Source organism: Aulonocara sp. 'chitande type north' Nkhata Bay, linkage group LG18 (assembly GCF_057382095.1).
Source record: "Aulonocara sp. 'chitande type north' Nkhata Bay isolate Kocher_YH1m ecotype deep benthic linkage group LG18, A_spYH_male_GT1.1, whole genome shotgun sequence".
Lineage (NCBI taxonomy): Eukaryota > Metazoa > Chordata > Actinopteri > Cichliformes > Cichlidae > Aulonocara > Aulonocara sp. 'chitande type north' Nkhata Bay.
In genome coordinates this window covers 12,835,701-12,979,879 of record NC_141361.1, presented here as the reverse complement: position 1 = coordinate 12,979,879, position 144,179 = coordinate 12,835,701, and the positions used below count along the sequence as shown (strand labels likewise).

The window sequence follows — 144,179 nt, the reverse complement described above, 5'->3', positions numbered from 1 at the left end:
TATCACTACATATATAGACTTAAACAAAAAAAAAAACAGTCTCAGCTGCTTGTGTACTGCATTTCATAGAATAAAACTTTGTAAAATTTGAGCAGTTAAGAAGAGTTTAATGTGCAATTACAAGCGAGTCTATTGAAATTTACTTCTGAAACCTAAAAGACTGGTTAATTAAAGCAAATGCAAATTGAAACATGCTTTAAAAAAATTAAATGATCAAATGCATTCAAAATAGCAAAATTACTATAATAAAAGCAAATTAGAAATAAATAAATCAAGTGTATCACTGTATAGATCAGGGATATGGCCGAGCCAGTGAAAATCTCTTTCCTGTCAGTCTGAAGAAATTTAACTACTCAACCACTCAGCTGTCATTTCAACAGCATGGCTCAGGTTTCTACATGATAAAGAAATGATGCTGTAGCAAATGAAAGAAAGCTGTCGGCCTGACTCTTTGGGATTAAATTGTAAGAAATGAATTTACTGCAGATCCATTATTAAAACTTCTTTAGTAGAAAAAAACAGGAATTTTTTTATCCATTGGTGGTGTGTGGGCTGGAGCCTATCCTAGCTGTCTTGGGGTGGAAGGCAGGGTACACCCTGGACAAGTCACCAGTCTGTCACAGGGCTAACATATAGACACAGACAATCATTCGCACTCACATTCACACCTGTGGGCAATTTAGAGTTTCCAATTAATCTATCCTCACTAACTGCATGTCTCTGGACTGTGGGGGGAAGCTGGAGTACCAGACGGGAACCCATGCAAACATGGGGAGAACATGCAAACTCCACACAGAAAGACCTTGACCTGATGGTGAAATTGAACTCAGGACCTTCTTGCTGTGAGGCAACAGTGCTAACCGCTGTGCACCCGTGCTAAGTTTTTTTTATTTATCACTGAATTAATTTGGTATAGCAAGAAATGGGTTGCTTGTAAAAATTTAGAAAATACACCTGAAAGTCCAACATGTATGCCCTCCTTCACATTTTCCATTGTCATTCAGTGGACCAGATTGGAGTCTTTGCTGGGCCGATTCTGGCCTCCTTGCCTTTTGTTTGACACTCCTTACATTGATGTTGTAGGTCTGCTGTTGGTTTCTTAACTTTTCAATACATGTTCGAGAGATTTCATTTTCATTACAACAGCATTGTCCTCAGCAGCAAGTGTTCTTTTTTCTTCAATTTGTACAACTCAGTTTCACAGGAGTATGTTCTCATCTATTCATTCCTGTCTCTGAACATGAATTACACTGGAATTTTTTATATTCCTGAACACATTCTTTCACCTGTCCAGCCTCTTATGTACTAAGTCATGTCTATGTACACACAAAAAATTGTCACTATTAAAAAGCAAATTCCACATTTCTATTTCCACAAATTTTTTACGTACAAAAGCACAGACAAAAATTTGAGTGATACGTGTCATAGATTTACCACATAGTTTCTATACTTCCACTTATTCTTATCAGGATTGTCGGAGTGCTGGAGCCTAACTCAGGGTACACCCTGGACAGGTTTCCAGTGTATCCCAGGGTTAACACATAGACAACCGTTCACACCTACGGGCAATTTAGAATGACCAAACTAACTTTGAACTGAAGCCGGAGAGAACCCACATAAACATGCAAACTCCACACAGAAAGGCTCCGGATAGATGGTGTGTTTAAACTCTGGACCTTCGTGCTGTGGCGCTAACTACCACACCACTAGCGTGGTCAGAGGTCAGAGATCGCCATTAAAAACTACTGGGTCAGGTTTAGAAAAAGGTCATGCTGTTGGTCTAAATACAAGGATTGCCACTTCTTTTAAAGCTTTTTTTCCTTGGTTGCCATAGCAATGCATCCTTACTTTGTAGGCATGAGAGGTGTTGAATGGAAGAGTCGCGTCATCTCTGTTAGCTCCAATCAACCATCTGTTTTTTACAGCAATGGCGGATCATGGAACATCGCAATAGTTCAGAAGGTTAGTAACATATGCTAGCTGCGCTGCACAGATATAGCAGCACAGAAATTTGAGATGTGTTTTTATAAGGTAACATGTTAAAAAAATGATTCTATATGTTAACAGCACACATTTCAGCTGCTCACTAAGACTCTTACTGCAGCAACTGTATCAAGGCTACATGAGCCACAACCCTGAATACTGAACCCTGCTGACATGACTCTGACTTAAGGGCTCAATGACTCTGAAGGCTACATGACCCACGTGACAACCCTGACTTTGACTTACTGGCTTTTTCCATCCATGAGGTTCATATTTATTTTAGAATAGTAGAAAGACAAAATACTAAATACTGAAATTAAGAAATTTTATTCATTATATTAAAAAAAAAAAAATCAAATGTCTTTTTTATTGCTTTTGAAATCAAGCAATGGATGACTGGAAATTTTTTAAATATTTTTTCAAAATTTATTGAAAAATAATTTTCAATAATTGCAAGATTTCATAAATGCAACCTTAATTCCAAAAAAGTTGAGATGCTGTTTAAAAAGTAAATGTGTGTATTGATTTGGAAATCTCATATTTTATTCACAATAGAGTATAGAAAATATATCAAAAGATTTAACTTTTACCTGTTTTTCTTTTGAATTTGATGGCACTGACACATCTCAAAAAAGTTGACAGGCCCGTGTTTACCACTATGTACCATGCCCCCTTACTTTGAACAACAATCTGTAAATATCTGGGAACTAAAGAGATCAGTACCTACTTTTTTCTAAACAAAGAAGACCCAGGTCTAGTCCCAGATCTTCTTAGTTGTATTTTCTGTTTCATCACGCACTAAATGTTTTCAGTTTGTGAATAGTTCTTACTGCAGGCAAGTCTCTTCAGCACCTGGGCTGTTCTACTATGAAGCAATGCTGTTGTGAAAGGTGCAGTATGCACTTGGTTCTAAAAACTGTGAATACTTTTCACTGATGTGAGATATGCAAGATGCAAAAAAAACTAAATAGGCACTGAAGCGCCCCCGTACCATTAGAGATGCAGGTTTCTGAAGCGAGTGTGCTATAACAGGCCCGATGGTCCCACTCTTCTTTAGTCCAGAGGATACGGAGTCTTTGTTTTCCAAAACCAGTTTAAAATTTTGATTTGTCTGACCACAAAACAGATTTACACCTTGCTTCAGTCCATTTTAAATTACCTTGACATTTCTGGAACATATTCCTGTTTTGTCCTTTTCTTTGCATGAAAGAGCTTTAATCTGTATCTCTGGGTGGCACGGTGAACTGTGTTCACAGACAGTGATTCCTGTAAGTGTTCCTGAGCCCATGCACTGATTTCCATGACAGAACCATTTCCCCTTTTAAAGCTGTGCCACCTGAGGGTCAGAAGATCATAGACTTCCAATACTGATTTTCAGCCTAGTCTGACATTTTTGGACTTTGGGTTATAATTAAGGCAATTTGTAACATAATTATGTATAAAAATGGCATCTTTAAAAAAAACAAAACAATAACGAGTTTGCAGAAGTAAAAAAGGGGAGGCTTCCACTGTGAAAGTGTCAAGAATTTGGAATTTCATCATCTTCTGTAAATAGTTTTGTTGAAAGATTATGAGAAGCTGGAGAAATGTCTGTGAACATTAAAATTTTGAATGGCCATGATCTTCAAGCCCTCAGGCGGAACTCCACTGCAAACAGACACATGTTGTTGCTGCATCTGCAAATACAAGTAAGTAAGTAAATGCCAACATGCTAACAAAAGAAAATTAACATGTTTCACAAATGTTGCCACATCTCTGGGGTGGAGATCAATGAAGATGGCCTGTGGGTAACTCTTGTCCTGTGATCTGTCCAATTAATCCAATCATGGATTCCAAATCCTCTGGGCTATGAGGGGAAGGACCACCCAACCTTGTGCGCTCAAAAGCAAATGCAAGTGATGGTATGAAGTTGCACTGGTACACTTGGTGTGGTTAAATTCCTCATCTGATTAATGCTAAACAGCATACACATATTTTGTATGAACATTTTGTACGAACATCAGACAATGTGTTGTATTTTTCAGGGAAGAAGTTGCTCATTTCAACAAAATATTGCCAAGCCAGATTCTCCAGATGTCATTAACTTGGCTCACTATTAAAAAAAACAAACAAAATACAAACCGAAAATAAAAAACATAAAAATGGTAAACTGGCCTGTGTATAATCCAAAGGGGTTTATTATGAAATAAATTGAAAAATCAAGTTTTCTCTGAGTCAATTTGCTTTACAAACCTAAAGCCCTAGACAGATTTCAGATATCACAGTGGTAGTTGTTAATCGTCTTTGTCAGTTTGACTTTACATTTCAGCGAGGCATTTGATGCATCACTTGGCTATTCTTTGCCACAAAATCAACAATCTACTTCAGTCAGAGGAACAGATTATAGACTGAAATGAAGAATCCACAATATTATTACAGCAAAATGCAACACAGGTGCTGCAAATAAAGCAAGAGAGAAATGCTGCAGAAAATTGTTCATCGTGTAAATTCATATAAGAATAAATATGTATTTGATCACTTATGAGCTCTCATTGTGCCTTTTTTTCTAATGTGAAAGAATTCTCAAAATATAAACTGAACTATTAAAACTCGATATTTAAGAAATGCATTCAGTTTTGAGACTGTCCCATTATGACAGACACATTAAAATCACTCCTCAAAACAAAGCGAAGCTCATTTGATTGAGCGAATTTTCTCTGTGGCAAAAACTAACAAACACTAATCACTTTTCAACTCCGCATTGATTTTCAACTCCAGCAGTGTAAAATTGGCTTGGCAGCAGTTCAGAACTAAACATAAAACTATATTTATGTCCACATTTTTTTCTGTACCTGAATGCAACATGAGGCAGGCAGCTTGGGCTGCTATAAAATCTGTATCAGTATTAGAACATAATTTATCGAAAGATGAAAATGTGGCTCTTACAGATGATTGCAGATAGAACATCTGAACGTAACCTGCTTCAGACGCAGCTATGTGGTCAGCATAATTTGCCACTGTGGTGTGATCAAGCTAGGTTTAAAGACAGTAGTTGGACATAACATATCTTGTGAACTCATTGATAAATATTACTTAAATTTTCTTATGTTGTACATAAAATGACATGTATTACACTTAAATTGACTTGTAGTTTTTTATTTGTTTCTTATGTTAAAATCTGATTTATTGCCCCCTTGTTCAAGTGTAACAACCTTTGTAGGCAAATATAATTATTTTGTGATTTCAAATAAAATACATTGAAATTATATTTAGTTACAGGAGAATTAGACCTTTAGTTGTAGACCATGTTGCAAAGTGTTACCTAATTTTTTTTGACATTTTACTGAACTTATTTAGACATGGCATACAAATACTGATGAAGGGGTGCATAGTTAAGTAGAAAGCCATTATACAGTGCTCTCAGAAACAAAGTTCCTTCATTTCCAAGCCATGGAGGTCCAAACACTTATGTAACCCGGATTCAACATTGAGCCATATTCTTCCCACAACGAGTGCAGTTACGCAGTTAGCTTAATCGGGATTGATGGTACAGGACATTGAGTCTAAATTTAGTCTCCCCAAGAACATTCCTCTCCTTTCTGTTGCTGTGGGGCGAAGCTGAGGTTTTCAGATCCACCACGGTCACACGCACAGGATGGGAGGCACTGGAGCTTAAATGCACTCCTATGTCACACTCCTTCCTTTCCCCCTACACCACACTCTCAGTTTCCTTTTTTTCCTCTGTTTATCTCTCGATGCACTGGGATTTTGTGGATCACTTACTCCCCCGAGGAAACAGGATTCCGTGTCGAAACATCCAATTTCTCAAATCCATTCTTATGCGGATCAGCTGAAATATAATGCGCAAATCAAACTGGATCATTATTACAGGAAACTTTTAATTTTCAGAATTTATCATCTGATCATGAAAATGGGCAAAACCAATACTGTCTTTAATGTGGGAATATCACACTGCAGAGCTAGTAGCACTCTGGGGAGCTGTTCTTCATTTCTTTTTCACTTGCTCCTGTGCCTCTGTAAAAATTGTGAAAATAAAAAAAAAAAAGACACTGGAAGAACCTTCAGGCAAGCCATTAATATTTTGTCACAATTTGCTTTTCAGTGCAAAAACAGAAGCAAAAGCCATCTCATTTACCATAAACATTTTACATTAAAAATCTGCCTCAGGTCTGTAGATTTAACTCATTTGCGTCGGTATAGTGTCACCAAACGATCAGCAAACCTTAAATCAAATGCTTAAACCAAAATGATTTTGTAGAGCTTGTCACAGGTCCACAGGATGGAGACTCACGCTGGGTGTAGTACAAATAATGCATTTTTGAGTTGTGATGGGTGAAGCCTTGTTACATTTCTGCATCTCTCATTTTCATGTATCAATATTTTGGAATATCTCAGTGGATCTGAAAAGACTGGATAGCTCAGCTGATACAGGGGGATTGATGATAGCTGCTGAGTTCACACGCTACTGTCAGCGCTACTGTTCTCTCTGCCTTGTTTGAGTAAACCTGAATATGAATGCTTACTGGTAGGCCAAATGCTAAGGTTTTCAAAAGCTGCATAAAATATCACCAACGGCAGCCACTGGAAGGGCCAAACCAATTTAAATATGAGAATTAAATATGTGAAGATTTTTCTTGTTTGCCTACCTTTTTCATGCCTTGAACCTGTCTGTGTCACTTTAACTAGCCTTGAGCTGCAGTCCCTGTAAGGTAATAAACTGCTGAGTGAAATCAAATGTCAGGAACATACAGGTAATGCTGGGAGGGCCCCCCTCCCCAAAATGCAAGTAATCAGTTGCAAAGAGGCTTCACGTACTTGAGAAAGAGTTCAAAGAATAACATGTACTTTCATGTCATGAGTCAATTATGATGTATCGTACGTAAAAATGAATCAAATAAAAATTGTAGATGCCAATGCAAGTAGAAAGAGTCTGATCTATAAAAAATTCTGCAATATATAATTAATTAAAACAACAAGAGGGCAGCGCCTTGGCTTAACCAGCCACAAACACTGCTTCACACCATTTATTTTTCACTGTCCAAACCACAAACCAACTGTGTGGTTTGTGGTGTGCAAATTGTTTTTTGGGTTTTTTTTGCTGTTTACTGCAGAGGGGATAGAAAGGAAAAATTAAAGAAATGTAATTTATTTTCAACAAAGCTATCTGACACAGACAAAGTGTTTTTAAGTTTCATTTGGCGAAACAAAGATGCTGTATCTTCAGCAACAATAGTAACTGCTTAGTTAAACACTCCGAATGTGATATCCAGCGTTTTGTTTCAATAACAAAGTGCCTCTTGGAAAATGAAAGTCTGGTACATTAAAAATTGATTTTGTTTTTTATCTACGTTTTTATAATCTGCAATGTAGAGGATTAAAAGTGAATGTAATTTGGCTGCAAAAATATTTATCACGATATACATTTGAAAATTTGCGATAAATATATAACTGACGATATAATTGACATTAGACAAAATACTTTACAACTCCACAACTTTATTAGCCAGTCTTGGCAGCCGGGGGTCAGTCCGCCAGGGCCTCCGCTCCTGGCCGCCACCCGGCACACAATGCACCCGACCCCTATGGCGCCTCCTGCGGGTGGTGGGCCTGCCGGAGGATGGGCCCATGTCTCCTCTTCGGGCTGTGCCCGGCCGGGCCCCATGGACTAAGGCCCGGCCACCAGACGCTCGCCCTCGGGCACCAACCCGGGCCTGGCTCCAGGGCGGGGCCCCGGTAACCCTATCCCGGGCAGGGTAAACTGTTCCCTCGGTGTCCTTTTCATAAGGGTCTTATGAATCGCTCTTTGTCTGGTCCCTCACCCAGGGCCAGTTTGCCATGGGAGACCCTACCAGGGGGCAAAAGCCCCCAGACAACATAGCCCCTGGGATCCCTGGGACACACAAACCCCTCCACCACGATAAGGTAGCGATTCAAGGAGCCAGCTGAGGTGGTTCGGGCATCTGACAAGGATGCCCCCTGGGCGCCTCTTGGGTTAGGTGTTCCAGGCATGTCCCACCGGGAGGAGGCCCCGGGGCAGACCCAGGACACGCTGGAGAGATTATATCTCTCGGCTGGCCTGGGAACGCCTTGGTGTTCCCCCGGATAAGCTGGAGGAGGTGGCTGGGGAGAGGGAGGTCTGGGCCTCTTTGCTTAGGCTGCTGCCCCCGCGACCCGGCCCCGGATAAAGCGGATGAAGATGGATGGATGGATGGATGGATGGACAACTTTATTAGTGCAAAAAGCCCCATCAATGTATTTTCACTTAAACAAGCAGCTTTTTTAAGTGCATTAAAGTTATATAAAAATTTAACAGTGGAAATGCAAATTCCTTGCTGACAGTTAAACCAAAAGGCATTTCCAGTGGAAATTGGCCAACATATCCTCAGCATAACCATGTATAATATCCACAAAACTTAAAAAGAGGTTATACACACACAATACGGTAATATTATGTTGAAGCGCAGTACGTATCACTCCGTGAGGCGCCTGCCTACGATAGCCGTAATGCTCCGACAATCCATCAAGCGGTGCAGGTTCATAGCTTAGGAAAGTCGCACTAAAACATTTGACAGATTTTCGAGCGCTGTGTACATAAAATCGTTTCGAGGTCAGTAAACACCACCAGAATTCATACATAAGGCACACAGGATTGTAAGGGGCACTGTCGATTTTCAGAAAATACGGCACACTTAAAATCAATTGATTTTAACCTCTGGGAGGTCCTAGAAAAATGCATACACTATTGGTCTTAGAGCCACAAATCGACCACGCCATAAAAAGTGCTATAAAAAGATTATATATTAATATTTTTTCCACTTTAAATTAGCCAGTCTTTTAAAACTACTTCTCCCTGAAATATTCATACAAAGTTTTAATTATAGTTTCGTTGTTTTAAGGGTTAGGGTTAGGGTTAGCACCAACATGTATTTCGATCCACTTTTTTTTTTTTTTTTGCAGGAGCATAAAAAGCCCTCCAGGCGGCCAGCTGCTGGCAAGCTCCCCACAAAGACCGAAGGTGGAACGATCACGATCCCTTTAACCGTAATTAATCTGCAGTGAAAAATAGCGTTTATAATGGGTTTCAATGGGGCACAAATCGACCACTAAGACCAATAGTGTAAGTTTGTCTGTAGCTTAGCCACTGAAGCTAATTTCCGGAAGTCATACTGAAATTTTAACAGTAAATGTGACCAAACTTTTTTTTGCAGACTTTCGCTATATTCCATTCAACACAGTGCAAATGGCGTGTATACGAACAATGAAAAATGGCACAAATCGACCCAAGACCACCCAGAGGTTAAGTGTGCCGTATTTTCCAAACAACATGGTAATAACGACGACCTGCTAGCATGCTCTACCAGAAATAGTGCTTTGTTGTGTATCTGACGGACGAAAGCTAAACCAGTTCCACACCACTGAAGTTGCAGCATTTTTACAAACCAATTCTGGTTCATCCGTTTCATTCAACGATCCACTTTCGCTCTTCTCATTCTGCGTCGCCGCCATGTGCGTATGTAAACAAAGGCCCAAAATTACACCAGTATTACCGTGAACGATATGATATAGCCCAGCCCTAGTTAGAAATGGTTCTATTTGGCAAAAACTTGAGTTCAGAGTCACCAAAGTTATTTGTGTCTGTTCAAACTATGCAGGTTACAGGTTTCGCATTAATCATGTAACGAACACATATATATATCGTTATTTTTGACTTCTTTCTATAATTAAAACTATAATAGGAGCTGCTTTGTTGTTTGACAATTACCCTTCACAACACCAGTATTACAAAGTTCATTTCCATTTTCCAGTCTGTACAGAGGCAGAATTTTCCCTTTTTTCATCGTAGCTTCCATCATAGTCTGCCAACATCTGCATAGCTTGTGACTTTGTGGTGACTTGCAATTTTCTCTGTCGGGTGTAGTGTAGGCAGCAAGCAATGGTGACAGGTTAACCTGCACTTGACCCATGATGACAGCCTTCCCTGCGTTTTTCACAGAATAAAAGTCAGACTTTAGAAAGCTGTCTTTTCTGCAGTGTTGATCTTTGAAAGCTAGAGCCATTCCATTATTGTAGTTGAGACATTCACTCAAGTTATAAATGGCGGCACCAGATGCAACAAAATCTGCAGGCTTCATCCTCAGGGGACAATCAGCATCTGTACAAAATCATTTGGAGGAATATTTTAGGGAGACACAACCAACGACCAATAATTCCATGCATAGATCTGCCCATGAGCATGGCTAAGAAAATAGTTCCCTATTACAGAAACTGCCCACACTGGTGTACAGCAATGCTTTGACAATAAGTCCTTGTACTGTCTTTTGTGGCACCAGCACAAGCACAAGAGCAACAAGAAAACAGATTACTACTAGATGCAAACATGAGCAGTAATGCATACTGAATGCCTGTGGTGGGAATTTGCTGTAAAAGCATTTTCCCAATACAAGAAAAGGTAAGTGCAAGTGCATATATATGTATAAATGGATGTTACAGTAAATGTTTCATGCACTACAAAATAGATTTAGTATGGTATTTGTTCAGTAAGAAATACAGAATGTAAAAAAACCCCTATATTTTACACAATGAGAACCCCAAAAGAATATATAGTGATTAAAATTACATGTACTCTAGTTTTTCTTTATTTTCATGACTATTTACATTATCGATTTTCACTGAAGGCAACAAAACTATGAATGAATTCATATGGAATTATGTCGTAGGCAAAAAAAAAAAATGTGAAATGGGTCAAAACATGTTTGATATTTTAGATTCTTTAAAATAACCACCCTTTGCTTTGCTACTTTGGCATTCTCTCGATGAGGTAGGTCAAGGCAGTCAACTGAAATAGTTTTCCAACCATCTTGAATGAGTTCCTAGAGATGCTGAGCCCTTGTTGGCCCCTTTCCCTTCACTCTGCCATCTCATCCCAAAACATCTCGATTGGGTTTAGGTCAGGTGACTGTGGAGGCCATCTGCTGAAGCACTCCATCACTCTCCTTCTTGGGCAAATAGCCCTTACACAGCCTGGAGGCATGTTTGGAGTCATTGTCCTGTTGAAAAATAAATGATGGTCCAACTAAACTGGATGGGCTGGCATGTTGCTGCAGGATGCTGTGGTAGCCATGATGGTTCAGTGTGCCTTCAATTTGAAATAATTCCCCAACAGTGTCACCAGAAAAACACCCCCACACCATCACACCACCTCCTTCATGTTTCATGGTGGGAGCCATGCATGTAGAAACCATCTTTTAATCTTTTCAATGTCGCACAAAGACATGGCCACATGAAATAAATGTGGGTTAATACGGTGCTGGAAACATTCCTCAGAGATTTTTGTCACTATTGACATGATGTCATCAAACATTTTCTTCAGATTTGTCAGCTCGGCATCCGTGTTGAATCCACCATGTACCAAAGATGGTCTGTTGGGTTGAGATCAGATGTGTAGGCCATATGAGTATTTGGGCTGTGTTATATGGTCCATTACCCTGTAAGCAGCGATCAGAAGATGGGTACATAGCAGTCATAAAGGGATGGACATGGTTATCAGTAACACTGAGATAAGCTGTGGTGTTTTAATGATGCTCAGGTATACAAATGTATTGAGAAAATATCCCCCACCTCATTAGACCAACGTGGTAGGAAGGATCTATGCTCTCATGTTGATTATGTAAAATTCTGACCCTAACATTCAAATATTGCAACAGAAATCAAGACTCATCAGATTAGGCAATGCTCTTCCAATCCTCTATTGTCCAATTTTGATGAATCCATGCAAAGTGCAGTGACCTGCTGATGATTGGTTCTCTTTTACTCTATAAACCTTATAGATAATTGTATTGGAAAATCCCAGTAAATCATCAGTTTCTGAAATATTTAGATCAGCCCATCTGGCACCAAAAATCTTGCAGCACTCAAAGTCAACGTAAAGTTTTTTCCTCATTCTGATGCTTGGTTTAAAATTCAGCAGATACTCCTGACCATGTCTCCATGCTTAAATACATTGAGTTGCTCCACTGACTAAATAGATAATTGTGATAATGAGCAATTGAACAGGTATATCTAATAAAGTGGCCAGTGAGTACATACGGTAGTATGTATGTAAGCATGTATGTAAGTTACTTTGTTAAATAAAGTTATACTTTCCTTCTAAAATTTATAAATCCCTTATGATATCCCTCAGTTGTAACGGTTTTTATTTTGCAACCAATTAGGCTCACCTACAAGTCGTGAATACAAATTTAAACAAATTCTTATTAAACAGTTAACCGGTAATTATCATTTTTAGAGGGTCATGAGGCCAACGCTCCTGATCTCACAGTGAATGTAAATACCTGTGAAAGGGCTGATCACTGAGAAATTAATGCATAAGGACTTGATTGCCCATTTAAGGTCTGAAAGCTACATTTCACACTTTCACACTTTTAAGTCTTTGACCAAGAAAAGGAACACACACACACACCCTAACTACACTCCCCTGCTGTTACATCAAGGGATGCTTCTGTACTGATAGACTACAGGCCAGGTTCTATTGTATCATGCAACTTCCCACTGGCTGCTATTCAAGGTTATTGATCAACACTCACCTCCATCATCACTTTGCTGTCTATTTAATTTGCTGCAAGGCTCCTCATTAATTACACTTTTTCCATCTGGGCCTTGCTATTAATCTCTTAGTCTTTGATCTGTTTAATATGCCTTGTGGACTATTCTTGACATCCTCTGCAGTTGTCTGAACAGGAAGGAAAAATATATGTCAATGCTTTTGCATTCTTTCAGAAATGTAGCTGGGTAATTATGTCATTGGCATCGGTGAGCCACTGTCAATATGTGACATATTGAAGTCGCGTTTGAATTTGCGCTTGTTTTTTTGCTTTCACTTTGCAATCGTGCGAACTGTGTATAGAGAGCGACAGCACTGATCTGTGAGTGATGATAATTTGTGCACAAATTCCTCTGACATCGTCTTATCAATCGTTAGCTTACTGTGCAAACATGACAAGTGAAATCTCCCGCAGCTTAAACATGTGAGAGGTTGATCGCGCAGAGAATCGCTGAGCTTATGTGAGTGCGTGTGTAAAAGCATTTCAGTTCTGCTGAGCCAAATAAGACAGGTCAGGGTGAAGAAGTGACAGCCAAAGAAAAGCTTACCACAAAACGGAGAAGTTATGACAAATCAGACTATAAGGCAAAAAGAAAGTGCAGCTTTATGGTTTCATGGACAAAAGAATTTCTGTGGCTGCAATATGACGAGCTAAATAACCAGGGCTGCACATAAGTGGTCCGCAGGTGCGCATTCGCTGTCAAAATAAAAAACACGCACAAGGGTTAGGGTTAAATTTAAAAACTGTACTTTTGAGTTAAAATATATATTTATAATTTTAATAAATGACAAATTAAAAAGGCATGAACATTTTTTTTGTATCGAAAAAATATCGAACCGTGACACCAAAGTATCGAACCGAACCGTGAATTTTGTGTATCGTTGCACCCCTAATAAATAAATATATATATATATATATATATATATATATATATATATATATATATATATATATATATATATATATATCTCCAAAAGAAATTTTTTTTTTTTTTAATTTATGGACTAAAACACTTCAAGTGGACTTTTCATATAGTACTTGTGGATGAAATTGTTCATCTTATGGTTGAACTATAACAGCAGAAAATGTCTCAGAAGTCTTCTGGGAGTTGTCATTCACTAAATAGAAACAAGAGCGTGGAAGTCGTCTAAAATGGATTCACTTTTGAGTTGCTTCACACGTGAGGGAGGACAAAAAGTTCTGCTTTTTTTGTCCAGTCTTTCTCTTGCCAAATCTGAAACCATCTACACATCATTTTGAAAACTAATCTTGAGTGCCTCATCCACGGTGAAAACCGACTTTCAAACTCAATCTCCCCAGCAATCAATCTTCCTCTGGCAGGGGAAGTCTGTCGAAACTAGAAGCCATGGCTATGAAGAAAGTAACATTTCAATTTCTCTCTTCAACTCTTAGTGGCAGCCGGCATATGTTAGCCTTGGCACTGGATGAAACCATTATGAACGGGTGACAGGGGGTGTTTCTGTAAGAAACAGAAGAATGCAATAACTCATTGAAGCTCTGTTTCAAAAATGTTGATGCGAGAAGAGGTCTGTGGGGGTTGCTGTGGCTATGACAACAGGAGTTTTTAGTAATTGAACTTGCTGCTGTGTGCTCAAAAAAAAAAAAAAAAAAACAACAAAAGAAAATGGTATTTGCTTAAATAAATGTCTCTATGTAATGAATGTATTTAACATGCAAATTATTCTTTCTGCATCTTTTGCTTATACTTGTTATTGTTTAGAATCTCTCTACTAAAAAAAAAAGTTTGGTTTTTTTCTGCTACTGTATCCTGAATCCAGCAGTTAAATTTTTTTTCCAAACTTCAGAGGCATGGAGATGTTTAATGAGCAGACAAATGCTTCAAGGGGAGACTTTTTTCCTCCTAACTGCTGATCAAATATTCTATGAATCTATTAATCTACCCTTTAATGGAAATACACTGACTCTTGATGTTATTTTTGTACTTTCTGTCATTATGAACTAAAAGACTGATCAGCAGATCAACTCACAACAAAAATACTAAATAAATGGACATCAAATGTTGACCCAATTCACAAAAAGTTGGGACATTGTGTAAAATCTCAATGAAAACAGTAAGCAATGATTTTCAAATCTCATGATGCCATGATATAAAACATTTCAAATGTACCATTTTTATGAAAAATATGTTAATTCAATTTTTATGCACTTTCTGGAGAGGAATGTTGGCATATCCTTGTCTGATATACGATTCTACTTAACATTCTGGATCTTCTTTGTCACAATTTTCATTTCATTATTTACCAAATGTTTTCAGTAAGTGAAAGGTCTGGACTGCAGGCAGGCCAGTTCAACACCTAGACTTATGTACACATTGTCTTCTTCTTAGCCGGTAGAGCTTTATCATGGATGTGTGGATGACACAGTTAAGTTTGTTCACAGATAGGAACAATTCCAGAAATTACTAAGCTCATGCAGTTATTTCCATGACTTATGGACATGATTATCCTGACTTAATGCAATGATGATATTATGTACTATAGATGATTCAACATCCTCACAATTTTAAATTAAGGAATATTATTCAGAAATTGTTATTTGTAGATACAGCTTATTTGTTTTGGGGGGTTTTTTTCAGAATGGTGAACCCCTGCACTTCTTCACTTCTGACAAGCTCTGCCTCTCTATGATTCTTTTTTTATACCAATCATGTTACTGACCTATTGCCAATTAACACAACTATTTTCAAAATCTTTCTCTGGCTATTTCTTTTTTTGTGCCACTTACATATTTGTGGTTTTGCTTACATTTTTCACAAAGTTTATGGAATTGGTTTTGTATTTATAATACTAAATAAAACAGTTGCTGCAAAAATTCCAGTGGGCTAAAGTCACCGCTGGCCTTGCTCATATGAGGAGTGGCTGTTTAAGTCAGAGAAATGTCAGCTCAAGTTTGCTCCCCTCGGTGATTGGACAAATGTCAAGAGAAAGCGAGAGAAAATCCCATCCAGTATATCCATCTCAAAGGAGTGACAAAAATCAATGGGTGAGATACTCATCAGGAGCATGTTAATAATTTATCGCAAGCCCGTGGCAGCTGTATAATTGATCAATGGGCGATAAGTTGTGGTGATAAATATTTCAAGGGTGGCTAAGAGTGAAAGAAAGGCCTCTCACTAGTCAACGGACCCTCGGTCAGGCGTTCTCAATGGGAGACTAGGTTTATTGAGTCTCTTCAGTTGTGCAGTCATTTTCTCTGAATGCCTGTTTGCTGCGGGGGTAGCTCTCCCAGAAATGATGGACACGATTCCCATGGAGAAGATCAAAGGGCTCAAACAAGTACACACATGCTAACAGTGTATTGTTCAGGTCTATGGATCAACTGTGGCATCCCAAAGGCTAAAGCCTTGGAATTGGTTGTGCAGAGGGGTTTGCTTCAGCAGTCACTTTTAAAAGATATAGTCCTCACTTGAAAGGGATTATTTGTGACTCTGTGCCAGTCGCTGAATATGTTTTCTGTTCACTGTAGGGACAACAAGTCAAAACATCTGTTACTTACTGTAACAAATGGCTAGAATTTTTAAGGTTTTGCTATATAAGTGACACGTTTTATCCTGACAAGCACCTTTTTTCCTGGTACAGTCTAAACTCAGCTTCACTGTTACGTGACAGTTGTTAATTCTTGGATAGAGGTTTTCACACTTCTAAACATTTAAAGCCACCCAAAATGAACCAGTAGAGACACCTAAACACAAAATGCATGAAAAACCATATCAAATACATCCTGGCACACAGAGGCTGTCTGTTTCTGTGTGTCTACAGAGACTCTACTCTGACAGATATCTACAGTTTCATGAAATAAAACATCAATTCAAAAAAAATGGGGGGTGGGGGTTGTTGATATAGAAAATCTCTTAGAGTATATTCACTGACTGGATGTATTTTTAAGTCCTTTATCTGCTGACTAAACTGCATCAAGTACCAGGCTGTGTAACAAACTGCATCTAGGTTATCATTTATTCTATACACAACGTCTTAGTTTCTGTTTGCTTTTGAATTGTTCTTGAATAATAGCATGTTGCCTTTTTAATATAAAACCTATAGTAGGGAGACAGACACTATCTCTAATTTTAAGATTAGGCTTAAAACTTTCCTTTTTGCTAAAGCATATAGTTAGGACTGGACCAGGTGACCCTGAATCCTCCCTTAGTTATGCTGCAACAGGTGTAGACTGCTGGGGGATTCCTATGATGCATTGAGCATTTCCTTTTCACCTTTCTCACTCACTATGTGTTAATAAACCTCCCTGCTGAATCATACCAGTTATTAACCCTAACCAAGCATGTCTTTTTCCTTCTCTCACCCCAACTGGTCACAGCAGATGGCCCAGCCCCTCTCTGAGCCTAGTTCTGCCGGAGGTTTTTTCCTGTTAAAAGGGAGTTTTTCCTTCCCACTGTTGCCAAAGTGCTTGTTCATAGGAGGTCATATGATTGTTAAAATATTCTCTGGGTTTTTTCTCTGTATGTATTATTGTAGGGCCTTGAGGCGACTGTTGTTGTGATTTGGCGCTATATAAATAAAATTCAATTGAATTAAATAGCGTGCAGTGCTGGACTTCGACAAAGAATTGCTCGTGGCATTTTTGGCCCCTTTTTTGGCCCACCAGGAAAATTCCCGGTATTCCAGATTACCAGTCCAGCCCTGAAGTGTGTTGATATTTGAAAAATTAAATCTCAAAGAAGAACTTTTTTTTTCTGAAGAAGAAAAGAATAATCTGCAATCTACATAAGAAAACATAAAATACACATAAATAATCTCTCAAGCACTGAAAAGACACAGTGCTGTCGTTTTCTTGTTTGCACTGTCCTTAATTGTTGCCAATAGGAAACATGACAAGCATCATTATAAATGATTAATTTCCATCAGACAATGAACTGTGCTGTGAATGTGAGAGACAAATGAAAAATTGGAAGATAATCTTCATAGCACCTGTGAAAGCCTATGTTTTATGTGGGAGTGCATAAATATTTATTTTATTGAATCAAATATAACTCCTTAATCCACTGGCAGTATTCATCAATCGAGAAAGCCATGAATATTCATCCTAGTTTATCACGAGTGAACAGAATTTTGTTCTGAAATTTCCATCTTGATTAGTTCACCGTGAACTAAACAAGGAAAACAGAAACAATGTAATTCATTAACATGGAGATGAAATGAAATGAGTATCAAGTCTAGGCATCACATGTGTTTAATATTCAGTCCTGTACAAGGTGTTACAGTGTTTGGAGCTGTAAAGAATTAAAAAGTTAACACAAGAAGTACTTTTCGAACATTGTTGAGGAGAAAAATGTTTTTTGAGTGTAAAAAAGTACAGCAGTTGTGCAACATCAGTTTATATAACCCGTTAAGTAAATGTTCTTGTGGGTAGTCATTTTGCAAAGAATGCGTAGCCTTTCTTTTTCACAAAACAGAATTTACAACACATATGCTTCTGAGATGCAGATTTTCATATGCTGACCTCTGATGGAATGTAATAATCCCCTTTTGTTGGATTTAAAGATGCTGCTTTGTCCTTCTTTGTCTATTGAGTGAATCGTCCCTTATAATTTAAACAAATTTCAAACAAATAGGGCTGCCACAAACGATTATTTTGATAGTCGACTAGTCACCGATTATTTTTGCGATTCTTCGACTAATCACATCATGCATCCATTGGATGTAAAACGTACAGCTTATTGCACCAGCAGCATCTGCTCTTATATAACTATCATTAGCTTACAGCTTTAAGCGTTTAAGGTCTGTGCTAACTAAAAATAAAGAAAGACAAGATGATAGTTTATTAAATTTGAATGAAATTTGCAGATTGTTTCGGTGAAGTTTAATAAACTCCTTGCTATCTAAACTATAACAGGACACTGGAGTATATTCTGGAGCATCTCACACTTCTGATAATCAGCTGTCTGCTTGACTTTATTCAGCTGTGTAAAAACTATAACTTTAATCTCAGCCAAACCGATTTACTCAGGAACAAATAAAATACTAAAAAAAAGCCAAACAATAACATTTTTAAGTTGTCTAAGTGACTTATATATATTTAACCTGAGTAGCGAAAGACGGCGGTGAGTTTGAAAATGATTTGCCAGGAGTCCGGTGTGCTCACGGGCTCTAGGGAGCCTTGAACCCCGGCTAGCTATCGAGCTAGTGGGTAACAGACGTCTCCGAAAACGTCGGTGCGCTTTTGAAAATATGTGGTGTCTTGATAAACTGAGCAGATATTTGAGGTTTACACAGCTACATTCTCGCTTGAAAATATGTTAAACGTTTATTTTGTGACCCAGAAAGAATAATAAGAGTAATATTAAAACTAACTAGCTGCTGCCATTGTTGACAACTGAGCTGAGCCGCGCTATGAATTCTGGGACGGAGCTACTACTTCTTCTTCGGGGTTTAACGGCAGCTGGCATCCTTGTACATGCAGTGCTGCCATCTTCTGTTTCAGTCCGTTATTACACTCTTAAATACTACTACTTATTCCTGCGTCTTTTGGGATCTTACAAAGCTTCAAACGACGCGTAGACTATTAAATCAGTCGTCGACGATTTTGATAGTCGACGTAATCGTGACTAGTCGACTAATCGTGGCAGCCCTAAAAACAAACACTCTTATAACCACGGATTGAACCTGGATGTCTGCTTATGTTTGTTTTAAATTAGAATACATTTACATTCTCCGTGGGGGGTGGGAACATAAAAGAAAATAGCAAAGGGATTCTTATTCACTGGGAAACAAAACTTGAAACAAAAAGGCTATTTAGATGTTACGCAAGCCACAGTTCTGGTATTTGATTCATGCATCTGAAAAAAACTTAGCTGCTAATTAATTGAAAGAGGAGTAAAAGTTGTGAAACAAAAACAAAAATAAATCTTCTTTGCAGGAGCTTTTTTGAAGAAGTGTGGTGTAGTCTTTGATAGACGTGTTCAGTGAAGTTTAGAAAAAAAATCAAGGTCACCTACATATAACAAATACAGGAATTCTTACATCTGACATTTGATGCCTCCTGTGTTATGTAGAGTGCAGCTTGTGAACACTGTATTATCCTGTGTAGTCACACAACCTCCTCAACAGTAGCCTCATGGTAAAGCAATGCTCATTGCATTCCTGTTTATTCCTGCTTCAGCAATACATTATGTAACAGGTAACAAAATACATAAACAATGGCCAAATCAGAAGACTTCAGGAACAGCAGCTGCCTAGAGGATGGGTAACCACAATGAAAACACAGCCACACACAATGAAGCAATGGTTCAGTTGTATTAAAATGTGTGCACTGTATTGTATTTAACAACAATAACCAAAATTGTGTGCGTGCACAGATAACCAAATAAAATAAAAGAATGTCAGACCCGGTCAATATGATCCATCTCAGGCCTGTTAGGTGATCTGGGCAGTTTATTGCTGTGAGTTCAGTCCACGATTGATGTATGGTTTGCACAGTTTTTCCTACCACAATTCTGGCAACCAGACTACAAGATTCAGTTCCATATGGGCTGTGGCTCACCATCCACTTAAATGGAACATCATTCTTCTTCTATGAATTTCCAGAAGAACTGTAATCCGATGATTTCCTTTCCTTTCGTAAGAACCGCTCCGGGTCTCCTAATCTAGCAGCTTACCAAGCAGACACCAGCAACCATGTTCCCCGTACAGTCAAGGCGAGAAAAACAATCCCATTGGTTAAGAACCGATATTGTGCATCCAGGTCAGGAAATAACCTTTGTTAAACAAAAATAAATAAATAACAAAAATAATACAATTCAATACAAAAACGCCCTCATTACCGGGGGCAAAAAGGAGGAGATCACGTTTAATTGGTTATAACATGGGGTGAGAGATGTAAGTCCGGACATGTGTGGTATTGATAGAAACCTCTGAATCTCAGCTAAAATCTCATATAAACCATTTCTTCAACCACCAAACACAACGAAAACAAGCTGTGATTAAACAAGCAGTTACGTAAATGCACACAAGTCCGCTAAACAAACAAAACCGGACAAGAAATTCTTCAGACTTCATGTAACCAGCTAAAGACAGGCTGGTTATCTTCCAGAGCTATCACCAATTCCAAACATCAAGTTTCCCCACGCTCTGACCAAAATGCACTGAATGAGCAGCAAAAGAAGACCACGAAACCCCACAGCAGCGCAAATGCGCTAAGACAGAAATTGGCTTACCGTCCTGATTTCCTCCATTATTTTCGGCTCCCACGTGATTATCAGCAGTTACCATGCCTAACTAGCTGCATCAGAGAAATTTCCGTCAACAACCTCCATTTTAGACCCATCTACAGACACGTGACTGGACAGACGCCACATGCAGTAAATTGCAGCAAATTGACCAAAACAAACCAAAGTTACAGCCCCTCAGATTTTAAAGGGCCAGAGGCCAATTAAATGCTCCACGGCAGAAAAGGCCCATTGCCATGTAAATGTGTAGTTAATTCCTCAAAAACATATTTTAAAAAAAGCATTTTTAGGCCTATTAATAAAAGTAATTAATTTCTGCTCTTTAATACCTAAAAAAATCCAACTGGCATGGTGTCCAATGTGTGCCAATATTGGACATTTTTGTACATTGGATACAGTAGATATTCATAGAATAGAATAGAATTCAACTTTATTGTCATTGCACATGCACAGGTACAGGGCAACGAAATGCTGTAACGAAAATTACAGCACTGTCATGTATTGACAGTGCTGTAATTTTTCACTGTTTCACTTTAGAAACATAAATCTTTGCACAGATGATGTTTATATGTTGGTTACTGAATTTCTGGAATGAAATTTGAACTGAAGCATATTTTTAAAAGTTGTATATGCTAAAAAATACATTAAAAAAAAATTAGGCGAGGATAAAATCTAGTTACTTTTTCTGTGTTCCAGTCTTAGTAACTTTGACACAGTAATATCAGTAAGGCCATGCCAACTCAGTATCTTGTAAAATATAATACATAAAAACCTTGTCAATTAATGTAAAGGTCACACCTACATGAAATGCCAGTGTGACACATGTTCATTATGAGTAAATAGCTGGCTTGTTTTCAGAGGTCTTAGACATCCTAACTCGGTGATAGTGAGCTGTGTATATACCATCTCATGGGTATCTTAACCCTTGTCTGCATTCAGATAGCAAATCTGGGAGTTTTAGCTTTAAGGAATCTCTGCTGTCTCCAGCTCACGGGCCATATCTCCATACCCGACCCCCATGTTGTGTGAGAGGATTAAACTGTAATATGAATCCTTTTTGTCCCTTCCGTCAATTCAACTCAATTACATACCCATCCTGGGCAAAAAATTTTTATGTTGTAATATAATTGAGAGATCATAACTCAGCTGGAAGACACAAGTGGAGATAGGATGTGCCTGACCTTACCTGATGCCTTTTGACAGAGCTCCCTTTTTAAGATTGAAATACGGCTTTGCCATTTGTTCCTTGAATACCATTTTCTAGAGCCATGGGCCATATGTTAATGGATGACTTTTAATTATATATTTCTGAGTTTAAACTTCCGTAAGACTTTAAATGACTTCAGCTATGCAGCTACAGGCAGAGTGATATTTTCACTGGATATCTGAACCACTGGTATCCTTCTGGCCAGGAGAATCAATATCTATCTAATGGGGGCACGTAATACGATAATACTGGGCAATTATCAGTCCAGGGGTATGATTAGCATCATCATTGTTAACCTCTCAGCTTTCAGCTGGGATAAAATGGTGTCCAATTGAATATTTCTAGTGTGTACCACAGAAATACAAGAGAAAAGCTCATTTAACTTGTTGCGAAAGAGCCGTATCTCACTTCCCCTACTTCTGCAGTAATTAAAAATTTGAGACAACAGTACACAGCTCACATATTATAGTGGAGTGCCTGAATAAAAAGCTGATTAAATGCATAGCGACTATCATTTTACCAGTACCGGATTGTTGAGACAGCTACAGATATAAATATTTGAACTGCAGGGAAAATTTTATGGGTTGACAATAAAACTGATGACATAGGGAACACATAGTTATTAAGATTAAACAGAACCATATTTTACAGCTGACAATTTCCATTCAACTTATTGAAGATATCTATACAAATTAAACTTTTAAACAAAAATGCATTACTCTGTAAATGTTACGCATCAAAAACAACGTAATCTTCTGGGTAACTGTTGCAACCTAGCACCATACTTTTATTAAACCTTGCATTCATCACCCCATTGCAGATGGCAACCTAAATACAAAAACTGATGCCAGCTTTGTGAATAATCTGACGTTCCTAGTTGACATCCAAGCAGACAACATCAAACAGCGTGCCTGCATCCTGTGAGGTCGAGATAACTGATAACTATCTACGGTTTCCATTGGACTTCTGGGATATTCTCTTGCTTTGTCCTTGATTGGATAAGTGGTGGGGAATTTGATCAACGGTCTCTCTCTACCAATAATACCTTGCAGTGAAATAAAAGAATCACAAGTTGGACCTCTCCCTTGCGATAAACCTTGGCCATAAAAGACTTTCTCACTGGGCAATTAATCTTGCAGTGGGTGGTTAGATTTCATACCAGTGCTTAAGTTCAAAAGGGAGAATCCAATGAGATTACAGACCTCAGCAATTCTTTTCTACAGCAGCGGCTCTCTTACTGTGGTATGCCCGGTGTAATAAAGAAAGTGACAATGTTCAGAAAGAAAAATGGGTAAATAAGTTGTTTTGCTGACCAAAAGGCTTCTGCTGGTTTCAAAAGACAAAAGGTAGAAAAAATATTAGAGAAAAATCCTCAGTGTTTCCTTCGTTTCGAAAGTCAGTCAACATCGTGCTGGGAATGAAGCAGTGCTGTGCTCCCGACAGTTTTGAATTTGCCTTTCATTCATTATTCACGGCGGTTATAAAACTGTAAAATGACTGCTCCTCACCAGTTTTCACACAATTGTGCTCATTCTCTCACCTCTCGATGACCCGAGTTCATCTGTCTCCTCTTAAATAGCTGCGGCACATGCTGTGTTAGAAGTGCAAAATCTGCGATGCGACATATCGCTGAAGGTGTCGGATGCCACTTAAATGTTCACACCCTGTCTCAATGTCATAGTAAAGTTCATCCACCTCCCAGCAAATGGACAAGCCAACAGGTCACAGGAAAACATTGTTCTGTTTACTGAGCCACTGTGCAACCACTGTGCAGCCCCGGACTGTGGAGGCACAAAGCAAAGCCAATACAAAGCAAAGCCGCTCACCTCAAGAGTTATTGTTGTGTCAAATGAGTGCTTGTGTACCCATACTACTAAAGGAGTCATTTCACTGCTTGAGAAGGTAATATCCCTCTATCATCATCAACCCTACATTTAATCATTATATTGCCTTGCAACTTTGAATGGGTGTATCTGATAGTCTGTCTTATGTCATTCCTGGCTTAACTGTGTTGACTTAACGGTGTTGTTATACCTGTCCCTGTTATTTATATTGTCTGCCATTTGCAGCACACTTAGAATACATCACTTCGGGGACTTAGCACTAACCGTTATTGCGACATTATTAAAGATATGTCCAAACTAAATATACGGTATGGAATGAGTAGTGTCATTATTCACTTCATTAGTTACTGTACAACTTGCCAGTACTGGGTTGTACCCTTTCTTTGCATTCACAACTGCCTTAATTCTTTGTAGCACAGATTCAACCAGGTGCTGGAAGCATTCCTCAGAGATTTTGGTCCATATGGACATAACAGGATCATCAGTTGCTCCAGATTTTTCAGCTGCACATGCATGCTGTGAGTCTCCTGTTCTATCCTATTGCAAAGGTGCTCTATTAGATCTGGTGACTTTGGGAGTTATTTCATCATTCATTGGGAGTCAGTCTCAGATGATTTGGGCTTTTGTCACACGGTGTGTTACATCAGAATATGGGTGCACTGTGTTTATAAAGGAATATACATGGTCAGCAATATTCAGTCAGGCTGTGGGGTTTTAATAATAATGTGTATGTTAATTACTTCTCTGCATTTAACCCAGTCACCCAGTGAAGCAGTAGGCAGCCACCAATGCAGCACCCGGGGAGCAGTGTGTGGGACGGTTCCTTGCTCAGGGTAGCCGTTCAGTGGATTCGAAACCCCCGACCTTCCAATCACGGGGCAATATAATATCTATCACACCACTGCAGTGGTATCAGTAGGCTGAAAGATTGATACAAGGAGGGATGAATGTTTTCATATTGTTCACGCCAAATTTTGACCCTGACATTTGAATGTTGCAGCACAAATAAACTCAGACAAATAGACTCACCAGACCAGGCAATAATTTTCAATCTCCCAATCTTGTGTGTGAATTGTAGTTTCCCGTTTGCAGCTAACAGGAGTGGCACACTGTGTAGTTTTCTGACACTGCAGCCCATCTGCTTCAAGGTTTAACATGTTGCGCATTCAGATTCTTTTTTTTTGTTTTTTGCATACTTTGGTTTCAGCATTTGAAAAAAAAGAGTTGAAAAAAAATTCCCATCATGAGTTTCTGAAATACTGAGAGAAGCTCACTTAGCGTAAATTCAATTCAATTCAATTTTATTTATATAGCGCCAAATCACAACAGTCGCCTCAAGGCGCTTTATATTGTACAGTAGATCGTACAATAACTGATACAGAGAAAAACACAACAACCATATGACCCCCTATGAGCAAGCACTTTGGCGACAGTGGGAAGGAAAACCTCCCTTTTAACAGGAAGAAACCTCCGGCTCAGGGAGGGGCGGGGCGGGGCCATCTGCTGCGACCGGTTGGGGTGAGAGAAGGAAAACAGGATAACCATGGACACAATTGGTTGATAAGATATCAGTTCAATTCAATTTTATCTATATAGCGCCAAATCACAACAACAGTCGCCTCAAGATGCTTTATATTGTAAGGTACACCCTACAATAATCTACATCCGTTGACAAGGTTTTCCTAACAAAATAACCAATGAGTGTCTGCTAGTGTCATGGTCCCTTTGCCTCTCTGGCCGGCTCATGTTGGCCACAGATTTGTTCTTTTTTCTCTCTTGCTTGCCTGGGCAGAGCTCATTGTGGGCTCTCGCTCTTAGCCCATGCACCCGAGGTGATTACAACACCTGTTGCTGATCAGCTGGCGTTCCCTTTGCCTATCTAACGCTGCGGCACGGAGCAGTCGGCGCCCTGGACCTCTGCCCTACTCACTGTATATACAAATCACTGTGGTTTCACTCTTGTGTCAATAAATTGTCACCTTTTTTTACTTGCCAGAATGCTGTCTGTGCTAGAATCCATCAATTAGCCACATAAATACCATAAAAAAACAAGTTTCACCAAGTTTAATCTTCTTGATAAAAATTAATCAAGTTGTGTAGTGTAGTAGAATTTAGGGGTATTTTTTAAGTGTATATTCACCTTAAAAAGGCTTGTTTCAGTACAAGCCCTTATATCTACAACTGCGCCAACATGTCTACACAGGCCCAAAACAAATGCACCAAACACTGATTTTAGAGTTCACGTTTTTAACCGTTATCTAAAGTAGTCTGCTAGATTCCATTTAATCCCACAAAGAGATAGTTAGTGAAAATATGAAGTTAAAAAAAACAATGAAAAACCCCCACAATCCATTCAATTTATTTCTCTGATGGATCTTGGCACTGGGCTAATCATACAATATTGTTCAAATATTACAAACATAACAACAGGGTTGTCCTACTGAGCTAATAACAAGCTTTATTTTCAAAGAATAATGATGCAAACAGTTTTATTTAAATTTTATATCAGGATATTATGTTGGTGTGACCTGCACTTACTCGAAATACATTATACATGTAGAATATTTAAAGATGTAAAGCTGTTTTCACACATAAAGCCATGACCTTTTCTAGACATCATCCAACAGAGGTACAAGTGTGCATCTGGACTTTAACCTGGCAGCTCCGTATTGAAAAGTCAGTGTGAAGTCTTGTGAAGGATTGTGAAGATGTTTGACTAGCACAGCTGATAGTCTGATACATTCACTCGTATCAATTAGATGTCATGTGGGCTGCCTCCTGCCCCCCCCAGCTCAGAAAACCATTTTGACCTGATTCTCTTAAAATAGCCTGACATTCATGTAAGCTGATGTGCAAACTCGAACACAGATCATATAAATAGAGATGCTTCACTCTGAAACACTTGTTTTATGGCATTAGGTAATTTCACTGTTCCAAAAACTTCAAACAGACTGAGGAGCCTTACTGAGATCAGTGATATATGTTCAACAGATCACATCAACATTCACTCTCATCTATACATGTAAAATTTAAGCCTATTAATAGTTTTAGGACTTTCAGTATTTGCAGTAGCTCATGAAAAATTAATGTATAGCCATACTATAAAATATAAATTCAACGGTTCATGCTGTATGTGTTAACTGATTATCATAACCATTAATAAATGAATGCTAAATGATGAAGGAAGGAATTAATGAGTGTGTTGAATTTCCTCAGTGAGTTTTTTGTTCTCAACTACAGAGCAAACAGGCAAAGCAACAGGCTTATGTTTGTGGAAGTTTGTGTTTCATCCAGCTCATCTGTTTAGAGAAAAAAAGTCATGTCTATCTAGTTAAAGTCTTTCTTCCACATACTCCTAATTCATTTTTCTCAGTTACTGTATTGCACAGTCTGCATTAATGTAAACCCAGAAATGGCTGGATTATCTGAGCTCCTTTTTCCCCCATACAGACACACACTCCACCTTCCACCTAAAAAGATCATGGTCACACTGTGGCAACACTTTTTTTCTTTGGGGAGGAATTCAAACACAGTTAGGCGTGTACCTATTTCCTCACTTCTCTAGCACCTACCAACCTGAGTAGGGAGTAAACCTCCTTTCCAGGAGATACAATTATGAAAGTTGTGCTCTGCACAAAGGCATACAAGTAAGCCTGACTGTTACTTAGCATTAATATACCTCCCATGATTTTCAGCATCCCTGGACCATTTGCCTGCTGTCGAGCTGCAATACATCCAGCCCTGATGCCAACCCCTCTGGGTTGTGGATCAAAGGAATGTCTTTGTGCCTGGTTAAGCCCCATGGGACAAGGCTTTCCCTTTTCTGGGGCACGTCGCAGGCACATTTAGCAAATTCATCAGGACAATAAATCATTCTTTGACCAATTTGTTTTGGGAGACTTACCAAGGGCTATTACCCCCAACAACACAGCAGCAAGGATCACCGGGATAAGCAAATATCTCCATCTTGATAAAGAGGCAGTTCTTCAAGGGCTACACAAGTTCTACATTTACAAAATATTCTGTGGAAAAACAGAATAAATACACTACCATAATCAGTTCCTTGACAAACAGATATTTCAAAAAATGTATTGCAGACATCACATGGTTAACGTTAAACCAATGGAAAGAGAATAAACTGGGGAAAAAGAGAAAACAATTGAAGATGGTGAGCAAAAGTGGAGAAAAAAACAGTATGATGGGATTGCAGATAATGCACAGTGGACCCCTCATTCCAAGTAATGCAACAGACAATGTGACCAGCTTCCCACAGAGGGGAATCTATCCATCTCACAACATCAATTATTCATTTCACTCACTTTCTCTCCAGCCCCCGTTACAAAACAAAAGCTTTCTCTTGAAATTGTGGCTGAAATAGGAGAAAAGTGCTTCACTTCATTCTGACAGCTTCCAACAAAACACGTGTAGAGGTCCCTTAGTAACAGACTCTGTGTAGTGGGAGCATGGCATGATTTTACCAGAATAGATTCGACATCTGTTAATCCAATCAATTACATGAAAAATGTAAGTAAATATGTTGAACTTTACAAAGTGCACTCAATAATAGTGGATTTTCAATCTTCAATATACTTAACAACAGCAATAAAAAGTCAGGATTTTTAAATAATGCTCATTCTCAGAGCAGTTCAATACATATAGCTCACAGTGGGAGGACATTTGGGTGTATGTTTATTCGTGAGTCACGACGACCGCTCATGCTTATCATGTCAGATATGCAAAGCCTAAATTTATGTACTGTATGCATCAAATCATACACAAATAATGATGCATCACAATATGTAGGTGTCAAATGTCAGATATATACAATATGCTCATATTGGACATAAATGTCTTTTTACTCCCTATAAAGTCAAACGCCACAGGCCATTATTTAAATATGGCTGAACCCCTCATCATGCTGTTCCAGTTGTTGTTGTAGACATAATTAACACAGTCTTTCTGGATAATCCTTAATTATTTGCCAGTGAACTAGATGATACTCGTTTATTGTCGAGCTGTTGAGACCAATCAGGAGATCAAGAACTCAATGATAATCAGTCTAGGCAAGAAATACAGTTAATTCCTAATTTAATTGGCATTTTAGAATTAGTCACTTTTCACCTATTTCATAGTGAAGACCTTTATGAGGGTTTGTCAAGGGCACTATCTTCCAGGGATATGCAATGCTCCCAACTGCTTTCATCGTTTGAACTGCCTGTTCAATTAAATCCCCCTCACTAAAGCTGACAGAAGATCTTTGACTATGTTTATGGCTCAACAAAACTAAAATACCACAAATTTACAGCAAGTTGCAAGTAAGTTGTTGTAAATCAGTAGAGGTGATTATATTTAATTTTTTCACATTTGGAGACCCATTGCAAGTACACAAACAACCAACTGGTCACCTAGAGGTTGAGTGGGTAATGCTCTAATCCTCTGGGTGCCCACTTTTGAATGCAAGCAGTGGCATAGGTCTCCTGATGGGGGGGGGGGGGAGCTCTCAACAAACCCAGCTCACACTGACTACACTGAGTATCAGGTAGATAGTATATAGACTGCCGCTGTGGTCAGTCTGCACCAGTGAGTGCAACTTGTCTGTGATGCAACTCTTTACAATCTGGGACTCAACTTGTTGTATTCTTGTTATATACCAAGCAAGTAACAATTGATATTTAAGTAGTAGATTATTAAAAGTACTTTATGGTAAGTACATATATGGTATAGTCATAAATTACAACACATGATCGAGCTAATAACTATCATAGCCATATTCTTATTTAACCTATTCATTAGTAACTGAACATCATGAAGGTGTATCTCATCTAATAATAAAAGAAGAAGAAATGAATAGAAACCAGCAAAAAGACAGACCAGAGACCTGGTGGGTCACCTGCCATATGAAATGCTCCATATTCATTGGGTTTAAAGTCACTGCATCCTCCTTTAAAGTCAGGGAAGTTAGTGGATGACACTGGCCACAAATCTTAGTCATAACCACCTCTCCTAAATACAACAATCAATACTTTCTGTAGTTCTACAAAGGCTAAGACACAAGTTTGTCTTCTGCGTTAATGTCAGACAAACTACATGGTCAACTTCACTTTCTGCAATATGTTCTATATACAGTGAACACTATGTTCTGTACAGAATGTTGGCACTGGACCATAAAACAGAACACAGATTAGATGATAAAATATAGACTTGAGTCCTTGGCATTTAAGGATAATCACCCTCCTTTTTTAAAAAAAAGATTATTTTTAAAAAATGTATTTCAAATCTCCATCTATAGCCTACTCACTCTGTCTAGTTTCCAAGGAGGTCTACAAGCCAAGGCTAGAATGAAAAGAGGAGACAGAGTGAAATACTTTAAGATTTCAATGAGAAAAACCTAGCAACAAGGCGGACAAGGAGGACTGCACATCAGCTCTCTTATTCTCTAAAGTCTCTCTAATGATAGGACGCTGTTAATTTTGCACTTACATTAGTTGAGGAACATTAATTTAGATGGATTTACATGCACTCGCCATCACTTGTTGATTGTCTTTATGTGATAATAAATCTTCCCATGCTACACTTTGCTTATTGCCCTTGATAGAACATTTAAAACCACCTCAAAAAAGATTTTGGTCTGTTTTGGCTTGAAAAGGTTTCATTCTGCTCTGATTTGACAGCTCTTTCTGCCACAGCCTGGTAGCGTTACACGTGCATTAGCAGTACACATGCATGCTCAGATACATTGCAGAAAGGTATAATTCTGGACTCATCAACACATCTCTTGGATCCAGGTTAGCAGATGACTCTTTCTGTGGGACCCCAAACCACTTCAATTAGTGACCTCCACAGGGTTTCTCCGAGCAGAGTGCTGAGGTTCTCTTAGCAGATCAGAATGTATGATTAATGCTTTCTTTCCATCATAGCTAGGGCTAATCATCCAACAATTCACACAGCCATTAATACCTTTGGGGGAAAAAACAGACTAGAAAAGCTCTTTTAAACAGCATTTTATGATCGCCGCAATAGCCATCTTTGTACTTCAATAGCATGGAAGCTATGCTTTGTGGGCAAGTGATTCATTAAGAACACAGCCAGCTATACTTAAGGTTATAGGCCCTAAAACCTTAAGACACCTTTACAGCATCTTTGAAGCATAAAGCACATGAAGGCAAAGATGAACTAAAGCAGAAAAAAGGACAGTCAAGTGGTGAAGTGTTTTAAATGGAATGTTTTAGATGCATTGCTATTTCTGTGAAAGTGAGCTTGTACAAAGATAACGTCCTTTACTGTTGGTTTCCAGCCTTGAAGGGCCTATGATTAAAAATCTTTTCACTGGGGGCTTTAGCTCCATATGAATCGATGGAAGAACGGCATGGTCTTCAAAATACTTCAACTAATCATCCATCTGTGGCTATTGTCTACTAGAACCACATGCGACTGTGATTTCTGTATATGTTAATGGGGATGAAGATAAGTAGCATTTGATTGCTTCCTTACAAACTGTGAAGCCTGAAGTACTGCATGTGCCCAGTTGCAGCTCATTCTGTGTCCAGAAATAACAGGCCCTCTTAACTGATGGAATTTTGAAATGCTAAACATTAAATGCCAGGAATTCATTACTGCTAGCTTTATTTCATCGTGCAAGTAGCACAGAAAGAACGACTGGCATAGAAAAGAAACAAGATCTTGCTTTTCACTATCTGCTTAGTGATTAGTGATCATTCAGTGCCATCATGCTGTTACTTCTATTTTCTCGACCATAGGACATTCCCCAGGGGAATACGCAACCAGAATGGTTTTCAAGAAATATTATCGATCTCTTCTGATTCTGAAGGTGGCTATTACGGCAATAATTCCCTCGCTTTGTGTATAGATGAGATACAAATTAAAAAGTGAAATCACTCCATTTGAAAACATCTTTACGCTTAATACAAAAGTCAGCCACAGAAATGCAGTTTTTGCTTTTTGGAATTCATGCTGTGGTTTGTTAAAGAAATTATTGCAAAAAAAAAAGTTTGTAAACAAAAGTTGCATTTATTTGAATGAACTGGATTTATTTTTTACTGCCTGTAACAGCTTGAAGCCTGAATGTGTTTGTTCATTCCCCTGCACAGAGTACTCTTTCTGCCTACAGAGCTCAACGTGAAGCTACAGATCATCAACATATAGAAGCAGTGTGACATGCTAATTCAAAACCATTTAAAAAGCACAATGCTGACAAATAAAAAATGCAACATACACAAAAAATGTCCCAGAATTGTCTCAGATTTGTAGTGATAATCCAACCAATATAGCGACTACAATTCTACTGACTCTGCCAAATTGTGTGTGTAGGTGTGTATATATAAGTAGTTATAAACAATTGTGCAATGAGGTATTATACTGTACGCTATACAGCAGTGTTACATTTAACTGTTTGCTATAGTGGCTTTCTGCACATTTGCAGAAATTGCGTGGAGGATTGGAACAAGAAAGCAAAGCCACATTTAGCAGTTTGATAAAGAGCTGCAGGCGACAGACTTCACATCTCCAACTTCTCAGTGAGGTAACCAACTACTTTAACTGTGCCCTGCTGTTCCCAAACTCATGCTGTCTGCAGCATAAACTCTGATCACGGTTGCTCACTGAATGATAAAAAAGCCAATTAATCCCTGAATTCTTTGTTGAAATAAAAATAGTTTGTTTTGCTTCTTCCAGAATTCTGAAAGCTGTGGTATAAAAGGGCATCTATTAACACCACCATTCACAGGTGTCACAAAAAAGCCACGACTATGAGATTACTACTTTAAAAGCCACTGAATTTGTTATTTGTAAGACTATCATGAAGCCTTCACTATATTTCTTCTGTAAGAGCTTTGTGAACATTAGAGCAGTACTTAAAGAAATTAGACTGATATTTGTACTCTATTTAAGGCCCAGTAACATTAAAGAGCTCCATACACTGTAAAGGCTAATGAGACCTAGACAGCCAATTACATAAAACTGAATTAATAAGTCACTGTACTTACTAGATGTTAGAATTCTTCTGCAATTAAGATTCATGCCCATGTATGTGGTCCAGCCAAATGCAATTTAGACTTCCTCTAGCACACTATAGATTAAAATCAGTATGATACAGACTCAGAAAAGTCATAGAGTGACAGAAAAAACACTTTTCCTCATCATGCTCTATGACCAAAAAAACAGAAAGAAAAACAAGCCTTGCATTCTTCTTGAGCTGATTAAAAAAAGATGGTGCAATTGCCACTGTCAAGCTTATAAAATACCCATTGTGGATATCCATTAGGGTTTCACAGTGAAGATGCTTTTATTGGAGGAGACTTGGGAGGAAAAGAAAGGTCTTACATGTCTGCCATAAGACACTGAGTGTCAAAGTAGAGTGGTAAAATTATATCACTTTGTTTCAAGATGCATTACTTATCTAAAATCACTCTAGGCACACGCCTGCCTGAATATCACACGTCTTCTTCACCTAAGGCCACTGACTTTTTTTTGAAATGGAACAGTGCAGTGTGGGTCTACTTAGCAGACACAAAGGTGGAATGACGGCAGATCAGCCTTTGTTAAGGACCATCACAGTGTGAAATTAAGTGCTGTTGTTGAACGTGGCATCTGTTAGTGTTGATGTTTATGCTTGCAAAACTCTGTTAGCATATCAGGACTTTAAACATTCTCATTTTGCCACAGTTGCTTTAATCACATAGCAACATGAATATTCAGGAATTTAAATGACACATTACGATTACCTAGTACAACATATTACATGATAGACTGACCAAATTTGTTCTTAGCAAATTGCAACTATGGGCTCCTTTGTATCTTTTATCGGCAGAACTACTATTAGATAAGTGTTTGGCTTAACACGATTCATCATCCAAACACAGCCTTTTCTAAATGATACCATAAGTAATTATAACCATTTAAATTGCATCTAAGGAAGAGCAGTCATACTTGACCTTAAATGCAATAAAATAAATCCCTTTAGAACATGAAACACACATTTTCTACCACATGTTGTTTAAGTAATGTAAATAGCAATTAAGGACAACAGCAAGTTTTATTTAAGTCTTTCAGCTTAACTGATCAATGAAAAAAAAAAGAAGAGAATCTTTTAAGATCAGCCAACTGGATCAGAATAACTATGCAAATCATTTAGAAACTTCAAGCTCTTTTCATTATGTCGTGAATAATAACAGCAGCAGCTTTAGTGGCATTTTGTATCCATGCGAGCTCATACAATCTTCTGCAAGGGCAAAGTAGGGTAAAACAATGTTTATTGATCTATACTGAGATCTCTTCATCTCACCTGCTTAGTTCTTGACAGAGATATTGTATCCAAATATAAAGGGCTAAAAAGAGCTTTAAAAAACTGCTCTTAAATAAATGTGCTGATGTACTGTCCGGAGCAAAAGCATTAGTTCTCCAGACTCCAAGTGTTTCGTTGAACATTTGGCTACATTTTCAGTCCACTCCTTGTATCTGAGCCTTTTTAGAGAAATAATTTCTTGTTGTTCTCTTTGTTGTTGTTTAAACCACTTAACGCCAACTATTGGGACTAACTAGTGAACCAGTGTTATGTGTACACATTAAAGACAACTTAGCATTATCCTAATTTTAAATTCAGTTTAATCTTTAGGTGCTTTGTTACCAGCAGTCTGTCACAAAAACACATTTTGTTCCAGTTTCATTAGCTGACAGTTTGACTGGCCAAATAACTGTTAACTGTAAACCTGATCAATCTTGGCACAATGTGCAAGAAAATGTGCACCTTCAGGTGTTCGCTGAAACCTCATCCAAAATAGTCTCAGTAGAAGGGTGGCTGTGAAGAAGCCATTGTTAAGGAAGGAAAGAGAGGAATGTGGAATTTTTGTTTTGAAATTCATTCGTGTACAGATGAGATCAGGAGAGGTGTACAGCAGTGCGTGCCTAAAGCCATCTATTAAACAAAGCTCTGATATGGTTGGGGTCTGCATCTCAGCCAGTCATGTTGTGGACCTTGTTAAAATTGTCTGAATTATGAACGCAGAAAAATACTGTCAGAACTAATCAAATTTGAATTATGCAACACTGCCTTGAAAGTATAGGATTTGTAACTGCTTCATGTATTAGCATTACAATGACCCAACACACTTCACCAAGGCAGTAAAGCAGGCCTGTATTAAAAACAAATATACATATTGGTACACTATCAGTCATGAATTGTCCTCATCAGAGCTCAGCATTACTAAAGCAGTGTGGAATTACCTTGACAGGATGCAACAAAAGGCAGACAACATCTAAAGAAGAGCTTTGGATGTCCTTCAAGAAGCCTGGAGAACTATTTCTGAAAACAATTTGAGAAATTACAAAAAGCTAGAGAATTCAGACTTGTGAAACTTATGATGGAAATAAATGTTATTGTTATGCAAAGGCAGGACTCTTTAAAAGCCCTTTATTTTGCTCCAAGTTTTAAAGCAAAACACCGGAAGCAGAGTTTTAAAAACTCTTCAGGGTCAGTGTTCATACTAAACAATTTTGCTCTCAAGTGTTTCAGACTCCTCTGATGTGAAAAGGTTTGTTTTTCCATTACGGTCTTAAAAAAGTATGTTAGTATGTAATCGCAGCATATCGCCCTAGGGCTCCTTGACAGGGGCCACAGTCACCTGACCCGTAAGTGTGTGTCTGCCAGACTAGCCAACAACAGTTTAGTCAGAAATGCTGTAGATGAAGCCAGAATCTCTCTCTCTCTCTCTCTGACACAAGTGAAATATCAAAGTCATTGTGAAAAAAGGAAAATAAAAAATAAAACTTGGAAATTTAACACCCTTTTAAGAAAGTGTGAAACCACATTAAGAAATAATGCATCAAAATAAAACTGTTATATATACACAGCACACACGGAGGCACAAAAATATACACAGAATGCTTTAAACGTGTGTCTGGAAGGGGAAGATCACATACAAAGTCACATTGCTTTGACTGGTACAACGACATAAATCATACATCAAAACAGCAATACTTCTCCAAACCACCTGATATGGGTACATTCACTACATTAAAAACAATAACACCTGCCATCAATGTGTCAGTCAAAGAAAAACAACAGGGAGACTTACAATCCCAGTGTTTTACTGACAGTTAGGCCTATATCTGTTGGAACAGTTACACATTTTCCTTTGTACACCAACTTGATGGATTTTCATCAAAAGAATCAAGATGTGATCGAAGTGCAGATGTTCAGCTTTAATTTAAGCAGTTTAACAAAAGCATTGATTTCAGCATTTACGAATTACAGACGTTTTTATACAGAGTATACCATTTTTAGGGGCTCAAATATTACTGGAGAAACTCATGCAATTTTAAGTGTAAAAAGCATTTTTTATGCTTGGATGAAACTCTATAAATGTATTATTAGTCGACATCATGAAATCCTGCATTTCCCCTTATGAAATGACAGAGCTATGGCTTTACTGCAGGTGCCTCTGTGGGTCTCTTTATATGCTCACTTTTGTCTTCAGTAACAGAAGCATGCTTTGTGGGGTTGAGATCCCCTGACTGACTTGGCCACTGAAGAATATCCCATTTCTTGGCATTAAGAAACTCTTGGGTTGTTTTTGCAGTATACTTTGCTTTATCTTTTTGTAGTGGGAAGCACTGTCAGTTTTTCAGCATTTGGCTGAACTTGAGCTGAGTTTATGGAACCATAAATACTAGTAGAAATGTTACATTGGCAGCCATACATGCCTATACCATAACATTACATCCACCATGTTTTACAGATAATGCAGTATGCTTTGGATCATAAGCTGGTCCTTTTCTTATTCTTGTTAATGATTCCAGTTATTCTTGGTTTCATACATCCAAAGACTGAACTGTACAGACCATTTTAGATGTTTTCTGGCAAAGTGTACTCTGGGTGCAATCAGTGGATTTGCACTTTATTTACAATTTACATAATTGCCAAGACTCTAGGTGCAAGCAGGACTCGAATGGACTCAGGACTCTGAGTGAAAATGCAGTGCATTTTTTTTTTTTTTTTTACTGTGAAACATAACAATTTGTAAAAGATCAGTTGTGACAGTCCCAGTCTCCCCCCAGGCTTTCCACACATTACAAACAGCTTCCAGTTCACGTGTTAACCCCCCTCACCACTCCGAAACAGCGGACTATCTAGGCAAAACCTGAGCACAAGGAAAAGCAGGGAAAACACACACAAGGGAAAACACTCACCAAGGCAAGGAGCTGGGTTACATTATCTGCTAAAAATCAAATAACTAGTAAAGACTGAAGCTCAGCCACTTCCAGACAGGTGTGTGATTGCCAGCAGGTGTGGAGAACCAGAAGGTAGGAACCCGGGCAAAGTCTCCACCCACAGACACACAAACACAAGAGTGTCCCAGTTGAACTTTGACCACTGCACGCTGTGATGTACCTTTGCATGTGTCATGGAATGGCAGTTAAACAGGCCACTCCTTGCCGTTAATTTTTTAAAACTTTTCATTCTCTGAAAATGGTGGACTATGAATAGAAATGGCTGTAACATTTAACACAATACCTTGTTGTCAAAGCCTGTGAATTAAATCTGCAATGAAAAGATCTACAGCCGCAGTGTTATGATATTGCCCTTAAACCCACAGACCTAACTGTATTTGTATATCACCTTTAATGCAGGTTGATTAATTTCAGATTGCTTGACTGATGACTGATAAGAACACAGAATAACAACAAACCCAGATGATGCTGGATTAAACCACAGATTAGGTCACGTCAGTCAAAGAAGGCTGATTTATTTTGCCAAGAGATACTTTTGCGGCCATTTAAGCAATGATAGCATTTTAACGGACTCTCCCACTTCAAGGTACAACACCACGACAGCAACATATTCAAATAAATATTAATAAAAAAATTTCTGCATACCAATTTTAGCTATACGACTTTCAAAAACCATTGATGTAAGCACATGAATAACAAAGTAATTCAATCACCAAGGTTAAATTTGGGTTGGTATTTTACATATTGATGTAAATTATTTAACATATTTAGTGTAAGACTTTAGATTCAGGATTCTTTTATAATACTTACTTAAAATCTAAATTCCATTAGAATCACCAGCTAACCTGACATGCATATCTGTGGACTGTGGGAGGAAGCCGCAGTACCAAAGGACCAAGACAGACAGGGAGAACATATAAAATGTGAAACAGGTGGGTCCCAAGCTAAACTATTCTGAACCCCGAGGTGATTGATTGAAGTGACTGCAAATGAGATTTCAGGCTATAGTTAACTGACATGTGACAATGTATGAAATTGGAGGGTTACCTTGGAGCCTTTGCAACAAGCAAATTGCTCCCCAGGTGATCGCTTCTTTAGAAAAACATTGTAGTTTCTAGTTAAAACAACTACGTGATTTATGCAAAAGGGAATGTTGTCTTCTTGGTTATACTATCAAACACTTGAGTTTAACAGTGGCCACCAGCATCAACATCCAATGTCAAACACCCTAACCCTTTTCCTCTGTTTTTATTAATCTGTAATATCTGGCAATATAACTTCTTACTGTTGCATTTTATAAAGCCATACAAGGCTTTATAGAAAAAACTCAGTAGTAGGTTGTTTGTAGCTTACTTTTCATTGGTGTCAGTGGCTTGTTCAAGCACAGGCAATGCAAGTAGCAATGTTCATTGTGCTGTTGTGTTTATTTACAGTTGGTCCAGGAGAAGCAGCTCTGGAGTAGCTGTCCTAAGAGTTCTAAGGAAAAGGCAAGATAACGTAAGTATACTAAGCATAGTGTACTTACGCAAAGTATACTAGGCCTTTCCTTTGCCTGCCACTATCCCAACAATGCTAGCACTCAATGTTGCACTCAAAGCAAATATCTGCTGGAAAATCACATATATTTCAACTTTAATTCGTGCAGAATGTGTGAATGCTCACACTGGCACCAGCTGTTGCTAAAAGATTAACTTCAAAAGTTCTATACATCTTCAAGGATCCATTTTGTTTGTGAAGAGAAAAACAAAAACAAACTGCTTATCCCACTGTGCTACCAGCAAGAGTCCGTCCACAGCATGCACACCGTGGAACGAAATCTCATTGGTAGTAGTGCAGTCCAGTCTCTATGCAGCACCAACAGCGTGTCTAGATGAAAGATGTGTTTTGATGAATGCTGTATTAGAATTTAATGAGGCAAGATAGGAGTGAGCCTGAAGCTATGGACACCTATTGATGTGAAATGAGAGAAGGGGATTCCTCTTTCTTTGCCGCTATAAGTTTGATACCTTTATATGGGTTTCGGCAAAATAGTGCACGCATTCCAAGTGGTATTTTATTATTTGTTTTCAAAAGGATTGCTCTCTTTCTGTGACCCCTACTTCAACTGCTTCAAGCCCATCATTTGACCTAAAAGACCATGCCACAGATAACAATAACCTAAAAGAATCTATGTCAGAGAACACCACTGCACCTAAGCAAAATCCCCTGATTCATCTTTAGTTGAAAAGTGAGCTTGATTCAAAGGCATGCCTCAGGCAACATACATCTGAAGCAAAGAAAAATTAGCTTCTTCAGCTACCCTTTGATATATGGACACCCCACTGTAAGGTTACGGTCTAACACTTTTAGTTATTTAGTTTTTAGGCTTAGGATGGTTCCTAACTGGATAAAATGACCTGGAAGTAGCAGCTAAGATAAGAACTGGTTGTAATATCTAAATGATAAGAAAAAAGAACTTTAGAGCTTGCTTGCTTATCTGCTGTAGCATAGGCTGTATTCTATCAACATTTAAAAAAGAAAGGAGATAGTGTCATACCACAGTTCCTCGCAACTGCGAACTGTAAGTGCAGTTGGATTGTTTTTGTACCAAACTTGTCTTTTCATCAAGATCTGGAAGTGTTGAGGAAAACAAGTTTCTCAGTATATTTATAAGCTGCTTGACCAAATCTTTAAAGGTCGCAATTCAAACTTAGAAAGAGCAAGGATCCTCCTTAGGATCAACATATGCGTATTGTAATGTGCTTTCCATTCACTTTCTCACAGTCTTCTTAACGTGCCCATTTAATGTTTTTGTCTGTATACAGGGATCCTCTCCAGTGTTCCAGTAACAGGTCTCTGAGAGGTCAATTAACAATAATGAGACAATAATGTCGTTTTCTCCAAACCTAATTGGATTTTGTTCAGCCAATGGGCTCTCGGATGTCCCGGGCAAGAGTCTAAACTCTGCATATCATTTAATGCGTGTTTCGTTTCATTTTACTTCATGTGGAATGGAAGTGGTTCTCAAATAGGCAAGAATAAAACCCTCCCAGTAAATATACAGTCTTCAACATCTTATTCAGTTTACAGTGAATGTTCACAAATCTCTGGCCCAAAGAAGAGCTCTAAAATCCAAAACCATTTGCACATCTTAATAGAAATTCATAAAGATCAACCTCAAGTGTCTCTATCAGTATTTTTTCTGCCTGATTTTCTATGCTGGACCAAACTGTCTGGGTAGAGGCAGAAATTCAATGGCTTGAATTAGGACAAAAAGGTTTAAATCAGAGTTATTACTCAAGATTTGGTCCAGCTGGAGCAAGAGACAAAGTCATGAGTCTTGTTCTGTTGGTTTAACTCAAATAAATGAAGAGGTGGGCAGAAAAAATGGTGTTTTAATGCAAATTCGATCAGATAAAATATTACACACTCAAATCTTAAGTGGCCTTTGAGGTCAATTGACTAGCTGCTGAGTCGAAACGTGGCAGGGGAGGTGTCCATATTTCACACACCATTCCACCACACAGAGCTTGTAAGTTATCACACGTGGGGGGAATAGCTTAGCTCCAACCCAGTGGCCCTAAGCGGCGGTGAAACGCACACTGCATTCGTCACGTAACAGAGCAGAAATGAAATCTTTTTTTGGCAATCTGTACCACAAAGACTCATTGTTACAGGGAATTATGGCGAGACTTACAGTTTCACAGAGAACATAAATAATAAAGGGACTGATGAATATAGATATTTAACCAAATTCAATCTGATCTTAATATCTCATTTGAAGCTAATATCACATGCAGGAAATTACATGGCTTGGGTTCACAGCGTACAGAGGGAAAATATTTCCCAAAGTCAATGCTGCAGCCGAACTATCTCCTTTATTGTTGATTGGTTGCCTCTTTTCTTCCTCAGAGTGATTCCCTCCTAAAAGATGAAAGGACAATTTCCATGTTAAGTGGATTGCTTCTCTCAATTGTGTCGGTGAAGGCAGAGTATCTATATGTGCACATGTGAGCGAGGGGCTTTTCAACAACTCAGATCTGATAAGGTTTTGCAACAGCTTCCATCTATTGGATTTTGCCAGCTCTTAATGTAGTTCTTCCAAGCGCACTGTCTTTAATACAGGCACAACAATAACATTATTCTGTCCGCATTAGAAGATAAAAATAGAAAACAGTAATCCATGTGCATTGCTTATTAAAATACATATGTATGCTTTGCTTTGTTGTGAATATTCTAAGAATGCAAGCAGATTGCTCGACATGTCTGCGCATAATTTGATTCGTGTCATATCAAAACTTTTCCATTGAATACCATGTCCTCTCCATAGTGACAGAAAAATGAAGAACATTAATTCTTCCATTTTTTAAAAATAAGACGTTCCATCTGTTAAAGAAAAGTCATAAAAGTATTAAAATTCCTGGATGTGGCAACTGTAAAAAATTCTCTTTTTTCTCCCTTTTTTTGCTGCCATACAAAGAAGAGGAGAGAAGGAAGCTAAAATTGAGAGCTCTGCAGGATTAAAAAGAGCTACTGTTAAATGCATGCTCTATATATATTTTTTTCTACTCAAGGGGCCTATTGTTTGAGAGCAATTTTCTCTTTATACAGAAATATTGCTCAGCAGCTACAGCTCTTTAAAACTGGCTGTGTAGAACACGTTAGTATCACCTTCTCTGGGTTTTTTTTCCTAAGGCAAACTGTGTTTTCTTTATCTTCCACTATCTGCTGAGGATAGCTGTAATCTCAACTATGTTACCCATTGTACATAGAACCTATTCCCAAGGCTATAACAAAGATAGACATAGATGTCAGGAGAAACAAAGTATTCACTCACACTGACAGGTTTATGTTTCTTCATTGTGACCTGTCAGAAAAGCCAGTATTTCAGGGTTTTACCGAGATGTTGCATTACGTCCTGTTATATTAGATATAACGGGGCATATATATTAAATGATAATGAATTACCTATAGCTTGCTAAAAACATTAAGTAAGTGAGTTAGGACCTCAAACAGACATGCTTACAATGAGCAGAAACCTAAATGAATGTTGCATATAATACAACCCCAATTACAAAAAAGTTGGAACTGTTAAAACTGAGACATTTCACTATTTCATGAAAAATATTAGCTCATATTTTGAATTCTGAATATTCTGAATTTGGAAGTGAAAAAAAATCCAGAGGAGCATTTAATAAAGAAAAATCTAAAGTTAAGTGGCCACAGGTCAGTAACATGAACGGGTATAAAAAGATAACTTCAGAGATAGAGTTTCACAAATCTACAAAAAACTGTGTCTGCAAATTGTGCAGCACTTTCAGAATAATGTTTTTCAATATAAAATTAGGAAGACTTAATAATATCTCAACATCTACAGAACATAATATCATTAAAACACTCAAAGAATCTGGAGAAATCTCTGTGCGCAAATGACAATCAACATTATGGTCTTTGGGCAAAGTGGAAAACTGTTCTGTTCTGAGGGTGCAATAATGCCTGTGGAACTTTTCATATCTAAAAAGACGCCATCAGTGCGGAAAGGTATTTACAGGCTTTAAAGCAACATAATTTGAAATATTTTTCAGGGAAAGCCTGGTATATTTCATCAAGACAATGCTAAACCACATACTGCATTCCTTGCAACAGCATTGCATTGTAGTAGAAGAGTCCAGGTGCTGAGCAGACTGAACAGTCCAGACCTTTTTCCAGCTGAAAACATTTAGCATATCGCTGAAAATATGAAAAAGACCTGGGAATGTTGAGCAGCTAGATCAGAAAAGAATGGGAACACATTCCTCCCTCAAAATCCATCTACTGGTCTCCTCAGTTCCATGAGAGGATGCTACATAGTGGTTAATATGGCACTGTCCCAGTTTTGTTTTATTTAAAACATGTTGCTTCTATCAAATTTAACCTTTTTTTTTTAAATGATACATTTTCACAATGTAAACATTTAAAATATTTCTGTTCAGTTAATCCCATAAACCCATATTTGAGTTTATGGAATTTGCAAATCACTGCAAATCCAACTTTTTTTGGAATGAGGTTGTATTTTTTTTAACTTAGTATTACTATCATATAGATTCTCTCAGTGTGACATCTTTTACACTTTGGTATGATCTACGTGTTCATACTTAGAGGTATGAATAACTTTATGGGAAGATTCTAAGCAAACATAAGTAAACTTTTGACCTTTGAACTATATTACTGCTGAGCTGGCAAAGTCATTACTCTCCAGAAAGATCCACTGATGCAAAGAGCATAATTCATATAGCATAAGCTGAGAGCCAACTAATCAGTGTTCAGAGTGGGTATAAGTCTCCCTCACACACATCAGGTGTTTGCCAGTGAAACATATCCCAGAGGACAACAGCAATGCTCTGACTGTCAGTCACTGCACTACTGTCCGTAACTGATTTATCACATTAATTTTATTTGTTAATGTCTGTTTTTTTTTTTAAATCAGCATCTGGGTACAGTTTATGATTTTTTATATGAGAAGATCAAATTTTGTATTATATATTCCGTAACTTTACCAGCGCACATCATCAGCATTCCACATCTAATTAGTAAGAAGAAGTCATCACTCAATACAGGCTGCTCTACTGATGCAGAATCATAACAAGCAACGTGTTGAGCATAAAAGATGATTATTGTAGTTCATCATTATAGTCCTAATTCAGTCCCAATTAAATTCAGCACTTCAGGCATGAGCAGTCTGCAAACAACTTTTTTTTTTTTTTTAAATAACATGAATATACATTTCTGTTTGATAAGACTGACATGAGATGTGCACCTCTCATCTGTACCAATAATTGAGATCAAAATATGAGCAAAAAGTTCAGAAATCCACAAATGAAATATGATCGTTTCTTAGTCAAATTAATGGAAACACAAATAAAGAAAAGGAAGACAATAAGATGTTTTCACTTCTCGTGGTTTGAACTCCTCCCAGTTTGATGGAAAATCTCTCACTGCTGGACAAAAAGATGTATGTGTTTTGTGCACAGCAGAAAGAAAGTAATATTAGAACAATGTCTTGACCAAGACATCAGTCTACACTAACCTTCTGACAGTGTTGAATCTGGAAATTTCTCATGCAACTGCATACTGTTTTTTTGTTAAAAGTAACACCTGGCTTATGTCTGAAACATCCATTTTAACATTTCAGACAGCATTTTAAATTGCTTATTGATTAATTAATCAATTAAGCCAACCGTGACTACCTCAATAATCCATTAGTATTGATGCCAGGCAAAGTTTGACCATTACTAAAGTAGTGAAGCAAGGAGAAGAAGGCCTTTTTGTTTCTGTTCCGTGTAGCAGAAACTTAACAAAAAAACAGCAACAACAAAAAAAAAAACCAATAGCAGAAGAGTGTAATATGTAATTAATCTGAACTAAAACAAACTCAAGTGCATATTTGCTGCTTAGAGGCACTGCTTTATCAAACAATAGAAAAGTGTAAGAAAATAAAATTTTCATTGTGTGCCAGACTCATGGGACAAAAACCAGGACAGGCATGGAACTAAAAGAAAATAAAAAAACACAATACCCCTGAGCACCAGTGCTCAATACAAGTAGAAGAAAAACTGTGCTAAGATTTATCAAATAACTCTTATGAGGTCAGAACAGTCTCAGTGGGGCTAAATGGATAATTCAAACTGAATTACCCAATCATCACGTGACCAGAGGTACAAAGAAACATCTAGCTAAATACTAATTACTGATGGTATGCTTTAGGTCTACTTAATCAAAAGAACACCATCTGCTGTAAATATATAAAGATGTAAAAAAATTTTTAAAGTGGCCTTTTCATTGCATTACAATAAAGACATCCCTTGCACTGCTCCTAATTCTTTAACTTGGGCAAACGTAAGAACATAATGGCACCTGAACCGGAAAAACAAAGACAAAGTGGCTACCAGAAAAAAAAGAAAGTGCATAATTAGAGTGTTTGTTTCCTCACACAACCTGTCAGCAACTTTTCCACCTTGATGTTTTTTTTACTACAATGCAACATTAACATTAACAACCGAATACAAGACACAAGATGTTGTCACTTTTGAGTCTAGCACACAAGTGACAACAATAACTCTGCCAAGTTAAAGGAGAAAATGTTACATCAGATGCTTCTACAGGTTTGACGTGTGATGTAAGTGTTTCACATTGTATACTTCACATTAGCCCCCTGATTGATGGGGCCAATCTTATCTTAAACACCTCATAGTACCGAATCACCCAAAAAGAGCCCTTTGTTCTCAGACTTTAGGCTTACTTGTGATTCCTGGGGTTTTAAAAGTAGAATGTGAGGCAAGACCTTCAGGTTTCTGGACATGTTATGTTGCAATAGGTCTAGACTGCTGGAGCTGCTGGTGCCTTCCCATGATACACGTTTCTTCTTCACTCGCCTCTTTTCATTCTCCATGTGTTTATACACGATTTTGCATTTAATCATTAGCTATTATTAATCGCTGGCTCACTTTGTTGTTCTGTCTTCGTCCCCTCATGCAGTTGCAGCAGATGACTCCCTCGCTGAGCCTGATTCCGCTGGAGGTTTCTTCCTATTAAAAGGGAGATTTTGCTTCCCACTGTGCCACTTCCCACAAGTGCTTGCTCATATGGGGTCATCTGATTGTTGGGCTTTTCTCTGTATTATGACAGGGTCTTTACCTTACAATATAAAACACCTTCAAGCTACTATTGCTTCTATTTGTCACTATATAAATGAATGGAATTGAAATGAACTGATTGGAAAATTGCAAACAACACACAAAAACATGGATCTGTCCTACCTTGTATCAGTGGTGCAGACTGTTGCTGGTGCTGTAAAATTTTCTTTGGGCTCCTCAAGTGATCTGAAGTGCCAAGAGTACCCATCCTGTGATGGTTAACACACCAGGTTCTCTGAGCTCACAAGGTGTCCACAATCCAACACAGCACCTCTGGGATGTGGTGAAACAGGTGATTCACATCATAGACGTGCAGCAGATAAGGTGCTAGCAAGGTGTACCCAATTAAGTGTCTCCTTAGTGTATGTGCTGTTGCTGATTAATAGCAAATAAATGTATTAGTCATTCCACAAGGACTTTACATGTAAACAGAATGGCCTCAGGCTGTTGGACTAGTCAACAAGAATCGTGTGACCTGTAAACTGTGTTGATGTGAAATATTGTTATTAAGGATCATTATCTTAACCTATAGCTGGACAAGCTGCCACGGCTCATTATTTTTAATTACCGCCATATTTTCAGCTTGTTTCTACCAGATATATATACCCTACTGCCTTATGAGCAAAGTTATGAACAAACATTTCATGCTGCAGATAAAAAATTTATATGTTTCAAGTTCAGAATAGAGGCCGGTATTTTTTTTGAACCAGGCAGCGAGTTTGAATAACAGAACTTTATTCAGATATCTGAAAGATGAGCAGCATTGCTTTTTATAGAAGAGATTTTCTATTTTGTACTGACAGTGAATAATCATGTAATATTACAAAATGCAACAATATCAACAACAAAACACGAGAAAGGGCTGTGAATGTGAATACCATCAGTGTTGCACTTACACTTGAAAATCTGATCTAAATTCAACATTTAAACCTGATTTCTAGGGCTGCCAGAGGGGTTACTGGGAAATGTAGTAACTCTTCAATTGAACAAGTGGAAGCAGGTTAAGAAAATTAAGTCCAGCAAAAACTCTGACTCAGAAATCTTAATTTTACATGAAATATGTGAATGCCACACTGTGGCTAAATGGATTTATATTTTTTATACTTGGAATAAAGTCCAAAGATGAGTTATTTCTCCATTAAGGGTATATTTGCATTCTCAACTAACCTGTTTGCTGCAGGCACAGAGGAGAATATTTAAAATTACCTTTGAATATTATGGGCAGCAGTACAGAAAATTGTTTTTCGTGGCACTACATAAATCAGCTCTTATTTAGCATTCATTCAGTCATAGCATAGTTATTATTTACTGTATATATTTAGATATTTATTTTCAACCTCACAGTTGGGGTAAGGAACCCTTCCACTATAACTATGTATTTCCCCTGGAGCATAAAGCCTTGTTGGGCATTTTCTTATTACGTCCAATTAAGTTAGCTTGAAGTCACTACATTTGTTCAGGCTATATGCATCCCTGGGAGTGTGTTAAATCAGACAGTCCGCTTGGATATTCATTTTCATACAAATGACCTCCCTTTGCACAAAGAAAGCAGTCTGAACTAGAAAGCGCTTCATTTTGCGTCAACCTTTCATTCAGAAGGAATGAGGAGGAAAGAGATAGGAATTAATTTGCAGTGAGTGAATGGGTTTTGACAGGGGCCTATTTCACCAGCCGGTGTCAGCGGTATCCTAGCTGTGCAATAATGCAATAAGGAAAACAATCAAAGAGCGACCTGCAAAGCATCTGACCTCACATTTTGTTTTGATATAGACTAACTGCATTGTGCAGCAGACTTACACCGGCCTCTATGTTCTGCTGATTTATAGAAATAAGATAGACTGAAGTGTGGCACCAGAAGCATGGTTATTTTCATATCGGCTTTGTTCTGCGAGATCAGTCAGAATGTCTCCAGCAAGGAGAGACAGTCTCTTTGAAACAAACGGATAAACTTTCATCTCATTTTTCCCACTTCTCTCTTGTTTCCACCTCACTCTTCCTCAATAACAATAAAGATTTATAGGAAAAAATAGTGCAAAAACTGTGTAATGTAACTTAGGAATTGGGGTTTAATTTATGAACAACAGGAACGGTTGTTGGGGAAAAAAAATAATACTAATTGCTATAATGATGCAGCATCAGCACATCACCAAGATGCTGATTACACAAACTAAAACATAAAAACATCAATAGCTAAGCAATTAATTGCCAAAATAACGCTAAATATCACTTTATTAAATATATATAGATTGAAAAATGGACAGCACTGAAAATGAAATACAAAAATATCACATAACTGACAGAATAATTATAAGCATGGATAAAAAAATAAATTAAAAAAAAGCAACAACACACCGACACCCTTCATGCCAGAGGCGGAAACAATTAATTTACTGTGTCTAGTTGTCATTAGACAAGGACTTTTAATGCAGAACAAATTTCCAAAGATCAGAGACACTCCAGAAGCAGGAGGCCTAAAAGTGGATTACATGCAGCAGTGCAACATGTCCCCATCATTTCCTCTCTTAATCCAATCATGTCCCAATTACAAAAACCCAAGATGAAGTCAGGCAGAGACAGAAGACGGACACTCTAAATGTAAACACGGCTTTCTGGGGCCATTTTTGACAGATGAGTTTATGCCCTTTGTTTTTGTGTATTTATAAAATAAACCAAGGAGTCAGCCCAAGAAAATTTAATAAGGGAAGAATTAGCCAAAGTAATCTAAGCACAAGAAAGAAAGGAAGGCATGAAGATATTTTCCTACAGGCTCCAAAATCCAAGGACCAGTTAATCATCACATTGTAGAATAAACTGAATCCTATAACATTGTTTGAATTCCCTGATGGCTATGAATACCCCTGATGGAAAACACAGCTCTTTCTCCAGGGACAGGGAGACCATTTACTGCTTCATAATGTTGTTTTCTTAACTGCAGATCTAAACCATTAACTCCTAATTACTATGATTTCATTTTGTAAAAGACACGTCATATTTACTTTATAGAGGATTCCTTGACTGAAAAAGTTGTTTTTTAATGGGACACGACAGGCGCCATGCCTTAGTCACAGAAAATGTTGTCTTAATTAAATTTGGCTTTAGTGCTCGTTTCTGCTTCGACTACGACAGAAACAAACATAAATAAGTGCTTATTTTTGTGGATGTTGTACAATTAATTCTCAAGATTTTTTAGCAAATATCATCTAATGTCATAATATTGTCTCACTCTCAACACAGACTCATTTAGCTCCAAATGTTTTTGCATTAGACTTTTGATCTTTTGATTAGGTGAGTAAGACTAAGGAAGAAAACTGTCAAGTTAAAACTGAGATTTACAAGACCTCAGTGAAGTTATTTTTTTAATCTGTAATTCAGAAGAATTTCAAGCAAATACAATTATTAAACACAACATATCTACTGGATTTAGAGTTTTGGTCAAATAAAAGTGTTGTTTCTTAGTCTGTGTTCCAAAATTTGAAAAAGTGTATCATAGCCAAATTACACCATAATCACAAAATGCACCTAACATTAAATCATAAAACATGTATATTTAGAATTAAACAAATTTATGTTCTATATGAACATTCTGCATTGGCAGGATGTATATGAATGTACCTTTTTTGATTCAGAGTGTTTACTGTACATAAAGACTGTAAACATGTGACTTTCTGTACCCTAAAACCAAAATACCTTGGTAACGAGTAATGCAGTGCCACATCTCCACTGCTCTGTTCAGCCCCACTGATGCAGTTTTCTCCCTGCCTCAATACAGATTCACTGCCGCTGTTATTACAGCCATCATTTCACAGAGCCTAAGAGGCAGAGTAATATACTATTTTATAATTATATTAATATAGAGATATTGTAACTGTATATATTTGCAGCTTCTTCTTTTTTTAGTTGAATAAATGAGTTTTGCATTAATCATTACATTAATGAATCTTCTTTATTAACAGCAGAGTCTACATGCATGAGACAAAAAAGAAATGAAAATGAAAATACTTTTTTTTTTCCTAATAAATTTTCAATAAAACATTTGTTTCATTGAATGTAATGTAATGTTTCCAGTCACATAGTGATGCTTAAATATAACTCAACTATATTAAATATATCCCATAAATGCACATTTATACTTACTTTGGATTTAGTGAACCTTAATGTGACCATATGTATTATGTGACCATTTAAGTTTCTTGTGTATTTTCAGACCAATGTCATAGCGTATCGTATTTGACAAATAGTCACACTGATACTAATTATTTAGTGAGGGAGTGCTGTTCTTGAGGCTAATATATTTTGCCTAAACTGGTGAAGCTCTATGGCCTGCTTGTACGTCTAAACCATTATTCCTCACAAATTAAGTTGTGAAAGAAAGGAAGAGTTGGGTTTATGTGCCCGAGGCCTCTTGTTGACCTGAATCGTGAAATCATTCTGCTGCAGCAACAACAGCGTGTGCACGTGTGTGTCTGTGTGTGTGCCCATGTGGGTGTGTATGTGTTAGCCTTGGGTAGCACGGAATGCAGGTCAGTAATTACGGTTAGCTCAGTTGAGCAACACTGTTAATCTGTTGCTGTCTATATATGGATGCAGCTTTATCACACCTAAAGGCACAACAATTACTCTTTTCCTCTAACTTCAAAGTGGGTCATTAAGCACGACAGGACGAATGTATATTTCTAGATATTTAGCCTTGAAAAACATTTTAACACTGAGATTCATCCTGATGTCAGTGACACAGCTATGACAGAAGCCTGTCACATTAGAGGACAATTTAAAGCAGACACTTCGCAGAAAGAGTATATCTCTGGCCGGTTTGACAGCAGCATCATAATTAGACTAATTGTATGACTTCATTAGTGCATCTTTTCAAAGCAGCGCTGGGTAATAAGATTTAGAGCTCACATCTCTGACAGTTCTGTTCACTCACCTAACCCCACCCCGCCCCTTTTTGTCTTTGACATCACCTCTTTAAAGATTCATAAGCCAGGGCGATTTACATAAAAGTTAAAGTGTCTGATTAGTCGTATTACACCCCATTCTGACCGGCACGGGCCCTGCAGGGACTGGAGGATTGGCCAAGGTTACAGCTGAGGCATGTGCTCATCAGCATGTGATGGGGCCCACCATGACGCTGGGCATGGAAGAGATTTTGAATTTCTTTGAGAGTGGAGCTTTTCTACAGTTTTACTTTATTTTACCTTCATGTTGCATTTAATTATTGATAGTACTATGTGGGGACCATTTAACAACACCATTATTTTGACACTAACTACACAGAATTCATTTGAAAATTAATTCACCAAAGAAGTAGCTGTATTTATAACAGTCAGCTACTTTGCATGACTCCATAATACACAGAGATACTATTTTGTGCACTAAAATGAGTAACCATGACGCAACGCTGAAACAATTTCCGTGTTTTCAATGCACATAAAAGGCATACAAACATTGAAATTGAACTTATTCATTGCAAATCAATTGGGGTCATTAAGTCAAAATTTGCATTTAAATAGCAACATTAAAATGTTACATAGTATTGCAGAATAATGTCCTCATTCATATTAAGGCATCATAATTAATGGGTGTTTCCAAGGAAACCTAAGAAACCTAATTGCTCACAGGGTGGTCTCATTATAGCAGCAAAATAACTCTCCGCATAAAAATGGTTGACCAGAATGTAGAAACCGAGAGCAATTAATTAATGTTGGATAGTAAGAACACAATCAAAAAGTAAAAGTTATAAATGATCCTTTTATCTTTAAAGAACTAACATTTCTCGGTTTTCTGTGAACCTCTTGTCATGGGTTTTCACCACACGGGCTCATCTTTCATTTGGAACTTTTTCTGAGTTTAGCCTTTTAAGTGTGTCTTGAGGTATTCTGTAGAGGACCCCCAAGCTAACTCCTATCCAGGCAACATCCCAGAGCTGAGCAGAAGTCAGAAATGGTCTATGACTTTTAATAGTTATATCTATATGTTTTCTCAATCTGCCACCAGAGGACCGTATTAAATGTGAGCTCCTGGGGCGCTCTTCGTCATGTCTTGATAAGAAAGCAGTGACGCTTGACCCTAGACTGGGTTTGAGAAGTTGATTACAAAGTCTTTCTTATCAAACATGAATTTTTAATTGATTTTTTTTTTTTAAAAGCTAGCAGCAGCCTGTTAAAAGTTTTATTTCAAAAAGCTTATTTAATTAAGAAGGTGCAATGCCTATAATATTTCAAGGGCAGCAGTGCACTTATTTTTCTCTCATCTCCTCTATTCGTTGTCAGCAACGATGCTGGCTATTTTGAGTGGGTAGTATGTGCAGTGCAAATTGGAAGAGATACTGGGCTTATGGAAGGTCTAGGTGGCACCATTGCCATAGCACTGACATTTTGTTGTTTGTTTTGCAGGATGGAGCAAGAGGTGAGGAAGGTAGCCATATGGCGGGTATTTATCAGCCGATGGCTGCCAGAGTGATTAAATGTGAGCTGAAGGTGAAGCTGCAGACGGCTGAGAGAGAGAGAGAGAGCAGGGCCTGATGCCTGGGGTCTGGTACCAGGTTGTTCATCATCTCCCTTAAAGGAAGGTCAACAGTCCAATGAATCACGCTCACCACCAAACTTACAGCTTGTTCCCTGTCAGCTTTACTGCATTTTCCTCCAGTTCTCAATGTTTAGCTGGAATCTAATCCACTCCCTGTGTCCTTGCATGAGCATCTTTACAAGAGATTTGAAGCATCCAAGACACCAAAGTCTCTTAATTCCAATAATCTTTCATATTTTTCCTAGATGTGACCAGAAAGGACTGCTGACGTCAGTAAAGCTATATGTCAGCAGTAGTGAACTGGTGGTATGACAGACACATAATGGGATGGACAGTAACCAGAATTAAATCAGAAGTATGAAGCCTGTTCCAAGATTTGTCCTGATGTCAGCAGCAGCTGATGCAACAATATAACAGTGTACAGCATGCACGCGTTAGAAAGACAGTAGAACACTTCTGTGTGTATGTTAACAGGGTCACAGTGTTTCTTAGCTGCACTGTGGGACATTTTTAAAGAGCGTAGACTTTTTATAAATTTATTCAACTGCGAAGAGAGGGATTTGGCCTAGAATAGCGCAGACTATGCGAAATTTGACAAGGGAACTCATGTTTGAGGAAGAGTAATCCCCCTTCATGTAAAAACAAGGAGAAAAACATTCTACACGAATGTTTTTCAGACCATGGTGCACTTGGGTAATACAAATTGGTTGACTATATGAAATATATGCGTTTTGAGCCATCCTTCATTTCTTTATATTTTGCTGGAAAAATGAGGACCTGGTGCAGAAATGTATTCAAACATACCCAAACATACATGGATATACAGAACTTGAACTCTCTTTCAAGCTTTCTTGAAATTTCTTTAAGTAGTTTTCAGGAATAGTTTCTTGGTGTACATTGAAAGCTCTTCTTTGGATGGTGGCTGGTTTTTGTTCTGTTCTATGTCAGGATGAGCTTGTTGTGCCTCTCTCCTGATCACTGTCCAGGATATACCAATGACAACCAATAATTTCAATTTGGATTCATATCAGACCTCAATAGAAGACTTCAATAAGGTCCGCTGCCACTGATTTTAGGTCCAATTCTTGTGTAATTTGGCATAAATCAACCTTTCCCCCCTGTTTCCCTTCCTTATAATGGTTTCTTGACAGCCATCTTTCTTTTCTGATGAGGCTTGAGTAAACAATAATCTCAAGAAAGTCAAGTTCTTTGGACGTAGGTCAACACTTTTCCACAGTTCTATTTAAAAAACAAAGAATTCCCACTCAAATGAATACTACAAAACTAATAATTTTAGATCAACAACAGGTCGAGATCTACTCAGCACACAATAGTCAAAGACATAAAACCAGGGTAGTGCAAAAATGTCAGAGAGGCAAAGACAAATCTAAATAAGAAACCGGTCCAGTTAGTGTTGGTGATGTACTGCGGCCAGCAGAAAAATAAAAGAAGGAATAGAATTAGACAAGAAGAAGGTGAAATGATATTTACCAAGCAAATCTTGTCTCTGCTCTTCTGGTCTTGTTATTTCTTTATATGTATACAAGATGAAAATTTGAAAGAAAAGAAAAGCGGAGATTTTGTAAACAAAGTGATATTGAAATATGAATGTTAGCTGAGTTCACTTGTTAAGTCGATGGAAATAATCCAAGGAGCCAACAGCTTGTCATACAGAAATGAACGTGACAATTGCTCCCTGTCATCCCCGCTCTGTCTCCTTGCTTCGCCTCCCTGCTCACCACTTGTACACAATCTAATAAAAGTAGGAATGCCACGGAAAGATTATTCTAAAAACGGGACGCATTGATATGGAGAGGCGTCACTTTCATTTCACTTCATATGACACTATCACAGTTGCACAGAAGGCTTGTTTCATAGCAGGTGGTAAATACTGCAGCACCCCTCCCAAGGAGCTCAGCCATCAACCCCTGAGGATACAACAAGAGGACTCACGCTTTATAAGTGTATGCACACATAAACACAACTCTTTCTGGCACACCTTGATGTTGATACACACTGGGGGAAAGAAAGCTTAAGTACAAATAATACAGAGATAAAATGTTTAGTTATTGTTCAAGCAAATGTTAGGAGCAACGAGATGTGTGCTTCAAGTGACCTTGAATGTTTTTATGATGGCTGATGATCCAATTCAAGCAATGCAGAAACAATTGTAACTGGACAGAAATGTCTTCTCTCTGGATATGCAAGAAGGTTTGCCATCGTTCTCCTCAGTGGCAGCACTGAGGGCTAAAACGGCTTGCTGATTACAGACGAGGGAAGAAATGCATGAGCCCAGGTTAGTCACACAGGAATATACACAAGCCTACCTCATGGCAATTTGTAAAAGACTATGAATCTATTATTCATGTTGGTGCAAATGTGATGAACCAAAAAGTCATTTGCAGCAACACCAAACACGCTTTTTAAATGTTAACATGCCACTTTTGAGTACATCTGAAGTGTCATGTTAACTAATTTTCTGCTTTTCGCGTGTCATTTCATGCTGTTTTGAACCCATTCTGGGAGATGACTTTAAATTACTGAAACAGATAAGTATGGTGGTGATTGTGTCTCAGGCAGCAGTATGAAAAAGTACTCTCACCCAAACTGCTCCACTATTTCGAGTTTCTTTGCAGATTGTCATAGAAAACTGAACAGGTGCTATTTTGGCACGGTCTAATAATGGGATGAGATATACAGTCACTGTGAAAGAAAGTGCATCCTCTCTCAGTCAGCTCTAAGGTTTTGTACGTCAGGATAAAAACTCATTTGGTCCTTAAATAATTTGAAATTATTGAAGTATAAATTCACATGAACAGGAACACATGACATATTACATATCATCATTTATTTCACAAAAATGAAGTCAAAGTGCACCTCCAGAAAACTTTGGTATATAGAGGACCTTATGGTTGACCCACTAACTGCAAAGTGGCCAGGTCCTGTGGCTGAAAAACAACCCCAAACCATCACCTCCAGTCCTGCGTAGTTTGTGCTGATATGCTCTGGTTTTCACCAAATGTGGCACTGTGCATCTCCACTTTGGTCTTGTCTGTCCAAAAGACATTGGTCCAAAATTCTTTGAGTTTATTCAGATGCAACTTTGCAAACCCAAGCTGTGCTGCCATGTTCTTTTTAGAGACAAGACAGTTCCTGGCAACCCTTCTAAGTAAGTAATACTTCTTCAGCCTTTTTCTAATTGAACTTTAACCTTTAAAATGCTAACTGAGGCCTGCAGAGTCTGAGAAGTAGCTCTTGGTTTTTTTGCACTTTCTCAGAGTATTTCAAGGTCTGACCTCGGAGGGAATCTGCCGGCACATCCACTTCTGGGAAGATTGGTAACTGTGAATGTTTTCCACTTGTGAATAATCTTGTTCACTGAATAAGATTGTTTGGAAATCGCCTTATAGCCCTTCCTAGATTAATGGGCAACAGCTATTGCTTCTCTAAGGTCATTACTGATGTCTTTCCTTCTTGGCACCATGTTAACACACCTAAATACTACAGACTAGAAAACTGCCAAAGCTTCTGCTTTTATATGTACTCACACTTTCTGATGATCAGGTAATCAAATGTATTTGACAATTAGCACCTGGCTGCCTACCTTATTAGTTTATATGGGAACAGTAAGGTTGTACTTAGTTTTTCACACGCTGTTTCTGCATTTTGACTAAATTCTGTTTAATTAAAAAAAATGATGTGATGTAATGTGTCATGTGTTGTTCATCATCTAAGATTGTATTTACTCAATTTCAAGACCTTCTATCAATCAGATTGCTGTTATCATGGTCTGATACGTAAAACCTTATTATTCAAAGAGAATGTACTTATGTTTTACCAGGACTGTGTCTGCGATATTGCTTTGTTCATTATGTTTACGCCTACACAAACAACAGATTCGTAATATGCAATTGTTCCCACGTTATCTATTGGTCCAGTCTTTGTGAGAGAAAGGTGTAAAGAGAGGCAAGCATGGTGCATTGTGCACATGTGCAGTATGGCTTCACAACTGAACAACAGGAAGAGGCTCAGTGTTTATAGCAAATATGCAATGTTGATAGCAGGGTCAGTGGAGTCACGACATGAATCCATATGCCCACCAGATCTGAAACAAGTTAGCAAACTAATTTAGAATCCAGTCACATCACAATGTGGTCTTGTGGACTTGAAACAGAAGGAGGATGCAGAAAGAACAGACATTTCTTTGTTTCTATAGCTTTGCTTTTATATGTTGGTGCAAAGCTCTGGACATCTGGAACTTCAGTGTCAGCAGCCTTGCCAGACTGTCAAAAGACTCAACACGAGCAACAAGCAAACATGACTATCGTCAAAAAAGAGGAATTTGGAAGCATGTTGTACATTGAAAATTCAACTTTTCCCACTGTTGGCTGTCAAGTTTTACAAGATGGTGAAGGCTGTCGCCTGCATGGAGGCATAAAAATGTAATTATTAATTATTAATACGACTACATTAGTTACAGCCAACTTTATTGTTGGGGTTGACTCTTGCAGCGTTGTTTTTAGCCACAGCGGGGACCTGTTTTCAGTGAAAGCACTCTAAAAAGCCGCTGTACTCTACATGCAAAGCCACCAAAGACAGGACACATGTAGCTACTAGTACAGATATGTGAATATCAACAAAAGAACAACCAGTCGTTCTAGTTTTGAAATGCATCCATCCAACTGAAAATGTAACATGTCACTTAGTATATTATGTCCCATAGTTACAGTGAATTCATATGCAGAACAGTGTCTATATTTTAAAAGAGAATTATACTTTTGGAAAAGCACAAAAAGTGGATTTACAAGAATAAAGTTGAAGTAGACCAGGATGAGCAGTGTTTTCAGAACTTGGCTGAATCAATGACTTTAAGAATGTATTTTTTTGTGCTGGCTAGTGGTCCCCAATGTGGAGGCTATGGAGTGTGAAATGTTTTGTGCTTTCTGTCTAAACACTGAGCTGTGTTCTAGGGATCAGTGCTTTGTTCCAAAGAAAGGAAATTACTCTCTTCACTCTGCTGGATATATGCAAAGTCTCTGTCTTTCTTTCTCTCACACACTCACTGGCAGATTATTGATTCCCAACTTCCCATTGTGTTACATAGTGAAACTGACACCTAAGTCGCAGCACAGATTATGCAGAAGTCACTGCAAATGGTAAGAGAAAGTGAAAGATAACAGAAAGCGACAACAGCAAGCTGCTCTTCTTTGTACTGACCCTCCCTCGCTAAAAAAAAGAATTGACTTGAAGGAGAGCAGACAGACTTGCTGTTTTATTCTTCCATTGCAAAAATATCTTGCTCATTATATGACTTGTTTTAAAAGATAACCAAAGGAAGGATGCGTTGTTTATGTTATGTGACAATCTATTCATGCATACTACGTTCTTGTATTTATCTTCTCTAGTACGACTAAAAGCATAACGGTTGTGCTATAAAGTCAAAATCAAAAACCGACAACTGCTGTGTTTTATGGCCAATTTATTAAGTAGGTTTGCCACCAAGACAGCAAAGATTTCATTGCATAATAAAGGCTTTAACACAAGACTGAGAACAGGAAAATGAGAATAGAGCTGGACAGACAGACACTCCTAAAACCATAAACCTTTACATGATAGAAGGTTTGACATTAATGCTTAACTAAATAGCTTCTTCTTTTTTTTTTTTTACTATAAGCATGAACTGCAACATGCATCATCTATGCAGATGCTATAAGGTTGATTAAGCAAAGTGAGGCATTATTCAGGAATAAATAAACTTAAAGAAAAAAAGAAAGAAGGAAGAAAGAAGAAATTCTGTGTTCGTGTGCCAGGACAATATCATATAGCTTCCCATACCAGACATTCTTCCGTTCAGCTGGATAAGCACAGAGGTGCTTAAGTGTGACAGTATGTATAGTTGTGTTGTAGCTGACAGCATGTACTCTGCATCCACACAGGTTTGCATGCCTCCACATGCCTGTCTTTTTTCATGCACGGATCAGCCGGGACCCGCATATCAGTACAATTATGACCGTTAGAAGACATTGTATAAGAGCATTCCATGCAAAGCTCACCATTTATTTATTTATTTGTTTTTTTTGTTAGAACAGCCCACTTGCGTGAGAGCATCTAAATAGCAGTGCATTTATGTATAGAAAGGGTAGGTGTCCGGCTTAAAACACGCAGTACAGGAGTAATTCTGCTATTGCATTAGACGGCTTATAAAACCAGTGCCTTAAATGAGGCGAGAAAATGCACTGGTTCAAGAGCAGAGCTTTTTAAAAGAGACTTATCTAAAATAAATATTCATTGCTTATATAAAATCATGTCAGTGAATATAAACTATATAATTTAAAGATTAATTTGTGGAAAGTTATTCCTTGACATATTGAACAGATTTCTGATGATAAAATCATCTAGGCTTATATTACAACACTGTTTTTCACAAAATGCAAGTGTATTGAAAAGAGAAAAGAAATGAATACGCTTCCCCTCAGTTCTCCTATGTATTAAGGCTGGGTCAGGTTTGAATTAAAAACAGTGAATGCAGAAAAAGAATCATTTCACTCATTTAGTTCTGATTGTGTGGGTGGATCTGATGACTTGCAGTGCAAGTGTTCAAACTCCTCCGTGTATGAAATGTAGCATTGCCTCCGGGAGTATGTCTGCAATTCTCCCACTTATATAGTGTGGTTCTGGGAACACTGGTCACACAGCGCAGTGTCCGTGCACAGAACTGGAGCCTACCAGTTTGCAATGGAAACCAGTCCACAATAAAAAAGGAGACAGCAGGTCACATAGTGCCCCCTAGTGTCCTGCTCATCAAAAACAGGGAGAAGTGAAGGAGCTGAAGTTGAGTGACAGGTTGAAATACAGAGTAATGTATGCATTATCCACTCAACTTAAAATATCCAACATAGTCAGAATCTGGCATATAGTTTCAGAACGGAGCACAAGGTACCTTTGTAGAAACACAAAACATGCTTGCATATTCAAAAAGGGAAAACAGCACAACATAAACATTCACTGTAGAACATTTTCTCCTTCTGCGTCGTACGTGCAGCTGTTCGGGTATCGTCCCAACCACACACCCAGGTTGACTCATTTCCAAAAGCTGCTGTGCAGAATCATCCAAAGGCCGAGAACCCACCGTGGCTCGTGCTGACTGATTTCTTTATGAAATTCTAACAATAGTTTATTGAAGGAAAAATGAAATCTATTCCTACTCCTGTGATATCAGACAAAAAGCACAAATAGAGAAGTGTTCTCCAACCTGGACTTTCTGACTAGATTTTCCTCAGAGTCACTTTGATTTACAGGAGGCTCAGGAAGTCAAAAGACTTGTGAAAATCTTCAAAGAATAAATTCAGATATCATCCTAAAAATTAAAATACAGCACGCACAAACAAAAAGAGATGGCAGATGTTTTAAACTAAACTTTGAAACAAAAGAAAAATTTAAAAGAAAGGGACCAGCAATTTGTCAGCCCAACACTTATGATAATATTTCTGGTATTTGATAATAATGTGACAATTACTGTTTACTGTTTCTCTGTTTTTTATTAAGCGTACAAAAAGTGCATTTTTGTTTTTAAAGAAGCAAGAAACAATGGCAGGAAATTGTGCTGACATGCTTGTCAGATCTAATTAGAGTGCAACAACAAACTGCCCTGGTGTGGCACAGTCCTGTAAACCCATCCATTTTGTTGCTAAGTTACATTTCTCATCTTGTGAGCGACAACAAAATTACAAGTGACAATTGTTGTGATTCCCTGGAAACTCTCGGATCAACTGATAATTGGATGGTTCTCCACAAGAAAAGAATAAGCCATAGTAACATCACATGTAATTGCTCTGTGTCTCACGTTGAAGATTCATTAATGCCGGCTGGCTCTGCCGCCACCCTGTTGATGGGTTCACTCTGTCATTACAAGAACGTTGTGATCACAGGAACATTTCTCTTTCTATATTGAAAAGAGCCATACAGACAGTAATTGGAAACACAAGGTTCTGGGAGCACTTGCTAGCGCTGGTTTTTCTTTGAGGGTACACTGACAAAACACAAAAACCCTTTCCAAGGACATTAACGACACATTGAAGCTCTAACTTACATCCACTCGTTGCAATAAAAAAGGATCTAAGTAAGAAAAAAAATATTTCACAAAACCCTTTACTGGCAGATATGTTCTAAGCCAGGACAGCAGTTACAATTTCATCTGCTTCTTTAGAGTGCTTTAACTCAACAACTGCTTGTGTAATGTAGCATGAATACTACAAATTACTACATGGGTCTACCTCTTATCCTCTCAATATTCGGCTGGTGCTCTTCTGAGTAGTCAAGGTCCTTGAGCATCCATTCTCTTGCACAGTAAATGGAGACCAACCTCACTTGTATGTCCCCTATTCACTCAACAAGCCACCTTGCATTTGTCTCTAAAATGACTGTCAAACACCAGCCACGGCAGAGCAAATTAACCTTTTTGTGCTCGATACATGTTGGCTCAGTAAGATACAGATATTTAGCATAAAATAGTTTCGTGAAACAGTTCTGTGAAAAATTTCATTCACCAGCTGTTGCTGTCATTATTCAAGGCACACAAGCGCAGGCTTCTGTAAGGAAAGCTTATATTTTACAATATGCATCACTACCAGTGCTGGTGGTGTTCGATTGACAGCAGAGAAAACACCCAGTTTGATTAAAATGAACACATTTCATATACATTTCTTAGCAAATTCACTAGATCACCATCCAGGTTTGTGCTACAGCTGGCTTAAATTAACAGTAATGGTAATTACCACAATTATTTTTCAATGTTTCTGTAATTATGTGCAAGCTCTTTAAGTGAAATTATATTTATAATGGTAAAATATAACTATTGCTGTTATCCATAAATGTTCAAATCAGCAGTTTTAGTAAACTACATTATTCGTATTCTTATTAGAAGTCCAGAGTGCCAGCTCAAATGTAGCTACATAAATGTGAATTCAATTTGTTATTAATAAATAACAATATTATTTTTGTGTTAAACGCATTTTTGACAGATTTCTGTGTTTTCTTATTTTCATGACAGATGGTGTAATGAATTTGCTAACCATTGTATATCAACCTACCCTCAAACTAAAGCATTGTGCAGACATGAAGCTTGTACCTGAAGAAGACAGAGGAATGACTAAACATTTAACAATTCATCTTGAGGGAGGAATGTGTGCCCATGCCAAATTTCATGGACATTCATTCAATAAAAATCAGTTAATATCAATCCATCAATTTTATTACGCTTAACCAATTCATGGTTGCAAGAGCTTATTTCGGCTGTTACAGGGCGAGAGGCGAGGTACACCCCAGACAGGTTGCAAGTGTGTCACAGGGCGCATACAGACATTTATTCCTATTTGCAGCAAATTAACTTGTGGGATGACGCTTGAGTAACCTGACCAAGTCCATGCTGCCATAAGGAGAATATGTAATCTCCATGCAAGAAGGCTTCACCCAGCTGGTGGATTTAAACCCAGGACCTTCTTGTTGCGAGGTGACACTACTAACCATGGAACCACTGTGCCACTGACAAGTTAATATATTTCATCTAAAACCAAATGTTAATTTTATGTTATCCTCAGAGATTAAAAACAAACAAACAAACAAACAAAAAACATAAAATATCCCTGGATCAGCAATGCTAATTTGTCCATGATTAAATTATGTGAAAACTATGAATTCTACCTTGTTTAGATACATTACTAATGTTATGACCAAGTAACACAGCTAAATGTTTTTCTTAGCTATAGCTCTGCACACACTAACAGGATGGATTTACAGAAAACTAGTTTCCAACTAAAGACCATCCTTCAGTGGCCTGACACCACTCGCTCTGCCAAAAGGTTTTTATACCACATCCATCTGTGATCTTGTTCTTTATCTTTAACTTTATAAAAGTGAGATGTAGCCATTATGGTCACATTGTATGGCAGTGGCACTATTTTGTTGACAAAATCTGTGCATAGACATTATGAGGGCTGTACTACTAAACAAGTTCAACACAGGAAAAATTACTTGTTTCTGTGTATTGGTTATTAACTTTCATTAGCTTTGATTAACATGGACTGCTTCAGGGTCTGCGTGCACTCACGTAAAAAGGAGAATTTGAAATGTCATTTGACTGTTGATCTGCACAAAAGTTTTTGATTGAGTGCTCCCTAATCCAATCAGATTTATAAAGAATTTATATTTTAATATTACAGCTACAAATAGAGCTCTGAAACTTCAAACAGGATACATTTAAACAACACTCTGCTGAGGTAATACAGTGTTCCACAGCCTAATGAAGGACACACGGTTGGACACATATTGATCAAAGCTTTCCTGTAAAAAACATTTGATAAAAATGGATTTCGATGACACTGGGATCTGAACAATTGGCATGGTACGCATCAAGTAGGTAAACACATGAGTAAAGGTTTATAGTGAAAATTAAAAATTACCAAGTGATATTCTGTACCAGTTGTTGTCTTTAAAGAGAGATTTTGCTTTTATTAAGTTCAAAACAATTATTCAGTCACTACCAGGCCCAGGATCAGTACTGGATCATCCACAGACAACAGATATAACTCACTAAACTCACTAAAATGAGTCTTACTGAGCAATGGTAATTTATCATCTTGCACCCTTTTCTCTCTGCCTTCTTGAATTTTTACATTTGATCCTTATTCTGCATAGTATAGTTAAAGACTGTAGGATTTCACTTGCACTGGGGACTGAGTGAGATTATTTAGCCGGAGGGTTGTGTTCAATTTAAACTTTCTGGTTTTCCTGGAAGAATGGAAAGACGTTCAATTTTGAAAAAGGCTAATAGTTCATCTGGATTTTGTAGAAGTGCTACATTAGGGATAGACCCAATTGAGGAAGGCATCATTACATTTGTCTGCAGCTTCTGCAGTGAAAACGTAAGACCTTCAGACAGGGCAGAAGGCTTTAGTGAGTAAAGATCCACAGCCGAAAACTCAAACTTGCTACAACTTTTGTAATTCATCTATACAGTTTTTCCATCTTCAGTAAGAAGCGAAGAACTTGTGGTTAAGTGCAACAACCAAGGTAGAGTAGTCGTCAAGCTCTGGTGTGGATTAATACACAGCTAGTTTGGGTTTTTTACATGAGGTTTGTTGACAGTAAACACTAAGCTTATCACTTTTTGCACACGCACTGCACAAACTTTATCTATGATTATCTCCCAGGCTTTAAAAGTATTTAATCACCGATAAAGTCACCTTTTAAATTCCTCCGGGAAAGATGCTGACATTGCAACAGCTTTTCCTGCTGTCCCTTAAACTACACCCACACCCATACAGACACTTTCATAACACACACACATAGAGACACACGCATATAGCTCCAGTACACCTAAAAATGTGTTGTGATTGTTACTTTCTACAAATGCATCAAGAGCAATCTAGCAGCACAGAACCAGAGAAAAACATGGAGCCTGTCATCCTGCCTGGAATTACAATATGAGCTCACCACTGGGTAAAACACCTCTAGTGGATACAAATCATCTGCTGTGAAAATATGCATGGAGGGGTAAAAACAATTCAATTTGTGTGGGTTGGTAGGGATAACCTCTAATTCAGTGTTTCCTCCTATATCCGAAATGTAAAATGCAAATGTAAAAGAGAATAATAAATGGAGCACGATAAGCAGGGGAAATTGCTGATTAGGAGAAAATTGTAACAGAGACTAATGTGCTTGGAAGCCAGCCAGTTATTTTGTATGCAGCCATCTCATCTCATTACACAACCATTTGCTATTTTGATTGATGCATGAGAGCACTGCTGGCCACAGTTTACAGTGACTGTTGAGGGAAGGAGAAATTGAAATTGTAAAACGGGACAGCAGCTGGATGAAAGTACAATTCGAAATTCCGAGCTCTTCCTGGAAACCCTGGTCTGATGGACTGCTGATGAGAGGTGCATGTTGTGGCGGCTGAGCGGAGGACAGAGAGAACCCACTGAGAGGTCAATAGTTCTGCGCTGACCTGTGAAGAACTCCATTATACCTCGATCACATCTCTGACTCACTCCCTTTTTCCAACTTGTGCAGCCAGCCAATACTGAAAAGTAACAATATCATTGTTGCCAACTGGACTACAGCTGTGATTCAATCACAACCCTGTACAGAAACATATCACACTGTAATCTCTTGCCAAAAGTTTGCAAGCACTTTGGGTGTAATATAGGTTGCAGTTTGATGATGCTTGAGTCAATAAGTCACCCTTCTATTTGAACTCAAACCCTATGTTTCAGAGAAGAAAAATCTGCAAAGACTTGAAGATCTTTTGAAGCACATCTATACTTTTGTAAGATTTATTATAGGTTATTAAATCTTTCATGATCCTGATGGTTGAAGCTCATTTTGTGAAAAAGAAGTGGAGAGAATATTACTGATTGAAGCCCATTACTTTCTGTTATTGGGGGAAGCAACTTGTTGTTGCTGAAGCGATGCTTTGTTCAATAATTGTATTTATTTCATCTTTACTTACCTACTTACCTGCATACTTTGAAACATTGAATTTACTCTTGGTCCATTGAATCTACAAATATTTATGCTTTATAAAATGAATGCATGGAATTGGACTAACAAAGTAAAAGTTTTACAGCATTACATTCATATCTGAAGAGCCTAAGCAACAACATTCTCACTGGACACTGTTGGAAACATCCTATGAAGAACATTCGTTATATTGTGATACTTCTCAGTATATCAGTAGACTGAACATGATATAGGGAACTGTGTGCAAGACTCTTACTTGATTCTGTTCCAGTGCTTTTCATAAATGCTGATCAGCCACAACATTAAAACCACTGAACGGTGAGCAACCTTGGTTATCATTATCATTGTGATACAATGTTCTGCCAGGAAACCTTGAGCCCTTGGATTTATGGGACATACCATCTACCCAAACACTGTTGCAAACCAAGCACACCACCAATGGGAAAAGTATTCCACAATCACACTTAGGAGATATCTGAGGACACTCGGAGATTACAGAGCACTCCCAGAGGTATCATGTTGATACTTTGCAGGGTTAGAGCTGCCTTGGCGTCATGAGAGGAACCTACCCAACAGTAAACAACTAGTTTTAATCTTGTAGGTTTCAATATATGTTAACACATTATTGCAGAAGACCAATGTCCATCCATCCATCCATTCGCTTGCACTTATCCTTTTCAGGGTCGCAGCTGTCATAGGGCGAGAGGCGGGGTACACCCTGGACAGGTCGCCAGTCTGTCGCAGGGCCAGACAACCATTTGCACTCACATTCACTCCCGCATCCACACCTATGGGCAATTTAGATTAATTCAATTAACCTATCCATACAAAGCGCATGTCTTTGGACTGGGAAGAGTACCACGCAAACACGGGGAGAACATGCAAACTCCACACAGAAAGACCCTGGCCTGATGGTGGAATTGAACTCAGTTGCTATGAGGTAACAGTGCTAACCACCGTGCCACCATGCTGCCCCATGCCCAATGTCATGTTTGTTTAACAAAACAAAACATGGGATGGCGAGAGAGCCTTACAACAGATCCTTTTTCTTACTTGCCAGGTTGATATAAAAACCCATCTTGTAAGGACATGTAGAATTTTTAATATCCTCAAAGCCACAAAGGCACACACAATTATCTCTTTTTCAGTGCTTCTGAATAGGAAATTGCAGACAGCAAACTGATCCAGTGATGTCCACAGACCTACATGGCACAGGAGAATAGTGATTCATGGTGTTATATTTGTCTGAAGGGAGATGAGCCCATGGTAATGAATGAGCCTTAAGGAGGGCTTGGCCCCCATCATTAATCTTACAAGAGTGGGCCACAGAGAAATGCAGAGTCACTCTATTAACACAAAAGAAGACATTCTTTCTGTTACGCTTCGCTGAACTCACCTAAAAAATACGCAGACGGCTTTGGAGCAATTACACGATTCCAGTCTGCCATTATCTGGTCCTTTAGTAACAAATGAAAAAAAAACAACTCAAAGAATCTGAAAGATGAATAACAGGCTGGGGACACCTCCCAATGGGAAAAGTAGCCACAAGCACAATACTGCATTCAATTAGAATTCAAAGCATTTTCTGTTGTATCAGAAAACTAAAGGAAAACTCCTAGAAACTTGGATAAGAGTAAACGGTGTCACTACTGAAAATATTTGACTAGGCACCGAGTTGTTTCAGCTACTAAACAATGGTGCTTATGGTTTATATCAGTGGCGGCTCCTGAAAAAAATCTCAGGGGGGGCAATTTTTATGATATCGACTAAAATGACCCATTTAATGAGTACATCAAACAACACAATTTTAATTTAAATTTAAAATGAACAACCATATTCTGGCCATTTGTATAGATTTGTAAAAATGAACATGAACAGATTTATTTTTTTTTTTTTTTTTGAATGAATGAAAAATAACTATTGAAAACAACAACTGTAAACTGTGTAAAAGGGTAGGTTAGAAGCGATCTAACCGAATTTGGGGGAGGCTGTGCCTCAACCGTTAACAATACCGCTGCCATCGTCTCTCTCTGACCTTATAGCTCACTTAGGATACTGACTGAGGTAAAATTCTAGAACAGCAAATCTTCGCGCGTTTTCTGCAGGGGCGCAATTTTAAGCGCCCCCAAACCATTTAATTCAGCGACGCTGATAGGTCAAATATTTATTATTTTCCCCTGGCAACCATTTAATGATAGGCTATTTCGCTGCATATCAAGGGCGCTTTGACGAGCGCCCCAGAAGAAGAAAAACACCGTTTGTTGGTTGAACTTTAATGAGTCAGCTGGTGAAAATGTTAAAATACGCCTGGCTGTATATGGGCACACACATAGTAAAACTATCATTGATGAATTTTTTAAAAATATATATTTAACTCGTCCACATTTGGGGGGGCGGAGCCCGAGCGCCCCCTATGGGCCAGCCGCCACTGGTTTATATCCAGTGTTGGGGAGTAACGGAATACATGTACCGCCGTTACGTATTTAAAATACAAAATATGAGTAACTGTATTCCGTTAAAGTTACCGTTTAAAAAGGTGGTATTCAGAATACAGTTACTTTGTTGAAATAAATGGATTACACTGCGGTACTTTCCTGTTACATATTGTCGCGGGTCAGGACTGTTTGGGTTTTGTTTGACAGCTACGTTCTGTTGTTCCAGGCGGCAGCGTTACGGTTGCCATGGTTACAGGGCGACGCTCTCTCTCTCTCTGCGACTGTGTGTTTCCTGGGTGAGAGAGCGCCTTTTCGTTGTTGTTGTTGTGCTAAGCTAACAGGCAGAATGCTACAAGCATAGCTCTAAAGAATGTAGCATCATGGGCAGTGTAGTCCGTGTTGCAGGGAGAATGGACTGCCATACACGTTAGTGATGGGATTTCCGGCTCTTTTTACAGATCCGGCTCTTTCGGTTCGGCTCACTAAAAAGAGCCGGCTCTTTCGGCTCCGAACCGGCTCTTCAGGTTGTTTTGTTGCTTTAATTAATTTATTATTAACAATAATATAAAATTATGCACAAAAGGAATTACTAACGTAAAAAAAGTGGTTTTATTTATATATGTTTATATATAAATATATGCGGTGGCCCCTAGAGACAAAACACGTACAAACTCCAAAACACATTTCTAGCATGAACTGAACTTCCAAAGCAGAGCTACTAGATCACTTAAATTACACAATTGAAAGCATGTGTGTATTGTTTGTGTATTTATACACAGGCACTCATATATATATTCAAATAATTTAAAAAAAAGTTCATTTACCTGTTACTACCACACACCAAATCCGGTCGTTGGTACTTGCTGGCTTGTGTAGCCACAAGATAACAAAGGCTCAACACTGCGCCCAGCATCCTGGAGCACTTCTGTTGTCTTTTGTACGTGTTTTGAGTTTTTATGTGCTTCTGAGTTTTTACGTGCTTCGGAGTTTGTACGTGTTTTTACGTGTTTTGGAGTTTTTACGTGTTTTGGAGTTTGTACATGCTTCAGAGTTCGTACGTGATTTGAAGTTTGTATGTGCTTTGTCTCTAGGGGCCACCGTAAATATACTTTTATTTATTCACTCCACATAAAATGTAATAAATAAATCACATAATACAAAAATCAACTATTCACATTTCAAGTTTTAACTATTTAAATTTTCAGCTTTTTTCTTTTACAAATTTAAAGTGAAAACAACACAAAACACTGCAAACCACAACACAATTAAATATAAATTATAATATGAAAACAAAAAGAACATGCATATTCTCTGTCATATGGGCCTGCATGAATAAACTTTCTGAATCCTTTATCATCTGCAACCGAAAATAGTTGTGGATGATTACTATACCTTTCTAATGTTGTTGTCCCTGCCTCTCTTTCTCTCTCTCTGGCTCTGTTCCTGTGCTACTGAGTGTAACTACCGCCCCTCCCCCCCTCTGCCCAGCGTAAAGCACAAGGCTCGCTTGCAGAGTGCAGCGGAAAAAAGTGCGAGAGAGAGGCTGAGAGAAAGAAAAAAAAAAAAAAAAACACGTGACGGCTCGCGATAAGGAGCCGGCTCGCGTCGTTCACGTCAAAGAACCGGCTCTAAGAGCCATTTCGTTCGCGAACGACCCATCACTAATACACGTTATGGGTCTGTGAGCGCGAGGAGGGAGAAAAAGGGGAGTGGAAAGGTACGAGTTGTCATCGAGGAAAAACGGGAGCTGGAAGCATGTAAATATAATAATAACCACTGCAGCCAAGAAGAGTGCCTGACAAGCCCAGTTGTAAGTAAGCTATTAAGACTCGACTGTACGCCGTGTTCGTGTTTTCCTCCGAAAACAATAAGTTCCGTTGGAGCAGTCTTTCAACGCCTCTCTCTGTCTTTCGCAAGAAAAATTGACCCACACAACAAAGTAAAGCTATTTTTCGGCTACGAGCCGACAGGGACCCCGCCGTATTAGTCAGAGGTCCCTTTACTACAGTTCGGAGTCGCGGACCTTCAGTAATAGTAATAAATCACACAGCAATAGTACATTCACGTTGTTGTAAAAAGCATGATAATATATTAAGTAATCCAAAGTATTCAGAATACGTTACTGTCATTGAGTAACGTAACGGAATACGTTACAATATACATTTTGGGGCATGTATTCTGTAATGGAATACATTTTAAAAGTAACCTTCCCAACACTGTTTATATCGCAAGGTGATGGATACCACCATCACTGCACACCTAAGGTTCTTGAGATAAAACAGCTATCTTGGAAAATGCGCCTTCAACCTCGCGCACTGTGCTGGCGTTTTTGTGGCACCCCACACTGAGGGTGATGAGAAAACACAGACAAGGCAGTGACTACTTTCTTAACACTATGAGACAAGTACATCAGTCGCATTTCCCCCCCCCGCATTCAGGTTTTTACAGAGAAACGCTTGAAAACTTTGAAAACTATCCAAGGGATTCCTGAGGTATTGCAGAGAAAGCTTCATTTTTCAGGAACGCCTGAATATTCATCATAATTCCCAATCCTCTCCGCCAGCTGTTATCAGTTTTTCAATTCGTTCATTTCAATTTTTCTGTCTAGGCTGCAATCCCATGATAGGCCTCAGACTGTGAAGTGCTACAAACACTTTAAAAAGTCATCAAGTGTTGTGATTTAGACAAATCAGAGGGCAAAGTATTGTTGGATGTTTCTTTTCAAATTTAAAAATACAGTATATGAGTCTTTGATGTGCTACCTACAGACCTGATACAGCTCTCATTTTATTCAGTAGCAGCTCCTCTCAGTTAATCCATGCAAGCATGTTTGACTGAAAGGCTGCTTTTGCTATAAACCTTGGATGGTACATTTATTAGATAGATAGCATATCATTTGCCCAGAGTATTGTACTGGAGCCATAGCACATAACACAAACATGTGTTCAAAACATAATTTTCTAGTAGAATTTGTTGATGTTGTGCTTTTGGCTGTAATTTTTTTCTGTTAAATCTTATCAATATGAAAACACATTCCACAAAACGCACAAAAGAAAATGCCATTTTAAATATATTCTTATTTTGTTTTTGCTAAATGAGTGCAAAACAACAATTGAAAAGTTTCACATTAGCTTAGACACAAAAATTCTAAAATACAAAAGTAAATATGATTCTGTGACCAGTGACCATCCAAAATGTTGCTTCATAAATTTCTCCTTAGTCTCTCAGTCCCAGTTTGTCGATTATAGCTTTCAGCTGCTCCCTTAGGTCATCACAGTAGACAGCTTCTAGCTTTGACTAACACAAGGGGGATTTTTGCCTCCTTCTAGGATAAAACCAGGGAAATTTCAGCTGTTAGGGGAACATGTAAACCACCACACTACGGAACAACTTATATTTTGTTTTAACTTGACCAGGCTGTCTTGAGCATGTCAACATAACTAAATGCACAGAGCTGCCGTCATGGGATTGGCTGATTATTTGGGTTAGTGAACAGTAATAACGTGGCAAGTGAGATTGAGCACTAGTAAATTTACTGAATTAGCCCTAGTACTGTTATAAAAACAAAAACATAATTAAAAACAAGCTAAACACTGATACACAATCCACTGTACACACACCCAGATGTTGACCAAACTAATCCAAGTTTGTGTGAATGATGCTACTTGGTAAAAATCAGCAAAAAAAGACTTTGTATTCTGAAAGGCTTGCATTAATTATTTGTTACAAAGGAGTCCTTGATGCCTTGAGACATCAACAGCCAACATTTTGTTCAATAAATGCCCTGATCATTCTTGTCTGAAATTGCCATTTCAGGACTGTGGACTTGAGTTTAATACACTCAACAAAAATATAAACGCAACACCTTTGTTACTGCTCCCATTCCCCATGGAATGGACGTAGAGACCTAAAATTCATTCCAGATACACAATATAACCATCCCTCCCAAACAGTGGTCACAAATCAGTCCAAATGTGTGGTAGTGGGCACATCTGCTATATTGAGATAATCCATCCCACCTCACAGGTGTGCCACATCAGGATGCTGATCTGACATCATGAGTAGTGCACAGGTGTACCTCAGACTGCCCACAACAAAAGGCCACCCTGGAATGTGCAGTTTTTTGTGCTATTGGGGGTCTGGGGACCCAGAACCGGTCAGTATCTGGTGTGACCACCATTTGCCTCATGCAGTGCAACACATCGTCGCATGGAGTCTATCAGATTGTCAATTGTGGCCTGTGGAATGTTGGTCCACTCCACTTCAATGGCTGTGCGAGGTTGTTGGATATTCGTGGGAACTGGTACACGCTGTCGTATACGCCGGTCAAGCACATCCCGAACATGCTCAATGGGTGACATGTCCGGTGAGTATGCTGGCCATGCAAGAACTGGGACATTCTCAGCTGTCATCTGCCCTGAACAATGTGAACCATGATTCATCCGTGAAGCGCACACCTCTCCAACGTGCCAGACGCCATCGAATGTGAGCATTTGCCCACACAAGTCTGTTACGGCGACGAGCTGGAGTCAGGTCAAGACCCCGATGAGGACGACGGGCATGCAGTTGAGCGTCCCTGAGACGGTTTCTGACAGTTTGTGCAGAAATTGTTTGGTTGTGCAAACTAATTGTTCCAGCAGCTGTCTGGGTGGCTGGTCTCAGACGATCTTGGAGGTGAACCTGCTGTATGTGGAGGTCCTGGGCTGGTGTGGTTACACGAGGTCTGCGGTTGTGAGGCCGGTTGGATGTGCTGCCATACTCTCTGAAACGCCTGTGGAGACGGCTTATGGTTGAGAAATGAACATTCAATGCACGGGCGACAGATCTGGTTGACATTCCTGCTGTCAGCATGCCAATTGCACGCTCCCTCATTGCTTGTGGCATCTGTGGCATTTTGCTGTGAGACAAAACTGCACATTCCAGGGTGGCCTTTTGTTGTGGGCAGTCTGAGGTACACCTGTGCACTACTCATGATGTCAGATCAGCATCCTGATGTGGCACACCTGTGAGGTGGGATGGATTATCTCAATATAGCAGATGTGCCCACTACCACACATTTGGACTGATTTGTGACCACTGTTTGGGAGGGATGGTTATATTGTGTATCTGGAATGAATTTTAGGTCTCTACGTCCATCCCATGGGGAATGGGAGTGGTAACAAAGGTGTTGCGTTTATATTTTTGTTGAGTGTACATTTTAAGAATTCTAACTTCAGCAACTCCAGCTTCCTTTTTCCGCTTAGCAGAGCTACAGTATTTCTGTCTCTAGCTTTGCGCAGTAATTCTGCACCAGGGACAGTGAATTGGGGTGGAGAGAGACAAGCTCAGGCTGGGAATTGTTACAATTACTTTCACTGTGAAAGGTGGTCCCTGTGGAATTAATCACCCCAGGGTTCCAGCATCTTACCTGTTTAATAACCAGTTTAATCCCTTCCTCCCACGGTTCACCACTCCTAAAAAGATACGAGCAGCTGATTTTTATTAACACACACTGGTTCCATTAAAGGCCAATTAGAAGCCATGAATCAGTTGTGTGTTTGTGTGCGTGAACGCATCTGTTGTAAATCATTTGTTTGTAAACAAGAGATAAGGCTATTGAGAGCGACTTAACATAAAATATTTGCATTAGCAGTATAATTTATTTAAAAGAAACAGACACAGTAGCGTGCAGCTCAATTATCATATGTTAGTTATGTATAATATCTGTCGTCTTGCATCTCTACATTTCTTCACTTGCTGTGTATGCTTCACAAACTATTTATCCTCAAGTGACTTGAAAGGCTTAACATTCAAACCAGGAACTATGCTTAAAAAAAGGGCCCTTCTCAAGGTCAATGGCACACTTACAACAAGACTAATTGAGAATTTGATCTAGTCGCTCCAGGGGGTGGACCGAGTGCTGCTGTGAATGTTAAAGATGAGCTATCAGCATTTGATCAGAAGTAATCAAATGCTGGCCTACTTTAGGTCACTACCTTCTTTACCAGCAAACTGTGCAGCAGACATGCATTTCTGTAACGTCTGTATTTAAGCACAGTAAAAATACAGATAGATTCTTGATCATCAACAAAGAAATAAATGAATAAATCACAAAATACACTCTTAGATGACTGGACAACAGAATAATTATGTAGCAACAATTTTCTAACAAAAGAAGATAGTTGATTACAGCTGCAGCGGGACGCCCCAGTGGGAACACTGTCATGTTATGATGATGTATACATGTGTGACTACAAATTCAGTTTGTGAACAATGATTTAGCAACAGTTAGCAAACAATACTTGTTTGCTAACTGTTGCTAAGTGAATATTTGGGGAGAGTGCTCACCTGAGCTTTGAGACGAGAATAATCATAACTGCAAAAGCCTGAGTGGCGGCGACCATCTGTTTGCTACACTAAATTTCATAATAATTCATCTAAATGTTGTTGTTCAGTCAAATATCGGTAATTTACTAACCAACTACAGACTGTCATTGCCAGGCCTAGAGCCACGGCATTAGCACAGTGAATTGCATGAAGCCTTATATAAGTTGAAGACCATTTACCTGTGTATAATTGTTTGAACTGATGATCTTGGAATCTACAGGGTTTTTTTTTTATTTTTTTAGCTCCAATAGATCTTCATGGTTTGTGTAAATCTCAGTCTTTTCCATTGTTCCGAGTATTGGTGGATCCATTGAGAGCTGTCACAGAGAAACTAGCAGTTCTAGTCAATCATGATCACTAATGACGAGTTAATAGGTCTTGGGTTTGTGAGATTAATTGACACCGTAGAACCATCAAGGCCACTAATTTGAGTGTATGTATACTGTTGAGCCTCTATGTATATTCTGACCTTGTGTGGATTAGAGAAAATCCTAATTAAATTCAAACTTGTGCACCCGGTTCATCAAAGATATATTCTGTGCAATCATTCCACCCAGGAAAAAGAAAAGTTTTTTAAAAAATCATCAAAAGCCCAAAATTACCATGACATTCATGCTCAAGATGAATCCATGTAAACCTCTGACCATACCTGTACATATTTAAGCATAAATATAGAATATAATGTTAATTCCTCCTAATATTACATTAGATAGAGGGCGTGTGCACAAACTCACATACATGAAATAAAAAATCTATTAGCGAAATGCAGCTTGTTTTCAGGTAAACAAGCTATGCAGCAAAAAGTGCTGTTGTGCTCTGATTAAAGGGAGAGAGCATTGAATCTTTCATTGCAGCTTCAAAATGAACTTGAGCGGCTTTGATGTAAACTTGCTGTTTCAACCAGTGGTGGCTTGTTTGACAGGCAGCAGCCACACAGACAAAAACAGCCCAAAGTTGTGCAGAAGAAATGTGCCCCGCTTCTACAAGCTGGCAGAGTGGTAATGATTAGCTCTCTAGCAGTATTCTCCTAAGGCGAGTGATTACGACATGCTCTGCAAACTATGACACCTCTTACCTCGGAGCCCAAACAAAAAAGAGCATCCCGAAATATTTTAGAGCGCTGCTTAGAAGAGTTTGATCTGAATCGTTGTTTCTCGCCCTCTCCCTGCAAGAGTTTGTGTTTATTATTCATGTTGAGGACTTGAGGGGAAATTGGTTTTCTTAATGAAAATTACTTCCTGGGAAACAAATGAACTGTAAATGCCAGCGACAAAGAGCTGCATACCTGCCTTATGCCTTACAGCTGGGTGATCGAGTTGGATGAGAGCTGTTGAGTATGAATCATTTTTCTCAGTGTTTTCTCTCTTTTGCCCCTTACCCAGGTTACGAGCAGCTCTAAGCCTCCATGAGAGGAATAACCTGAAATGGAGGAACACTTCAATGTCGCCCTTTCCTCCTCTCGTCCACAAGTGATTATACAATTGATTTTTTTCTACCAGTGGTTCCTACTATAGGAGCAGTAATAACAATTTATCTTGGCTCCTTGTAGCATTACTGCAGAGCTGCAGTGAAACCAGAGGAAAAGTGCTGTATTTTATGATTTATGGAGGCTATTTGACCTGTGCTTATTAGAGGGATCTACTGAACGTGATTCAGACTTAGGAAATAGACTATAGGCTTTACCCTGTGATGGAAGTGTGAACAAGATGGAATAGAGGTCCCTGATGATTGAAAAAGAAACATGGTCCAGTATGAACAGTGATGTTTAAATATGTACCAGCTTTGGTTCAGCACTTTAGATGTTACAGTGACCGATTACATTCTTATTACAGGTCAATAAGAAGAAAATCTCTGATGTAATCTCTCCAGTGTAGGACGTCATTGACAAATCACACACTTACAGCCCGGTATAATTTGGCGTGGATGGAGGTAAATCTGTGACTGATACATATGATCATTAACTACTCATTATCCTGATTCCTGCTCGCTATTTTTTCCTCTTTTTTAAGTATTGCTCAGTGCCATGGTTCTTAGGAGCTACTGGCTAGCGCTCATTGATTGGCATTTATGAAGCATTTTAGCACAGCAGCTACCTCCCTGCCGTCCTTCACCAAATTCAGGCCTCTCTCCCATAGCTAGTGATAATATTTAACTGCTGACCTTATCTTCTCTCCCCTACATCTCCTCTCCACCACTAAAGGGGAACATGTTAATGTTTGACACAGCTTCTACATGTAGCATGCTAATCCAACTGTGGCCCAGCTGATTAAAGATGAATATCAGCGGGATTGTAAACAGAGGCATGCCCCAGGCATCTTCAGCAATGACTACATCTGTACAGAGCCATGTAAACGGTTACACCTCAGCCAGCTATATACTAATACAGATCTTGGGGCTAGATGAATAAATCAAAGGTTCCCAAACTGCAAAATGTATTTGAGTCTACTGAAATGTTTAAATAAAAATTATTTTGAGATAAATAGTGATTGATGTGACATATTTGACAGCACAAAAATTCTACTATATGTTGTTATTGGCAAAATTATCTATTAAATTTAAATGATTTAGATGAATTTTTTAATTTAACATCTATTATTTACAAAAATGAAGACATAAAAGTCTTAAAAGACAAAAAAGGGCAGGATATAATCATAAATGCTGGGGCTGAAGTTTTGACTTAAACCGATATAAAGTAAGTAAGTAAGAAACATGTATTCATATAATGCAAAAAAAGCAAGAAAACAGTCACAATCTGCTTTACAGAGGTAACAATAAAAATAATGACAATGTCTAAGGAATGAGACGTACACACAATATAGTAAAATTGCAAAGTATCAGTTAAACTAAAACTTTCTATGATAGTTTTTAAAACAACTCATAATATAAATACGCCATTATATTATAATTTATGTCACCACTAACTGCAGTGTTTCTTTTTTCTCCTTTTTCTGTGAAAGATGTAAAAATGTACAAATATGTGTATGTAGACAGTCTGTACAGCTGCAGTTCTGCACAGAAATGTTCCTATATTGCTTGTCTTGTGCATAAACATAATGCATGTTCAAAAGTCCTCTAGTTAATTATCTGAAGTAAATATCTGAAAGCTTGAGATACTGTTCTCACTTTCAGGAGATAAACGCCTGTGCTCAAACAACATAAACATATTAAGCTTAAGGAATTAAAACTAAAGCACTACAGTTTATGCGCTCTAGTTCACCCATAGGTTTCTCTACATGCTGTTACAAATGCCTGCTCCGACAAAGATAGAATATATGCCGCCTTCAGCTGATCGATCGTGGACCACCTGAGAGTTGTGCCCTTTCTTTGTAGGCAGAGCTGTCACCATTAGCTAGACAAGGAGCACAAAAGTAGGGAAAAAATGTTAATATTGTAGCCAAGTTGTATAAAACGCCTTTGAAATTTCTCGGTCTTTTTACTTTTTACTCTTGTTTTTTACTGCAAATGATGGTTTGGTTTGTTAATATAATCAGAAGCAGTCATTATCTCTGTAACACCAGAAGGAAGAGCACAGTGCTCAGCATCATATCAGGTGTAGTTCTCTTCTCAAACAAGCCATGGGGTGGCTAGACAGGAGAACCACAGACTTACACAGGCAGACTACTAATGAATGTGAGGAGGTGTTTGCCATCACCAATGTGATCAGTTCTTACTCATGCCACCTTCTTCCAAAACTAAACATAATACTTTGCAGGAATGAGAAAGCAGTCACATGTTTAAGCATCAGAAAGATGCTAATCATGCTCTTACCTGGGGTTTGCAGTGACTGATATAATTGAATCTCCATTTCATTAGGATGAACATAGTGTGATGTATGTAGGCAAGCATGTAAATATGAGCTGGACCAGGGCATTTGTCTGCAAAAATTAAATTCCTGCCATGAGTTTGTACTTGAAATCAAATCCCCCTTTTCTATTCTCTGTTTGCAAATATTACCTTGAATTGAAGAGCAAAGCCTCTTGACTGACATCTGAAAGCATACACAGATGCTGCAGTTTGAGAATTCTCGCAAGTCAGTGTTTAAGTAGGTTTTTCACTGCGAGTTATGGTAAATTTCTCCAGCAGTGTTAGAACCTATACTAAAAGAAAATGGGTTTATTTGCAGAAAATGAATGAATGAATTATTCTGAACATGAGAAATTTGAAATACAAGAAAAACACACCTTATTTGTGTTTCAGTCATGCTTAGAGGGACTGAGGAGTACACGCACAGTTATTCACATTATCTCCCCTTTTTTATTGCCGATAAAATGTCTGCCTTGTGCACATCACAAGAAAATTTAAACTGAGTTTTGCAGCAGAGAGCATCATAATGTTCTGGTGCGTGGGAATATAAAATTCAGTTTGAAAAAATAAATTAAATCTGGGCATTATACATTGAAAATTGAACAAGGCAAAGCTAACCATATCAAATGGCCACTCTTTTGCGTTTAGTTGACACAACATGAAATGAACTGCTGTCATCAAAGTGGCTTTTACACTCCCACAGTGCAGCAGAGGTATTCAGTAGAGAATTAAGTTCAGTATTAACATACACAATTTACAGGAGATGTGAACTGAGCAAAGATGACTCATTCATTGAGGCTTTAATATTACTTCATCAGCAACATAACAGCTTTTCACAAAAAATAGCTGAAAAGGATGTAATCTATTTAATTTTACTTATATGTCATGGAAACTGCGCAGTAATCAACACTGAAATGTAAATGTGCCAGAGTTTACTAATACTCACTCATTTTAATCAGCCTTCATTTCAGAATGATAACTGTCCCTACCTGCAAAGATGAAGAGTCTCATATCGCGTGTTAATGAAACTGCATTGCCTGTCGCCAGGTATGAGTGCAGTTTCACTAAAGCTGTACCAAGTAAGCAACAGATCATTCTCTTTGTAATTAAACTAGCAACTGCAGTGTGATTTTTTTAATACTTCCCAATGGACACTTTTCTTTGGATTAGTCCTATCTTTAACTAAGTTCAGCTACTTCTACAAAGGGTGATGACAGTTCACTTTAGATTATTGTTCTACACAGGGAAGTTGGTTTTGGATGCTAGTTCAGATACAGTACTGTGTAAAAGTCTCGAGTTGCCCTTGATTTGTTTACATTTTGCTGGGAAAATTGGAAATAGGTGCAGTAATTTGTTAAAACAAGTACAAACTTGAAGTACATGAAGCAAAAATAGAGTCTGTACTATTCTAACAAGCTTGAAAGTCAGCATATAGTAGGGCCAACTTTATATTTCAATACAGCTTAACCCCTCTTAAACAAACTTTCTCGTTATTTCTTTAACGAGTCTTCAGAAAAAGTTCTTCTTGAAGGACATTAAAAGTATTTCTTTTGCATGTCGGCTGCCTTTTGCTGTATTCTGTGTCAAGATGATGCCACGCTGCTTCAGTGATGTTGAGGTGCAGGTTCTGGGAAGGCCAATGCATGACTGATAATTCAATTCAATTCAGTTTTATTCAATTCAAAGCGCCAAAGCACAACAACAGTTGCCTCAAGGCGCTTTATATTGTAAGGTAGACCCTACAATAACACACATAGAGAAAAACCCAACATCATATGACCCCCTATGAGCAAGCACTGTGGCGACAGTGGGAAGGAAAAACTCCCTTTTAACAGGAAGAAACCTCCAGCAGAGCCAGGCTCAGGGAGGGGCGGGGCCATCTGGAACGATCAGTTGGGTTGAGAGAAAAAACACAGCCAGAGATTAATAACAAGTATGATTCAGTGCAGAGAGGTCTATTAACACATAGTGAGTGAGAAAGGTGACTGGAGAAGAAATACTCAATGCATCATGGGAATCCCCCCAGCAGCTTACACCTATTGCAGCATAACTAAGGGAGGATTCAGGGATGATAGTGTTCCATTGTCCGTGTATGCTTTTATTGTGTTGGCAGGGTGTTTGGAATCATTGTCATATGCAAAAATGAAGCTGTTATCAATCAGATGCTTTCCCAAGGTATTGCATGGTGGATCAAAACATGACAGGAGTTTTCTGTGTTCATAACAGCTATGGATCCATCAGTACAAGCTGAATGTAAAATACATCAAATGTAGATGTTGCACAGATAATTTCAACTTCAAAATAAAACGTTTGGAACATTATTATGTCCTTAAGTTGTATATTTTTTTTTCTTCTTAGTAAAATTGCTTATTATGTGTAGACAGAGGGACAATAATGATAATAATTTGAAACACAGTTAATGTGTGCACAAAGCCTCGGTTTGAACACTGCTTTGATTTCACTGTAATTAATCTGTTTAAAATAAACTGTTTCTTAATGGAGGTGGTGTTGTGGTTGTCACCGAGCCCACAAAAATGTACCTTTAGCATCCCCTCTATGATGTGCTCTCCATTAATTTAAAAGCAGCCACCCTCTAGATACCAGCTGGCATCTGGAACATGACCTTCTGTTGGCGTTGGCAACCAAACGAGCCGGCTTTTGCTGTTAATTAGCCTCTCTACCATTAGGCCAACAAGGAGCATCCATGCCTCAGCGTTTATGCACTCAGCACAACAGATCACACTGCTTCATTTTCAGTTTATATTTCAGACCCTCACTTGTCACAGACTCACACACACACGTCAAAACCAACAGATGCCAATATCTTCAACCGCAGTTTAAGAAGGGGAACAGCATATTAGCATAAATAGAGATTACTATGCATGACTGTCACTTCAAAGATAATCAAACAAATTAGAAAACTGTTCAAGTGTTCACCAGTGTTGGAGTGAGTCACAATTACTACTCTTTTATTACACTTTTTGTTTTTTTGTTTTTTGTTTTTTTCCGTCAAGAGCATTTCATATGTTTATGTAACATAGACCCGGGTGTTTGTAAAGGGCAACAGCTGCAAGATGCATAAGGACACGCATAAAAGATGTGTCCTTAAAAGATATGGACACACACATATATATATATCCATAGGTCCCTCATCCTATTGATGTAGCCCCTTCCGCTGATACTGTAGCTAAGATACTGCGCAGGTCCCTCAAGCTCCCAGGTCTCTGGTAGAGGACCCGAGCTTGAAGGATAAACCGCCCGCAAGGGCGTGCTGGGTGTTGTTTTGTTTTGTTTTGTTTTTTATATATAAAATTACACGTTCTAAAAATCCCAGCACTCCTACATTGTACAACAGAGTAAGCCGCTTCACTGTTGCAGCATAGTGCTTATGTAGCTATTACCTAGAAATCACAATATGTTACATATGTTTATGTAACATAGATCATATATATATATATATATATATATGGTCTATGTTACATAAACATATGAAATGCTCTTGACGGAAAAAAACAAAACAAAAAACAGTGTAATAAAAGCGTAATTGTGACTCACTCCAACAAGCAGAAAAGGCAAACACAGACAAAAGTCTAGACAAGGTAATAGATATGGGCAAAAGCCGATAATCAATGTACTTCCACTGCCAAGTGATCATTACAACCACAATCACAAGACAGACCTGAGACACAGAGCTGGATTTTTCAGGGTACGGAAGGATGAGGATGATGAAAAAGGCAGCAGTGGCCAACATTTACTCCACGATCAACATTACCTCCTGATTTTTACAGTAGCTATTGATTGTCCCATCAACAGCATAAAAACTTTGTAAAAGATTTTGGTGACGTAAAAAACATTAATGCCACATGTTCATCTTTTCTACCTTAGAAAATATGAGAATTTGGTGTACTTTTATTAATATTATTCCATTTTATAATATTGCAGTGGAGTATTTGTGAGTATGGGGACAAAACAAGCTTTTGCTCTCTATTTTTTGTTAAACTTTTTGCCCTGTCTGACATTTTATGGACTAAACCATCAACCATTAAATCAAAACTAAATCTCAACCAACTCTGTATATTTTTTTATATATTTATTGTTTACTCTATTTAATTTGTAAAATATGTATACACACACACACACACACGTAGAAAAACATATTTAGTACACATCCAGTAATGCATATAGTATTATATATTGTACATACAGTGGGGAAAAAAAGTATTTAGTCAGCCACCGATTGTGCAAGTTCCCCCACTTAAAATGATGACAGAGGTCAGTAATTTGCACCAGAGGTACACTTCAACTGTGAGAGACAGAATGTGAAAAAAAAATCCATGAATTCACATGGTAGGATTTGTAAAGAATTTATTCGTAAATCAGGGTGGAAAATAAGTATTTGGTCACCTCAAACAAGGAAAATCTCTGGCTCTCACAGACCTGTAACGTCTTCTGTAAGAAGCTTTTCTGTCCCCCACTCGTTACCTGTATGAATGGCACCTGTTTGAACTCATCATCTGTATAAAAGACACCTGTCCACAGCCTCAAACAGTCAGACTCCAAACTCCGCCATGGCCAAGACCAAAGAGCTTTCGAAGGACACCAGGAAAAGTATTGTAGACCTGCACCAGACTGGGAAGAGTGAATCTACAATAGGCAAGCAGCTTGGTGTGAAAAAATCAACTGTGGGAGCAATCATCAGAAAATGGAAGACATACAAGACCACTGATAATCTCCCTCGATCTGGGGCTCCACGCAAGATCTCATCCCGTGGGGTCAAAATGATCATGAGAACGGTGAGCAAAGATCCCAGAACCACACGGGGGGACCTGGTGAATGACCTGCAGAGAGCTGGGACCAAAGTAACAAAGGTCACCATCAGTAACACACTACAACGGCAGGGAATCAAATCCCGCAGTGCCAGACGTGTTCCGCTGCTGAAGCCAGTGCATGTCCAGGCCCGTCTGAAGTTTGCCAGAGAGCACATGGATGATACAGCAGAGGATTGGGAGAATGTCATGTGGTCAGATGAAACCAAAGTAGAACTTTTTGGTATAAACTCAACTCGTCGTGTTTGGAGGAAGAAGAATACTGAGTTGCATCCCAAGAACACCATACCTACTGTGAAGCATGGGGGTGGAAACATCATGCTATGGGGCTGTTTTTCTGCCAAGGGGACAGGACGACTGATCCGTGTTAAGGACAGAATGAATGGGGCCATGTATCGTGAGATTTTGAGCCAAAACCTCCTTCCATCAGTGAGAACTTTGAAGATGAAACGAGGCTGGGTCTTCCAACATGACAATGATCCAAAACACACCGCCCGGGCAACAAAGGAGTGGCTCCGTAAGAAGCATTTGAAAGTCCTGGAGTGGCCTAGCCAGTCTCCAGACCTCAACCCCATAGAAAATCTGTGGCGGGAGTTGAAAGTCCGTGTTGCTCGGCGACAGCCCCAAAACATCACTGCTCTCGAGAAGATCTGCATGGAGGAATGGGCCAAAATACCAGCTACTGTGTGTGCAAACCTGGTAAAGACCTATAGTAAACGTTTGACCTCTGTTATTGCCAACAAAGGTTATGTTACAAAGTATTGAGTTGTATTTTTGTTATTGACCAAATACTTATTTTCCTCCCTGATTTACGAATAAATTCTTTACAAATCCTACCATGTGAATTCATGGATTTTTTTTTCACATTCTGTCTCTCACAGTTGAAGTGTACCTCTGGTGCAAATTACTGACCTCTGTCATCATTTTAGGTGGGGGAACTTGCACAATCGGTGGCTGACTAAATACTTTTTTGCCCCACTGTATATTTATTAGGCTCAGATTTAGCCATTCTTATATTTTGCTTGTTTTACGTTATTGTATTTTTGCACAACTCTGTTGCTTGTGAAGCTCGCACACAGGAATTTCACTCACATGTACTGTACCAGTGTACCTGCACTTGTGATGTGACAATAAAAGTGATTTGATTTGAAAAGAGGGATCATAAACAAAATACACAAAATAAAACATACTGAGTATGACTAATGTCCAGGAAGGTTAAGTTAGTTCAGTTTCTATTGTGATTTCTAGGTAACAGCTACATATACACTATGCTGCAACAGTGAAGCGGCTTACTCTGTTGTACAATGCAGGAGTGCTGGGATTTTTGGAACGTGTAATTTTAAAGGCTAAACTTTCCGCAACAACTTCCCCCAGGCTGATACTGTAGTCTTACTCGATTAAATGTTTACAATATATGAAAATGAAGAACTAAAACATCCCCCAACACTGTAAACTAATCACATTCATATCTGAGAGCCGTGGGCCTCATCAAACAAATATAAAGTTTAATAAAGCCCAATGAAATGTGATTTTCACATGGTGCCATTCATTTCCATAAGTCCTGTCTTTACTACCCTCCCGTGGCGCCTCGAGGTCTCAGTGGGGTTGTAGAAACTGGGGCTCACACAGGAGAGGAACACTTTCACAGCTCCATTTTCATTTAGTGTCATTAGAAATTCAATTCCCAGCAAATGACTTTTTAGAATTTCACAGCAGTCCCTTAAGATGTTCTTGCATGACCCACTTTTGTCTCAAGCAGCCGCGGCTTTTCCTCGGTGCCACAGTTCAGAATGTGTACGTACATTCCTAAACACATCCTCTCAGGACTTGCGTTCTCGTTTACGCGTCGTGTTTTTGTTTTTGTTTTGGACTGCTTGCTGAGTCTGCTGGGCTCACTCCAGGGAAAACTGGTCATTTGATTTTAAATTTAAATGATAATTGAGGAATGCCGTAGCAACCAAATGCAAACGTTCAGTGTAAATGTAATACAACTGCTTTGTTTTAAAGTAAATCCTTCGACTGGAGGTCCCTTTTTATTTTTCTAAAAAAAATGAAATATTACTACTAGTATTTCTAGTAACGCTATCACTACTACTATAATAATAATATGTTGCTAATATATTACTTTATCTAAGAGCAACTTTTAACTGGTAAATCCACATATATTTCTCTCTGGTTTTGCTGATTGCACATGTGCAAATACATTATACATCAACAGCTAAGCATGCTGGGATAATGTTCTGTGATGTGTCCCATCTGTTAAAACTCTCGTGACAAAAACAGCAGATCGATCTTGACTCCTCATTTCGAGATAAGTAGAAAGTGGGCACAGCTGACACTTTAAACTTTGAGCTTAAAATAAACACGCTCACTTTTCTGTCTGCAAACAAGGCTTAATAAAGACGATGGGCTATAAATCTGGTCCTCAACGTTTTTCAATTTCCTGCATCACTGAATATCCCGTGGTAGCGGGGGGCCACCTATCCTTGGGAAATTCCCATACATAGTGATACCATGAGTGTAATAATGTGACACATATAAGACACGCAGAAACAGTGATTTCACATTGGGGAATTTGGGACACTGACCTAAAGCAAATAAGAACCGTCAGCTAAAAAGAAAGTTGACTAGTAGGACCCAAGAGGAAAGACGGGAGACATGAGGACATTAAGTGAATGATGATTCCAACAGAAATCTCTCTATTCAGGTCAATTACATGCTTACCCTTTAAAAGTTTAGGGTTAATAGAGCTAATGAATGCACCACAATGGAGTTTATGGAGCATACAGGATATCCTTGAAGTGAAGTCTGCTGCCCTCAGCTTGATCTTAAGCATCATCAGTTGTGAGCCTGCTGGCTCTGACAGGTGGTCGTGTATAGGAAAGCAGGTGATGCCCCCTTGCTTCCCTCAATGCTGTCAGTCAGTGTGACAAAGGTGACATTAGGTGGAGATCCTGCCATGCTGGAAAGGGCACTTGCACAGCATGTACATCTTTTAATAGCCTCCACCCAGATCAGACTTGCAATAGAGACACGCAAATTTACCCACTTTTGAGTGGCTACACACACGGTAAGATACAGATTTTCTTTCTGATCTAAGCACACACACACACACACACACACACACGAACACATAAATATGAACAAACACACACACAATACATGAATTTAAGAAGACAAGGTGCCCTTCCCAGAAAGGAGGACGGTTAATAATAAAAGTACAGTGTGTTCCAGAAAACAATGCGCACAAATAAGTCTTATGTCTAAGAGTTACAAGTCTATTTAAAACTATAACCTTCTTCTAAACTGTAATTTCTTTCACATTGCATTAAAAGATAAATAACTCTTTTCAAAGCCAACAAATTATTTTTTTTTAACATTTTTATGACTTTTTTTCAGCTAAATGATTAATCTGCCAACTCCAACATGTTAAGCAGTCCAGAGTCTGTTATGATATCTTTAAACTGCTACAAATGATTGTTAAGTTAGCCACAAGGTTCATAACATGCGCTGTGAGGGGTGCTCAGGTTATCATTTTTATATCCTCTGCCAGCTCTTATGTAAATATGTTCGGTGGTATGTTGTAATGGGAGGTTTACCTAAATATCCTGTTTTATTGTCTGACATCCTTTTTTGTTTTTATTTATTTTCTAATGAATTAAGGTAGCACAGAGTGGCGCTATTCCTGTTTCTACAGGAATTGTGCAGCAATAGCACACCAGAAAGAGGGTTCTCACTGGGAAAATTAACAGTATTCTTTGAAGAAATGTCAAATGCTGAAAGCTCAGAAAGAGACGCTATAGAAGTTTGCACTAAAGAACAAAATGGTTTGCTCAGAGTAACCACAGTAACCCCTTTATCTACTTCTTCTTCCCATCTAAAACTTCACTTTCACAATCAAAGACCTGCTATGGACTGTAATGTCTTTTGATCGCTGTCTCTGAGCTAATTGAAACAGAATCTGTGTGCAAAGTGGTCCGTTTGGTCAGGCTTGGCTTTTAACTGCAGCTAATGCATCGAGATTTTTGTCTGCGCATATGCTACAGTCAAAAGATAGTCAGTGACACAAGGGGAGTTAGGCAGTAATGGCTCTCCCTGGAAAGGAAAAATAGTAATAGCTATTTCACTTTCTTACAACATCCCCAAAGGAGATAATACATTTTGGAATAAGGATTTTACCCTTTTTTTTAATGGATGTCAGAGTTTGTTCTTTTTAACCTTTTTATTTTAGATTTTTTTTCTTTTTTATTCAAATCTGTAAGACATAGTCTGCAATATGATAACTGAAACCAGTAAGCAAGAGTTACGTTTTTCCTATCATGTACAAAAACACCAAAGGGAATAAGTAAAATATACTGTCATGCCTAACAGATTATTTGTGCATTACACTACATTAATAATTTATTCCAGAAGTGCAATGCTTTTAGCACAAATAAAAAATCCAGATCAATTTTAACAACATTTAAAAGTTGAGATGTGTCATTTATTCTTGTTTTGTAATGACATATTGGCATAAAAGCCTTGTCCGAGCATCCAGTCTTACTTACTGTAGAACCATTTTCCATGGAATTTATTATCAATCTTCTCTTTGGTTACTACCGAACAAAAAGCAGGTCTTAAAAACATCTACACCAATATTTACAGAAAAACTTTTCTAGGCATTAAATTTAAACCCAAATGACTGAATGATCTTTTAATATTATGATCTATATTTTTGTCATCTTCACCATCAAGCATGCATTAGAGAACTAGAGCGAGCATTAACAGACATACACTTTGTGGCATTTAATTTCAAATACAGCTTTTCAAACTGCCAACACATGCAGTACATTGTTTGGCACACAAACATGCAATCTGTCTGCTGGCTAATGCTACAGTTGCTATATGTCCTGGGGGTGGGGGTTGGGGGGGGGGTGGAAACGGTAAAGTGTGATAACTTCACTCTCAGAAATGGAGGAAGATGTAAGAAGGAGAGGATGGGGGAGATAGATGACAGGCTATTTTCAAATCTAAGGTCTGTGCAGCAAGTGAAATCTGGAAAATTGGAAACTTAGAGCTTAAATGAAATGTTCTTATTAATTGTAGATTTATTTAATCTGAAATTGGATCTGAACATTATGTCTTAAAGAAGAATATATTATATTTAATATTTAATATTATGAAGTCTTGTTTTATTCAACATTTGTATGAGAATACTTGATAGTTCAGTAGAGGCTGAACTGGTCTGTTTGCAATATTATGGTACAGTTTACAGTAACTGACTGTGTTGGACCGGTGTAGGCAGTCTGTGCAGTTCATTAGCAATGTGCAGATCTAGCTCGTTCCATTTAAGAGCCAAACCAATCCTTTGCTGTTCTGATCCAATGCTCACATGAAATAGACAGCCGATCAACCCTTTTGTCTCAGTATTGGTCATAAATTTTAATTTAAGATGATCATGTGATTTAGTTTGTAAACTGCACCTTCATTCTGTCTTTATACTGGATAGGGGCGGCAGGCAGATATGATACCTCAGACTACATGCGGTTGGATAAATCTATAAAGACCAGTAAACCTCAGAGTAACACAGGTCAGCTGATCCCAACCTGTAGACAAAGAACAATCTACTGTTGCCATAACAGAATTATTGTGTAACTTATTTCTAAGTGAGTCTTTTCCACCTGCTGCACTGCTACACCAACACTTAAGGTTCCTACAGTGGACAAATCAGACTTTAAACCCTATTTTTAACCTTTCCATTCAATTTTCCATTACTGCTGCTTTTGGCAATTCTACAGGTTAAGTATGACTGCAGCTTCAGGGCTGCATGGAAGCGTACAAACAGCAGTTGATTGACATGTCTCTCACTGTCCAGTTAGTTTTATACCACCAGTTTTGAGTCATATGATTCTGACTGTTAAAAGCACTTACATCATTGTTGTGTATTTGTTTGTATCTCACTGCACAGTTTTGACAGACTGTATACTGACAGCTGTATAACATAGCAAAACATTGTGGAGTGGTCTCTGTTAAGCTGTAAAAACTGTATAAATGCAGCATTAGGTAATAATAACTATACAGTTTTTGCTACACAGAGTTTGGTGGCATCAAAAAGTCTTTTATACAATATGAACCTGATTAGTTGTCTGTTCAGGCAGAATTGAGAGCTGAGATCATCACCTAAACATTGACAGCTCAGCAGTCAAAATGTAATTTGATTGTGGCCACTGAAAACGATATAAAACAGGATTCACATTAGCAGTCATTAGCATTCACATTTGCAGTGAAGAGCTGAGAAAGATGATTTTCTGTAGTACAAGCACCAGCCAGTCAAATGTTCCAGAACAGGCACTGACCAATCAAATTGTGTATTATGAGAGATTTCAGGAAGTGCAGTTGCAGCTTGCAGTCAACACCAAAATGGAAAAGTTGATCATTTTAGAGTAATCACCCCATTTCATGTCATTATACTTAGTCACAGGCAGTTAGCAAAGCTTATGCTACTTGAGGCAATATTAGCCTGCCTGGTTAGTTTTCAAAATGTTACTGATTGCAATGATAATTGAGCCGGCAGAGATAACCCCCAAAAGTTCAGGAATGGTCTAGATCAAGCAATGATCCAACACGTATGCGTGAGTGTTTACTGATTCCATCACATGTGCCAATGTGTCCCTAAAACAGCTCTCAGCAACACTAAATATATGTGCAGAGGTTATTGTTTGAGAGCAGGAAGGCAGAGATGGGAAGGGCATAGAGCTTTCCTTTAATTTTCTAAATACAAAATACAACATCCTACGCAGACCAAATACTACACTCTTGGAATACTCCTGGATCGCTATAGTGCTTCACACTAGCTGGACTTGGAGCTGAGAGTAACAAATCAGGATAGAAAGCTAAAAAAATATTGATAAACAAGATAAGGCTTTATTGAGTTAACTCTTTTTACTGGATTTGCTTTCATTTAAGAACAGAGAGAAATCCTAGAGATGTTATTTAAAGGATCTGCGTGCACAAACCCAAGCACATAAAACCCAAACAAACAGGACAAAAATCCTCTGGGATTATGTATATATGCACAATCTTATGCTAGGAAAAAAATACTGAGGTTCATGACATCCTTATTTTCTCTTTTCAATACTGTGGTGTTTGGCCCATTTCCCTCTTTGAGTCAGAATGCACACTTTTTGCCACAAAGGACTAGCTGAGAAAACACAGCCAAACCAAGGGAACTCACACAAGCTTTCCTAGTGGGAAGTTGATGAAATGGTTATACAGTAGTGAAACACATCCGCACAAAAGCTTAAACCTATTTCTATATTCCAATTCCTGGAGACAAAACTGATTTGAATGAGGAAGGGACATGTGGGGCATAAGATGTAGAGTAGGGAATGGAATAATCTAAACTCAGTGACCATACAACCTTTTGAAAATAATAAGGTGACTGGAGTTGTCGGTAGGCAGGCAGGGAGACTGGCAAGATTTTATCACATGAGAATAAAGGCATATTAATCATAGTCTAGGCAGATATGAGCACAACAGTAAGGAAAGAGCTTGGAAAAGGTTAATGTGTGGAAACGGATGTAATAACGTGCAGCATTGGAATACTAAAATGGTACGTTCAATATGCAGCAAAGCAATCATTGCACTTTGTCACATGTCATTGTACATAAGGCAATGGTATGCATAAACTGCTGGCAAAAAAAATGATGGAAAAAATGTACACCATCTGCCAAACAGCACGAATTTAACAATAAAAAAATAATTTGTGCGTGGGAAGCTCTGCTGGTTGAGGCTGTCAGTTTCAATCTGACTCAGCCTTTACTGCATGTCATCAGCTCTCCCTCATATTTCCTACATCTCTGTATAGAAAACTAATTTCAAAGATAATTTGAATCATCAACAACAACCTACACTTTAGGCAACTAATCCTTAAACACGAATTAAAAACTTTTCAGTTACATACGGAAAACAACAAGATAACTATTTTCATTTCCTACCAATGACTCATTTATGACCTTGATAATGACAACAGAGAGCCACTGTGGAAGGAAGAAAAGCAAAGTTAGCACAAATTAATCTAAACTTGAGTGATTCTGCTAGGCTTCATTTTGACAGTCCAGCGGGCTACAAGTACCACATCTCTGTTTCAAATGGAAAATCAAAGAGACTGTGTACTCATCAGCAGGCTACAGAGCCCCCCATCTCCCTCATTGTCTCGCGGCATGGATATTTTGGCAGCTGGCCCTTGTACTCATGGTGTCATTGCTTTCCACTAAAAAATGCAGACAAGAATTCAAAGGCCATGTTGAGATGTAGCGACATAACTGAAGCATTCACTTTTCTAGACATGCCGTTTTGCTGACACAGACAAGACTTGAGAGAGTGAAAACACCCAGAAGAGCAGGTGAAAGAAAACATGGAAAAAGTATGTTTTTATCAGTGAAACCTCATCAGCAATTGATCTCATAAACAAACCATTTTTGCCTTTCACGGCATTTCATTATAATAGCCAACTATGTCATCTTTATTTGATCAAGGATGTTAAACACAGCTGTTTGGTTCTGTCAGATCAGGAGGGTTTCAGGTTACTTGGTTTCATTTCATACGGGGAAAAAAGAAGAGAGAAGCTATCCAGTTTTATGATGTCTCAGACAGCTCATAAAATGATCCATCAGAGGGCTGGACTTTCTCTGACACAACCCCCAAAACAACTACTTAAATCCTTCCAAACAAGCAGATATTGACAGGTTGTAACCACTTGGCTGCTCTCACCTGAATCACCTGAATTAAGGGAGCTTGTACAGTTTACCAGACACAGTCCAGAGCCATTGTGCATGAAAGAAGTTGTTGTTTAATGAATTCCTAAAGTAGTCCATTGCCTAAGCAGTCATATTTAAAATATCTCTCTATATATTATATATAAAAGCAAGTCATTTGAGGCATTTGTCGATTTCACCATCATTTCAAATCTGAGCCTCACGACATCAGCATAGCAATTTCCATTTTCTGCGGTGGAAAGGTGTTGTAATAAGCATGTCGCTGGTTCAGAAAAACACTCCTAGCCTTCCGACACAGTACTGTGCAACATCAATCAGGACTGTGGGTACTAATGGAGCTTCAGTGGTCATCGGAGAAGGGCAGCCTACTGATAGATGAGGGAACATGGCACAAACAACCCCATGCACACGCAGAAATACACAAGCACACTCCCATCAGTCTGAATGCAAAGAATAATAATGTCTTATGAGAAGCACTGGCAATCAGCCCACAGCACAGATTCACAAACATGGACAACATAGGAGTAATAAAAATACGAGAAAGAACAAGTAATATCTACTTACAGTTTTATCACACTGAAAACATTACTGGCAATGGCTGGGAGAGAGGCGATTTAATTAGACCCCTATTAATCAAAGTAATTGGTCATTCTGCATCCCAGGAGTGTAACTGGCCAATAGCTGTTAACCTTCTGTCTCTATCACTGCTGTTGTCCCCCAAACTATTAATATACTGTTGGGCCTCATTTCCAAATGACACCAGGGAAGAATTTTCCTTGGTTCCCAATAAAGAGTTGATCATTTCCAACTGTTCACGCAAGGCGTATTATTCCTTAAGAGCATGAATTGGTTTCTTAGATAAACACTCACAGTTTGTACTGCTATGTCGTACATTGCAATATTTTTGACCACATTGCTTATGCTGTACTGCAATGTTATGCAAACTGTTCAGGTGGAGCACTGCCAGCTTGGCCTTTGACAAGTACTATAACTGGTAAATTTGGTTTTCATATTGTTGACCAATGTAAGACTTGACATTATTTGCAAATAAATATGGTGTGAATGTTGAAGAAAAGGTACATTGAGGGTATTCTGCATGTGCTCAGTCTGTACATACAGCTGGTGCCCCCCACAGACTAGGACATGACTGGTAGCACTTGACCATCTGTCAGGAAGTAAAGAGTAGATTCAGGTCCAAAAAGCCACCAAGGCCAAAAAGGGTCAGCGGTGATATGGAGTAAAAATGTGGCCAAAGACAGGTCGTTATTCTGCTCAGAATAATAAATAACCTTATGCATGGGTTTTTGTGTGTGTGTGTGTGTGTGTGTGTGTGTGTGTGTGTGTGTGTGTGTGTGTGTGTGTGTGTGTGTGTGTTTGTAACAAACCTAAACTACTTGGTAAATAAGGCAAATCCCTCTGAAATTACTATCAAAATCATAATTATAGCACATTTTGAGCTACTAGTTCTAAAGACGGATCAGTGCATTTTGTTGTGCCTGGCCTCTCTGGAGGAATGGGAACTTAATCTTAAACTCCTTAAACAACAATTCTAGAGTCTTTCTGAAGGTCTTTCAAAGTTTTCCTTTGGACACTGGCTGCTTTTTCCACTCATCTTCACTCCTGTCATGTCTTATTTTTAGAGGAATGGTGTTTGTTTGTTACACCTCTTAACACTGACCTATGAATCATTCAAGAATGAAATGGATGAACTACCTTTTGGTCCTTTCTTATCAGCAGGTTGTCACAAAACACATAATTTATTCCAGCTTCTTGTCATATGCTGTGGGAGTGTCTGGTCGGGTGTGGTCCAGGTTCCTGTTGTCCATCCCCTGGGGTGGAGTTGGCCAGCTCATCACCTGCTTCCAATTTCGGGGGCTCCATCTAGAGGGTTTTTAAGCCAGCACTGCCTGCCACTCCTCGCCAGTTCGTCCTGCTACCACCCGTGGTAAACTTGGACTCCTCTGTGCTCGGACTCTGTGTGCCTGGATCGTGGGTTAATGTGTTCTCCATCTCCTGTGTTCTCCAGATTCATCACTCGTCGTACTCATCAGCAGCGCTGGTTCTGTTTCCATCCTGTTCTCCAGTCTGCCTAGAACCCTAGGACCATACACTCACCTTCTCCTCAGCCTGCCCTCCAGCCCGTACTTCAACTTCCCTGGACACCTTGGAACCTGGACCAGCTTCCCCACACTCTCAACCATCCCTGGGATGCTCCCACGGCAACCCCTTCCCCGCCTAATAGCCGGTGTTTTCAAGTAAGCACAAGACTCTCCATTAGTACCACTCACCTCTGCCCTTTAATTGTTTCCCTTCTCCTGTGTTTGCAGAAGTTCCTGCCCATGTTCTCCTTGTGTTCAACGTCCGTTTCTCTGCCCTCGGGCCTCCCTCAGTTCCTGCGAATGATTTCTGTTAGACCCAGTCTTGTTTAAGTCCCTTTTCCTTTCAATAAATTGTACATAGTTCGAGCAATTGAGTCTGCTCTTGAGTCCACTGCATCCTTGTTTGTGACACTTCTTTTGTTGAATCAGTCTGACAGACAAAATAGCATTTATGTGGCAACAAAGTAATTCCCAAACAGCTATTGCTGAAAACTTGGTATATCTCAGGGAGTACAGTGTGTCCTTAAAAAAATCGGACATTAATGTATTTGGCGATTAGTGTTAAAAGTCCGCTTGTTCACTGTAGCTGTTTTATACTACGTTACCCATGATGCACCTCAGTATCTGTACTTCCGGTTGGGAACGTGTTCAGCGCAGCGCTGCACAGATGAGAGGTGTGTCGGAGGAGTAACGTATTAACGTGCATTCGGTGTGAGTTAATACTGCGTGCGTGCTTACCATGTGAGTATTGTAAGATGAGAGTGAGGCTTGTTGACTTTATCTGTGTAATTTGCTATCGCTAAGAGGCTAGTCCCGTTGCTATCGCTAAGAGGCTAGTCTCGTTGCTATCGCTAAGAGGCTAGTCCCATTGCTATCGCTAAGATGCGTTTTGTTTGGCCTACTACAGGCAGCCTTGTGTTCAGCCCATATTTCATTCCATATACGACTTACTGTCAAGCATTGTGGTTGTAGGTGGATGTAACTATTTACTATGTTTATTCTCTGAATCGTTGCAATCTGCAGAGGTCTGGTTTGCCAATGTATATACAAGCCAGAAATTCATTTATGGTCTTAGGGTGCCATCTAGTGGCCATGAGGTTATGGCAGATTGTATAACATTACGCTGGAAACCCACAGTACGGTATAAGGGGTACACTGCTATCCATAGTGGTTAATACAAATGTTTGTTCTTTCTGTTTACAGATGACCACACACACACATACCCATATACACACTCACACCCCCGTTACCTGCATGTGAATACTGTAATGCCTCCCTACCAACGCTGTACATCCTGTTGATGTCATCTGCCACCTCTTTAGTAAAGTTATTTGAACTACATCACTGTGGAGTACCATTCCTTCTGACCGAGGACGACTCAGTTGAAGCGTGATCGGCAATCAGTGCAAACATACATTACAAGTGGTCCTTCGAGCCGGATTCGCCTTGGCTGAGTTAATGAGATGGCAAACCCTCAGGATAGAGGTGCATCGAGTAGCCCCCGTCCAACGCGGGAGAAGAAACTTCCAGGACATCTGGTGGACTATGAGCACAACCTAACTGAGCCATCTAGCGCTCCAAGTAGTTCAAGCAGCTCCGACTATGAAGAGGATGAGAGATGGCAGAAGATGGAATCAGTTTGGAGCAGTGTCCTCCAACACATGACTCAACTGCAAGTGTCTATGGAGGAAACTCGTGGGACATTACTGAAGCGGGTGGAGCGTTTGGAGCAAGCTTCTAAACCTGGCAGTCCTCTTCCCCCAGAAACAGGAGCGTTAGAACAACCCCAACATATTTCCTCCATAACAGAAGTTGCACCACTACAACCTAGCAATGAGGTGTTACATGACACCACAACACCGGCGAACATGCCGACGCCAGTGGAAACATCTGCTCCATCACCTCCCCGTAAAGCGAGCCTTCACATTCAGCCAGTGCTGCACCCTGCCACTTATGTAGCTGCATCGACGCCACTCAGGAGACCTGGGCGATGCACTGCTGAACCCTTCTCATATCAGCGATCGGAACATCAGCTCCTGATGAACAGGCCAGGCCAGGTGCAGCTATTACATTCTGCATCCCCAGCTGATCAGCCACTACAACATGCTCATCTTTCAGTGCACCAGCTATCACAGGCTGTGGACCCAATGAGTCTGCAGCAGATGTCACGTCCCGCTGCTCCTGTCTTCCAAGTCAGACATCCAGCTAATCCTGTGTACTTGCAGCAACCTTCACGTCCACCAGCGCCTGTGACCCAGCCATCACAGTGGACAGAAGCTCATCGCCCTGTGCCCACCATACTGCATCCTGAAGCTGTGCCTGATCCAGCTGGCAAGTACTATGTTCCTTATCCCTCAGGCAGTAACTATTCATCATCTTCCTCTGCTGAACACCATAATCCACAGGTTGCCACAACTCACCCAGCAGGAACGCCTCTACCAAACCTGATGGAGATGATGGTGGCGTCTTCATATGGCATCCCAAAGCCTAAGCTGGTGATCTTCCGGTCGGGGAGAGAGAGTGACTTTGCCTTATTGAAGAAAGGGCTGGACAGCACCTTAGGGCCACATTCTCATCTGGGAGAAGATTACAAGTATCAGGTCCTACTAGATCATCTAGAGCATCCCAGCGCCTTACAGGTAGCCAAGCGCTACATTCACGACCGCACTCCCTACACTAGTGCAATGAGGGCGCTAGAGCAGAGGTATGGACAGCCAAGGCAGTTAGTCCAAAGTGAGCTTAGCACCATATTAAACGCCCCCCCTATTAGAGCTGGAGACTCTCAAGCTATTGAGGACCTCTCCCTGTCGGTGTCCAGCCTGGTCGGGCTTCTCAGTACCATGGATGAAGTAGCAGCCAGCGAGCTTCATTGTGGTTCACATGTGGACAGACTGCTTACCAAGCTCCCTCTGAACTACAGGGACAACTTCATCGAGTACTGTATCACCCGGGGGATCATCCGCAGTGGCAGCAGCCGAACATACAATATGTACGACTTCTCAGAATGGCTCGAACGGAAATCCCAAGTCCTTCAGCTATCCAGACAAGCCTCTCAAATGCCCCCGGACAAGCCACGTCCAGAGAAGAACCTACTCAAAGCCTCAGCAGGGCTCAAGCCACACAACAGATCTGCTTCCATCTACTACGGCCCAAATCCAGCCCAAGCCAAGCTAAAACAGGAGGGAGAATCTACAGCTCCAGATCCGACAGTCCAACTTAAGAAGAAACAGAAGTTCAAACCTTATTGTCCATACTGCGAAGGGACAGAGCATTATCTGAATGGCTGTGATGGATTCAAAAGGCTAGACCTCAAAGCTATGGCTACCTGGATTACAGAGAAGGCCAAATGCTGGCGCTGTGGCCGTAAACATTCTCCAGAGCAGTGCACTCTGAAGAAGCCGTGCAGCACCTGTGGTGACCAGCATTTGTCGGTGCTCCATGACCTGGTTGAGGCCAAGAAGCGGGACCCTAACATACTAACTGTGAGTACTAGTATGGTCTACCTAGACTATTCAAGTCACTCAGGTCGTGTTATGCTTAAGGTAGTACCAATCCAACTACATCATGGGAGCAAATCACTGGATACATTTGCTGTGCTCGATGACGGCTCAGAGAAGACTGTTGTGCTTCCAGCGGCAGTTACAGCTCTAGGTTTGGAACAGGAGGAAGCAACACTCTCACTGAGAACTATCCGTCGAGATGTAATCCAGATGAAGGGAGGCTTTGTCTCATTTCAGGTTTCACCAAGGGCTAAGCCCAAAGTGAGGTACAAAGTAACACATGCCTTCACAGCCCAACAACTGAGCCTAGCTACTCAGTCATGTCCAGCTGAACAGCTAAAGAAGAAGTATCTTCACTTACAGAAAGTCCAGATTGAGGGATTTAACCAGATCCAACCTTTGGTGCTGATTGGCTCAGATAACGCTCATCTCATCACCCCTGTCCGCCCCGTCCTTCGGGGGTCGTCCAAAGGGCCAGTAGCTATCTGCACCAAGCTCGGATGGGCCATCCAGGGGCCGGCCAGTAGTATGCCTACATCTGAGGGGGACCTGCAGTGCCTGAACATGTGCCTTTCTCCTGCAGAGGCCGTGCATCAAGATGTGAAGCGTTTGTGGCAACTAGATGCTCCCCCCTACAGGACAGAGAAGGAGGTCACACGGTCAAAGGAGGACAGAGAGGCGGTAGCTATGTTGGAGACAAAGACTATCAGAGTCCCAGTAGACGGTGTCGAGAGATACGCCACTCCGCTGCTGAGAAGAAGGGACTTTCCACGGATGTGTGTCTCTCCTGAAGCAGTAAAAGGCCTCCTCAGATCCACCGAACGTAAGCTGGCCAAGAATCCTGATCTGACCCTCACATAGAGCCAGGAGATCCACAGGTTAGTAGATTCTGGTTATGTTGTTAAGCTGAGCCCAGATGAGACACATAGCCCTTCTGAGTCATGGTATGTACCCCACCACATGGTACATCACAATAATAAGGCTAGGGTGGTCTTCAACTGTTCGTTTGAGTTTCAGGGGGCCGTCCTGAACCACTACCTCTTACCAGGACCTCCCTTGGGGCCCACTCTGCTGGGGGTATTACTCCGCTTCCGCCAACACCCTGTAGCTGTGAGTGGAGATATCAGAGCCATGTTTCACCAGATTCGGCTGCTCCCAGAGGATTGTCCTCTGCTACGGTTTCTGTGGAGGGATTGTGAAACTGACCGGCCCCCAGACGTATATGAGTGGAGAGTTTTGCCCTTCGGAACGACATGTAGCCCCTGTTGTGCTATTTTCGCCCTACAGAGACATGCAAGGGAGCACGAAGACACCCACAAGGACATCTGTGACTCTGTCCACACAGCCTTCTATGTGGATAACTGTTTACAGTCCCTATCCAACCCAGAAGAGGCAAAGCAGCTCATCGACCGAATGAGAGATTTACTCATTCAAGGAGGATTCGAGATACGTCAGTGGGCGAGCAACGTGCCCGAAGTAGTTGCTCACCTGCCCGCTTCAGCTAGATCAGAGAGCTGCGAGCTTTGGCTGAACTTCAAAAGTCTCGACCCACAAGAGTCAACATTAGGACTCAGCTGGCACTGCCCGACAGATGTCCTGGGATATAAGCACCGCCCTATAACCTACTCCACGGTCACGCTGCGCAACGTGTACAAGGTACTAGCTACCCAGTATGACCCCCTAGGTTATATTTGTCCCTACACTACAAGGGCCAAGCTGATTGTACAGGCCCTGTGGAGCACAGAGAGAGGATGGGATGAGCCCATCGAAGGGAATCTACTTCAGTCCTGGCTTGAGTGGGAAGGCGAACTGTCACACCTTCAGCATGTCACCATTCCCCGCTGCTACGCCCCTTCTCACAACTCCAGCAATGTGACATACAAGGCTCACATATTCTGTGACGCATCAGAAAAGGCGTATGGGGCTGTGGCTTATCTCCGAGTAATCGATCAACAACTGCCCATCGCCACATCATTCCTGATGGCTCGCTCCAGAGTGGCCCCACGTAAACAGGTGTCAATACCCCGGCTGGAGCTTTGCGCAGCGCTCACAGGGGCCCAATTGGCCAAATTACTCCAGACAGAGCTCACCATCCTCCTGAAATCGATCTACCTGTGGACAGACTCCACAACGGTGCTGCAGTGGATCCAGTCTAGTTCCTGTCGCTATAAGGTATTTGTGGGGACTAGAATCTGTGAAATACAGGAGCTGACATCTCCTGAACAGTGGCGGTATGTGACCTCTGACCTCAATCCTGCTGATGACATCACCAGAGGGAAACATCTCGCTGACCTAACTGTCCGCAATCGTTGGTCACATGGTCCACCCTTTCTGTCACAAACTGCTGACACTTGGCCTAAGTTTCCAACAGAGTTCCCGGCATGCAGTGAGGCAGAGCTCAGGAAGACTGCATTCTGTGGGCACGCTTCTGCATCCCCGACTTTACCGGATCCAACACAGTATGCCACGCTAGATGAGCTGATTGCTGCTACCTACCAGACCCAACACGGGGCGGCTGAGGCTCCTATTACAGCAGCGGAGCAACTAGAAACCAAAACCATGCTGCTTCGCTCGGCACAGACTGACAGCTTCTCAGAGGAGGCCCGAGCCCTCCAGATCGGGCACCCAGTCCGCTCAGACAGCCGTCTTAGCGTGCTGTCCCCTGAATATGACAGTCTTACCGGTCTCATCAGAGTCGGAGGCCGCCTCCGTCGAGCTGCCGACTTAGATCCAGACAGTATTCATCCCATTGTATTAGCAGCTGAACATCCCCTGACCAAGCTCATCATAAAAACTTATGATGACCAGCTCCTTCATCTAGGTGCAGAGAGGCTGTTTGCGGAAATACGGCGCACCTATTGGATTCTCAGAGGACGTCAAGCCATTAAGACGCATCAGCACCAGTGTGTGGACTGTAGGAGATGGCGCGCCTCACCTTCTACACCCAAAATGGCTGACTTACCTTCATCGCGGCTGAGACTCTATAAGCCGCCGTTCTGGTCAACGGGCGTAGACTGTTTTGGGCCATACACGATAAAGATAGGTCGTAGAAGAGAGAAACGCTGGGGAATCATCTACAAGTGTCTTACAACCAGATGCGTGCACCTTGATCTCCTCCCTAGTCTTGACACCGATTCCTTCCTTATGTCATTACGCAGATTTATTGCACGCCGAGGAAAGCCATACGAGATGTGGTCTGATCGAGGGACCAATTTCAGAGGTGGGCACAGAGAACTCCAAACGGCGTTTGAAAACATGGAGCCGGACCTCAAGCAGCAACTGGCCAAGCAGACTATCAACTTCTGCTTCAATCCCCCACACTCTCCTCATTTCGGAGGAGCATGGGAAAGGGAAATCAGAGCAGTGAAGTCAGCTCTGCAAGTGGTCCTGAAGGACCAAGTTGTGGTGGAAGAAGTCCTACTCACTGCTCTCATAGAGGTTGAGGGCATTTTGAACTCAAAGCCGCTTGGCTATGCATCGGCTGACATAGCTGACCCAGATCCCATCACACCGAATCTTCTCTTGATGGGGCGGCATGATTCGGCACTACCCCAGGCAGCTTACGGCCCCTCAGGCACTCTTTCTAACAGAAGATGGAGGCACAGTCAGGTCATCAGCGACCACTTCTGGAAGCGGTTCATACAGAACTACCTCCCAGGACTGCAACTCCGACAGAAATGGAGGAGGTCCACTGACAACATGGCTGTGGGACAAGCTGTTATGATTGTGGACTGTAACTTGCCTAGAGGCCTTTGGCCTGTGGGTACCATTGCCAAAGTTTTCCCAGGGATTGATGGCGTTGTTCGAGCTGCCGAGGTCAAGGTTAAAGACAGTACCTATGTTCGCCCGGTAACTAAGTTGGTGGAACTTCCCAAAGTTCCTGAGGACTCAAATGACACTGTTTCAAAATAGAAGGACTCTAGCGGGAGTGTATTTGCCTACAAATACAGGGGCGGCTGTTAAAAGTCCGCTTGTTCACTGTAGCTGTTTTATACTACGTTACCCATGATGCACCTCGGTATCTGTACTTCCGGTTGGGAACGTGTTCAGCGCAGCGCTGCACAGATGAGAGGTGTGTCGGAGGAGTAACGTATTAACGTGCATTCGGTGTGAGTTAATACTGCGTGCGTGCTTACCATGTGAGTATTGTAAGATGAGAGTGAGGCTTGTTGACTTTATCTGTGTAATTTGCTATCGCTAAGAGGCTAGTCCCGTTGCTATCGCTAAGAGGCTAGTCTCGTTGCTATCGCTAAGAGGCTAGTCCCATTGCTATCGCTAAGATGCGTTTTGTTTGGCCTACTACAGGCAGCCTTGTGTTCAGCCCATATTTCATTCCATATACGACTTACTGTCAAGCATTGTGGTTGTAGGTGGATGTAACTATTTACTATGTTTATTCTCTGAATCGTTGCAATCTGCAGAGGTCTGGTTTGCCAATGTATATACAAGCCAGAAATTCATTTATGGTCTTAGGGTGCCATCTAGTGGCCATGAGGTTATGGCAGATTGTATAACATTACGCTGGAAACCCACAGTACTGTATAAGGGGTACACTGCTATCCATAGTGGTTAATACAAATGTTTGTTCTTTCTGTTTACAGATGACCACACACACACATACCCATATACACACTCACACCCCCGTTACCTGCATGTGAATACTGTAATGCCTCCCTACCAACGCTGTACATCCTGTTGATGTCATCTGCCACCTCTTTAGTAAAGTTATTTGAACTACATCACTGTGGAGTACCATTCCTTCTGACCGAGGACGACTCAGTTGAAGCGTGATCGGCAATCAGTGCAAACATACATTACAATTAGACTCTGATGACCCATAATGGCAGAACAAAATCCCAACATCCAGAGAAGCTTTGAATGTCCTTCAAGAAACCTGGAAAAATATTCCAGAAGACTACTTATAAAGAAATTGCAAGAAAGCTTGTCTAAGAGGGTTCAAATGATCTTACCAAATACTGACTTTCAAGCTCATTAGAATTGGTGGTCATGGTTTCAAATAACGACTGTTAGTAGAGACATTGTGGTTTTTCTCCTTTGTTCCCTTTGCTCCTGTACCTTGGTATCGATTCCACATATCTCTGGGTGTATTTGGTATTTTGGTCACAGCAGTAGAGTTGTGGTTCACACAGCAGTCCAAAATCTCAGATAGGTGTTTAATAAGTACTTATGCGTTCATACTTATCAGACCATTCAGAGCGGCACAGTGGGCCTCTGATATCTTGAAAGGCACCACCCTGATCCGAATGGAGATGTTTAATCGAAAAATAAAGACAACCACGAAGAGCAATTTCGTGTTGATTTGCAGTTACCAAGCAAATGGACAAAAACCACATGCACAGTGGTTGCTACAACTACAAAAAATCTTCTCCTTGTACTCTTCTTTTGGTGTATGCCACATAGTTTTGGGTCACACAGCGGTAGATGATTGTCATGATCTAGTCATTGTTGTGGCCAGCCTATCAGAATTGTTATTTTGTGAGTCCCACCCCTGTTTGGATCTTTTCCTCTTCTTGTCTTGATACAAATTCAGCATGTCTATAAATAAAATTACTCAATAAAATTACTGGAAGTTGATTGCATAATGTTAATATTCAGTGCACCTCTGTGGAAGCATCTGCATTTGTTGTTTTCACTCATTTATTCAGGTTTTCAAGTATTTGTAATCACTATGAATACAACGGGTTTTGTAACTTGGCTTAGTCATTTCTGGGCATTTTATGCTTGCGTTTTTAGGACAGCATCAATACAGTACGTACATCTGAATGAATCCAACATCATTCAACTCAAAAGATTAAAAATGTGTCATAAGCGATTTAATAATTCACATAACGTCAATGCTCTTACATTTGTCATCAAGTATCTAAGCTTTTTGTATCATTTATTCCCTTGCACATCCACATCATCATTCCATTTGTTCGATTACTTTTTTAAATATCAATGCCAGATCGTAGCGAGAGCTGTTTTATCTTCTGATATAACTGATGCATTATGAGTCAGATATTTAGTACCCAGTGATTAAAGGGCACTAAAACAGCTTAATCAAGTGGTTTTGCTGAGGGCCAAGATTTAAGTCTGTTTGTGTGCCTGGGTGCTCCTCTCCTCCTATGAATTCCTGTTATCTGAAGCATTTACATGGCAGTATCACTATTTGAATGAATAAAAGGCTTTTGCCTTTTGCCCAAAACAACACAGCCGTCTAGAAAGCTCAGTTGGAACTGATACACAGAGCTCTGCTTTTGATGTCATACACTGATGTGTTTGCTGTGATATTTTTAAATACATTAAACAGAAATTTCACTTATTACTGATGGGAGTGCATCATAAATGGTGCCTTTCAAAATAATTTGGTTTTTTTTTAGTAAAACTGATATTGAATGGTTTGTGTTTTAGGGGTTATTAATCAATTTAAAAGACTTCCAAACTTGCATTTTGGTAGAGACATTGCCATGCTGTTTACTGCAGACAGTGCTATAGGAGAATGTATTTTTGATTGATGTAAGAGCTTATTCCTTTGATTTATATTTATTTAAACATTTAAAAAGTGTTTTTTGGTATTTGGCACTGAAGATGTGACCTGTTTTACCCCAGCAAGCTTGGATCACAAATTTACTACAACAGAGATGATGAAATTGACTTAAAAACTGACAGAGCTAACTGAACAATACATTCTTCGAAACACGTCGTTAAGAGGGCAAATAGAAAATAGCAAAAAATGGCAGTATATTATAGGCACTGTATACAAATTGCAGATGTAGCCAATAAAATGTCATCCACTGGTTTGTGAACATAAATTTTGAAGCTTTTATTAGTAATATATTGACCATATTTGTTATTTTCATTTTTTGTTCTTTTTGAGATTTTTTTTGTGTCTTGGTGACTTCCAGTTAAAACCACAACAGAACAGATATCACAATTATAGACATTCCATACATTTAAAAAATAGACATCTTTTTATCAACAGTGAGTGAGAAACCTGATATCATCTACATATTGGTTTAACATTATACCTTGTACCTCTGATCTTACAGTAATAACATAATCACCATACAGAAAGTGGACAGCTGATGCTACAGAGCTTGGTTAACAAAGTGTATTCATATGTTGTATTGGTCCAATGTCTAAACACAGATATTATAGTTTCACTTGTACAATTAAGAGCACAACAAACAATTGTGTTGGTCAGAAAACAAAATTAAAACTACTTCAAAATGTACCAGCACCACATAAATGGTGAAGAGTTCAAGTTCAGTGTCTTCATTGTTAAGCCTAGAAGACAAGACTTCAGATACCTGCACTGGCACCACCTGCCAAAAGCTTCTTCTTCTTTTTTTTTTTACACCATGCTATAAACATGTTTATTCCCACTCTAAAGTTGTACATTTTAATATGGCAGTCTGTGGACACTGAATTACTATTGATGCCAGCCTTGAGCTGTAATTCCAAAAACGAATCTTTCAGCACTTCTGCTCTGGCTTCAGTTTTCAGTCCAGAAGGTTAATGCTTGCTTGGATATGGACGGGTCTAGCAAACGACAGAGACACACAAAAACGTGAACTTGGCTCATTTGACAACTCACTGGCCATGCAAGAACAGTTTCCTGGCAGATTATTTTGAAGTGGGAATGAGATTTCAACTGATTACTAAAAGCCAAAAACCTTTTAGGGAAACACATAATTATGATTTCTCTGACAGATATTGTAGTATGGAATTCTATTTGTAACATAATGTCAAGAATAATTTCAATATTCACAAAAAATAGATTACTAGCACGTGAAATAGATACCATCATCATTACTCTATTGTAATGGAAGAATAAAAAACGTAAAGGATTGCTTTAAATTCTTCTTTCATTGCAGTTTTCCCCCATCGGCAGTGAATGTGACACAGATTTATTGTTCAGTCCTGCTCTTTGCTTTACATTCCGACAAAAAGAGAAAATGAAATGATTACTTTACATAGCACTATAAATCGTTCTGTGGTGTGACATCTGACATGACTTCAAATGAACATCTGTTGTCTTGAACACATCCATTATGTTGATGCTAAAAGCAATGTTTTTCTTCTCTTGAGGCACATACCACAGGGAAATAATTATGCGAAGAGGCTGCATGGATGAGAACAATCATCCTTACAATAACACAATCTTCATCTCTAATTGAGACCCAAGTGGACAATGACAGAATAAGCCAATGAGACCCACTAAGCATGGTAACGACCTAAAGGGGAACGCGGTATCCAATCCATTCTTCACCTTATGACCTTATAATTTACATGACAAATAAAAATAACACAAAATGAGGCAAAAATGACCAGTTACCAAGAACTTGCAAAGTGCAAACACAGTGACATTGCAAACAAGTGCATATGTGGGAGAGTAACAGTTAAAATCACAAGTGTTACACAGACTTTAGCTCAAGATGCAACTCGAGGCACTTTAGATGTTTATATTCACACAGTAACATTATAGCATGCCATCAACTCAAACAGAGCTCATACTCACCTCACTAGCCCTTAAGCAAAATTCTGGTAATGGGCCCTTCTGTCTGAGCCTCAAGCCATGTAAACCATTTGCCATTACCACCCAGTCACACCGGACACTCTAGGCTCTCAGTACAGTCCTGCCTCCTTTATTTTGCTTTGTGTGCCAGTCGAGGAATAAGAGAATATTCAGAACAAGAGATATACCCACGAGGCGGATGCTTAACCCTTTAATTGTTTGCTAGGCATCACCTCAGCTAATATGAGTCACTAAACTGGATTGTGCTTTTTGGTTTAATGCAACCATCTGCCAACCTTTATAGGAGATATGTGTTTATGTTTTAGGTGAGTGAAATTCTAGGATTTAACTGAAATGTTATTTACTCTTTGTAAGACGCACCCTTGGCCAGGGATACAGCTTATTAACCAAATTTGGTATTTAACCAGGAACTTGGGTTTCACTGACTGCACCCATTCTACTCACAAGTAGAGGCTTCAAACCACCAATCACTGCATTCATTATTTTTGTGCAGTGTAATAATAAGGTCATTGTGAAAGATGAGATATGTTTTGTGCTTTAAGTACTTCTCACATTTCTGTCAGCACATTCGCCAACATTCCTCTCTAAACATTTTCTTTAAATTCTTTTTGTTATTATCCTTTTTTTCAGCTGGCATAACATTTCATTTACTGTGACAGACTAATAGTATATCATTTCAGGGCTGTCATTTGGAGTGGAGGTTAAGGTAAATTTGAAATATGTAACTAATATTAATATGTAACTATTAACAATAAGTTTTACTTCTATTTGTTTAAAAACATCTTATCAGTGGTTTAGTGTTCTTATTCTAATCATACTGACATACAGTGGGGCAAAAAAGTATTTAGTCAGCCACCGATTGTGCAAGTTCCCCCACCTAAAATGATGACAGAGGTCAGTAATTTGCACCAGAGGTACACTTCAACTGTGAGAGACAGAATGTGAAAAAAAAAATCCATGAATTCACATGGTAGGATTTGTAAAGAATTTATTCGTAAATCAGGGTGGAAAATAAGTATTTGGTCAATAACAAAAATACAACTCAATACTTTGTAACATAACCTTTGTTGGCAATAACAGAGGTCAAACGTTTACTATAGGTCTTTACCAGGTTTGCACACACAGTAGCTGGTATTTTGGCCCATTCCTCCATGCAGATCTTCTCGAGAGCAGTGATGTTTTGGGGCTGTCGCCGAGCAACACGGACTTTCAACTCCCGCCACAGATTTTCTATGGGGTTGAGGTCTGGAGACTGGCTAGGCCACTCCAGGACTTTCAAATGCTTCTTACGGAGCCACTCCTTTGTTGCCCGGGCGGTGTGTTTTGGATCATTGTCATGTTGGAAGACCCAGCCTCGTTTCATCTTCAAAGTTCTCACTGATGGAAGGAGGTTTTGGCTCAAAATCTCACGATACGTGGCCCCATTCATTCTGTCCTTAACACGGATCAGTCGTCCTGTCCCCTTGGCAGAAAAACAGCCCCATAGCATGATGTTTCCACCCCCATGCTTCACAGTAGGTATGGTGTTCTTGGGATGCAACTCAGTATTCTTCTTCCTCCAAACACGACGAGTTGAGTTTATACCAAAAAGTTCTACTTTGGTTTCATCTGACCACATGACATTCTCCCAATCCTCTGCTGTATCATCCATGTGCTCTCTGGCAAACTTCAGACGGGCCTGGACATGCACTGGCTTCAGCAGCGGAACACGTCTGGCACTGCGGGATTTGATTCCCTGCCGTTGTAGTGTGTTACTGATGGTGACCTTTGTTACTTTGGTCCCAGCTCTCTGCAGGTCATTCACCAGGTCCCCCCGTGTGGTTCTGGGATCTTTGCTCACCGTTCTCATGATCATTTTGACCCCACGGGATGAGATCTTGCGTGGAGCCCCAGATCGAGGGAGATTATCAGTGGTCTTGTATGTCTTCCATTTTCTGATGATTGCTCCCACAGTTGATTTTTTCACACCAAGCTGCTTGCCTATTGTAGATTCACTCTTCCCAGTCTGGTGCAGGTCTACAATACTTTTCCTGGTGTCCTTCGAAAGCTCTTTGGTCTTGGCCATGGCGGAGTTTGGAGTCTGACTGTTTGAGGCTGTGGACAGGTGTCTTTTATACAGATGATGAGTTCAAACAGGTGCCATTCATACAGGTAACGAGTGGGGGACAGAAAAGCTTCTTACAGAAGACGTTACAGGTCTGTGAGAGCCAGAGATTTTCCTTGTTTCAGGTGACCAAATACTTATTTTCCACCCTGATTTACGAATAAATTCTTTACAAATCCTACCATGTGAATTCATGGATTTTTTTTTTTCACATTCTGTCTCTCACAGTTGAAGTGTACCTCTGGTGCAAATTACTGACCTCTGTCATCATTTTAAGTGGGGGAACTTGCACAATCGGTGGCTGACTAAATACTTTTTTGCCCCACTGTACAAGGTATATATATATATATATATATATATATATATATATATATATATATATATATATATATATATATATATATATTGGCTATATATATATATATGGCCAATTTCCATCATATATATCATATTTTCTGTGTAAATTCTCTGTGGTGCGTTTTTCCACTCTTTAATTTTATATCAAAAACTATCACTAGCAAGACAAATCTCATCTCATCTGGTGCAGTTAAGTAATGATAGTATAACCACAATTGCCAGGAGAATGTTTATCCCTTCTCCTTTCTGTTTCATAACCCGAATAACGGATTTCATTGCCCTCATAACTATAGAGGGAGGCTTAGCTCATTATTGGCCATAATCCAGTCTGAGAGTTCTCCCAATTGGCGGCGCAATAACAAATCAGTATTGTCCTTGGTATAGAGAAGGTGGAGATGTTAACAAAATCATTGCAATGGAGAAAAAAAACAATTTCTGGCTGAAAGGTAACACTGCACAGGACTACAGGGTACAAGGCTGTAGTGGAGTGTCCCTGTTTAAGTCCCTGTTTAATTTTGCTTGATCACCACTGCTTTATCTAAAATATTCATTAAGTCAAGAGGTAAAGCTCTAAGATTTAAATATTATTAATGCACCTTGATCTCACTGTTTCACCAAAAGTTATCATTAGATCTTATCTCTACAAATATACCATGCATTAAATGACATTAAAAGACACATTACGGCAAGAAGTCACTGGATACAGTTGTACATATCATAAAACTGTGGTGATTAACTGTTTCATGTAGTGTCACATGCAGAAATTCAATTTTTCCACAACATAGTCTCTGCAATCTAACTCCTGTCAAGATCTCATACTGAGTACAGAGGTGATGACTTTAAAGGCCATAGCATATGGATTACATCATTTTTATACCCATCAATTATGGTGGCATTGCCATCCTGTAAGAGCCCACTTTAAGTAGGATAGAGATGTTTCATTATGCAATGATCACTTAGAATAACTTTGGAATTACTCTTCCCTTTAAAGAAAAGGCTGGACTCCAATCATCAAATGCCCCACCGCAGCATAACAGAAACACCTGATTCCCACAATGATTGTACCATTCATCACAAACAGCAGTTACCACCATAGTCTTACAGCTGAGTTTGACAGTCTTCATTTGGAAAAACATGTTTAGTAAACAGATTTTTGTAAAACACACACAAATATAGCATTTGCCATTGTGTGGTTTCAATTAAAAGATGCTAGACAGACTGTGGAGTGTGCCCATCAACAACAGCATCCACTCTTCACAACTGCCAAATGTCTAAATAACCACCCACTTCTGATATTTACTAAAATTGCTTCTTTTTTTTAATGTTCCTGAATATAATTTTAACACTCCTTTCATGCATTTCTGGAACTAAATCATTGAATTAAACTCTTCAGTCAAACGTCTGCTTTTGTGCGACTGAAGTTCATTTTTATTCTGCGGGAATTCAGTTTCAACCATTTTGTTTTTTATAGTATTTACTTGCTAATAGGTGATTTAATTGCTCTAAACACTCGGTATCTTTCAGAAACACATTTCACTACTGCCCAGCACCCACATCCTTGAACAATGACAAGCTTTCAGAGAATTAAAATTCAAAGGCAAGGCGGTTCATTTTAGTTCCAGGAACCCCTGTGCAAAAACACTTGACTGATTTTAATCACATTCTTATTTATTTCAGCTTAGAGCTTGACATGACTTTTTAAAACCCAGTGTTGATTTTCACTTTATTTTCACAGTGTAACAGCACCATCTAGCAGGTTTCTTTAGGAATTAGTGTTGCTCACTGAAGCTATTAGACACGCTCAATCTAAAAGCCTTGCCTTCACGGCACTGCTGGAATAGTAAACATTTATTTGAAGAATAGGCTTTTACTAAGAGTACTTTATCTCCCTGTCTGCTGTGCAATCACATTGACTCAGGATTACTGTCTACATGTGTCTCCACCGCTCGGCTATAAGGCTGCAAAAACAGAAGGAATGACTCATGGAATATGATTGGCGTTTGGCAAATACCACAAAATCTCTGTCTGAGAGTCGCCGCATTACTCTTCCCATAAACAGAAATCAGAGTATAAACAGAATTTGCATTAAAAAGGTTTGCATTTTCTGAGGAAAATTACCTTACTCATCAGATACAATGCAGTGGCACAGTCTGTGTTTGTTTGAATTTAAAACAAGCACATTATTACACAAAAAATGAGCCCTTTAACTTATATGAACAGAACTGCCACAAAGCAATTATGAAGCATTTGTTGAGAATAAAAGATTTGATATGATAAAGTTCTCGTCCTCCTGAAACCCATTGTTTTAAAAATTGTGCTTAGGTACAATGAGACTATTCAAACAGAAGCTGCAGGTGTGAACCTCAGTAGTAACAGAAACAATAAACACTATTTCTGCGCTTCACCTCATTATATATACTCAAGTGCATTAAAATGCAAATGCATGCTTAAGCTGCTTTAACAAACACAAAGCCTGCACAGTGCCCTTATTACTTTGTGACTGTGGGATCTTTTCTTTCACATCACATTAATGAAGCCATTTATATTAGTGACAAATACGATCATCCTTCTCTCCTTCTTACCTCTTTATTAACTCCATTTGCAGCTGGTGTTTAGTGTACTGGGGTGTGTGTGTGTGTGTGTGTGTGTGTGTGTGTGTGTGTGTGTGTGTGTGTGTGTGTGTGTGTGTGTGTGTGTGTGTCATTAAAAATGTATAACATCTCTCCAAACAGTGTCCTGACAAGCCACTCATGCTCATTGGATATCAGTCATTAAAATTTAGCGGAAAGGCAAAGCATGGCCTAGGCAGCTATCAGGTTACTCATTCAGGCTACGGATGAATTTTTCAAAGTCCTCTTACCTCTACAGGCACCGCTGCTGATGTCTCAAGGCTGTGCGCTCTGACATTGCCGTTGTGCGTTTCTGCCGTTATTGTAGCTGGGGTGTGACAAAAGCCAAATCAGCAATAACAACATGACTCTCAGGGTGACTATACTGATTCATTTAGTACTGCTCTTTGACAAGGCTGATTCTAAAAAAGGTGAGTTGCCATTCTTTATCTTGATGGAGCAATGCTGGGAGTGCTTTATCTTGCAGGTACTGTATATAGAGAGAATGGTGGGATCCAATTGTTCAATGTCAGCTTGTAATACACTTTCACGGTGAACCATGACTTCTTTCTCTGAACTGAAATGAAATGTTTTTTCTGTTTTGTTTTGTTTATTTTTTGTCATTATAAGGAGTCAAATGTGGAGGAATCCTCTCTGCTCCATCTGGCAATTTCTCCAGCCCAAACTTCCCAGGCCTATACCCCTACAACACACACTGTTCCTGGCTAATTGTGGTAGCAGAGGGCTCCTCTGTCCTCCTCACTTTCCACTACTTTGAGCTGGAGTACCACGCAAGCTGTGCTTATGATTACATTAAAATATACAATGGCATATCTGAGGATGAAGGGAACCTCCTCGGGACATTTTGTGGGGACATCTCTCCACCTCAATTCACCTCTTCTTGGAATGTCATGTCCATCATCTTTCATTCAGACCGCCATGTGGCCTACAGGGGCTTCACTGTTGGCTACAGAAAAGGTAGCTTGTTACACTTAATGCAATGTGACAGGGATAGTTGGCCAAAACTTGAGTTGATTTTGTCCGGCCATGTTTAGACAGTTTAAGTCGTGTCTTGTAAGTGAAATTTCTTGGTTTTGACCTCACTTAAATATTGTATATTATATTCAATTAGAGCTCATACGGATCCTAGTGGCTGCGTAGATGAGGCAAATTTCACAAAACCATAATGCTCACAGTGAACATATTATCGTGTTTACAATTTAGTTACTGTTTTCTTTTCTAAAAGTTGCAGAACTATTAGCATGACTAGAAATGCCTGAATTGTTGCCTAAACTTTGGACTAACAGTTAGCTATAAAAATGCAGCACACTGAATAGAAAGTGTGCATGTGATTTCCAATGCAAATCTAAATCTGCATTTTTTCTTCTCTAGATATGTGTGGTGGAGTCCTGACTGGACTATCTGGAGTAATTTCTAGCCCAGGCTACCCCCAGGAGTATAGCAACAATGCCGACTGCTCTTGGGCCATCCATGTGTCTAACACAAGTGTGGTCACCTTGGTGTTTTTGGACTTCCAGCTGGAAAACAATGAAGGATGTAACTTTGACTTTGTAGCCCTGTTTGACGGCCCAACAGTCACCCACCGGCATCTGGGTAAATACTGTGGGACAGATAAACCCCCCAACATCATCACTACTTCCAACCAACTTCTCGTAGTCTTCAAGTCTGACTTCAACATTGGGGGACGTGGGTTCAAGGCCTACTATTATTCAGGTAGGTGAATTTGATTTCGGCTTTCTCACATCAATATGCAAAGTCCTTTTGTATTTTTTCTCCTTGAGTGTTCATGTTTTTGGTGTAAATGCAGAAACCTAAAGGTAATTTTTTTTCAATTATCAACAATTTGACATTCGACCTAAAGCAAATTATGTTTAAAAACTTCTGTTCACTCACAGAACAGAAAATCTATCTTGAAACCCACAAAAAAATCTATTTCAAAAAGCTAAAGATCAACAGGGAACATTTTGTGAGAATGTTGGATTTTAAAAAACAGAGAACAATGGATTTTATTATTGGCTAAAGGTATTGCAGCTCGACTGAAACAAGCCACAGGAGATATCAAGAGCATGAAACAATATACCCTAACAATCTGATCAAATAGAAGCATTTCAGTTGCAAAGAAAAAAATCCTCTTTCATAGAAACTGGGTAAACACCACCATCATAAACACAAATGTGAAGGTCCTTGACTGGTCTAGGGACACTCGAGTTCAGTCGAAACTGCAGAGTAACTTTTAGAAAGCTGCTCACAGACTGTGCCCATTTGACCTTGTTGAGCATAAGCCAGCTGGCAAAAAGGATAAAAAAAAAAAAACAAACTTGAAGAGACACCTGTATAAATGCCATTTATAACCCCCAGCCCATCACAGATCTAACACAGAGAGGCAGACAACCACACACTCTAATAGTCACACACGCAGCCAACTTACAGTCACTGATTAAATCAGTCATATAAACATGTCTTTGGTCTGTGGGAGTTAAACAGAACATCTGGAGGAGGCTCTGGTAATGTCATTTGCCCATTTAAAATTTATTTGCCAGACACAGTGACCAGGATCTTAAACATAAACTTTTAGTCCGAGACTTACATGAGGCTGCATGGAGAGGATGAAGTACAAAAAAAGCCAATCATAAAATGAACGCAGTGCAGCAAGCTAACATCTGCAATCCAAATGACTATCTGATTGGCTGTACTTTAATAGGTGAGTGCCAGCAGGTGCTGTCTCATGTGAGTGGCAACTTTAGCAGCCCAAATTTCCCCAACATCTACCCAAACAACATTAACTGCCACTGGAGCATCACTCTAGCCGCAGGCTACCGCATCAAACTCTTCTTCCCCTTAATGGACTTGGAGGACCGCAACAGTTTATCAGATGAGTGCGACTATGACTCTGTCGCAGTTTATGATGGGAATAGCCAGACGGACGCTCTGATGGGACGCTGGTGTGGCAGGGAGCATCCTTCTTCTCTCGTCTCAAAGGGCAACAAGTTGCTGGTCGTGCTCAGCACAGACAGAAATGAAGCACACAGAGGATTCACCGCTTCTTATCAGGGAGGTAAATATTCCTTGTACAGGCGTATGATTAACTTCTAAAATATCTTTTTGTTAACTTTTTCCATATCATTCTTATGCTGCTCTTAAAAAGTGTGATTTTTTTTCCTCAATCCAAGTGGTGCCTGTAAATGTTAGCTGCACAAGATCAGAATTCACCATTGTGATACCCCAGCAGTCCTTACCTCAGCTGGACCGTGAGAGCATCTACTTAGGAAACCCGACCTGTACAGCGCAGTTAACGACCACTTCATACAAGATAGTGGCTCAGTTTGTCGACTGTGGTACTGCCAGCCAGGTGACTAACATGTTCTCATTTACTGGCACACTATAATAGGCAGCAATTTGCCCTATTTAAACTGCTAAACAATTGTTGCAGACACTTGCGACTTGCTTCTATTAATACTGTATCTAATGATCCCTTACAGAAACATCGGAACATCACCATGCTTGTAAACAAACTCTACATTGATTTCTCTGATGGGAAGCAGGAAAATGTACAAGAATATAAATTGCAGTGCGATGCCCTGCGGAAAATAGCATCAGTGTCCATCATTTCTGCAGAGGAGCGTCGTCTGGAGGAGCAGGCCCAGCAAACTGACAATGGTAGCAGTGGCAGTGAAGGGGATCCAGAAGCTGAGCCTCATGATTTGAGCGATATTGTCTTTATTAGCATTTGTGTTCTGGCTGTTATTCTCATGGTTATAGCTATTGTTTGGCTAGTGCTTCTTTAGATATATATATATATATATATATATATATATATATATATATATATATATGTGTGATTATATTAGCTCTTCTTCATCAAAGACAGGACTCCAGTGCTTAAGTTGTCATGCTTTAAATCACGTTTCGTATAAAAATGTTCATTTACAAGACAAAAAAACAATGCACCTGTTGAAAAGGAATGCCTACATTATTACATTACAAAAAGGAATAGCATTAATATCATCACCTACAGTATTCTTTACAATGATTCATGTGCAGTTGCAAAAAGTGCTAGGCTACTGATGTGCCACAAAAAGATTTTTTTTAAACTTCTTTACAGAAAATCAAGAAAACAATAAAAATAAAATGTAAAAAAATGTGTGCATAAAATCCTTCTCCAATTGTATTAAAACTATTTTCCATATACAGCTGGCTCTACATAGTTTATTATTCTGTTATTTTTTGTATTTAGAGACCAGCTTGTTGACTGCTATTGTGCTGTTCTTCACCTGAGTTCTGACCTCAGGGTTGTGTTTGAAGGCAAACACAAGTGCTCTAACAGTCCGTCTGTATGAAGTGCTGACCAGTCGGGAGCTCTGGTGAAACACTTCCCTCTCGATGTTGTCTATAAGACCAGAATCTTCCTGTAGGTGAAAGATGAACAGAAATATTTCAGGAATGAGTCAGACAGACAACAAGTAGCTGTAAGATGAACAAGCATTCAGATACTTCTTATAAAGAACATGCCAGTGCTGGGAATGGAATATTTTAAATTAATAAATGTGCATAAGTTAAAATACACTCGTAAACAGCGATCAATAAATCATATATGCTGATTTTCAGGCTTACATTCAACATGTAACATGATAAGGAAGGAAACGGGAAGAAACGAAAATAATAAAAAAAATAAATCTTTCTAAAGCCATGTTTCACGATTGCCCTGAGATTCTCCATCTTACCTTGACCTCTAGTGCTTCAGACATGAGCCTTCTAGCGTTGCTCCTGAGTCCTTCAGACTGTTTGTCCGAGCGCACTTCAATGGATGGCTTATTGGAATTCTCCTCGATGAACGTCCTCCAGTCCGTGTAAACCTTTGCTGCCATTGAACTTACTTCGGGATCCAGATGCTTTCGCATTTTGTTGACAGTGTGACCTTAGCAGAGAGATGTTTTGATTACGTATGTGAATATTGTGAATTTGACTGGCCTGGCATTTATGAGGAGAACACTGTTTTAATGAGTGGTTTGCTCTTCAGAGTTATAATTCTCATGTAATAAGAGAGTAAAAGCAAACTCAGCTCACATGTAAGCTGTTATTCATGTTATAAAGGTTGGTTGTGCAATCTTTGAACTAAAATGGAAACTTAAATGACTTTCTAACGACAGCCCATCTGTATAAAGAGTTATTAAAAATTGTGTTTACCTATTTTCGTGGACTTGAGCACCTCCTTGGAAGGGACCTTCTTACTCAGCTCTTTCAGGGCAGTCAGCAGGTTGTCTTTGCTCTGTTCTGGCAGCTCCAGCATTGACTTGTAACGCATGATGTCCTCAATAACAACCACTCGCTTTACGAAACACAAAAGGCAAGCAATTACTACATAAATGCGTTAACACACAATACATGCATGCCTAATGTCTTACCCGTAGAGATTCAATTGTAGTCTGTTTGTACACCTTTTCGTCTGTCTTCGATTTTTTAGGTGCGTCTCCCTTAGGAAACCGCACTACAAACTTGTCCATGTTCAAAGGCAAGCCAGGAAGCTTCTTTGTAGAAAGAATGAGATTGACAAATTTTAATACAACAGTTTGACTAAAAAGAAGCCGATTTCCTACGTGGTTCAGCTAACAGCTACTTTCTGCCTTTCGGGTAACGTTGTCTAACTCAAGCCAAATTTAACTGAATAAATGCTTTGCCAGTGTTAATTATGTAATTCCGCTATAGTCTACTAAAGGATAGCTCCATATTATCGCTACAACTGCGATAAATAATCTCTTTGATAGAGCTAACAGTAGCTGGATGGCTATGGTAAATAATAGCAGTGGCAATGTTGCCTTTACGTACACTCGGAAACAATGAATCTCTTCAGCAGATTAGAAAGATGTGGAAGCCCTCGTGTACAAAATTTCAGTAAATAAATGACCAACGTTTTTGTATAATATGAATATTAATTTTAAAGTAATATAATACTATTATTATATTAGTATCATCGCTGGTATTCTCAGTAAAATGTCTTTTGAATAATTTGGCCTTATCTTCCTCTCTGACTTTTCGGATATCAGTCTTTTTTTTTATTTATTATTTTTGCTTCGGAAAACAATACAAATGAACACATTGATTTTTTTCCACTATTTATTGTTTGATTATTGTTACTGTTAGGATTTTAGGTTTTTTTTAGTCAAAATATTATTGTTGAGTATTTGTGGATATAGTTTACAAAGAAAAAAAGAAGACGGAAAACACAAACTGTTTACATTGAATACAAAATAGAACTTCTCATGTTGGAACATTGTTTTCCAAACAAGATTTTAGGGTTTTTAAACTTAGCAAAGCTTAAATTTAGCAAACTCTGAAAAAAGTCTCGCGCGAGATAAAGTTCCCGCGAGAACACAACCCGATAAGGAGAACGAGGAAGAGGATCGTGTTATTTGTTTAGGTTTTGGCAGGCGAAATGGGGTCTCTTTCCTCAATTGTCTGCACTTTGGGACTCGCCGTCCTGTTCGCAGGCACCTTAGTATCTTCAGATGTATTTGACAGCGTCTTGGGAAACACTGCGTCCTGCCATAAATCATGTGAAATGACATACAGTTTGCATACCTATCCTCGGGTAAGTTGTCATATTGAAAAGGAAAGCGACTGCTGCTACCATTAGCTAGCTTTTGCGTTTAATAAGTGGACAAGCGTGTGTTTTTTCCTTTTTTGCAATGCATTTTTCTTCAGCGAATATTGTTTGTGAAGGACAAGTTTTGAAAGTGCGTCATCTTTCAGCTGGATATCCTTGTTTGTCGAGTCATTCAACTGGTCCTCCCGTTTGTTTTTTATTGTACAGGAGGAAGAACTATATGCCTGTCAGAGAGGCTGCCGCCTGTTCTCCATTTGTCAGTTTGTCCGTGACAGCGAAGATTTAAATCAGACCAAATCCGAGTGTGAATCAAGTAAGCTATGCACTGACCCAGTTAATTCACAGCTGTGCTGTCGAAGAGGTTTGCTAACTAATTACGTGCTATGCTCGTAACAATAAAGTATTTCTTACAATCTGCTTCCGTTTTAATACATCCAGTTCCATGGTGTAAGCTTGCTCTAGAGACTCTTTGTTCTGTATCCACAATCCAGTTTGATCTGTTGGCTCTATCATCTATTATCGCTCACCTCTTTCAAACTTCTGCAGCCTGTCACGAAGCCTACACCCAGTCTGATGAGCAGTATGCATGCAACCTGGGCTGTCAGAATCAGCTCCCCTTCGCTGAGCAGCGAAATAAGCAGGTATGACTGTGTATAACGCATTCACGCAGTGGCTTCCACAGAACCATCTGCAGTATTAGTAGTTTTTTTCATAGTTAGTTCAGATTCAGTGAATGCATTTAACTAAAGTTTAAATGCAGAGACTTGAAATTGCTTTTGCAACTTTACTGTAGGGATGGCTTTGGTACTGGAGCATGCAGCTTTCATTTAGGTCAGCTGTTTGATCTCTCTTGATTCTGTATTTGTTGCACTTCAGCTCCCACTTTTAAAATAATCCTTTGTTCAATATGTTTGTTTGTTTTTTTCCCCCAGTTGGAGAGCATGATGCCTAAGATTCACCTTCTGTACCCATTGACTTTGGTCCGAGGTTTCTGGGATGATGTAATGAGTCAGGCCCACAGCTTCATCACTTCCACATGGACTTTTTACCTCCAGGCTGATGATGGCAAAGTCATCATTTGCCAGGTAAGTAAAAGAAAACCAACCCCCTAATCTACCAGATGCAAAACAATGCACTTCACCCTGGTAATGTGCAAATGTAATGGAGCAAAATGACTAGGAAAAATAAATAAATAAAAATCTGCCCTATATTTAACAGGCTGTACCTGAAATCAAGTTCTTCTCCCAGTTTGAACTGGAAAAATATGTTAAAGAGGAACCTCAGAAGAGCTGTAAGAGTTTCATTCATCCTCTTAAAAAATAAAGTAATTAGTTAAGGACGAAAGTAGTTTTGATCTCAAAGAATGTGTTAGGTTAAGGCAGACATCACTGAATATCTTTCTGAGTTTGGTTTCTTGTTTTCAAGTTCCTGGACTGAGCAGCCCTGTATTTAAGGACTACGAACGCACTTTAATCCAGGAGAGGGACAGAGACATGGCTGGGGACCACACCTATAATGACGAATACAATCTTTTCAGCTCTCTCTCAAGGTTGGTTAGCACATTTCTGTCTACATTGTCCAAGAGGTGCTGTTACTTAACTTGAACAGGATATTAATGGTATTGAGGGTCTTGCCTTTGTGCAGCTACATAACCTTGATACTTATCCTTTACTCCTCAGGAATCCTTGGCTACCGGGGTGGATCCTTACCACAACTCTGGTCCTGTCTGTTTTTGTCCTGATCTGGATCTGCTGTGCCACTGTGGCAACTGCTGTGGATCAGTATGTACCTGCTGAGGTATGATATCTGTTCTTGTTTGTTTAAGTGGTTTACAGCAGTTTGTTTAGCACACAAGCTTAATCTGGGCGTATCTGCTATGTGTGAATTTAGTTGCTGTAGTTCTGTTTTTATACTCCGTATAAATTATTTTTAAATGGATAATTGCTTATTGTGCTGTTGCAAAGTTAAATAAGAAACTTGGTTCCACTTTCCCATCTGCATAGTAATTATGAAGCTACAGCTACGAGGTGACTAGCATATCTTGGCACAAAGGTTGGAAATGCCAGTCTTGTCCAAAATCACCCAACCAGTATTTCTAAAATGAGGATTCTCAAATTATGCCCTTTCCAGAGCCCTCTGCAGAGTAATTGCACAAATCTACATGTCATTCATATGTAATAAATCCCATTATAATGTGGCAGCACAGAATGATACCAAAGGACTATTTCTTTGTTTCCAACTCGTCTTTATGCTTTATATGTGTGCCAGTCCTTTGTGGAGTCTTCAAGGAGCTACGTGGACCTTTATCCTCATGTTATAGCAGTGTACTGTCACCAGGGGGCAGCATCAAAATATTTTGTCTCCAACGACAGCTGGTGGCAGAGCTGCAGAGAACACAGAAATCATAACAGACAAATGGCTTCTTTACAGTGAAGAGAAACACTGTTTAAAAACAAGAAAATATGATATCCACTTCTGCTTAATTCAGTTTCTTATGCATACTTTTTCATACAGTGTATATACACTTCTTCCATTTTGTGCCAAATGCCACTGTTGCTCCCTTCAAGCAGATGTTTCAGCCAGTCAGTATTCTGCCTGCGCGTACCATCATTGTGTGTTTTAGAGAAGTGCATGCAAGCATGTCTGCATTGGTCGCATACTCAAAATGCTTCACTCTGTATCACCAAAGACTGGTCTCAAGAAATGTAATAGCCACCTTACTAGACTAACACGGGCAAAAAAGTGACTGAATGAACAGAATACCAGCAAAAATACCAGACAAAGGGCACCTTACAAATAGCGGGTGGGCTTGGTGTGTGCATTTGGGCTGAAGTTATTTCCTGAACAGTCATTTTGACACTTCTGGTTTATATATAGACCAAACAATATGGAAGCTTTAGAGATCGTGGCTGGCAAAAATGTTTTTTAAAGAATTCCTTGAATAATGAGGTTTGTGTTGACAGAAAAAAAAGAATCATCAAAACGATGTTTAAAAAAAATTTCTTTTTTTTTTTTTTTTTTTTTTCTTTCAGAAATTAAGCATCTATGGAGACAGTGAATACATTAAAGAACAGAAACTGATTCCATATCCAGCATCCTCCCTGCTGATCATCACCTCCAATGGATCAGAAGAGGAGGCTGGACCACTCCCTTCCAAAGTGAACCTAGGGCAGTCTAACATCTAGAACCCAAAGGGGGTTATTCTCTTTTATGTATAATCTCAAGTTGATTTTTATCCTTTGGCTTAAGACCTGTCCTGATTGTAGTCTTAAGTCACTACTTTCAGAGTCTCACTACTTGCAGAACTTTTTTTTTTCCACCCCTATTTTTTTATTTTTTTTATTTTCTCTTTTTGCCTCCTGTCAATCGTAGCTTTTAAAGTTGGAGTGATAGTTTTTCTGTATATTGGCATAATTGAGGCATTATAGCACAGTGACAGCAGTACAAGTCAACTAGGTTTTGGGGGGTTTATTGCAATTTTGGTGTGCATTAGCTCTCTATTCGTGTGCTTACTTTATTGAATGTTTAAATTAACTCTTTGTGACTTGAAGTGATGCAAGTTTCTTCCAAACCGTTAACTTTTGATAAAATAGGTTGCGGTGGTACTGCAGACTTACCCTGTTTGCTTTTATGTTTCTACTGGGGTGATAACCTAACGATATTGAATTTTACAGCAAAATTCTCTGCTCTTTATATAAATTGATAGTGATGGTACAAACAGTAAGTCCTTCCTGCTTAACTGTTGTCTCTTCTTATCATAAGTCAAATTAAATACAGAGTGAATCTAATGTCTGTTTTTTGTTCTTGAAGTTTAAAATGCCAACGTATGACTCCTATTGCAATAGATAATAGTTTGCAAAAGGAGTCGTAGAACTCTTGCTCAATGCCTTCACACAACTACACAGGTAGATTTTACTTTTTATTATACCACAGTAATTACATTTAACTGCAGTGGTCTAATTTGCATCTCTGACAGTACATTGTAGTGGGCACAATGTTGCCTTTTTATGTAGTGCAAGACATGCAAAACTTTCTTTTGATCGCTTATTGCTACACCTCACTGTTTTCTAGAATGGCTCTATAAAAACTCTGAGGCAAAACTGAGAGTAGCTAACACTTCCTGTGTTAGTGTTTATCTTCAATCTCTGCTATGAGGTTAAAAATTGTATGATGGGCCGCGTGTAAAGTAATGCGCCTTCACACAGCTTTACAACTGCAGAGGGGAAAAAAAAACAGATACCAAGTTTATTTGAACATTTGCTTGTATGACTACTTTACCATTGGCCTCCTAAAGCAATTTTCTAGCTACCTGATGTTATAAACATTATAGAAAGACGTGTCAATAAAATGTCCTAGAAGACATCTCAAGAGACAATTACGTGGTGAATATAAGGGGAAAAATCATGACCAAATTTATCTGCTGCTCCCTCTCTGTGGAACATGTACCATTTTTCTACATTGAAAAATGACCGTGCCTCCAGGTTTTCTGTGTGATAATTTGATTTTAGGGGGGGAACTGCACAGACTTGACACATCAAAGTCTGTTTACACGTCTGGGGCAGTATTTCTGCAGTTACATGAAAAAAGTTGGACAAAACCTTTTGTGGCATTAAAGAAATGTGTGCAACATCAATATAAATCGCCCGAAGTGATTTAAGTTGAATCAGCACCAGTCGCGCATGGACTTCCAAGTTTGAAAATGAAAGAAGAATCTAGGGTTGCTTAATTTGAAAGAAGTGGGTTTCCCAGACCGGTGAAGCCTTCTCATCATCTCTGCTTAAAGCCTGAAGTCATCACCCCCCACTGCCATAACAAACCAGAACCTTTGAGTTGAGTTGCACTGTGTAAAGTTCTTGCTAGGACCCATGAGCAAAAATTTCTTCCAAACACATCCCCAAGATTAGGCCCAGGACAATAATCCACCTTGTCCTGTTTAAAGTTACTGTTGAACAATAAAATGGATAATAAAGAAGACGAATGCAAAAACAATACTTTATTGTTAAAAAATATACAAACCTTATCAATTTAATCCCAAAAGACATTTTTGTATTATAACCAGTGGAAACCATCTTCCTTCCCTTGAGTCTAAAGGCAACCTATTCATTGACATGTTCAAGTAGCTCTTCAACCTGCGTGCTAGTTTGGACGCATGCCTTAATAGCTGTTCAACAAGTCAATGTCCTCTGCAGTAAGAGTTGGTGAGGACGAACATTTTCCCGGAGGGCTTTCATTTGAAGTGTCACACGTTTCCGACTGAAGCCTCCTTTTTCTGGGATCATGGCAGGGATTCTCTAAGTCATTTGTCCTGGAGGGAACCTGTTTTTCTCTTACGTCATTGTTCGCCGGTCTGTAGAAATGGAGTCTCTCACTCTTATCCTCTTCCGTGCTCTTATGAGTCAGAGGTGTTGCATTCAGTACCGTTCTGACAAACTTCTGCCTGCCAACTACAGAAAAAACAAATTTTAAAAGTGTCCAATTATTTATTTAAAAATAGGCCATCGCTGTGTAAATATGAACTTACAAAAACGAAGTGCCGATGTTCTTGAGTCTTCAACTTTTTTCTGTTTTGGCATTTGTGAGCTATTCATTTCCCACTGGTTTACAACCTGAAAACATGCCAAACATTACTTCCTGACACTTGTTATTTAAAAAAACAAAAAAAACAAAAAACAGTTGTGATCAGAAGTTTAAATCCATTCATCATGGCATGAATTTCAGGTTATTCTGAGCTTTTAATTATTTATTTGAGCTGTAAAACAGAATATGTTTTTATAGCACTCATTGACTTGACCATCAGCAGAACAATGGGAAAGTCAATGAAGATATAAGAAGAATTGTGGATTTACAAAAGTTTCCAAGGTTTCTTGGAGCCATTTCTAAAGAACTGCAGATTCCAAGATCATCAGTTGAAACAATGGTGCTTTGATCAAACTGTCGCCCCCAGATGAAATTAAATTTGTTAAGATATTCAGGAACAACCCAGAAACTACCAATACCCAAGGCTGCCTTGAACTGGAAACGACTGTAACACCAGCATCACGGTCCACACTGAAGGAAGTTTTAAATGGCTATGGACCAAGACGGTGCTGACTAAGAAAGAAGGAGGACTGAATTTTGCTGCTCCCTACATGAACAAAACCAAATGCCATCTGGAGAATTTTTTTATGTTCAGACCACACAAAGATTGAACTATTTAGCCACAATGACAGGAGGTATGTTTGGAAAAATAAAGGTGAGGCTTTCAAACCCAAGAACACTGTATCAACTCTAAAGCATGGCAGTGGTAGCATTATGCTTTGAGTCTGTTTGCTGCCAGTGGTACTAGTACACTGCACAAAGTGGTTTAAATAATGAAGGAGCACTACCTCCAAAAGTCCACCTCAAATCAACAGCTAGACGGTTAAAGCTTGCAAACAACTGTGTTCCAACAGGACAATGTTCCCAAACACAAATCAAAATTGGTTTTGGTTGAGGTGCAACTTGCTAAGGGACATTTAACCAAATGTTGGTGAGGCTGTATGTATGAATGGAATACAGAAATTCCAGAATAAATTCAAACATGTACATGTTTTTTAAAGTTATTAAAGATGTGTACAATACAGTGATTCCACCTTGGGGGGGAAATATTTTACCATCATCATACCCATAATGAGTTTATGTAAACATCTGACCACTACTCTATTCTTCTATCAATGTCAAATCCGCATTTAAACATACTTACCTGTTCAGCCCAACCTTCTGTCTTGCATCTTGAGTGATCAAAGGCAGCCAGTGGTTTCTCAGAATAAATTAGTCCTAACAGGTTCGACATTGTTGCCTTCAATCCTGTGCCAAGCTAGAGGTATACATTACATTTAGATGTCAGTATAACAATGAGCCACAGATAAGTGTTACACACAACTATTGATGTTATACCTTCACACTGGTTCCAGATACATCAAGATTTGCAAGTTTTGGGAGACATGTGAGGTATTCGAGAGCCCTCTCTGAGATATTGTTGTCTGGAAATGACAGATTATAGCTGATCAACAATTTTATAATGATGTGAGTTTTGAATACTTCAAATCTGGAGGGGATGGTATTTGTGCCATCACCATGAAATCAACTAATAGTTTGGTAACCAACAGGAAATATCCAGAAGCTGAAGACAGTCCAGTCCCTTGTGCATCATACGGATAGGTGCGGTCAGTCGTTGGAGGCCAGCATCTGACAGGCTGTTACTACCGATGAAAAGTTGAATCAGGCTCCTAGAGTGGGAAAAAAAATGTTAGCAACAGCTTTTATTAAATCTTTCATGTAATTTATTTAGGAATGCAATACCTTGCCAGTGAGGTGGATGTTAGATGTTGAAAAAGCTCATGATTGTCACCCAGTTTGCAGCCAAACAAATCCAGAGACTTCAAATTATGAAATGTTTTTATTTCATCCATTCGCTCGTGCAGAAGTGGAAACCTGCAGAAATAAAAGAGGAACAACAAATGCTAGCTGTCCGTGGTAAAGAAGAAAAGGAACCTCGCAGTTTTTTGGTGGCAGTCCGACTCACCTGTTTCGTAAACACAGTGATTCAAGTACCATGCTTCCATATGCATCACTGAATAACTGCAGGGCTTTTGAAGAAATTTCTGGGTTTAAGAATACACGATTTTCCTCAGCTGCTACAAAAAGTTTATCACCTATTTGCTCAGGGAAGCCAATCAGAGAGTCTACATGATGAATATTGTCAACTACAAACAACAAAGTGATGTCAAAGAGAGATTTTGTGGTATATCGCAGACTTCCCTCTTCATTGTAGGTGAATATAAAATGCTCTTTTCTGGGCACAAACGGATTTGTCCTTCTGCACGATAACGCTGGCTTTGGCTGTGCCAGGACTATGTCACTGACACGACGAAGACTTCCTCTTTCTCGGACATAAATGGTGCTATTGTCCATAGTAAGGTCGCACTATTAAGGGCTGCACGTTAAGTCAGCAAAAACTCGAAGTAGCTCACAAGCTAGCTATTAAATAGTATCATGTCCTTGGCTAAAATTAGTATAAAAGGACACCCAAACCCTGCAGTAAAACTCTTTTACTACTTTTTTGCTCCAAATATTTCACATTTTACGGCATTTGCTTTACTACTTGTATGCATTATGACAAATATTCCGGGTTTCCTACGGTAGCCGCGGTTCCTACAGTGCAAGCAAGTTACTGGCAGCTGTGCCTGCTCACTTCAAAGTAAAAGATGGTTAACAACGAATGCTTGTTTTTTTAGGAACTTCTTACCAAATTGCGTATTCTAAGTAACAAGAATGTAATATGAGAAAACGTGTACATACTTTATAATGAACCTCTCAGGATCTCACCAAGTAGTAGTTTAAATGACAAAAAAATCCAAACCCTTATTTTGAAAATGTTTAGGAAGAAGTCTTGTTTACATCCTTGATCGAGCCTGCTCCCGGAAGTGCCAACGTATACGGCAGAAATTAAGTGATTTTTATGGGTTTGGAAGGATAATTTGGTAATTGATTTTCCAAAGATGATAGCTAAAACATATTTTAAAAAGACTGATACTTTTAATGGTTGTTTTTCTGTCTTAATCAGATTTTACATAGTTGTCAAAGTTGATGATCTGCTAAGTGAGAACTTGGTAGCTAACTCAGCTAACTCATAACGTCTTTTTCCTTTATTGGTTATAGTGTGCGAAGTCTTAAACATTCCCCATATCTTCCTGAGGTTAAGTTGTTGCCCTTGTGTGACAATTAATTTCCTGTGCGTTTGAGACGGACTTCGCTCTTCGAATCTTTATAAATGGCGTCGAAAAATGATCCGTTTCAATTTCAGGGTGAGTGTCAATCTTCCACTGTGTTATGGAAATGTAGTTGTTTATTTTTGTGAAAAATTTAAACTCACAAGAAGCGATCGTTGACATTTTGCATTAATCCATGTCAACTAACTAGAATTTGACGAAGCTGGCGATCTGTTGGAAGCCAACAGAGATGCAACTACCATCAGCATCGATGATGAAGATGTGAAGCCTAAGCAAAGCACTGCGACTGGTTTCTCCACTGAAGCTGATACTGAGGATCCACTTGCCAATGATGACCAGGCAGAGGTTAGGACAAGCCTTTGAATTTAATATATTTTATTAACTTTTAAGATTTAATTTAATTTTTCCACCAAATCCTTGAATTTAAGCTTCTCTCAGGGCAAAAGAAAAGTCCCTCTTTTTGGTCTTTTGAGTACTACCAAAGGTTCTTTGACATCGAGACCCATCATGTAAGTTTTTTTTTTCTAATGACTTTTTGGCACCATTTTTGCTAGGTCTCATCAGATTCCATATTTAGTGGTTTCTAATATTTCTTTCAGGTAAAGGAAAGGATAATTGGATCAATGATGCCATGGCCCAGAAAGAACTTTATTAATGTCTACCTCCGTAGAAATCCTGATCTCTATGGTTAGCTCTTCATAGTTTTAACAGATATGTCTCAATCAGATTTTTTTTGTATGACACTAGGTGTATTGTTCTTTGATGTTGTATTCTATTGGTAAATGCTATTTTCATGGAAACCCCCAATAAGGAAACAACTTACATGTGTGTAACAACTGCTTTTAGGACCGTTCTGGATTTGCACCACTCTTGTGTTTGCCACCGCCATAAGTGGAAACATATCCAACTTTTTGGCCCACCAAGGCGATCGGGACTACAAATATACCCCAGAGTTTCGAAAAGGTTTGCTCCTCTTCACTCTCATATAGGGCTTTTCAATATGACCAAAATCTATCCCAATATGAGACATTTATCGTCCCGATATAAATCACAAAAATTTTACATTTTCTGAAAATTCTGTGAATTTTGGGGAGCTCGACTTGCGTGAAGTGTTTCCAGCTGGGCGTCCTTTACCTGGAGTCGAGTGTTTTAACCAATGCATGAAACGATACATTTTTAGACATAAGTTGTAACGGCCGCCGTTTTATTTGTGAGTATTTATTACACGGCGTCTTCTAACGTTTGAGTCTGTGGTTTATTTTTTTAGCGCCTGACTCCTCTTTTTTGCTTCTCATCCGTAAACACTCTGCATACTCGTTCACGTGATTCAGTTTATTTTAAAAAGTCTCAACAGGATCTTGAGCTTTACTGTGAAAGGTTTATGTGGAAAATAAAAGAGCGGACAAGCGATGGTTTTATCATCGTTGTTGCTAACGACAACGCATACAAACAGGCCAGTAGTGTGGTTATATTAAATATGAGAGAAAGAGAGAACTTTAAGAAATTAATATAGCCACTATAGTGACCATCAAAACCATCAATGATCAAAGCGATGAAAAAAAATTGCCGTAAACAGTTTATTTTGCGACACCACGAAACAAACGATAGCGTAAAATGAAACGATAGACGTTTTTTTATATCGTCACCCGATATATATCGTTATATCGAACAGCCCTACTCTCATACACGTTTACATTAAATATGGGAGGGAAACAGCCATTTCACACTGAGTTTTGATTCTTTATGTTTTCCAGTAACCATTGCTGCAACAATAATCTTCAGCTATGCTTGGTTAGTGCCTCTTGCCGTCTGGGGTTTTCTGCTATGGAGAAACAATAAAATGGTGAACTTGGTGTCATATGCCTTTATGGAGATTGTCTGTGTGTACGGCTATTCTCTTTCAATATATATACCTGCAGTGGTAAGAAATTTTGTTTTTTTGTTTTGTCTTGTGTTTTGTTTATTCATTTTAAAGTAGTAGTAACAAATGAAGCACTATACTAAATTTTAGGCATTTATATAACCCCCTAAAAGCAGATGCATATTTAATTACATGATTTGCTGGTTTCTAGTTTTTTAACTTTATTTTCTAAATCAAGGTTCTGTGGATTCTCCCCTTTAACTGGCTGAGTTGGTGCACCATTGTGGTGGCACTCTGCCTCTCTGGCTCAGTACTGGTTTTGACTTTCTGGCCTGCAGTCAGAGATGACCACCCCAGAGTTATGATAGCATTCCTGTCTGTGATTGTGTTGCTCAACATCCTGCTGGCTGTTGGTTGTAAGGTAAATATGGCTACTTTTGATATTTAATGACAAAATAGTATTTGTGCTAATCCATCTATTTCATAACGCTTATCCATCTGGATTTAGATAACAATGATTGACTCTTTCTAATTTATCCTCTGTGATGTCAGCATGGCCTAGTTTTGAACCCACCTCTCCATTCGCCATTCACAGATCCGATCACTTACACTGATATTTTGGCATTTGACTCCTCTGTGGGTTTTTGGGAAACAAATATACTTTATAGTGTCAAGTTGAATCCCTCTGGGGAGATGTGTTTCAGCGGAAACTATGACTACATTACTACATGGTGTGAGAAAGGGCTTCTAGTAAACTTCCTATCATGAATACTGTCCGGTCCTCAGGGATATCATATGTCCCACCACATTGAAGTAATTAGTCTTCAAACTAAGCCATGTCTGAACGCTTAACAAGATGAATGGCTTCCAGAAATCCTGTATTCTTTTCTCTACCCCTGAACATTTGCTTCACACCTACTCAGTTTGGATTTCGTGCTTACCAGTTTCTCATAACATGTCTTTGCCCTGCCAGTACTCCTTTGCACAAGTTCTTTGACACTTTTTTTTACTCATTTGGGTTTTCTTTTGCAGACCTACTTTTTTACTATTCCAGGGAACAAGACGGTAAAGCCAACAAATTCGACGACATGAAAGACTTGCATTGTCTCGAGGTACCAATAGTGACACAGAAGCTTTTTAAGCTTTTACATATACACTGAAAATCTGATATGTATTTATAATATGTATCTACATTGTGTTTATTTCATTTGTTGTTTGCATATTTACACTCAGTAGTGTCACAAAGGAGGACTTTAATACATTATTGACCCATTTTTGGAGCCTTGGCTCACATGTGTGTCATTTTGACCTACTAAATCTGACACAGGACTTCCTGTACATGATTTTGCCATGCCAAGGCAAGTGTTATCCCCTTTTTGTCTTTTTCTTTTTTTCTTTGAAATTGCAGGCTCTCGTGTTGCCTTATTAGAGAGAATCAAGTTGCTGTGCTGATGAAGTCATGCAACGTCTGAATTTCACCTGAACTCGTACATCCGGTCTTAACACCTTAACCCCTGTATCCTGAGTGCGTGTTTGGATCAGCTGTGTGACATCTGAAAATGCACAATAATAGCAAGCGTGTGGGTTTTGTTTTCTTTTTACGGGTGCTGGATTCTAAACTTTATGCATATAAATGGAGTATGGTTTAAAATAACAAAAAAGGTATATTTTAGTATGACCTTTATACTTAAGTTACATTTTTAAATATTTCTATAACAACACATTTCATAACTGGTGACAGCATCGATGGCATGTATTTTTATATTCCTATAATGGGAAATGAATCATTTGTAAACAGAATTTTCTGTGTAAACAATTATAGATATGGTGTGTTAACCAATGACTAGCGTTATTACACTTGGAGCTGTTGTACGTTACTCTTAAGTTTCTACAAGTCCACCCAACTAATGCCAAAGACCTGTGCTAAACTTTTAAATGGTCATGTAAGTGTTTCTGGAATTAATTTGGTAATGTTTTTGATCGGAAGTGTGGAATTTATTGATTCATGGAGAAAATAAAACATGGTTATTGTGGGAAATGCTGTATTTGAATGTCATTGTTTTATATTTCTAGTTCATTGCAGATCTTTAACACAAACTGAGACAGGTTTCCTTATATTATATAACATAAGTAGTTGCCTAATTGTTTCTTGTCATGCCTGCAGAAAATTTATATCCATCTCAGGTGTCATAGGTCAAAAGTTAATATTAATTAAATACTAAATCTTATATAGTGCTTTTCTACTCAACTTGAGCACTCAGAGCACTTTATGCAACATATCTAATTCACCCATTCACACATTCATACAAGCACTTTTTTGTATGTCTAAGTGCTTTCTATCTAACAGTCATACTCTGAACTCTGGGTGGTTGCATTGGATGAGTGCTTAAAATACTTCATGTGATTCTTCATTTTAGGCAGCCTTGAGTCACCCCGGCTTTCACGTCCATGTGCAACGTGACTCATTTCTTTGGGTTTCTAACTACTTTGTTTTCCAATACATGTCAACAATTGGAAATTTTAAATATTTAAAGAAGAAATTGTAACTAATAGGTATAAGATGAACATTTCAAAGAGATTAACTTTAAAAGTGAGCTGCTGCTACCGTTTTCCAGCTCAACCATCTAAACTGTCACGTGGTCGAGCAAACCGATAGAATCTATCGTATCACCGTTTGGATTCGCAGATCACCCGCAGTGGAAAATCTCACAGTATATATCCAAAGCTGACCACATGCAGGCACACGGTGTGTGGTCAGCACTTTACATTCAGTGAACCTACGTAAAGACTATGCTTAATATTTCCACTAATTAAGTAGAGCTACTTTTTTTTTTGATTAATTAACAAAACAGAAAAAAGTGTCACTTGAACCTTTGTCAAAGGGATGGTGGCGTCCTAATTAATGGTCATTCTAGCCCCAGCTTTGAGTTACACAGGAGCTGCCTGTCAAACAGGTAACCCTATTGGAGGAATGTCACCTGCCTCAGTCTCAGAAGTCTAGACAGCTGCACATACTTGTAGATTTATCAGCACAACACAGGAGGACTTGATTTGCTATTTGTTCTCATTTTTGGGGAATGCCTTTTAATTATTTTTTATAGCTATAGACATATATATTGTGACTTGAAGACCTTTCCATAGGATGGCCACTTCAAATGGCAAAGGTGAAAAAGTGTCCAAATTTGAGATGCTGAAACTTTTGGAGAAATGCAGGAATGAAAGGGACGATGCCATGCACAAAGAAAGCGTTCTCAGAGAGAAGCTCAGGCAGTATGAGTCAAGGATGCGTTCAACAGAGGCTATGAAACAGAAACTGAAGACTCTGGCTCTGGACAACAGGGAGCTGAGGAAACAGGTGAAGGCTCTTCGTACTGAAATTGGACTTGAGTGCAGCCCTAAGTTCAATGGAAAGACCACCAAGGACATAATCAATGACTTGCATGAAAAAGAACGTGAGTGCAACTCCCTGGTGGAAAAGGCTGGAAAACTGAGTCTGACCATTGATGGCTTGACCTCAGAGTTGGCAAATACAGTCACCTCTAAAACACTTTTAGAGGATCAAGTACAGTCATTGCAGCAAAATCTCAAGGATATGACAAATAACCAGCGTCGTCTGCTTAAGTTGTGGGAAGACAAGAAGTCCCCGAGGGAACAGCTTGCCCTCCCTGCAATAATACAGAAACCTGGACTGAAGCCACCCGTCCTTAAAGCAGTTCAAACCGACATGTCCATCAGTTCCACTCAAAAGCTTCCAGCCAATGCTTTTGAGATAAAGCCATTTTCACGGGACAGTGACAAAAATACTGTTTTGGATAAACACAGTTTCCCAGCTAACGGAAACGGCTATAGTCACGGAAAGAAAGCTTTCGTGCATGATGAAGCTAAAGGAATACAGGACTGACTTCACTGACAGCTACTGACTCTGCACTTGAGATGGCAACTAATTACTGGACTAATGTTACATAATGACAGAGTAAAATGAGACACAACTTTAAAGCTGATTTATGTTCTTGTGTAATTCCATCTTGTGACAATGTTGTTTTAATAGCATTTGCATAATTTAAACGTAACCTGATTTTTAGGATCGGTGAAAGTCGACCTTTCAGGAAAACATTTGTATGCTGAGCTTAATGTAATGATGAAATTTAACGTAGTGTACGTGTGCCAGTCAGTGAGAATTTATATGTACAATCTTTAGTTCAAGACCCAACGTTAAATCCATATACTGAATGAATATGAAACGCTGGCAGCAGGCAGGAAGATGGACAGCTTTTAATCGGGGTCCTTCAGAGGTCCTTTGAATGCATGTGGCGCGATATGGAAAACTGAGGCGTAAATAGTTTTGATTGTCGTTTTCTTCTCAAAGAGAGGCATAAATTTATCTAAACAACATGTTTTCTGCAGAGCAGAGTTGCTGGTTTATCCGCAAGGTGAGTGTTTTTCTTCTGACACCAGATGACTATTTAGAAAGTGATTTTTCGTGTCTCCTAGCTTGCTAAACTTAGATCTGTTTATGCTAGCTTCTTTGAATGCAGCTAATGAACGTCTTCAGATTTTATTTATTTACAATTATCTTTAAAAGTGTTTACAGAAAGTTGAGAAACCGAGGTGCGAATGGAGGCTATTCAAATAAAAGAAAGAAACGCGAGCAAAGTAAAAGGGGAAAAAAGTGTCTTTACAAATATGAAGTTAGTAACAACTATGCAGATATGTAAGTTTCACACGTTAAACCCGATCGATAAATAGCAACTTGAGTATAGCGTGTTTTCTGGTAGCAAAAACAATAAGGAAAATTAACTTAGTGATTATTTGTATTATTTGACTGAAATATGAAAATATTTGATTCACGCATGTTGTAAACATTAACGATAGGCATCTGGGGGCTCACACTGAAAGTATATAGGCCTCCGTAGTTTCTACCAAACAATGACAGAAAAAGAATTGCTGATGTTGAATTGAAATGTTTTCACTTATTTTAAATTTATGTTACATTGAATGAAGTGAAGATGTCGTGCCAAAAATTGACTCATGTTTCTCTTTCTTTTTTCTTTTAAATTTATTTATTTATTGTAATGTCTGATATTTTGTTTTTATTGGAAAATAGGCTGTACTCAATAGGATTTATGAAGTCGTTATATATATGATAGAGAAATGACCTGTTTTTCATGTATCCTAATGACTCTGACTTATTGTACCTACAATGTGTTCTAGATTATAATCAATCCATTTTTTTTTGCCACCTAAATATATTTATAGAGCTGTTATGTTACGTTTGTTGCATTTATCCGTCCCCCTCTTGACCGGATCTGGCTTGAAAAGGAAAAGTTTAATGTCAGTAATTTTTTATTTTTTATTTTAGCTGGGGAAAATAAAGAATATATAAAGTGACTTTGACCAAAAATGATTTCAGCTTCTATCTTGTGGTAGGAATATTGTTTCCTATTCAAACTGATTTGATGTCTTTCATGTAAGATATGTCTGACAGATTATTGGACAATAAGTCATCTACTACAGTTTAAAGCGCTTTGGATGCCTTGTTTATAATGGAGCACTGTAACGAAAAATAATTTCCCCTAGGGATCAGTAAAGTATTCTGATTCTGATTGAAAAGCGCTATATAAATGCAATCCATTATTAAATATGAGTAACCTTTTTTTTTTGGAAGTTACCAGTAATCACTTTTACCCCTAATGTAACAGTCATTCAAAACCACTTTTAAGTTCATACCTACCTTTTCCTATAAAACAAGCCTAAAGGGAAAAACAAACAAACAAAAACAAACCAGCTACCTATATTCAACAGAAGCCACTTCATTGCATTATTATCAAGACAAAAAACTAAATTTTGAACATAACACCTTTAACGAGGCATTAACAGTTCCACATGGGTATCACTCTTTGAGAAAATTGAATTGCAATGCAATATTGGGAATGTTTGCATCTTGGTTTCAGAATTTTACACCCCAGAAGATATTTTTTTAAATTACATGCTCTCTGGAGATTTCCTTTACAACCTGATTAGCACAGAACACGTTCTGTACATGAATGTGAAATTTAAGTAAGACAATTTAAAAAAAGAAAAAAAAGACCTTTTCATATGGATTCAAATTTCTTTTTTTTTTTTTTATAGCGTTGAATCAAGTGGTTATTCTTTCCCAATACTTGGTGATCAATAATAATAATAATAATAATAATAATAATAATAATAATAATAATAGTAATAATACATTTTATTTGAGGCCACCTTTCAGAAACCCAAGGTCACCTTACCAAAGAGAAAAATTATTAGAAGGAGTAATAGTCATAAAATGCATAAAATAAGTAAAAATTGCAAAACAGAACTTGACAACAGATAAAATCAGCACTAAAGCGAATAAGCCAGTTTGAACAGATGTGTTTTGAGCTGTGACTTAAATGCGGGAAGAGAGTCTATATTTCTTATGGTTGGAGGAAGAGAGTCCCAGAGCCAAGGAACAAAGCCACCACTAAAGGCTCTGTTCTCCATAAGACATGCGGGCGGAACAGTAAGATGAATAGCAGATGAGGATCTGAGAGGGCGGGAAAGTGGTGATGTGAAGCGGGTCACACAAATAGGAAGGAGCAGATTTATGGATACACTTGTATGTGAGAAGTAAGATTTTAAAGTTTATCCTGGCTTCTATGGCTAACCAGTGAAGCTGCTGAAGAACTGGGGTAATATGAGCTCTTGACGGAATACGAGTTATGACCCGAGCTGCAGAATTTTGAAGAAGTTGGAGTTGATGAAGGGACCTTTTAGGGAGACCAAATAAGAGGGAATTGCAGTAATCAATATGAGACGTAATAAGACTATGGACAAGGATGGGCTATATAATGTCTATAATGTAATAATGACTGCTCTGTTCAGGTAATTTGTTGGAGAGCTGCAGCCAGTATTGCTTGGGCTGTACTGTTGTTGCCACCCAGCACAGCAATTTTTGTGTTCCTCAGCAAGTTCAGTGTTCTCCACCCCATCCAGACCATATCAGGTGAGTCACCACGCTGCATTTTAAGATTACTCAGAGCTGAGTATGAAGCTTACCGTACACTTTTTTTTTTTTTTAAATTCCAGAATGCTTCTCCATGCTAACAAGTGCAACTGCCATCTTCTCTTTCATCCTGCTGTGTGGAGTGATCATCATGGTTGGTTTCTTGAACTTTGAGTATTACACAGGTGAGTCACAGAGCACTGCAAAACTTCCCTAAAGATTTTCTTTACTACTAACATGTTACGTGGATAGATCATATGTAAATTTTCATTACTGAAGCTGGAATTAATGTCACCAGTTCAGTGTTATGGTAGAGCTTATAATAAATAAAATGCTATCATTAGTTTAACAGAATTAAGTAATTTGATTGTGGACTAATGTTGTCTGTTAAATAGGGAATAGTTTGTTGAATGACACCACAACATGAAAAACACACGATCCTTCTCCCTTGCATAAAAAGATTAGTGTTATGTTTTTCTTTAAATTGTATAATAAAACAAAATGAAAGTAAAATGAGTTAAGTTTTACTTTCTTTTCAGGACAACTAAAATACCTGATTGTTTAGTACTGGTTCAACACATCCATGGGGCCAGCTATTACTTTAATAAGCTTTACTCAGGTTTTAAATGATAAGATAATATAATGGGTACTCCACTAAAAAATTGTCTATTATGTAACTTCTTTGTTGTTACTGTTTTTTCTTTCAGTCATTCCAACTATTGCATGCTCGAAAATCGCGCTCTTTGGTCAGCTTCTCCACCCTCGACAGCTTGTCAACTCCCTGGTCCACTGTATCATGGGAATGATTGTAGCTTGGTGTTCTGCCGTTACCATTGGATTTAGATACGAAACTCTTGGCCACCCGTGTGCGCAGACCGATGGGTAAGTGACTACCACACTAAGCTTTGGTGGTGAGCTTTAAACGTTTCTTCCACAGTTTAACTGCCTTCATTTATTTGCAACCCTGACAGTTATCATCAGATGTGTCTGAATGAATATCATCTCATCCTTCTGCTGGGTGGAGCTTTTGTTGGATTCTCTCACAGTCTGCTGGGTGTGATCCACAACATGAACTATGTCTCCTTCCATACTGTTCAGGTAAACAGTGGACTTTAAAATGTTCTTTGTTTATCTGTGATTCTGCCTCACATGTGACAGTGAATCAAAATTAGTATCCTGACTGCGAATAGCTCCAACATATTTTTCTGAGACAAAACAAGTAAATGAGGTGGCTGTAGCTCAGGAGGTAGAGCTGGTCACCTACTGATCCGAACGTTGGAGGTTCGATCCCTGGCTCCTCCAGTCTGCATGCCAAGCATCCTTGGGCAAGATACTAACCCCAAGTTGCTCTCCGATGCATCCATCGGAGTATGAATGTGTGTGAATGTGATTAGATGGCGCTCAGTTTGGGGTCAGTGCTTGTGAGAATGGGTGTGACTTGGTGAATGTGGCATGTTGTATAGAGCGCTTTGAGTACTCCTGGAGAGTAGAAAAGCGCTATACGAGAATCAGTCCATTTACCATTAAATCTCCCCCCCCCAAAAAATAAAATAAATAAATTAAAAAAAAGTTGCAGCTGTCTAGTGTGAGTTAATATTTGTTGTTCATGTTCACTTATTATTTCCCCAGCAATACAAATACCTTCGCTTCAAGGGATGTCTTCCTTTGGTGGTTAGGTGCAGTGCCACTCAGGCACTTTACTCTGTCAGGAACTTCATCGTTGTTTATTACTTTTTGGGTAAGTAACTTTCTTATTAATTAAAATGCCATTAATGAAGCTTCACCCGCTCTATCTCTCTATCTATCTCTATATACAGTGGCTTGCAAAAGTATTCGGCCCCCGTGAACTTTTCCACATTTTGTCACATTACAGCCACAAACATGAATCAATTTTATTGGAATTCCACGTGAAAGACCAACACAAAGTGGTGTACACGTGAGAAGTGGAACAAAAAATCATACATGATTCCAAACATTTTTTTACAAATAAATAACTGAAAAGTGGTGTGTGTGTAATTATTCAGCCCCCTGAGTCAATACTTTGTAGAACCACCTTTTGCTGCAATTACAGCTGACAGTCTTTTAGGGTCTGTCTCTACCAGCTTTGCACATCTAGAGACTGAAATCTTTGCCCATTCTTCTTTGCAAAACAGCTCCAGCTCAGTCAGATTAGATGGACAGTGTTTGTGAACAGCAGTTTTCAGATCTTGCCACAGATTCTCGATTGGATTTAGATCTGGACTTTGACTGGGCCAGTCTAACACATGGATATGTTTTGTTTTAAACCATTCCATTGTTGCCCTGGCTTCATGTTTAGGGTCGTTGTCCTGCTGGAAGGTGAACCTTCAGCCCAGTCTCAAGTCTTTTGCAGACTCCAAGAGGTTTCCTTCCAAGATTGCTCTGTATTTGGCTCCATCCATCTTCCCATCAACTCTGACCAGCTTCCCTGTCCCTGCTGAAGAGAAGAACCCCCAGAGCATGATGCTGCCACCACCATATTTGACAGTGGGGATGGTGTGTTCAGAGTGATGTGCCGTGTTAGTTTTACGCCACACATAGCGTTTTGCATTTTGGCCAAAAAGTTCCATTTTGGTCTCATCTGACCAGAGCAGCTTCTTCCACATGTTTGCTGTGTTCCCCACATGGCTCGTGGCAAACTGCAAACGGGACTTCTTATGGTTTTCTGTTAACAATGGCTTTCTTCTTGCCACTCTTCCATAAAGGCCAACTTTGTGCAGTGCACGACTAATAGTTGTCCTATGGACAGATTCCCCCACCTGAGCTGTAGATCTCTGTAGCTCGTCCAGAGTCACCATGGGCCTCTTGGCTGCATTTCTGATCAGCGCTCTCCTTGTTTGGCCTGTGAGTTTAGGTGGACGGCCTTGTCTTGGTCGGTTTACAGTTGTGCCATACTGCTTCTATTTCTCTGAGTGATCGCTTGAACAGTGCTCTGTGGGATGGTCAAGGCTTGGGAAATCTTTTTGTAGCCTAAACCTGCTTTAAATTTCTCAATAACTTTATCCCTGACCTGTCTGGTGTCTAAATCCAATCGAGAATCTGTGGCAATATCTGAAAACTGCTGGTCACAAACACTGTCCATCTAATCTGACTGAGCTGGAGCTGTTTTGCAAAGAAGAATGGGCAAAGATTTCAGCCTCTAGATGTGCAAAGCTGGTAGACACATACCCTAAAAGACTGGCAGCTGTAATTGCAGCAAAAGGTGGTTCTACAAAGTATTGACTCAGGGGGCTGAATAATTACACACACACCACTATAGATAGTGTTGTGGAAATTTTAATTACCAAAGCCTGCAGACCAGATGAGTTGAAACAACACCTTTATTTCAGCTATCTCATGCATAAGGAGGGCCGTCAGTCAGGGGGCACTGAAAGTCATCTCTGACAATGAACAGTTCAGGTCTTTTTTTATACACGGTCACAGAACAAAAGGCTTTTACAGTTGCAGTTCACACCTTGGCTCTAAACAGACAGACTCTCTATCACCTGTGTGAATCTCCCCCACTCTGGGGTCAAGCCTTCCTGTGTGAGCTTCCGCATCCTGGGAGACATTCACCAGTTTCTCACCGCCTGTCCCAGCGTGAATGAGGTGTGAACCAGACATACTAAACTAAGTAACATGAAAGCAAGACAATACATTACAGGACAATGCACTAAAGAGAAATCCCACAACAATAGATACATAGATATAGATTGTCTGGATTTTGGCTTTCTCTGCACAGCATACTGGAAGTGTTCATTATTTAAATTTAATATCAACAGGGCACATTCCAAGAACATGGATCTGTAAAACACTGAATCTTCACTTGGGCAGGTTAGTGTTAGATCATATATGATTTATTGAAAATACTTAGCAATGCTTTTTGCCTGATCAGTAGCTCGCCTCGTGCAAAACACTGCATTATCATAGTTATGTGTGATCTACCCTTCCAGCTCTGCCCACCCTCTTGACAGCATAGCTGGATTGCTGGACCTCTCCCTCCTCTACCACCTCTGGATCAGTGCCACCTTTCTCCTCTTCACTTGGTACATCATGCTGCTGCTCTTTAGGATTTTTCTCACTGAGGTATGTATCCGTTAAAGGCAAAATTTAGATCTGTAAATATTTTAAAACCAATTGTGCTGTTCAGTATATTAAGTATCCTTAACAAGTCATCGAGGGAAGGTTGTTTCTTCCTGTTTTAATACTGTGATAATTACATTTCCTAAATAAAATAAATCCTATCTTGAGTCCAGTTCCTCTAGGAACTATTGACCTATTTCAAAATTGCCATTTATTTACAAACTGTTTTTTTTTGTTTTTTGTTTTTAAGTTGTCAATTTAGGTGTGTGTGTGTGTCGTGTTATATATCCTTCTGTCATACAGAGGTTCTGCTGACAATTTCAAAATGATTTTGGTCAGTGGAAAACAGTACATAGTAACCACAATAACATCCATAATCAAGACTACACAACTTCTATTTATATTTTTAATAACTTGGAAACACTAGGGGGCAGCAGTGTCAAGGCAATGGGTTTCTAAGGACTGAAAAGCATCTTGACTACAGTTTCTAATGAAAGATAGTAAATAAATAATAAAATGAAATTAAACATAATACATTTCTTCTGTAGGGGTACAGTTTTCCTGTGCAGTCATCTTTTACTGAGGATGCAGACCATTGCCTTCCTAAAGTACTGACTGAAAAGCAGCCAATGCTATTAAAAGTAGGTACAAAACACATTTATATTCTTGCAAACATATCCATTTTAGGTTAAACCCCACTGATCACCAAATTCTGGTGCTCTCTTTTCCCCAATTTCAGTTCCTAGCTTTGCAGGACTTGGCTCTGTTGTCTCAGCATTCTCCATTACGACGGTGTGAAGTCTTCAGTCTGAGTCAACCAGGTCTGATCATAGTTTCTTTGCGCAAAAGAAGTTTTTATTATTTCTATTGCTGTATAGCCCATTCTTCTGATTGTGACATCAGGCATATAATATGTAGATTTTGGTAGTCAACTGTCAAGCTCCTTCTGACCTCACGTCAAACCTCAAGTTAAATCAATCACAAACATCAAACATGCAAGGCAGGAGCCACAGTTCTTTTGTAAGAATTAATCTTGACGCATGTCAGATATTCAGATTGTGCTTTTATCTAGCTCAGAATGTATTTCTTATTTATTTATTCCCAGGTGGACATCCTCATAACTGGAATGCTATCAGTAAAGAGTGCCTCTCTCTGCTGGCTGATCTTACCCAGAGACTTGTAGCCTATCATGACACTGTAGCAACCAATGGCAGGGCCAAATCACTGTCAAGTGGGAGTGAAAGGAAGACCTCTTCTGAAACATCAGGTACATTAGTATCACAGAAGTGGCTGTCCATGTCAGCCAACTGTATAACAGTATATTAACATAGTGTGAGTGTGTTTATGGCATGTATGTATATTTTAATTTTTTTGTAATCCTAACCTCAGGTACAGAAGATTTCATGAGTCCAAGGCCTACCGCTTTTATGAAAACTCCAGCTTCAGTCTTCGCTCGGTCCATTGCTGGAGGCCAGCAGAGCCCTCTAACAGCCCCATTCACCCCTGATCTGGACAGCCCCTTTATGTCTCCTGCACTGCGGCGTCTTGCTGCTCCTGTGGAGCAAGGCTCACCTTGGTATGGCACAGTGCAGAGCCCCCACATCATGAGGCGAGTGCCCAAACTCTGGTCCACATCCACAGGTGAGTAGGGAATAATGGGAGCCGTCAGGTCATTCAGATCGTACAACTGCAATAAAATGCAATGTTAGACAAAAGAGAGAATGTGTTGACTGGTACAGTTCCCCCTTTTTTTTTTTCTTTTCTTTTTTTTTTTTTTTTAATGATGGCATATTTGGGGGCAATGAAGTGATACTTTTTTTTACTTTGGTTGGTCTGATAGGTTGATCCATTTTTGGGTACATTATAAGCTTTATGCTTCTGTTGATACAGATTCCCAGGTTAATGGCAGTCCCCCGCCATCACCAGCTTCAGTTCCCAGTGACAAGCAGGAACCCTCCAAACCAAGTTTTCTGGCTCAGTTCCTCCAGAACAGAAGAGAACAGGTACTAAAACCTTGTCTCAAAGCCAAATGATAATGTGTTTTTGGTCCTGCACTGTGCTTCTGACGTAAGGCTTTTCACACTTATTAATTCAGGAATAATATAACAGGAGTCAAGTGCTGTGGTCTACTTCATCCAGCTTTTCTAGTTTTCCAAAAACCTACAGTCAGGGGTGGACAGATGTGAAAATTAACAGGGATATCACAAATTCAGATGTAAGGTTCTGGGAAATGTGCCAAATCGGGAGCTTGTTTATGGTTATTGTTAGAAGTACTGCTTTTACTACAGGGTCTCGACCCAGGGTTAAGTGTGAAAAGCTAGTATTTGTGTTAGTCTGTCTTTTTTTTTTTTCTTCTCTTTTTAAACTTTATCACCAAAACACTTCTACATTTAATTGTCTCATTTAGGTTAAAAATTTCTTGGCAAAGCGAGTGCTGATAGTGTATTTGTTTAACAAGGTAAGAACGTGTGGCATGTGCATGCTGTCTCCCTTAAACTTCTCCACACTGGGGGGCTCTGGCATGCTCTTATCTGGCTTGGTAGATTTTTGTCTTTTTTTTTTTCTTTTTCTTTTTTTAATTTTTTAACAAATCTAGCGTTCTCGTGTAGTAGCCATTACTAATTTATCTCCTGGTTCTGGACCTAATGGTGGAGGCATTACTAATGCATCTCTTTTCTATCCAACCTGCTCTTCCAGTGAGCATACTAATTACCTTTAGAGCTTGAATTAAGGGGTCATGTGACAATCAGTTTAGTGCTTGGAGTATATGCTTAGAGATTTCCTTTTTCTGATCACACAGTGAGATTATGAGAGAAAAATCTCACTACTTGCATTTCCCTGCTTCCTCTGTGTAGAAACTAATGTGGTTAGTCTACTTTCTGAGGTTTATGTATATTTCTTTTAACCACACTTGCATGCTGTAGTGCTGTAGTGTAGTCACACTAAGTGTGCCCCACTAACAACTTCCTAATTTAGCATTGTGAGTCTGCATCTGTTAATTTAAAGGGAAAAAAATCCTGCTAGCTAACATTGTGTGTTGCAGCTCCCAGAAGCCTCGAGTCAGGCTCTCTTTGCTGACAGTCAGGCCCACATCTGGGCTTTGGAAGGTAGGAAGAAACTGTGAATACTTACATTTGATTTGAATTCAATTTCCATCCCGCATATTAATTTATTTTCTTTGATTTCCTTCCATTACAGGGCTCTCTTACCTTGTTCAAGCCTCATTCTCTGAAGATCAGTTTGGGGTTGTGCAGACTACATTACCCAGCATTCTCAGCTGCATGCTGGTCTTACAAGAGGTAAATTACAGTATATTATTTTACCTATTCTGGATATACTTGCTGGAGATTTTCTTGTGCTCCCTTAAAGTAGAAACAGAAGAACAGTAGAAACAACTGTCCTAATGGCTTTTCCATTAGGATAAGGAGACCATTTTTAATAGGGCCCAGTTCACTATAACGCAGGTTGATTAAGCACAATAACCATTTTAAGTAGAACATGTACAGGACAGTTGTACTTCTCGTCTGCAGGCTGTCGATCGACACTTCAAGCTGCCCCATGCCTCCAGTAAGCCTGTCAGGTCGACCAGCAGCATGGGAGACTCAACATACAAAACTCTGCGCTTTGCTCTCAGGGCCACACTAAAGACTGCCATCTACAGGATAACAACCACATTTGGTGATCACTTAAAGTAAGGCTGCTTACAATTTAAAATCTGAGTAGTATTTTGTGTGATTAAGAAAGAAAACTGCATGCTGAGTATTATAACCCTTGGTGTTTTTGTTTGATCCTCAGTGCTGTTCAGCTGTCTGCAGAGCATCAGAAAAGATTGCAGCAGTTTCTGGAGTACAAGGAGTAATGTATTTGACGCTGGCCGTGCCTTGAGATTCTTATCGATGCATAAAGATGTCAACAAATGAAAGGCCATGATAGTGCCTCTTTTAATATTTATGTCTGCACTATACCGTGGGATTATATTTGATGGTTGAGATCACATCTCTCACATGCAGGAAGGAGCAGGAAGCCAAACAGACTGAAACGGGTTGAAGGACTGTTATCTCTTGTGTTTAGGAGATATTAATCTACCCTACAGTAAAAGAGGCTCAAAATAAATAAATAAAATTTTTTCCTCGCAAGGAAATGTGAGAAATTCATATATGACGTTTGTTGATTGGGATGAGTTACAAAGGGCTCTCTGTGCATCATCATCTTTGGATTTCATATTTCAGCTGCTGTCCTCTTGAGTAATATTTTTGGTGTTGAAAAGAGATGGCACGAGGGCTAACGAAGAAGCTGTCTTTGTTTTGTAATGAGCTTTTTTTTTTTTTTTTGGCTTCACGGGTGTCTGAAATGGATCCTAAAAATGCATTTTCATAGATCTGGTTTTGAGTCTAATCACCTGCCTAGAAGAACTGATCATCTGTCTGCATCAGCTCAGCAAAATACATTTTCAAATTAGACACCAGCTTTTGTACATGTTACCAGTTTGTATGATTTTTTTATTTTTTATTTTTTTTTATTTTCATGATAAATGACGTTATCATATGAGAGGAACAGGTTTGGTGCAGCAGGTTTTAAGCCTGGATAAATGTTGTCACTGCCAGAATTTAAGTTTCTGCTCAAAAAACAGTTTGAATAAAAACACGTGAAGATCCTTTCTCTGGTTTGGAGAAATGCGTGCTTGTCACAGGCGTAAGACGGAGGAGGCAATTGAAAGGAAAGACCATGCCAAAGTTGTCAGATATATGATGAACAAAAAGTGTAGGAGTGGAGACTTCAATCAATGCTTTCTGCTCAGGGCTACTTACCTCAGTACTGAACCCTCACACCAGAATCCCAAATTATACATTAGACAGCAGAGGGCTTTGATTGTTGTGCAAACTGGCTACATATGGAAGAAAAATGCAATTCCATTAATTAAACTGGAGGAATTGTGATTCTCTTTGTAGGAGAAACCTATAAACAATAACTGAGCTCTATTAGAATACAGCCTAAACAGCATGAAACCTGAGACTGCAGCAGCTAAATGGAATTCAGCAATTATAATAACATATAATAATAATAACAGATTACAATTACAGATGGAAATCAGCAGTCTCGCAAGCAACTGTATATACACTCACCTACCACTGCCTCAGTTTTTCATGGCATAGATTAAACGAGGTGCTGGAAACATTCCTTAGTTGCTGCAAATCTCCGGCTAAATGACAGGCACTGACCACCCCCCTAAAATTTGCTAGCTCCCCCCCCCCCCCCTTCCTCTGGCAACACTGTCTATGTTGGTACTAATTTTAATAAACTTGAGTACAAAAGAGAGGAAGACACGCTACAATCAATCTATGAAAACAGGTTTTTATGGATTAAAAATTATATTTGGTTTTCATATGTATGTATTTTCAGTGATATCAACTTTAATAACAGGAAATTAAGTAGACAGAATTATTTTCTTTCTCTTTTTTTGCTATCTGTTTTAAGTATATTTGACAACAGCATAAGAAAACTGGAAATTCTGTTATTGCTGTGCTACCCCAATATTTTTAGTGGCCACCCCTATGAAAAAGTTCTGGAGGCAGCCCTGGTCCGTAGCTGGGAATCTCATCAATGTAGAAAAAAATCATGAAGAAAAGAGGATATCTTAGGAGTCTGAAAGATCTTTGAGTCAGCAA

General features: G+C 39.1%; 8 protein-coding genes across 12 annotated transcripts; 6 read left to right on the top strand and 2 right to left on the bottom strand.

Annotated features, from left to right (window-relative positions):
- The first annotated feature begins 68,921 nt into the window (after positions 1 to 68,921).
- cdcp2 (CUB domain containing protein 2) lies at positions 68,922 to 114,000 on the top strand. 4 transcript variants are annotated; one of them, XM_086271979.1, is made up of 6 exons: positions 110,280 to 110,625; positions 110,825 to 111,172; positions 111,587 to 111,928; positions 112,917 to 113,270; positions 113,386 to 113,564; positions 113,695 to 114,000. In XM_086271979.1, the coding sequence occupies exons 1-6, from the start codon at positions 110,559 to 110,561 to the stop codon at positions 113,998 to 114,000; spliced, it is 1,596 nt and encodes a 531-aa protein (XP_086128105.1). In that variant the 5' UTR covers positions 110,280 to 110,558. The 4 variants fall into 4 exon arrangements, 1 of the variants encoding a protein (XP_086128105.1); XR_015126045.1 differs by lacking the exons at positions 110,280 to 110,625; positions 110,825 to 111,172; positions 111,587 to 111,928; ... (1 more) ...; positions 113,386 to 113,564; positions 113,695 to 114,000 and adding exons at positions 68,922 to 69,044; positions 92,753 to 92,931; positions 93,013 to 93,241; positions 93,314 to 93,466; XR_015126046.1 differs by lacking the exons at positions 110,280 to 110,625; positions 111,587 to 111,928; positions 112,917 to 113,270; positions 113,386 to 113,564; positions 113,695 to 114,000 and adding exons at positions 92,235 to 92,931; positions 93,013 to 93,241 and having other exon boundaries at positions 110,825 to 110,920.
- Positions 99,466 to 102,105, top strand: LOC147308125 (uncharacterized). Its single transcript, XM_086272226.1, has 2 exons — positions 99,466 to 100,724; positions 101,187 to 102,105. Exon 1 carries the CDS (start codon positions 99,535 to 99,537, stop codon positions 100,495 to 100,497), a length of 963 nt encoding a protein of 320 aa, XP_086128352.1. The 5' UTR covers positions 99,466 to 99,534; the 3' UTR covers positions 100,498 to 100,724; positions 101,187 to 102,105.
- A 54-nt stretch (positions 114,001 to 114,054) lies between the features above and the next one.
- Positions 114,055 to 116,050, bottom strand: tceanc2 (transcription elongation factor A (SII) N-terminal and central domain containing 2). Its single transcript, XM_086272379.1, has 4 exons — positions 115,618 to 116,050; positions 115,400 to 115,541; positions 114,937 to 115,130; positions 114,055 to 114,621 (listed from the first exon to the last, which is right to left on the bottom strand). The coding sequence occupies exons 1-4, from the start codon at positions 115,714 to 115,716 to the stop codon at positions 114,433 to 114,435; spliced, it is 624 nt and encodes a 207-aa protein (XP_086128505.1). The 5' UTR covers positions 115,717 to 116,050; the 3' UTR covers positions 114,055 to 114,432.
- A 521-nt stretch (positions 116,051 to 116,571) lies between these two features.
- On the top strand, positions 116,572 to 120,602 carry tmem59 (transmembrane protein 59). The gene is made up of 8 exons (XM_086272378.1): positions 116,572 to 116,801; positions 117,024 to 117,129; positions 117,363 to 117,457; positions 117,749 to 117,901; positions 118,035 to 118,107; positions 118,242 to 118,365; positions 118,496 to 118,613; positions 119,849 to 120,602. The coding sequence occupies exons 1-8, from the start codon at positions 116,646 to 116,648 to the stop codon at positions 119,999 to 120,001; spliced, it is 978 nt and encodes a 325-aa protein (XP_086128504.1). The 5' UTR covers positions 116,572 to 116,645; the 3' UTR covers positions 120,002 to 120,602.
- A 1,192-nt stretch (positions 120,603 to 121,794) lies between these two features.
- On the bottom strand, positions 121,795 to 125,002 carry lrrc42 (leucine rich repeat containing 42). Its single transcript, XM_086272361.1, has 7 exons — positions 124,360 to 125,002; positions 124,137 to 124,268; positions 123,942 to 124,063; positions 123,732 to 123,817; positions 123,538 to 123,651; positions 122,338 to 122,422; positions 121,795 to 122,260 (listed from the first exon to the last, which is right to left on the bottom strand). The coding sequence occupies exons 1-7, from the start codon at positions 124,746 to 124,748 to the stop codon at positions 121,971 to 121,973; spliced, it is 1,218 nt and encodes a 405-aa protein (XP_086128487.1). The 5' UTR covers positions 124,749 to 125,002; the 3' UTR covers positions 121,795 to 121,970.
- A 170-nt stretch (positions 125,003 to 125,172) lies between these two features.
- yipf1 (Yip1 domain family, member 1) lies at positions 125,173 to 129,465 on the top strand. Its single transcript, XM_086272362.1, has 10 exons — positions 125,173 to 125,317; positions 125,496 to 125,641; positions 125,757 to 125,911; positions 125,995 to 126,075; positions 126,166 to 126,253; positions 126,413 to 126,529; positions 127,321 to 127,487; positions 127,666 to 127,848; positions 128,460 to 128,539; positions 128,836 to 129,465. The coding sequence occupies exons 2-9, from the start codon at positions 125,608 to 125,610 to the stop codon at positions 128,517 to 128,519; spliced, it is 885 nt and encodes a 294-aa protein (XP_086128488.1). The 5' UTR covers positions 125,173 to 125,317; positions 125,496 to 125,607; the 3' UTR covers positions 128,520 to 128,539; positions 128,836 to 129,465.
- A 602-nt stretch (positions 129,466 to 130,067) lies between these two features.
- On the top strand, positions 130,068 to 131,492 carry LOC147308119 (uncharacterized). The gene has a single exon (XM_086270831.1). It carries the CDS (start codon positions 130,570 to 130,572, stop codon positions 131,326 to 131,328), a length of 759 nt encoding a protein of 252 aa, XP_086126957.1. The 5' UTR covers positions 130,068 to 130,569; the 3' UTR covers positions 131,329 to 131,492.
- Positions 131,493 to 131,687: 195 nt separating this feature from the next.
- ndc1 (NDC1 transmembrane nucleoporin) lies at positions 131,688 to 143,171 on the top strand. Of its 2 annotated transcripts, XM_086270827.1 has the most exons (18): positions 131,688 to 131,857; positions 134,313 to 134,433; positions 134,517 to 134,618; positions 135,141 to 135,315; positions 135,405 to 135,531; positions 136,063 to 136,171; positions 138,213 to 138,264; positions 138,384 to 138,516; positions 139,062 to 139,154; positions 139,253 to 139,334; positions 139,619 to 139,780; positions 139,903 to 140,154; positions 140,404 to 140,516; positions 140,921 to 140,971; positions 141,557 to 141,620; positions 141,712 to 141,812; positions 142,044 to 142,204; positions 142,309 to 143,171. In XM_086270827.1, exons 1-18 carry the CDS (start codon positions 131,819 to 131,821, stop codon positions 142,370 to 142,372), a joined length of 2,001 nt encoding a protein of 666 aa, XP_086126953.1. In that variant the 5' UTR covers positions 131,688 to 131,818; the 3' UTR covers positions 142,373 to 143,171. The 2 variants fall into 2 exon arrangements, with proteins under 2 accessions (XP_086126953.1, XP_086126954.1); XM_086270828.1 differs by lacking the exon at positions 140,921 to 140,971.
- The last annotated feature ends 1,008 nt before the right edge of the window (positions 143,172 to 144,179 follow it).

Bases quoted from the DNA above. Each gene is read 5' to 3' on its own strand.
- cdcp2 (XM_086271979.1), top strand. From the start codon at position 110,559: ATGACTCTCAGGGTGACTATACTGATTCATTTAGTACTGCTCTTTGAC. The intron at 111,173-111,586 runs GTAGCTTGTTAC...TTTCTTCTCTAG, and splicing joins CACTGTTGGCTACAGAAAAG to ATATGTGTGGTGGAGTCCTG. The intron at 111,929-112,916 runs GTAGGTGAATTT...GTACTTTAATAG, and splicing joins CAAGGCCTACTATTATTCAG to GTGAGTGCCAGCAGGTGCTG.
- yipf1 (XM_086272362.1), top strand. From the start codon at position 125,608: ATGGCGTCGAAAAATGATCCGTTTCAATTTCAGG. The intron at 125,912-125,994 runs GTTAGGACAAGC...CTTGAATTTAAG, and splicing joins CCAATGATGACCAGGCAGAG to CTTCTCTCAGGGCAAAAGAA. The intron at 127,849-128,459 runs GTAAATATGGCT...TTTCTTTTGCAG, and splicing joins TGCTGGCTGTTGGTTGTAAG to ACCTACTTTTTTACTATTCC.
- LOC147308125 (XM_086272226.1), top strand. From the start codon at position 99,535: ATGGCTGACTTACCTTCATCGCGGCTGAGACTCTATAAGCCGCCGTTC.
- tmem59 (XM_086272378.1), top strand. From the start codon at position 116,646: ATGGGGTCTCTTTCCTCAATTGTCTGCACTTTGGGACTCGCCGTCCTG. The intron at 117,130-117,362 runs GTAAGCTATGCA...AAACTTCTGCAG, and splicing joins CAAATCCGAGTGTGAATCAA to CCTGTCACGAAGCCTACACC. The intron at 117,458-117,748 runs GTATGACTGTGT...TTTTTCCCCCAG, and splicing joins CTGAGCAGCGAAATAAGCAG to TTGGAGAGCATGATGCCTAA.
- lrrc42 (XM_086272361.1), bottom strand. From the start codon at position 124,748: ATGGACAATAGCACCATTTATGTCCGAGAAAGAGGAAGTCTTCGTCGT. The intron at 123,818-123,941 runs GTTGGTTACCAA...TGTCATTTCCAG, and splicing joins TCAGCTTCTGGATATTTCCT to ACAACAATATCTCAGAGAGG. The intron at 123,652-123,731 runs GTATAACATCAA...GTATACCTCTAG, and splicing joins TATCTGGAACCAGTGTGAAG to CTTGGCACAGGATTGAAGGC.
- tceanc2 (XM_086272379.1), bottom strand. From the start codon at position 115,716: ATGGACAAGTTTGTAGTGCGGTTTCCTAAGGGAGACGCACCTAAAAAA. The intron at 115,542-115,617 runs GTAAGACATTAG...TGTTTCGTAAAG, and splicing joins CTACAATTGAATCTCTACGG to CGAGTGGTTGTTATTGAGGA. The intron at 114,622-114,936 runs GTAAGATGGAGA...TTTCACCTACAG, and splicing joins CTGAAGCACTAGAGGTCAAG to GAAGATTCTGGTCTTATAGA.
- LOC147308119 (XM_086270831.1), top strand. From the start codon at position 130,570: ATGGCCACTTCAAATGGCAAAGGTGAAAAAGTGTCCAAATTTGAGATG.
- ndc1 (XM_086270827.1), top strand. From the start codon at position 131,819: ATGTTTTCTGCAGAGCAGAGTTGCTGGTTTATCCGCAAG. The intron at 139,155-139,252 runs GTAGGTACAAAA...CCCCAATTTCAG, and splicing joins AGCAGCCAATGCTATTAAAA to TTCCTAGCTTTGCAGGACTT. The intron at 139,335-139,618 runs GTCTGATCATAG...ATTTATTCCCAG, and splicing joins CTTCAGTCTGAGTCAACCAG to GTGGACATCCTCATAACTGG.